The 119782-nt window shown below is 36.4% G+C and overlaps 2 protein-coding genes and 1 pseudogene across 2 annotated transcripts in view; all 3 read right to left on the bottom strand.

Annotated features, from left to right (window-relative positions):
• Positions 1-5067: 5067 nt before the first annotated feature.
• Positions 5068-40721, bottom strand: LOC131848800 (myosin heavy chain, cardiac muscle isoform-like; annotated as a pseudogene).
• A 138-nt stretch (positions 40722-40859) lies between these two features.
• On the bottom strand, positions 40860-107460 carry LOC131848801 (rootletin-like). Its single transcript, XM_059198735.1, has 20 exons — positions 107323-107460; positions 105886-107064; positions 103981-104705; positions 103032-103155; positions 100775-100915; positions 99900-99998; positions 98057-98134; positions 86094-86198; positions 64697-64803; positions 63709-63843; positions 60598-60857; positions 60107-60216; positions 59114-59250; positions 58094-58283; positions 55855-56022; positions 52262-52303; positions 50168-50527; positions 48796-49359; positions 48396-48569; positions 40860-40979 (listed from the first exon to the last, which is right to left on the bottom strand). The coding sequence occupies exons 1-20, from the start codon at positions 107356-107358 to the stop codon at positions 40860-40862; spliced, it is 4854 nt and encodes a 1617-aa protein (XP_059054718.1). The 5' UTR covers positions 107359-107460.
• Positions 107461-118080: 10620 nt separating this feature from the next.
• Positions 118081-119782, bottom strand: part of LOC131848781 (protein phosphatase inhibitor 2-like) — a 2461-nt gene continuing 759 nt past the window's right edge. The window contains exon 2 of the mRNA XM_059198717.1: positions 118081-119264. Coding sequence (XP_059054700.1) covers positions 119184-119264 — 81 coding nt within the window. The 3' untranslated portion in view covers positions 118081-119183. The remainder of the gene's footprint in view (positions 119265-119782) is intronic.

Genomic DNA, 119782 nt, shown 5'->3' on the forward strand with positions numbered 1-119782 from the left:
TTATTCTATTTACAATTCCAAAATTAGATAAACAGTTAATAATGTTAATGGAAAAAAATCGTATAAGATGTTTGTTTATTTATTGTATTATATATTTATTTTATCATTTTATACATAATTGTATATGTAATTGTATTTTCTGTGAGAGGAACAATAAAGAGTTTCATTCATTCAAGATGTCGTCTCTAAATTAAATATGTCAAAAGTTGGTGGACAAAATATTAATTATGATATATTAATTATTATTTATTACAAGAATGAAATAAATCATGTGATTTCGGAGTCACTACTAAATCGTTGAAACAAACATATCTTTTTTTATATAAAAAAAATATTATACAGCAACTAGTGTCAGACTGATACTGTTTTAACGATCGAAACTAAGTCTCTATATCTTAAACACTTAAGATATTTTATAATCAATATGAAAATTAGTCTTGTCTTGATAATGTTGATAAATATAAAAGGGAGCGAAAATTCAGTCGAAAACTAGATAATCTACTTCCTTCATAAAAAAAGTTAAAAATCTAATAACTTACACTATATTCTTAGCTTTTGAATTCTTCCTTTTCTTTCAAGCTATATTCTTAATTAAGAAAGAGACAAAAAACATTTTTTTCTAGTCATTGTTATGGAACACTAGTTGATTAAGAGATTATAGTTTTCATAAATAAGGGAGGTATATATATAAAAGGGATTATGTTTGGAATTGTAGATAGATTACAACAGTACAAACAGACCAATGCGTCAAAGAATTACATGTAAAAATATGGAATCCTCTCTATATATACAATATTCGTAATACTTTCGTTTACTTTGGCTTGCACAATATTGTCTATCGTTTAGGTATTTGAGGTGCGCGTGAGACAGAAGATCGACTCGATCTCTGTCTATTATAGAGAACATGTCTTTCATTACTTCTCTTTCTAACACTAAGGTCTTATGACTTCTTGGTTGGTATTTATTACAATGAGTTGTAGTTTTTAAGGTCGTAAGATCAAACGTGGTCGATACCAAAAACCAGTAAGTTAATATTTATTTTTGTAATTGTACAAGCCCATTTGAAAACAATAAGAGCTGAGTTTCTTGTCAGTTCTTAACTCGAAATCATTTCGACGGTAGATTTATCATATAAGAGTCCGCAATAGACCTACATGAATAAAGATATTTTGAATTTGATTCATGTTTAATCTGCTTTAGTCGCGTACCTCAAAAATATCCTTTCACTATTCACAGACGATATTAACTAACTGATCGTTTTTATATAAATTTTACATCTTTCAAATGATCGCTGATTAATACCGGCTGTTCTACAATGTATAACAAAAATATATGTGTAGCTGTAAAGGTGTATCCACAGCTACAAAATATGACAAAAAATACCATAGGTCATTAGGCGCAGTCAGTTAAATTGTATCTGTGGACACATGTTTAGTTTTCATTATTATTTGTAACACCAGTCGAATATAAAAGTCTTGTACTCTGGTACAATTATTAAGCATTCCTAAATACATCAAAAATTATTGAATTGCGAAAACTAGATAATAACCTTATGATTCCTAATATAAGATTGACATTTGAATACTGGATATGTGAAAGTAAAAAGTCATAATAAAATATGACCTTATGATTAATAGTATAAGATTGAAATTTGATTACAGCAAATTTATAGAAAGTAAGTTTACAATAACCTCAATATGGTTATTTTTTTTTATACAGAATATTTTGTAGGATTTATTAATAATATTTTCTACAATGTCTAATGTATAGAATAAAAATATTATTTCTCTTTATTCGTGCATAATAATAACGTGTGGTGTGCGATATAAACAACAATATACTAATATGTATCACCTGTACTGCGAACATATATTAAATATATAATAATACTGTAAACGCAGAAGATTGTGAATGTAGATGGATAGATGTTTGTTAATCTTTCACTCAGAAACTACTGAATGGACTTTAATGAAACTTTACAATAATATAGCTTATACATCAGAATAACACTATACAAATAATGGGGAAATTGACGCGGATAAAACCGCCGGCACAGCTAGTCTTAAATATATATCAAATTCTTTTTTTTGTATTCACTATCTTATGTTCAATCCAGCTGAACTCTTTTTTCAAACTCGAACTTTAAATAGAATAAGAACAATAATATATACAGTTACCTATACATTTCAATGAATTATTGAATTCAATTTCAATTGCTAGAATTACCCAACTGACAACTAAAAAACAGTCTTATTATAATAATAATATATATAATAATTAATTATTTTCTAGAACATTTCAAAATTCTGTTTACATTAAACATAGTTTCCGCAGTACAGTGATACTCATAGATAATCTATAAGCAGTTTTTTGTCTATAGTGTCAATGAAACTGCAGTTTTACATTGTCTATGGTGTTAATTAAACTGTGCCGTAACAGCTACACATACAATTTTGCACGTTTCGAGTTGCATCGATCGACTAGTCGTGTCGTAACTAACTTAACACTAAATTGTACTTTCGTGCGTCCAACCATACTGTTACTACATTATACGATGAGATGGTATTGTGCTATCATAAAATTATATAAAACTATGAAATGTCCCGTATCGACTTGCGCTTGTAATTCTATTTATTTCCAAATATATCAAACGTATTAATAAATGGTCTAATAATATGTAATGAACTAATAGTGGTCGAAATATGACCATAATTAACTTAACATTCATAAGATCATAGACAAAAATAATATTCTTAATTTGACCATAGACTTGAACAATAAACAAAAGAGTATATATGTGTCAAATACATGGTAATGCGTGTAATGTTTTTTTAACTAAAGTAATGTATTTTTATTGGATAATTTAATAAAAAATAATAGCATTCTGTACTCCTCCTCTATATAAGTATAAGTGTGTGAAATTTCATACTCCTCCATCCGCGTAGGTTTTAGTAAAATCGGTACAATATTTATGTTTCGCGTATTAATAGATACATAAGTAAATTTTTAATAAAGTGACAGATCAGTAATAATTATGATTTATTATTTGTTTCCATGTTTCTTATGAATGCATCAGTTTACGTTTTAAAACTTGACTTAGGTTAGAAAAATACGATATGTATATTTTGGCACAAAAAGCAAAACTCTGAATTTGCAAATGTAATCAATAACATAATGAAATTTAACGCAAATTAATATGTCTAAATATGTATAGAGATTTCGATATAATTACATTATAAGAACAATTCATTATACTCTCTCTCATAAGAAATACTACGAGTAATGTAATAAAAAAAAATACCATCAAAAGTCGACACGAGAACTCGAACTAAACCTACTAATACGATGTCATAATGGAAAACATGTCAATACTATTTACATAAACGAATAAATAATCTGAAAATACATCTAATTTTACAACTATTTAAATATCTACATGTTTGTCTGTATGTTATAATTAGTTCTAAGGCAAGTACGGACGACAAAAGGTGTCTCGAAGACTGAAATTTACATCTAAGTGTCGTATTCATTATTGTTACGCCATAATACTGTTCGTTTAACGGATTCCGTAGCAAATACTTATAACAAAACAACCAAAATGTATGAATTTCCAATCCTAATGTTTAAACTTTAACACACATACTTAATATAATATTTTCGTGGAGAAGGTGAAAGAAAGAAAAAAAAATTCTAAAACTAAACGCAAAAGGTCCATGCGACTTAATGGTCTATGGAAAGCAAGAGCGTAATATTAAAAAAAAATTGTTTGTCTGAACATGATTGGTATATAGCTGGAATGGGAAACACGCTGATGTTAAGTGGCAAGTCATCGGATATTGATATATTGACTCACTACACGCCTTGCTTTACTCGATCGTATATATATATATCTAAAAATGGTGAGAAATTAATTAAATTATGCGTGGTACTGAAGTCCAAGTTTCCTTTGGAATAAATCTTGTAAAACTTAATCTTGTTGCCTAACAGCAAAAATATAATGGTCTTTTTCACGTAGATAACTTTCTAGAAAGATAAACTCGTATCTAGCCAATTAAAGTAGTAAAACTTAAAAACAGGAATCACGACATCTATTGGTTGTTTTGTTAAACTGACTCGCTACGGAGACGTCACATTTTAGAAATAACATAAATTATAAATTAGAAAGCAATAATGAAGTAATAGCATCATTTTTAAACAAAATATGGCGGTAACTCGTTCAACACATGATCCACACGAAATAAAAAATAGGCGGAGTGTCAACAATAGAATACATCAGAGAAATCATGGAATTTCATGCTCCGACACGTAAATACACTAATGAATAAATTAAGTAATTCAAAATAAGGTTTGGCACTAATCTAATACTTATACTATCTGCCAATAACAAATGCATGGGTTTTATACTTCGAAATGCGAGGGTGATCGGCCGCGTCAAGATTCAATTTGAAAAATTTTATATATTGATTAATTTTTTTATACTTTACAAATAGCATGTATATAACTTTTATAGACGGAAGCTATGCATTACCGATATCAAGGTAAAAGGTATTCTATTAATAATCGAGCTAAGATTGTAATTTCTTTGTATTAAAACCTGATTTATGAATCAACGCGACGCGGTAATTAACGCATTCTATTGAGATCGCGCGCACGTGACACCCCTGGTGCTTTAGGCGTCCATAGGCTACGGTAACCATTTACCATCAGATGGGCCGTATGCTTGTTTGCCACCATAGTAGTATAAGAAAAAAAAAAGATCATATTATTATTAAAAAAAAAAATTAAAGTCTATGAAGCACGACATTTATTCTTCAAATTGAACATTCGACGCGGCATGTCGCCCGTGTTAAAACAAAATGGCGTCGGGGTCGAGTAGCCAATCACAATCGACAACGCGAGTGCGTGCTCGAAAGGTGGACCAACAGCGCGGAGCGGACCAACAACGCAATACAGGATTACTAAGGCGGAGTCAACCAACAACGCAAGTCAACTCGCGATGTATTACTGTCCAATGCGAATTAACCCGTCGAGCTCCACCTACACCAGTCATCAGCATACGATCAAATTGACAACGCTAAACGAACCATACCACTAATTGAATCGACAACGCGTGGCGGTATAACGTGCGAGATGGACCGAGAATAGGCAGATTGGCATTACGTGTGGATGAACAAGGTAAGGCAGACCGACAGCGCCGGTGGAGCGCGGCGCAGTTCAAGGCAGGTCCCTGGAGGCGTCCACGGCGCGCGTGAGGCAGCGACTCACCAGCTCCAGCTTGCTGAGGTACGCCGCCGCCACTTCACCGCGGGGCGAACTGTCCGACATACCAACTATATCATGTATTATTTATTTCAAATATTTTTTTTTTTAATAATTGTGTGTGTACTTTGTGTGAGAACAAACTACCAACTAACTAGCACTAATTTATTAGAGTCCAAATTCAGATTAAAGAATGCATAACTATTATTCAGTTGTGTAGTAAATACATAGTAACAGGTGATTTTAGGCTTATTTTTGGGTATATTTTGTATTTTATTGTCAAATAATTAAGCCAAAGTACTTATGCAAACATTTTATTTATTTTGGAACGCAACAATATCAACAAAAAGTAACAAAAAGAGTTTCTAAAACAAAATTTTATTAGACAGGCCATTATTTATACAAGTAAGACAGCATGGCGAACAAACCTCAATATGAACGGCTCCTCATGAGGCGTGCTTGCGCTGTACGGTGACCGTCGTGTGAACTCGCCAACTGTATTTTAACAAATATTAATAATCATACCATTTAAAATATAGATATACATTTATATTTATATTATATATTTTCTCTATTAACACATATATAATTTTTTATCTCAATAATATCTAACTTATTAAATTGCATCGTCTTACTACCTCTGATCAACGCGACCATGAGAATGCGATTAGGCATTAAGTTCGCCATGTATACAATTTTGTGTGCAAAATAATAAATAAATTAATATACTGGATATTTTTTATTCAAGTTTTGAGGAAATTAGAGGATATACTAATCCTCTAATATATAAGCGTATAAAGTAGGAACATTATGTTTTTAGTGGGTCCAAGTGGGTAGAATCCCACACGCCCTCGTCAACCCTCTGACGGGGATGCCCTTTTGGAAATTTTCTACCGGACAATAAAAACATATTAGAGACCTATGGGCCAGGGTGGGAGGTTGAGCCGCAGCTCGTGCTTGAGAAGTCTCACCTGTGGGCGATGGTGGGAGGTTGAGCCGCAGCTCGTGCTTGAGAAGTCTTACCTGTGGGCGAGGGTGGGAGGTTGAGCCGCAGCTCGTGCTTGAGATGTCTCACCTGTGGGCGAGGGTGGGAGGTTGAGCCGCAGCTCGTGCTTGAGAAGTCTCACCTGTGGGCGAGGGTGGGAGGTTGAGCCGCAGCTCGTGCTTGACAAGTCTCACCTGTGGGCGAGGGTGGGAGGTTGAGCCGCAGCTCGTGCTTGACAAGTCTCACCTGTGGGCGAGGGTGGGAGGTTGAGCCGCAGCTCGTGCTTGACAAGTCTCACCTGTGGGCGAGGGTGGGAGGTTGAGCCGCAGCTCGTGCTTGACAAGTCTCACCTGTGGGCGAGGGTGGGAGGTTGAGCTGCAGCTCGTGCTTGAGAAGTCTTACCTGTGGGCGAGGGTGGGAGGTTGAGCCGCAGCTCGTGCTTGAGATGTCTCACCTGTGGGCGAGGGTGGGAGGTTGAGCCGCAGCTCGTGCTTGAGAAGTCTCACCTGTGGGCGATGGTGGGAGGTTGAGCCGCAGCTCGTGCTTGAGAAGTCTCACCTGTGGGCGATGGTGGGAGGTTGAGCCGCAGCTCGTGCTTGAGAAGTCTCACCTGTGGGCGATGGTGGGAGGTTGAGCCGCAGCTCGTGCTTGAGATGTCTCACCTGTGGGCGAGGGTGGGAGGTTGAGCCGCAGCTCGTGTTTGAGAAGTCTCCGCGAGCCCGTTGCTGGTCCTACTCCGGCTGCGACGGAGGCAGCCCCTCGCTGCTGGAACGCCGCTGGAGAATTTGACGCGAACGGACCTGCACTGCGACGCGACCACCACTATTATTTACTAGCTGAACGCGGGACTTTACTTAATAATTTCGTTTGCGACCCAATTAAATAAAACTAATACTAAATATGACGGGAGATATACTTTAACTATACAGACAAAAATATTTTTATAAAGGTGTTTTCTTGTAATAAAGAAAAAAAAAAAAAAAGGTATTACTTTTTTTATAACAAGGAAAAAAAGGTATTTTCTTGAAATAAAGAAAAGAAGGTATTAATTTTTTTTCTTTATTACAAGAAAATATCTTAATAAAAATATTTTTGTCTGGATTCACTCTGGGATGTCATGAGAATCATATTGTGATAATGCATATTGTACGTAATAAAGAGAAACAAAATTCAAAAGTAAATCCCCACACCAAGCTCAGTTGCATAATAATACGAGGCTTGGCATAATAATAGCATCTCCTCTTATGAGCAAAGACCAATTAGACCAATCCAACAGCTGATCATTAATGAATTATGATATATTGTACATGGACATTGTTTAAAAAATATAGCAATATTGTTTGTCGTAAATTATAAAACAACTAGCTTTTACCAGCTGCTTCGCTCGCGTTAATTTATCCCCTTAGGGTTGGCATTTATCAAAATGCTCTCTTAGGGGATGCCTACGTCATAGTAACTTTATGCATGCAAAGTCTCAGCCCGATCGGTTTAAAATTGACAAAGTTTCATACAAACTTTCATCCCCTATTTTATCCCCTTGGGGGTAGAATTAATCAAAATCCTTTCTTAGCGGATGCCTTCATCATAACATCTATCTGCATGCCAAATTTCAGCCCGTTTGGTGGTTTGAGCTGTGCGTTGATAGATCACTATGTCAGTCACCTTTGTGTTATATATATTTAGATATTTGAGACGTAATATCAAACACGACTCGCCCGTTCCGTTTGCAGGCTGTTCGTATACTACCTTTTAGTCACTGTTAATGGGCAGTCATCTTGTGTATTATTCTCAAAAACCGAAAATGATAACAGTAGTGATGGAATGGGCGCGTAAGATACTCACGTGGCGGGCGTGGCGAAGGTGGTGAATGTGGTGGAGGTGGTGGCGGTGGGCGGTCGCTGCAGCAGCGCGGCGGAGGCGATCGCTCGCGCTTGACGCCGGCGCCGCACCAGGAACTCCATGCGGATCACTATCACTATTGCAGTCGCCACACACCTGACAAAGCACGTCATTACTTACAACTTGCCGAGGTTTTGTCTAGAGACTACAGCATGAATTTTCAAGAAGGGTATATTATGATTCCTTAGAGCATGGATTTTTCAAGATAGGTCTATTAATGTTCTTTAGGGGGCGACAATGCGCATGTGACACCCCTGGTGATTCAGGTGTCCATATGCCACTATAACCTTTTACCATCAGATGGACCACAAGCTAGCAATCATAGTAGTATAAAAATAGTTTGTATACGACTTGACCATTCTAGCTGGTGTCTAATGTCACTGATGAGTGCTGTGTCACTGATAATTCACGAGTATGACGCTATATACATGTACTGCATTACGTACAAATATCACGACCATTCATTGTTACTGCAGAAGATTAGACAGTATATCTAACAGAATCCGTAATTTCACTGCACTATTCCTCTCTTCAAAGTTCGATGATGTCCGTAGTGCTGTTCAAATCTATAGTCAAGGGTATAACTTATCATCAGTCGGGTGGTAAGCTTCTATTAATATCCAGTACTCACTTGAACCGTTTCTTCCCATGACTTTTCTCCACCGTCCTCGAGGACGGTAGCCGCAGCTTATTCTCCAGCTCCGCGTACCCGGACAGCACCCGCTGCAGGTACCTCTTCTGCCACACCAGCGCCTTCCGACAACTCTCCAAACGGAGGCACCGGCCGTGGAGGTACCGTATCTGTTGGAGAGACACATCATTAATACAAAAAAGTTTTATCAAGTCAAATTCTTATTTTCCTACTTAATTTAATTCACGTAATTTTGGACTCGTGGAGCTAAATATAAAACCTAAAAAAAAAAACATACTGATATTATAGAGTATATAGTATATGTAGTAAAATCTATTTACAAAAATCACCTCAAACAAATGTTTATTATATAAAAATAATTATTGTTCGGAACCCCGATTCGTCTTGGCAAAATCTGCATTCCGAATAAACAGTACACATAATATATAAATATAAAATAAAATTACAATGCAAACCTGTTTAAACTACTTTAATATTTTTGCGAAAAGATTAGTTTAATTATTGATAATGTAAATATTTTAGTTTAATCTGTTTAAATTAATATATTTTTTGTTGCAAAACTGTTTCAATTAAGAAATTAAAAAAAAAGATTAATTCATCGATAATATTTTTGTATTATCTGCTTAAATTAACATATTTTTTTCTATTACAGTGGCTGAGATTGACAAAGGTAGTATTTTAACGATTCTTTATATTTATAGAGATTTCACAATATATACCTCGTTAATATTATTTCTTCATTAACTCGTTAGAGATAAACCTCATTCAATTATTCTTCATTCATTAAATTTATCATTTCAAAAACAGAATGCGGTTTAGACATCTCCACCAAACATACTGTGTCTTGTCACAGTGACAGATGTAATATAGTATTTATATGTACAGCCGGCGAATTTATTGTGAGCAATATCAAAAATCCCAGCGTATACGATGAGAGCACAGTGAGATAACCAGGAGACATGGACCCACCGAAAAACGAGCCGCCCAAGCTCCCCGATATGGTGTAAGTGGTCTTACGTTTGTTTCCCCAATTTAGAAGCAGTGTCACTAAACCATTATTAATTTCGAGCTAAAATGAAACATTGCATGAGTTTTAAAAATAAACAATAATTTAATTAATTTTGTTATTGAGTAAAATGTTGAAATGCGAATGTTGAGATGGATGTGTGGTGTGACAAGAATGGATAACATAAAGAATGAAAATGAATACATTAGAGGAAGTATGAAAGTGGCGCCGGTGTCGGAGAGATTAAAGAGTAATCGTCTGTCGTGGTATGGGCATGTAATGCGTAGGAATGAAGATAATATTTTAAGGAAGATGTTACATATTAATGTTATAAAGGCAGAGGAAGGCCGAAAAAGAGATGGATGGACTGCGTGAGAGATGATATGGTAAGAAAGGGAGATATAACGAGATGACAGATGACTGCCAACAGGGATGAATGGAAGAGAAAAACATTACGCCGACCACAAATAAATGGGATAAGGAAGAAGCAGATGATGATGATATGGTCTAACGTCGTATCGTCAATTCGGAAGCAATGCATCGCTAAACCATTATGAACTTCGAGCTAAATTTGCACTGCAATGGTTTTCTATCTTATTAAAAAAATATGTATAATTTAATCAATTTTTTTATTGAGTAAAATGGGTAAATATTTGGAAATAGATTTCAAAATCCACTCTAAAGATCCTTTAGTATTTTTTGCGTGAAAGAATAACAAACATTCATCTGTACAATCAAACTTTCGCTTTATAATATTAATAAGACATTTATAGTATTACTTAACGAGCTTGCTTACCTGATGGTAATCTTCTACCATCAGATGAGTCAAGCAAGCAATTTTTTGTATCGGCCTGGGTTATTTCTACTTATATTACGTATGTATTTCCAAAAATAGTCTGTATGTATACGTATCAGTTATTTAATACTCATAACATAAGCTCAGCTTAGCTTGGGACTAGATGGCGCTGTGTGAATTGTCTTGAGATATTATTATTACAGCATGTGCGGTGATCATCCATCCATAACGAAAACGGAGTTGAACGGAGTTGTGCGCGACTTACAACTCGACATCAAAGATACGATCAAGAAAGACAAGCCCAGCGTACCGAATCATATATCGTACGCGAGAATATCGCCCACGGTATGGAATTTTCTACCTTTCTATATATATATAAAAAATAATTTAAGTTTAGTGTTAGTTAAGTTAACTCGAGAACGGCTGAACCGATTTGGCTAATCTTAGTCTTGAAATATTCGTGGAAGTCCAGGGAAGGTTTAAACGGTGATAAAATATGAAGAAATTGCATGGAGAAGAATTTGTATTCACACACTTAAACTTAAATTGTAAGTAAGAATAAATTATTTAAAAGAGCAACACACAAGTTTCTTGCTTGTTCTTCTTGTGACGAGACAGCATTCCGAATGAGCGGTAGATTAAAAAAAATGTTATGACTATTCAAAAGTGCTTCAATGTAAGTTTTGAATATATTATATTAGTATTTGAATAAATGATTTTCTATTCTATTCTAATAGTAAAAGTAACAATTTTATTTTCCCATACAAATTGTCAAACAGAGTGCGTTTAGAATGTATTGCGTAACTAAACTTCTAAACTCCTTTAATTCTGAGGCGGAATGGAGTTTGCGGAATTAGCGAGTGTTTGTATATTATTGGGTTACTTAAAATACAGTTTTCTACTTAGTTCAGATACCAGGGAATAATGTAAAATGTAAATATAGGATGAAATATAAAAAAAAATATTAGTTTTTTACACAGACGTATCGTATGTATAAGTTAACTTTAACGTGAATAAAATTTTTATCCATCTATCTATCTATCTATAAGTTGTTGATTCCATATGTGTATGTTATAAATCCATACAAAAATTATATTAAGTGTTTAACCTTTTCACGACTAAACGGCTGGACCGTTTCAATTTTTGACATGAATTAGAGTAGTGACTTTTATTGTAAGGACTAGTGATTTTTAACGTTTATTTATATATACGCATAAATAATGTATATGTAAATGAGTATCGACTGCAGTCGTCTCGTACGGAGCGGTCTGAGCGGGCTGAGCGGGCTGAGCGGTCTGAGCAGTTGGAGCGGTGTGAGCGGTGGGAGAGGAGGCGGGCAGCGTCGGAGCATGCGGTGCGGGGCGCGGGGGTGGCGGGGGGCGGCGGGGGGACCGCCGCGCTCCTACGAGGTACTTCACCGTTGTATTCACTGCATCCCTCAACTATTAGGTACCTTTACACGACACGTGCCGTGTAAAGGGCCAGCGCCCGCAATCGTAACCGACTGCATTATGCTATTTTGAATGAAATCTACTTAAATTTACTTACTCTGAATTACTACAAGGCGTTAAAACAAGCTAAAGGATGCGAGAATCCACGCACGCACGTGGTCTCTCTGTTTATATTTACGAGAACATTCTTTCCTGCTTGAAAACAGATTCGCACGTGAACTACCTTACGTGTAAAAGTATCTATGTAAAATGAGTAGATGCTCACTAAAATGTCCAGATATGTGGCGGCGTGGTGGGCCGGGTCATTGGGCTCCCTAAAATATGGTCGAGCGCAGTGATGGCTGGCTCATCCGTCATACTCGTGAACGAGTGCTGCTTGTAGGGACTGGTCTGCTCTTATCACTACGACTGATTTAATCTTATTGTGTTGTTATATTTGAGCCTAAATAAATTAGTGCTGGTTGGTAGTTTGTATTTACACGTTTCGACTTGTAAAATGTGAACTTACAAGGATTGTTTAAAAGAGCAACACACAAGTTTCTTGCTTATTCTTCTTGTGATGAGACAGCTTTCCGAATAAGCGGTAGATTTAAAAATGTTGACTATTCAAATGTACTTAAATTAAGTTTATTTGAATAAATGATTTTCTATTCTATAACTAAATACAAGCATATAATCTAAACTGTGTTGGGTTCCGTATATTATAAATGTGTTGCAGCTGCACTGGGCAGCTTCCGCTGGCCGCCGTACTTGGTGTGCGCGTGGGTGGTGGTGTTGGTGGTCACCCACGCACTACATTGCGCCGCGGCACTACTCGACCGCACGCTACCACCGCTCAGGTGACCTACCACCCTATCACCACTACCTAATACATTTCATTATATTTCTCTGCATCTCCACCATACACGTAAAATGCTGACAAACAAACAAACAATCAATCGAATCTTACCTCTTTATAATGCATACCAATATATACTATCTATACATATAAATAAAATTGGAGTGTATGTTTGTAATATTGAAATAGAGTGACTTCTGATCCGCATTGAATCAAGAATATCTCATGATATCTCTATATTATAATAACTAGCTACTCGCCCCGGCTTCGCTCGGGTGTACATGTATTATATATAAACCATTCTCTAGAATTATTCTAAGTATTAAAAAAAACCGCTTCAAAATCCGTTGCGTAGTTTTAAAGATTTAAGCATACATAGGGACGGACAGACAGCGACTTTGTTTTATACTATGTAATGCTGATATCTCAGGATAATTTCACACAGCAACATCTAGTCCCAATATATAAGTATAAGCAGATTGTGTTGTGGGTACTAAACAACTGATATATTATTTTACATAGGTACATTTTTGTTTTGTAAATACATAGTAAAAACACAGACGCATACCAAAAATAATACCAACAATTACAAATGTTTGTACCGTGCGAGGTATCGAACCCGCGATGTGCGAAAATCGATGTGCAAAACCGCTAGCACCGAAGCCGTCAATATATTAACTTATTTCCTTTCTGTCAATTACAAAGCTATTTTAAAAACAATCATTTAAATTTTGTTAATAAATATGTTTATTGTTTTTCCTAGTTGTTATTTCACTACCACTACCAATCTATCGACTACAATAAAACAATATGTACTCTAATACATTTATTCTCTACACTTTTAGAAACTTCTGCCAGTACTTCCGCATGTGGACCGAAGAGTCGTGGAGGACGGAAACGGATCTGAACCACCGGATCTACCCCATAGGGCTCGCCTGCGTCACCAGCCTACTCTATACTCTATACTTCAGCCTGTACCTACTCTATTGCGTTGCTTTATGGTTCATCGAACCTCTATGCTCCGATTTGGACGAGAAACAAAGCGTGATGGAGATGGAATCGAGGATTACCAATTACGTTGAAGAAATCAATAGAAGCAATAGTATTGAAAAGCCATAAGTTTGGATGACTGATTTTAGGACACACTTATACTATTATGCAAATTTATACATTATAACTGTCGTATTTTTGAAAATAATTTCTTGTCGTATTATATATACCTTCTTTATCATTTGTCTTTTATTTTATTTACAGAATGATCGATCCCCCGTCCAATTCAAACGGGGATCCAAATTACGACGTCCTGAGCCGAGGTTCGAACCTCTAGTGGTGCCCTCAGACTAAAGTCGTATCCGTCAGGCGGGAATTGGCCTTCAGCCGCTCCATAAGTCCTTCCTTTAGTTTGTAGTGCCATCTGCACACGCCCCCTAACGTCCGGTGAAGCTGTAAAGGCCAGCTGCGGCAAACAGCATTAAAGTAGAATAGAAAATCCTTTCTACAAATAAACTTAATTTAAGCATTTTTGATGGATAAGCTCCAAGATACCTAACCGATTTCCAAAACGTAGTTTAAGTTTGTAACACAGAAAACTTCTCTTTGCCATGTAAAATAATATTGCTATTAAAAAATAGGGGTTGGTAGAAGATTTAGGAGTGATATATTTCTTAATACCGCATCATAAAAAGTATAAGTCTTGTCATAAAATATAAAAAAAAATCTAGTGGACCTTTTTCACTTTAGTGGTTTAAAAAGAGTACATATAAACCTAAATTTCATCAAAAATGGTTAACCTCTTTCAGAGAAGTATGGTCAACTAACACAGTAACATATATAAATGTAGTGTCACTGTGTCCCTTAAAAATAGAATGGAATGAAATTATCGTGACTAATTTTATATAAACTAAAACCTTATTAATATAAATGCGAAAGTTTGTGAGTATGGATGGATGTTACACTTTCACGCAAAAACTATTCAACGGATTTTGATGAAACTTTACAGTAATATAGCTTATATATCAGAATAACACATAGGCTATAATTTAAACAGATATTATGTAAATTGGACGAGATATAACGATAACTATCAAGTAAGAGATGCAGAAGAAGTTGCACGGGTCAGCTAGTAGATTGTAATTAAATAAACTCAAATATTGACAAGTATCTATTGGATAATAATGATTGTAATGTTCCAACTGACCGCTTGGTCCCTGTCGTCGGTGGGCGGGCGCTGGTTCAGTTCCCGGTGCAGCGCTTTGAGCTGGTCCTGCAGCTGCTTTCGTTCAGCGCGCAGCTCTGCAATCTCCGGGCTGTTGGTGTCTTGCAGACATTTCTTTAGAGTCGAGATCTCGCGCGCCAGCTCCGTTTTTTGGGTTTCGATTTCTGTCTGTTGTCAAAACACATTGATTATATCACTAAAGGTATGCTAAAATGATATTTTATTATGAACAAACATTGGTATTCATAAGTATGATTATTTGTATCGGTCTTGGTGTTTTCTATGTATAATATGTATATATGAAAACAAAATATCTATGTATTTGTATCTGTTACCTAGTACACATAACACAATCTTTAGCTAGCTTAACTTGGGGCTAGATAGAGCTAGAGCTTGGCTTGGGGCTAGACGCTGTGTGAATTGTCCTGATATAATTATTATTAATTAGACATACATATTCCTATTATTTATAATTTCGTAAGAAAGAAACGTATATACTCGTTTTTAGATCAATAAAGTTTGAGGTCCGGGTCCTACACCAACATGCTGCACACATTCATGAAGGAAGACTGTTTATATTCATATTTGATTTTCCTAAACTTACTTTCCTATCATTTAATTTAATTTATTCTTTATTGCACTTTTAAAAATTGTACAATTTGGCGAGCTTAATGCCATATGGCATTCTCTACCAGCTAACCATTAGGTAAGAACAGAAAGCGGTTGATGGGCAGCGGTGGGAAAGGACTAACCTATAATTTTACCTAACATAGGTAAATAGGTTTCCTATGGTCAATTTCAAAACTATTTATTTATATAGGATATTTGTTACGTAGTCGTTACAAAGCAAACCGCCTGGTGTCAGGAATAGGTAGTCTGTAATATTATATAGATGAAAGCTTGTAATTTTTGGAGAACCTTAATGTCTGACATGTTTAGTCCTTCGAGCCGGATTAGATTGTGTGTGTGCAGTATAATAAAATCGCTAGTAGTAGTAGTAACGGTAAGTACCAGCGCATGCGTGACTTGCGTGGAGGGGCGGCGGGCGGAGACCAGCTGTCGCTCCAGTTCGCTGATGGTGGCGCTCTGGGTCTGCAGTAGTTCCTTAGCGCGGACCAGCTCCACTCCCGACTCGTGCTTCAATCTGATTATCAAGGGCAAAAAAATCACTTAAGAATAATATGCCAGCTTTTTATGTCTATACGTCATAGACATAAAAAGCTGTTTAATTATTATAATAAAAATTTATTGTTAGCAAATTGTACGTGATGAGTTTTTCAAAGACCGCTATAGATAATGATTACAATCATGTACGTTACATTATTATAATGTTTGTCGAGTTAAGGCAAATTACCTATAGAAATAGAAGTGTAACGAATATTTCTTATGACCCAAAATTTAAACAATCCCTTGTAACAACAACAGATAAATAATATTTTTATTCACATCAGCTACAAAGAATTAGGTAAAAAAAGGTTATAAAAAAACATGAAACCAAACCATTAACAAATTGTGGCACAGGAATATGAATGGTTTGGTATTAATTTCCGCAATGAGCAAGTTTCTAGGCGTTGCCCTTTAACCTGTTACTGTACTCAATTGTTACATGTGGTCCTTCGCGCCGGATCCAAAACGAGTAGTTAGTTGGTGTGTGCGTACCGCTGGTGTTCTGCGAGGCGGGCCCGCAGCGCGGCCTGTTCCCGCGCGGCGTGTTCTCGCTGTCTGTCTGCGTGCGCACGTTCTCGTTCGGTGAGTGTTTGCGTATCTGCCGCACGCGTTCTTTCTGCCTCCAGTTTCGCCTTCAGCAACGCGATCTCACTCTTCAATTGATTGTTGTTCTCCATCTGATGACGAAAATGAATGTACGTATTATTAAACGAAACTCTAACTATATTTACGACTACGAAACTCGAATTTTCGACGACTCTACAACATATACCTTTCTTTTGACACAGTGACCGACATTAGTTACAACCGAAATATCCCGTGTTGTCGGCCCATAACTACATATAATCTTTAAAGTTTAAAAAATAATAAGTAAAATTAATCACTCGTGTACCAGTACTCCTGCTACATGCAATTGAAAAACAAAAACGGGCAATTTCAGTACGCCAGAAATTCGAACATTTCGGCTTTATATAAAATCTATTTATTACTACGGTACTGCCATCCTTATCAAGATTTACTTACTACCCTGGTTACTTGTTACTACACTTGGATTTCATGTTATTTCGTATTTAATATTACCATAGATATTAAGTTTATAAAATGAAAATATTTGTCAAAAATAAAACCATTAGCTTCCTTTACTCGTATGCTTTTTCAAGCACGAATTGGCACGAAAAAATGAGAATATAAATATAAATGAACGGAAAATTGCTACTACAAGTAATATTTCATATAACAGTACCTCATTGTGCAGCTGTCGCCGCGAGCCGTCGTCGCGCTCGGTGGCCAGCAGTTCGCGTTCCAGCTGCGTCACTCGAGCTCTTTGCTGCTGTTCGCGCTGCTGCAGTTCTAACTCTGACTGCATCGCGCTCTCTAAACGCTTCTTCAATATTTGTATCATGTTCGAGTCTTGATTCTATAAACAATAATAAATCCGTATTCAAATAACTAAATATTACTAACTAGCTACTCGCCCCGGCTTCGCACGATACATGTATTACATATATAAAACTTCCTCTTGGATCAATCATATCTATTGAAAAAAGCTTCAAAATCCGTTGCGTAGTTTTAAAGATTTAAGCATACATATAGACGGACTGTCAGCGACAGCGACTTTGTTTAATACTACGTAATGATATTAAAAATACAAATCTTAGTATTATACTTAACATAATCAGATAGAGCGGAGTGTATATATGTATAACTTGTATAACTTTGTGTATAACTTTTTTCCAAAACGAGGAAAATGTTACAGAAATGAAATTGCACTTAACTAGTAGCAGGTAAAAAGAAAACTTCTGAACATTTTATCAACAATAGACATCTATAAACAAGCTAGTGAAAATCGAAGTAAAACTAAGGTAACGTAATAGAATGCAAATTCATTTGACCTAGTCACCGTTACGTCTGATATGATTAGCTATATTTCCTCGGCTCTATGGCATCTGTCACGCTATGACTTCGAGTCAGATACAATCAACGTTCAAAGGCTGATTTTCAACATAAATATAACCTAGCCGTGGTGGTGTAGCCGTTTAGCACACTGCTTTACTTTGGATTCAGTTCAATTCCTCGCATGTTACAAACTTAAATATTTATGAGTATGATTGTTTGATTGGTCTAGTTGTTTTCTACATATATTATGAATGTATTTACAAAAAAAAAACGTATCTATGTATAATATGTATATTAATGGTACCCATAACTCACTCTTTATTTAGCTTGGGACGCTATGCCGAGATTGATCGTGTATTAAGTGATAGACGGCGTTGTGTTTTGAGTATATACTCTATGTCCATAGTGTATTCTGAGATATTATTATTATTAATCATAATGTTTGCCCGCATGGAGGATGGACTGCTGCTGCTATGATCGCTGTAGGGGCTCAATATCGACGACCTCGGTGGTCCAGCGGTCTAGTACACCGCTTTACGACCGATGGTCGCGGGTTCGATTCCTCGCACGGCACAAACATTTTGTATTCATGAGTATGATTGTTTGTATCGGTCTGGGTGTTTTCTATATATAATATGTATGTATTTACAAAAAAAAAATATCTATGTATTTGTATCAGTTATCTAGTACCCATAACACAAGCTTTAGCTAGCTTAACTTGGGTCTAGATGGCGCTGTGTGAATTGTCCTAAGATTATTATTATATTATTATTATATTATTATTATTATATTATTATTATTATTATAATATCTACCCAGTATTGAGTCCCTATAGCGACATGGGTGAGGTTAGGTACGTATGTGTTAGGGAGCTACCTGTAGTGAGTCCGCGGTTTGCTTGTGCGTGTCGAGTAGTAGGTGGAGGCGCGCGGCGTTGTCTCTCTCGGCCTCGCAGCGCAGCTTGCTGGTCTGCCAGTCCTGCACGAGCCGGTCGCGGACGCTGCAAAATGACACTTATCATATAATCTATTAGGTTTGATTTGCCGTGAACAAGACCGCCATACTGTTACAGAATAACAGATAACCGAAATTAATACAAGAATCGTACAATCATTCATATAATGTACAAAGAAACCTTTTTGTGTCTGCTAAATTCAAACTTACGACATTTACGACATAGAGAAAGCGCCATATTGTACACTGTAATATGTTAATATTCTCTTTGTATTCGGTATCGCTGTATTAGTCCTTTTACAGGCTTGGAATGCCCTCTAGCATAGGCTCCCATTTTCTTTAGTGAAGCTGTAAAAGCCAACTAACTGTTGCCAACAGTTTTGGAATACTTAAAAAAGGCCGGGTTTGCTAAATTCGGATTGTGGAGAGAAAACGCTATTTACCGGTTGAGTTCTGTGATGAGCGCATCCTTATCCCGCAGGCGCGCTTCGAGGCTGTTCAGCTGCAGCTGGAGACGCTCGTTCTCCGATCTCAGCCGCGACATGCGCTCTGAAGATGACGATTGGATCGAGCTGGATGACCTGACGGAACCACTCATACATAAAGTTCCACCACGGAAATTAGGAATTAAGCATACACTGCACATTGGAATATGGACTTTAACCTACAAACTTTAAAGTTGATTTTTAAAATATATTTGTTTTTACTAGATGCATTTAATTAGAAGCTTTTAATAAGCTTCCGAGATGTGAAAGTTAAAAGAGCAACACACACGTTTCTTCCTTGTTCTTCTTGTGATGAGACAGCTTTCCGAACGAGCGGTAGATAAAAAAAATTGTTATGACTATTCAAAAGTGCTCAAATTATTTCGTCATTATTTGAATAAATGTTTTTCTATTCTATTCTGAATAATAACCCTTAACTCTAACAATGTGTATCTTGGCTCAAAAAGCACAATTTTAGCTAGAGAAACTTTGTACAAAATTGTCTATCTCATTTTATTCAGCTCATATTAATTTACTTTGTCAATTGTGTTTCGGTCTCGAGCTTAAGATATGGCAGTAAAATTACAATGTACAGAGGCAAAACACTTGCAGTCTTACAACGCCTAAGGTACCACGACAGTCAAAATGTATTTTGTTACATCTATGTTGGTATTCAAGTATATAGAACAGTTCTAACTTTCCTTTAGACCGTCAGTCAATTAGCCACTAGAAGTGCGTAGAAAATAGGTAAAAGAAACTTATTTATAACTTACTTCGACGTATTCAAAGCTAGTCGCGGTATTTCTTCGCGTTCATCGCTACTTGCGGATAATATCTGTCGACGAAACAATAAAATTAAAATCACGTTCCAGTACATTCAAGTCTGGATGCAAGCTTTATTACTTCGATGACAGAGCGCGAAGAAAGATTTCAAGCTTTTGAACTTTGTTATTTTCTGGGTATTTTTAATATTTTAAAATACTCTTTTGCAGTTGATAATAGTAAAAATATTACTGTAAGATATATGGACTCGGATTCACTTGTATTATATAGTAGTACTACAAATTCAAAATTGAAATTCTATAGATAGTGTCTGCACTGAGAAAGAGAGAGAGAGAGAGAGAGAGAGAGAGAGAGAGAGAAAGAGAGAGAGGGAGAGAGAGAGAGAGAGAGAGAGAGAGGGAGAGAGAGAGAGAGAGAGAGAGAGAGAGAGAGAGAGAAAGAGAGAGAGAGAGAGAAGATTCTGTTATTAGGAAAATAAACTTCATCAACAAGATTCAGAGCATCAATTTTGTACATTTTTCTTAGTATGTATATTGTTTCGTAGAGACATTGACTATAAGAAAATTCACACAGTTTTGAATTCCTAGTCTATACAGAGTTACGCGGGAGGGATCGTGGGATTGGATAATACAGCATTAGGAATCGGGCGTGGAGGGTACCTGTTCCATGATGTCCTCGTCGAGGGCGTGGGAGTAGTGGAGCTTTATCGCAGCGCCGCCCAGCTCGGCGGTGGGCGAGCGACTGCCGCCGCAAATATATGCTGCGACACCACCAGATCTTGGCACGGTCTTTGCCTGCACACCGGTCTTCCAATATTATAAAACCATATACACACGATATTACCGTCCAGTGACGAACGCGATTGTTAGTACTGTGGACTAATATACCCTTCGCTATCAATGGACCATCAACGCAGTCCCCCTAAAAACCCCATCCTAAGTTCCTGGCAAATTTGCCACGATGGGTGGAACCGATCTAACCTGAGCGTGAGGCTCATCTTATCATCCTAGTGACCCGCTAGCGTAACGGTTAGTGTAAACATTAAAATTTTTAAGCTGGGTAGTATACTGCTAAAACCGCGATGCTCTTAACTCGAACTTACGAATATTAGAGTCTATAACTCGACTAATAAATATATACATTGACTTTTATTACATGATTTAATTGTAATCTAGGAGTTCCTTCAATATATCGTTTTCCAGCTATATGACAACGTTCCACCTTCTTCTGCAACTTCGTCTTCAGTTCCGATACATTTGACTCTTCTCTCAATCTAAAAATAGTCATAAATTTGTACACTCAAATAATATGAACAGAATTGCTATAGAAATTCAATATTGTTGATTATTTTATATTAAAAACTGCAGGCCTATTTGACGCCTGCAGTTCTTAAACATAATCCATGAAAATTGATGTCACATAGTATCGTTGAGGAAAAAAAAATCTAGAAATGGAAATAAATCGGTATGATTTTGATCCCAATTCATTGTTATATATTAATTATTTTAAGTAAATAAACAAAAATGGATATATTCAACAAGGATTATATTCATTATACCATCTTTAATTTCATGCCATGTGGTGCCTGATGGGAAAAATAAAGACGACGAAGACTAATTTCAATATTTAAACATCAAATCCAAGACGAACCTATCGTTAAAATTTTTACGATATCCTACTGGTTATATTATTTGATCAATTAATTTGCCACGACAATCTCCAACTGTTCGATCAATGCTGTCTCTCCACCGTCAAGTGTTGTATCTGTTGCTGTAAACTTTCCGTCTGTTGCCGTAATTCCATATTTGACAAATCCTTATCCTGTCTGTTTGTTCGCTTGACTCAGATTATTCTTTTTTTACATCCAACTTGGCTTTTGCTAATTCGAATGCCTGATTATAAAATAGCATCAGTGTTAAAAGTTTAATATCAAGGAAAATATCGAAAAGGGTTTTAACCGAATGTCACTTCGGTTAATTATTATCGTTTGTACAACGTAGACTGTACATTGCCTATTTTTTGCAAGCAATTCATTGTGTTTTTTGAATTGAGATAATATATAAAATGTTTAACAGGCATGAGTATACCAGTAGGATACCACAAATCTCATATAACGACGTAACGTTCTGCTGTTCTTATATATAGGCAACAGTTGCCATTTTCTATCACGTCGGCCCTGAACTTGTTTAACATTTTAAAGTAAAAATAAATAATTTTAAAACGTGTTTATATTGTTACTTTTTATCATTAGCTCTTCTGTTAAAGTCAAGCTCATGTTGCAGTAGTGTTAAATATTTTAATCTTAACCAGTGGACTTGTCATTATGTCTGAGTCTTGGGCGATATATTTTCGCCGTTCTTGCTCTTCGGCGATGGACTTCTCGATACCATTTTTAATTGATCTTCAAACACGCAATCTCTTCATGAAAAGAGTTGATATCTTCGTGGAGTATTTCTATCTCAGTTTCTTTATCTTTAAGCTTATCAGTAGCATTAAGCTCGTCAATTTTCGACGATAATTCGTTGTTTATTATTCATTTTTCCAACTCAGTTTATACTGTTTGAAGTTTCAGAGAAGCATTTTCTTGCTCTTTTTCTATTTTTGTTAACTTTAGTATCAATTCCTTATTATTAATATTGAGTTGTTGATTCTCTTCATTGGCTTTATTCAAATCGCCTTTCACAGCTTCTACAGAATCTTGTAATTGATAAAGTTCGGCAGACTCTTCTAATGTCTCTTTCAAATTATCTAATTCTTCAGATTTATCATTAAGACACCTTTCCAAATTGTCAAATCTGTCTAGGTGTTGATTTAAACTATCTATTTGATGGTTCTTTTCAGAGACCAATTGTTCAAGTTTTTGTAATTCCTTTATATTGCTAAAAGTTGATGATTCTCAGATTCACTGACTTTTCTAAGCATTTATTTCTACCTGAAGCTCATCAATTTTGACTTCCAACTCAGCCAATTTATTAGTTAGGTTACGCTTTTCTTTAGCTAATTCTAGTATCATGTTTTCTCTTCTTAAAATATCTTCTTTGAGCAAATGTAAGTCTTCTGATTTTTCATTAACCTCCTGTGTTAGTTCCGTTAATCTTTGTTCTAAAAGTTGCTTATTAGATGAGAAATTATCTAGTTGATTCTCGTAGAATTTCTTGTCTGTATTCATTGTAGCCATAGTATTTTCTAAAAGTCCTTTAAGTTCCTCCACTTCTTCCTTAAACACGGAAATTCACACAATTGTTCTTCAGCGTTCTTTAATTTGACTTACAATTGTCTAATTCAGTTCTTGATTTTTTAATCTCATGCTTCAGTTGTGTCAGTATATCAGGGAAATTTTTGTCTGATATCCAGATTTATTCCTAATTTCGCAAAGATGTAAATTCTTCTTCCTCGTGCGTTTTATTATCATTCGATGGTTCAATAGAAAGTTGATCTTTTTAGGTTCAACGCTTACATCTTTTGTCTCATTAACTTCCATATTAGGATACATTGAACAATTATCTGGTATATTTTGAGCGGTGGAATGTTTAACACTGTCCCCAAAAGCAATAGTACCAAACATTGTAGTTTCATTGACATTTCTTTTAAACTGTTTAAGTATATCTTTATTCTGCGTGGAAGTAAGATGTGTGGGCAATGAATCAGCGCGTGGAGTATTAGCTTGACACGTCAAAATGGTCGACGAACTCGATATTGAGGGAGCTCATATTCGCTCGCTGCAAATCCGGGGGCAATGTCCTATTCAATTGACTCTTGTCTCGAATGTCAGATGCGTACGGTGCGCCGGTTAAACTCAAGTTCTGAGCCTTTAATAGCTATCCTCATTTGCAAATCCTGCTCATCAAATTCGGATATTGAGACTATGTCGCTTAGTGTTCTAGCTGAAGCCTTTCCTTCTACCATATCGCTTTTTTCGTTGGTACCCTCGTTGTTATCATCCTCTAGTTTTAACGCTGAAAGGTAATATACGCTATGAATCATAATGACCGTGGTATAAACAGATTTGTCATCGTACCCTAGATAATTGTAGGAAATTGGATCATGTCCAAGTATTGCTAATTAACGAAGTCCAGAAATTTGCAATTTAAACTTCTTAGAAATTCACGTCCAATCATAACATTTAATCAAATATTGTGGTCAAATGATATTTTCAACTAAACAAACTAGTTTTTAATTTAAGAATGGTACAATGGTAACATTTTTCCTATATACTTGTAAATCACCCGTTATTTTCTTTATTAGTATTATAAATTACTTCGATTGAAAGTTTTTAACGATCTCAAATAAAATTATGATCAAAGGTATAACGTAATTATTTCTTTACTGCAGTACTATATTTACCGCAGTCCAACATCGGTCATGTGAACAAAGTCGCGAGTAAAAACTCATAACTTACCCAACAGTTCTTGCAGCTGATCTTCTTTCTTCGGCCAACGCCCTCTGGTGATCCCTAACGTTAACTTGCAACTGTTCCTTATCAGATTCTAAACTTCTTGCGAGCGACTCTAATTGAGCGATACGACTTTGCGCTGTAGAGAGCTCCCGTTCCAATATGATGACTTTATCTTTAGGATTACCTGGTAAGAAATTAAAATAATTGGTGAATTTTGACGGGCTCGGTGGTCTAGCGGGTTAGCCTTACTTTCGATGATTGCGGGTTCGATTCCTCACACAGTCCAAACATTTGTATTCATGAGTATATTGTTTGTATAGGTCTAGGTGATTTTCTATGTATATTATACCCATAACACAAGCTCTGCTTAGTTTCGGACAAGATGATGCTGTGTAAATTATCCAGTGATATTATTATTATCTGTATGGTAACATTATGGCGGTTATCTATAGTTATCAGATATCAATCGTTTCGTGTATTTATCTTAAAATATTCCTAACTACAAGTAATAAGCAGCCTTAAGCAGATCAACAACAATATTAGTAACATATATAAAAGAGTAACACATATTCGTTCATGTTACAATAAATCAGACAGGCCTATCTACTTCCAAAGTACCACGTATTTTAGAAGTAACTAGTTCTACGTGACGGCTACAATTGCTATTAATACAACCGCTACACAATTATATACACTCTTGTTAATTTGTTTTTTGATAAGGAAGAGTATTTTTAAATGAAACTTGTGACCTCTTCTCATGAAGCGTTTATTGCAACAACTTTAAATTTTAAAATATATGTCGCGTGGTGAGCGGTGCTTCTCACTGGTCGATTTTGTGATGCCGTCATCGACGCAACGTTTGACGTCGACCAGTGGTGGTTGAGTGCGCCTGTCGTATTGAGCATTATATTGCTCACAGCAGATTTGCTACTACTGTTTTAACACTTTTTGTGTAACTTAAAAGTCCAAATAAAAATACCAATTGCCATACTCAAGAATACAAGTTTATATTAGGCTTAGTTCAAATTCGTGATCATTAGAATATGATACCATGTGGTAAACTGCTACAACATGGTGGTCATTATACAAGTTGTGTAAGTTATGATATAATAATACTCACATGAGTTTCCATACAAGGTCTGGTGTTGTTCGTTAAGTTTGTCCCTCTCGTCCAGTGTTTGTTTCAGCCGCATCATCTGTTTCTTTTTTGTATCCAGCTCATCCTTTAATCTTTGTACCTGCGATGCAGAATGAGGACACCGTGATTTCAATAAATAATAATAATAATAATAAGTTTATTGTGAAAAACAATTACAAAATGGACTTAACTAATGTTCTATATCTACTATATATACATATATCTTCAATTTTTAAATTATATTAATTTAAAATTTTTATGTAAACAAATCGATTGTATATTAAAAAAAAAAGAAGAAACAGATACAATATTTAAGTTTATCATCCATTTATTGTGTGTTTATACGAATGATTATTTTTGTTATTTTTATATTTAAGCGTGCGTATCAGTGAGAGGTCGAAAAATAAAAGTACAATAATTCCGTAATATTATAAAATTGCGAGTTGTTGAATTTGCAATTTGTATTACGTGTGTGTTGACGAAGACTACGAATTTCGGGGAGTGAGAGAGAGAGAGAGAGAGAGCTTCTGAACTCGAGATAATATATGTACTGCATTACAAGATATGCAGGTAGTGCAGGTAGTGTAGTGAGGTGATGCAGAGAGGTAGTACTCTGTACTCAGTACAGTACCTCTGCGAGCGCGTCGTGCAGCTGTACTGAGAGCTGGCTGGCGGCGTGGTGCGCGAGCGCCTCCGCGTCGTTGTAAAAGAGGTAGGAGTAAGAGGAGTGTACAGTACAGTACAGGACCTCTGCGAGCGCGTCGTGCAGCTGTACTGAGAGCTGGCTGGCGGCGTGGTGCGCGAGCGCCTCCGCGTCGTTGTAGTGAGGTGGTGTAGTGAGGAGTGTACAGTACAGTAGAGTACCTCTGCGAGCGCGTCGTGCAGCTGTACTGAGAGCTGGCTGGCGGCGTGGTGCGCGAGCGCCTCCGCGTCGTTGTAGTGAGGTGGTGTAGTGAGGAGTGTACAGTACAGTAGAGTACCTCTGCGAGCGCGTCGTGCAGCTGTACTGAGAGCTGGCTGGCGGCGTGGTGCGCGAGCGCCTCCGCGTCGTTGTAGTGAGGTGGTGTAGTGAGGAGTGTACAGTACAGTAGAGTACCTCTGCGAGCGCGTCGTGCAGCTGTACTGAGAGCTGGCTGGCGGCGTGGTGCGCGAGCGCCTCCGCGTCGTTGTAGTGAGGTGGTGTAGTGAGGAGTGTACAGTACAGTATATACATTAACTGCGAGCGCGTCGTGCAGCTGATTGAGAGCTGGCTGGCGGCGTGGTGCGCGAGCGCCTCCGCGTCGTTGTAGTGAGGTGGTGTAGTGAGGAGTGTACAACGTCCACCTTCTTCTGCGAGCGCGTCGTGCAGCTGTACTGAGAGCTGGCTGGCGGCGTGGTGCGCGAGCGCCTCCGCGTCGTTGTAGTGAGGTGGTGTAGTGCAGGAGTGTACAGTACAGTAGAGTACCTCTGCGAGCGCGTCGTGCAGCTGTACTGAGAGCTGGCTGGCGGCGTGGTGCGCGAGCGCCTCCGCGTCGTTGTAGTGAGGTGGTGTAGTGAGGAGTGTACAGTACAGTAGATTACCTCTGCGAGCGCGTCGTGCAGCTGTACTGAGAGCTGGCTGGCGGCGTGGTGCGCGAGCGCCTCCGCGTCGTTGTAGTGAGGTGGTGTAGTGAGGAGTGTACAGTACAGTAGAGTACCTCTGCGAGCGCGTCGTGCAGCTGTACTGAGAGCTGGCTGGCGGCGTGGTGCGCGAGCGCCTCCGCGTCGTTGTAGTGAGGTGGTGTAGTGAGGAGTGTACAGTACAGTAGAGTACCTCTGCGAGCGCGTCGTGCAGCTGTACTGAGAGCTGGCTGGCGGCGTGGTGCGCGAGCGCCTCCGCGTCGTTGTAGTGAGGTGGTGTAGTGAGGAGAGTACAGTACAGTAGAGTACCTCTGCGAGCGCGTCGTGCAGCTGTACGGAGAGCTGGCTGGCGGCGTGGTGCGCGAGCGCCTCCGCGTCGTTCCGCTGCTGCTGGAGCCGCGCCGACAGCGACGAGATCTTCAGCGCCTGCTCCGACATGCGCGCCTGCAGCACGTCCCGCTCCGCGCGCACCTCCTGCCACACGACACAACATGTCACATCACGTCACATATTTTATACAATCATTTATAGTACCACTACCTAAACTTGTCGTAAACAGCATCTTTTATACATGTGTAATATTTTAGTAAAACGCTAGATGACAATGAGTGAGCAATCCACATCAATACAGGGGGGGACTTTAGTTTTAAGATACGAATACCATGCTCGCCGATACATTTAAATTCATCTTACGCCGAAACTCTACACAAGTAGTTTTTTCTTCATTTAATTTCCTCAAACGTCGTCATATAGACTAAAAACAGAACGCACACATTTCCGAGATAATTTCATTATTTATACACTTCATCATATACACAAGGAAACAATCTACAAAATAATCATACTTAGCATTATCTCCTAAACAAGGTAAAGAATTAACCATTAAACAATAATCAGTTATACTAGCAATATTAATAAATCAATTTAAAGATATATCGTCACGCGTGACTGCAATTGGGAAAGACAGAATCGACGGAACGCCAAATGTTGCCACACCTATTCACAGGCCTCATTTCCTTCCTGTACATTATTCAACATATTCATACAAGCACGGAGATGAAACTTGCTTGATGTTCCACGGAGGTCTCGGTGGTCTAACTCTTTGTATTCATGAGTATGATTGTTCGTATCGGTCTGGGTATTTTTTATGTATATTATTTATTTATTTATTGACATCAAACTAAGCGAGCCTTACAGCTTCCCAATATGCTCGCTTAGGAAAAAAATTACAGAATATGAGATATTAACAATATATTAAAACAATAAGAACCGACAATTATACGTGTTATTTAGGAAATCCATTGCCATTCTGCTAAAATTCAACAAGTCATATGTAAATATGTCCAGGTCAGGAAATCTATTAACAACACCGTTGAGTAGACTCAGTATGTAGATATATATTTACAAAAAATATATCTATGTATCAGACCTAGTAACCATAACACAAGCTCTACTTAGATTATGAATTGGACGCTGTGTGAATTGTCTCGAAAAAAAAATAGCTCGCCAAGCAGGCTCCTATTCCTCTCTCTCGAGTCTACTCAACGACTTTTATACACAAAAATCAAATTCAAATTCAAATTCAAAAATCATTTATTCATGTAGGACATTTTAGCCGCTTATGAACATTAAGTTTTACATTATATTTTTACCGTCCAGTCCAAGTCCAGTCCAATCAAATACAATTCTTTTATTCATGTAGGTCTATTACAGACTCGTATAATATGTCAAATCTACCGTCAGTGCGAAGTGATTTCGTGATGAAGACAACTGACAAGAACTCTATAAAGATATTGTGTGCTAAACGCGAAATTTTAAAAATAAATGGGTAATGCAGCACATACCAATACTTCATGACAGTACATCGTCGTCATTTTTTAATAGTAATAATTTAAAATACCCCAGAAAACATAATAATATAACCTTGACTACCAGTTATATTTAGTAAAGACATGAGTGTCATATACAAAATATTGTATGACATACAGTTTAAACTAACCCAGTCAACTGAGAGCTAAATATATCAGTGCGACACAGTTTGTATGTCGCTGTAAAGAGGTCTGTAAATGTCATTGGGTTAATCGTGTTTGGGTTATCAAATTAGTCATATGAGTCTCCACTACATAATTATGTGTTCATATACCATACCGCAGAACTAGTACTTCACTTTAAGTTAATATACTTTACGAATCTATACATATAAATAAAACTGGAGTGTCTGTTTGTAATATTGAAATAACCGTTTTTTACTACATGCATATGAATATAAATACGGTACATATACCAAAATAACATTTTGTACAAGTTTTGTCTGTCTGTCCGTCTGTTTTTTCCGGCTGGACCGATTTTGACGGGACTTTTTTTGGAAGGTAGCTGATGTAATAAGCAGTAACTTAGGCTACTTTTATTTTTGAAAAATAAAATTTAATTTCACGCGGACGAAGTCGCGGGTACAGCTTGTAATAAATAAGAATACACTATTATTAAGGTATCTTAAGGGTTAACAACGCGCACGTGATACCCTGGTGTTTCATAGGCTACTGTAAGCATCTACCATCAAATGGGCATCAAATTTACAAAATATTTCCTTTTTTAACTTCTTAAGATAAATACTCCACTATACTCCCTACACATATAGATACACATCAAATCATACGATAATATAATAAAAAATACATTTTTTGTATTGGATTCTTTTTTGTAACAGACATATAAAAACATATATTTTAAAAAAAACCATTATCAGCGAGAAACAAGACTTATTTCAAAGAGCAACACGCAAGTATCTTGCTCGTTCTTTTTATGATGAGTCTGGTTTACAATGAGCAGTATTAAATTAAAAGATTACTTATATGAAGTAAAATAGTTACTTTATTTGAATAAAGATTATTTCTAATTGAGTCCACGAGCATCAGCGAGCATCATTGCGAGAGTGTTTTAAGGAATCAAATATCCTCACCGTTGCTTCTCAATACATTTATGAAAATATCATCTATGCCAGAAGGAATATAGACAGTTTCAAAAGAGTTAGTGATTGCACTAATAAAAGCTTACGTAACAATAACAAACTGATTTTACCTAAATGTCGTTTGGCTAAAGTTAGTAATTCGTTTTATGGCAATTGCGTAAGGTTTTACAATAAAATACCAGAGTCTGTTATAAATCTGCCAGAAAAAAGATTTAAATGTCAAATAAAACAGTTCCTTTGCAAAAAAGCTTACTATAAAATTGAAGAATTCGTTAACGATAATAATGTTTTTATAGAAAAACTTTAAATCTATAGCACTGACAATATTATCTGATTACATTAATAATGAGTGCGTAGCGACTTCTATGTTGATTATCGCATGCCTCTTACTTGTTATACTGTAATTATTTATATAAAAAAAAACATCTATTAAAAAGAGCAACACACAAGTTTCTTGCTCATTCTTCTTGTGATGAATCTGCATTCCGAATGAGTGGTAGAATCAAAATATGACTATTCAAAAGTGCTTGTAATGAGTTTATTTGAATAAAGATTATTTCTATTTCTATTTCTATTTCTATTTCAGCACTGCGGAAAACTAGTTTACCATAAACCCCATAACTACTATTAATAAAAACATACAGTTTAATAATTAAACTCGATACTGTTTGAATTCAATACAAATCTTTCAAAAATATAACTGCCAGAATTTGCAGTCATAAACTAGGAAAAAAAATCAAGTACTTCTAGCTAGCTTACTATAAACCCTAAACACTATTAATAATATAAAATGTGGGGTACACAATTAAAAGGTCTTCGATTTTCAAAATATGTGGACTGTATTTCAATTTGTTTCTTATTCTATGGGTCGGCCGGCCGGAGTGGGGTTTTCTTGGTCGTTGCGCCGGCGGTGGTTCTTCGTCGGTGGCGTATGCGTAAGAGAGCGCGATCGAGAACCAACCCGCCTTTTACGGGCGCCCGAGCGCGTCCTTCCCCACCCCCGCCGAGCCGTGCGCGTCGGCCGTCCCACCCTCCCGACAATTCCTGCACATGTCGGTGACCGACGGGCCGGAACAGCGAATACGCACACATTTAAAATTAAATACAATAGTAACAACACAAAAAACTACAAAAAACCACGTGCGACTAAATGCCACATGTTCAGGCTACACTAAAGCTGTGATCCCTAAGAATTTACACAATGGGCGGACATAGAATTCACAGTATCTATGCCGCTACAAAGGGTATATGGTACAAACAATAGTCTAACCTAAACAATAGTCAAAACACTGGAAAAATACAAATTTTTACACAAATTTATTTACATATTTTCGATGCCGACTCGTGGTCCGCAACAGCCTCCCCCCGGCGCAGATCTTCGCAGCCCTTATCCCTAGGGAGGACCACTAGCCTTCGGGTCGGCCTTCGAAAAATTCCCCCTCGCGTCCTCACGTCCGCACTTCGCACCACGCCGTCGGGCCCCTCATAGGTGCGCTCCACTTGCCCGCGCGGCCACAGATTGCGAGGTAGCAGGCCGTCCACTATTAAAACCATGTCGCCCGGCTTGATGTTTGCCGTGCTCCGTCGTACGTCGTCTCTGGGCGTCAGCGTCGGTAGGTATTCTCGTAACCACCGCTGCCAGAATCTATCCGCGAGCGCCTGTGCTGCGCGCCACGTTCTGCGGTCGGCAACGTCGGTGGTACCTACGTACGGTAGGCCGACGGCTGAGCCCATCAGAAAATGGTTGGGGGTCAGCGCCTCTTCGTCCTCGGGTCGCACTGAGACGTGGGTTAAGGGGCGTGAATTGACGGTGTGTTCTGCTTCCGTCATTAGCGTTGCGAGCACCTCTTCTCTCGGCGCCCGCTCGTGCAGTACCACTGCTAGCGCTCTCTTCACGCTCCTTATCAGTCGCTCCCACGCTCCTCCTTGGTTCGGTGCGCCCGGGTCGCTGTACCGCCAGTTTATCCTCTTGTTGCTGACGTACTTTTCCAGTTCAGGGAGCCATTCCTTAAACGCAGTCGTAAGCTCCACGTCGGCTCCGCGAAAGTTCGTTCCGTTGTCCGACATAAAGGTTCGTGGCCAGCCGCGACGCGCTGCCATGCGTCGTATCGCCATTATAGCAGAGTCGGTCGATAACCCCGCTATGAGTTCTATATGCACGGCCCGGGTGACCATACACGTGAATAGGAGCCCCCATCGCTTCTCTCGCCTGCGACCTATCGTCACCCACATAGGCCCGAAACAATCCATACCGCATCTTGTAAACGGCCGGGCGTATGCGTCGAGTCGCTCCTTTGGCAAGTTCCCTTTCACTGGGACGTCGGGGTTCCTCCGGCGTACGGCGCATGTTGTGCATTTGCGTAATACGGTCTTGACGGTCGGCCTTAAACGCAGCATCCACACGTATTGGCGCAGGGTGTTCACCGTCTGTTCTCTGCCGGCATGATGATGTAGCTCGTGTTCTCTCTTAATCATCATCTGCGCCAACGGGTGCGCTCCGTCCAGTATGGGTGGATTCTTCATTTCTAGCGGCACCTGTACTGCGTTTATACGTCCGTTCAAGCGTATTATGCCATCCTTGTAAACGGGATCCAGGCGGAACAGACGACTTGTCCTGTCTACGGTCTTTCCTTCGCGTAGACACCGCGTTTCCTTCGGGAAACTGTCCTGTTGCGCCTGCCGTATTATTAGTTGCTCCGCTTTGGCGAAATGCTCTGTGCCTAGCTTCTGTGCCCGTCGCCTGCATTTATCTGCGAACAGTAGCACTTGCGCCATGGTCCTCCTCACTCGGTCATATGAAGAGAACCGTGCAATGTCGATCACGGGTTCTGTCTCCTCCCGGACGTGTGCTACCATCTCTGCTGGGACGGGCTCGCTCTCATGAGGCCATTCTTGCTCCGGAGCGTACAGAAATGCCGGCCCGACAAACCATCTGTCGGCAGCGGTCATTTGTGTGTATCCCGCGCGGGTCGCGTCGTCGGCTACGTTGTGGGCAGTCGGTACCCAGCGCCACTGTGTCGGTTTCGTCAGTTCGGCGATTTCTGCCAAACGATGAGCCACGTATGGAGTATATCTGACGGTGTCGTTCCTTATCCAGTGTAGCACCGTTTTCGAGTCCGTCCATAGGAAGACTTCGGCCTCGCGACTATGTTCTTTCAATATGTCAGCGGCCAGTCGGGCTCCTATCAGGCTCGCCTGAAGCTCCATCCGGGGTATACTCTGCGCTTTCATGGGCGCTACCCTCGCTTTGGCTGCTACCAGGACGACGTTAACGCTACGATCCTCGCGTTCCGTCCTCCAATACGCGGCTGTGGCATATGCCTGTTCGCTTGCGTCCGTGAATACGTGCAGTTGCGACCGTTGGCTGTCGTTCGTGCCATACCATCGCGGCAATCTCAGTTCCTCTATATAGGCTAAGTCATCTCTCCATTCCTGGAACATCCGCGCTTCCTCGGCGGGCAGAGGGTCATCCCATTCGACCTTCTGCACCCACAGCGCCTGCAAGATGATTTTTGCCGTGATGGTGTAAGGGCTCAGCAGCCCGAGCGGGTCGAACAATGACATCACCGCTCCTAGGGCTTCCCTTTTCGTCGGTATCCGCGTGCCGTGCTTCACTTCTCGTGGGACGCGTGGCATGCCGGTGTTGAACGCCAGCTGGTCTTCGGCTGACATCCACAATAACCCCAATGTCTTTCCGTATGGATGTGCGTTGGCTCCCAGTTCCTTCGGCGTCCTCGCTCGCTGGTCCTCACTCACATTCTCTAGCAGGCTCGGTCGGTTTGTATTCCAACCCGCCAGCGTGAATCCTATCCCGCCATGAACCTCTACTACCTCTCGTATGGCGCGGGCTGCTTCCTCTTCGGAGTCAAAGCTATCGACCCAGTCGTCCATGTAGTGGTTCCTTGTTATGGCGGTGTACGCTGACGGGTGCGACTCTCGGTGCTCTGCCGCGTTCCTGTCTCGAACGCTGTGTGCGATGAACGGTGAGCTCCTCGCCCCGAAAATCATTGAGGTCATTACGTATTTCTGCGGCGGGTTAATCCTGTCATCTCCTCGCCACAGAAACTGTTGTGCTGCTCTATCTTCTTCCCGTATCTTAATCTGCAGGAACATCTCTCGTATGTCCGCCGTGATAGCTACGGGCTTCTCGCGGAAACGGTATAACACACCGTTAAGCGACCGTAGCATATCTGGCCCATCCAGCAGTGCGTCGTTCAAGCACATTCCCTTCGAACGGGCCGCGGCGTCGAATACGAGTCGCAGCTTTCCGGGTTTATTCGGATTCGTCACTCCGAAATGGGGAAGGTACCACGCGCGGTCGTTGTTGAACCGGTCGTCGGTTACTTCCTCGGCGTAACCCTTGTCCAACAACTTGTTTATCTCCGCGGTATACGCCAGCCGGAATTCCGTAGAGCGATCCATCCGCCGCTCTATTCCCCTCAGTCGGCTCGCTGCCATGTCGTAGCTGGGAGGTAGAGCGACGTTATCTCTCTCCCACGGCAATCCTACGACGTATCGCCCATCCACTCTCGTCGCTGTGCGGTTGAATGTGGCGACGGCGCGCTCCTCCTTAGCAATGGGTAATCTCTTCGACGATATACCCAACGCGTCGATGTCGTAATGCGCTTTTATTATGCCCTCTATATGCCGCATGTCTGGCTCGGCGTTGCGCTGTGTCAACCGCACGTGGAGGACATGTTCCTCGTCTTCCACGACACTTCTGGGTACCGTTCCGTGGATGACCCATCCCAGTCGTGTCAGCGACGCTGCGGGTTGATTGTGCCTTCCTGTGAGCAGCTTCCGCGTAACAATCAGATGCCAGTTGTCTGACCCGATCAAGACCTTGGGTCTGGCATCTTCGTAGCACACTTGGTCGCAAGTGAGTTGTCGCAGGTGTCCGTACGCGAGTATTTCCGGGTTCACTCGCTGCGTTCCTAGGGTGAGATCCCGGATCGTACGCGCCCTCACCGAGTGTTCTTCGTCCGTATGGTGTCGCCCTCTGATGATGACATCAGCCACTCGGCTTGAGGCTTCGTGCCAGCTCGAGGCTGCTCCCTGAATTCTCAGAGATCGCGTCGGACCTTCGGCTCCGATCTGTTCTGCGATCTCCGCATCGATGAGTGTAACCGTCGAGCCTTCATCTAGCATCGCGTACGTCTCTACTTCGCGTCCCGTCTTGCCTTTCACGATGATGGGACACACCTTTAACAACACTTGGCTGTTCTCTGGCAAGCGTGCTGCGGCTGTAATCGCGGTGTCCTCTTGCCGCTTCGGCGGCTATTCTTGGGGGTGCAGCAGGGCGTTGTGTGGCTTACGACACTCTCTCACACCACATTTGCGTGCCTTACACTTGAACTTTCTGTGCGTGCTGTTCATGCATTGGAAGCACATCTTATTTGTTTTCGCCCACTCCCATCTGTCCGATAACGACATGTCGTTCAGCTTCTTACACTTCGGCGTTACGTGTGCGGCGCCGCAACAGAGACATTCGGTACTCTGTTCGCTCTTTTCTACGGCGGCGTATACGGCCGCGCCACGATCCGTCATCTGTCGCCGAGGTGCCGACATCGTTGCTTTCGGTATGGGTTGCCTAGTGGGTTGCTTCGGGGGCTGCTTCGTGGGTAGCGCGCTCGTTCGTCTCGTTGGTGATGCTATTCGCAGATGTCGGGTCATGAGATCGGCTTCGCTCATTAAAAACTCTGCCATCTTGATGATCGTAGGTCTAGTGTCCTCCTTGTTTTTTTTCAGCGTAGTGACACCAGTGGACCTGTAAGTGAGGGGTCAGCTTCTCTGACACTTCACTCTCAAGCGCGGGATTATGTAGAAATCTCGCCCCCCTGTCGATATCCGCGACGATGGTGGTGATGTTCTGTAGTTTAATGGCGAAGTCAATCACCTCTGTTGTCGATGTTCCTATTACCGGCATCCTTCTCAGATCTTTGAGGGCGCGGTCGATGATGGCCTCTGTCCGGCCGTACCGCTGCTCCAACGTCCTCATGATCTGCGACGGTTCTGTAGCGGATACGAGTAACGCTGCGACTGTCTCTCTCGCTTTTCCACGTAAGCAGGCCCTCAGCCTGGCCAGGTTCTCCGCTGGTGTGATCCTGTACGTCTTTGTAGACTGGTCTACGGCCGCCTTAAACGCTAGCCATTCACTTGCTTCGCCGCTGAAGATCGGGAGATCTTGGGCTTGCCTCGGCGCTACCCTATCCGCTCGTTCGTCCACAGCTCGTTCAATAGCTTTGGCCAACCGGGTGAATCCTTCTTGCATCCCGGCTTCAGGAGCGGGGGACCTCCGTCTTTGCTTCGGCGTCCTCGGCGGTGAAGCTTGCCTTTCTGTTGGCTCTTTCTGCGTAGGCGGTGGGGAATTAATTCTCTGCTCCCCCCGTACTTCGGTACGTTGAAACCAATCCGTTATACGTTGCAGGCCGGCACCTTCCTCGGAGCACACGCTATCTCTATCGGTCTCTTCATGTACCGCGGCGACATCGGCTGCCAACTTCTTTCTAATTAAATCAGCCTGTAATTTCGCCATCTGTAGCGCTGCCTCGTACTCCAGCCTCTTTAATTTAGCTATACCGCTAGCGGTAGAGCGGCGCGATCGCACCGACGCGGCCCGGGCCGGACGTACATCTGTCGTCGGCGGCTGCGACGGTGGCGCCGGTGCGGAGTCCGAGGTAAACGCGGCGCGGGCGGCTTGTGCCTGTGGCGCGCTCGACGGCGCGGCGGACGCGGACATCTGCGTGGTTTCTGAAGGGGACGCTTCTGTCTGTTCATTTTCCCGCGTGGTCTTTTTCTCTGCTCCCGGGGCTTGGCTTCTCGTAGTCGGCATCGTGTTCTATATGCAAGCCCCTAACCTACCGGTCCCTACCTACCTAACCGTCCCTAACAATCCCTCAGGATAACACCCGAGGGGATGGACTATGGGGATAGGAGGGTAGGAATTACCCCGCAGTGGTGCGTATGTACAGACGGGGCGCTCAGGGCCGGTTCGGACTTTCCGACCCCTTTGGCAGTGCCTACAGTCCGGCCCCCGCTATACGATACACACGTACAGGCGTAATAGTGCTATTCGGTTGCGCCACGGTAACAAGCAACAACCGGCAGTGACACACCACCCACTGCACCGCTCAATGGCGTTAACCCACACTCCGACCGTTTGACACCGTTAGGTGGTAAGAGATGTGAGCCGCGGACACACCGCTTAGACGTTATCTATCCTATATGGCGTAGACGTTATTTATCCTATCCTCGCTGCACCCTCAAGTTTTCACCTTACGACGGCAGCTAAATTCGGTAAGCTGCTAGCGTCGCACCGTTGGGTGATCTTCCTCGGCGAGGTACGTCGCACCGTTGGGTGATCTTCCTCGGCGAGGTACGTCGCACCGTTGGGTGATCTTCCGCGGCGATTCGTCGCACCGTTGGGTGATCTTCCACGGCGATTCGTCGCACCGTTGGGTGATCTTCAGTCTTGATATCCGGCTCGAAGGACCACAAAATTGTGGGGTACACAATTAAAAGGTCTTCGATTTTCAAAATATGTGGACTGTATTTCAATTTGTTTCTTATTCTATGGGTCGGCCGGCCGGAGTGGGGTTTTCTTGGTCGTTGCGCCGGCGGTGGTTCTTCGTCGGTGGCGTATGCGTAAGAGAGCGCGATCGAGAACCAACCCGCCTTTTACGGGCGCCCGAGCGCGTCCTTCCCCACCCCCGCCGAGCCGTGCGCGTCGGCCGTCCCACCCTCCCGACAATTCCTGCACATGTCGGTGACCGACGGGCCGGAACAGCGAATACGCACACATTTAAAATTAAATACAATAGTAACAACACAAAAAACTACAAAAAACCACGTGCGACTAAATGCCACATGTTCAGGCTACACTAAAGCTGTGATCCCTAAGAATTTACACAATGGGCGGACATAGAATTCACAGTATCTATGCCGCTACAAAGGGTATATGGTACAAACAATAGTCTAACCTAAACAATAGTCAAAACACTGGAAAAATACAAATTTTTACACAAATTTATTTACATATTTTCGATGCCGACTCGTGGTCCGCAACATAAAATATAGTTTAACAATTATACTCAATATATATATAATTTTTAATTCTTTTAAAAGTCTTTCGTTTCAAATATATTAGCATTACTTTCTTTTCGTTTTAAATTTCAGTTGAAATCTAGGAAATATTTATAAAAAAAAATTCAATACTATTTATTTCTATTTAAAAATCTTTCAAATATTTGAAGTAACTCTCGGAAGCTAGGAAAATGAATATACCATGTCTAGATCGACTTTAAATTGGCAACAATAACGCATGAAGCATTTTATACATACTGCTAATGTACATAACATTGCGACGTTGGCAACCACAATTGCTCTGATGGGCCGTGAATAGTTCCCAACAAAGATTAAACACATCTACATACATATACATACAAATAAAATTGGAGTGTGTGCATGCATATGAATATATATACGATACATGCACCAAAAAACATTTATTACAATTTTTGTCTGTCTGTCTGTTTGTTCCGGCTAATCTCTGAAATGGCTGGACCGATTATGACGGGACTTTATTGGCAGGTAGCTGATATAATAAGGAATAACGTAGGCTACTTTTATTTTAGAAAAACCATTTTATTTTAGAACAAAAAGTTATATTCCACGCGGATGAAGTCGCGGGTACAGTTTGTACAAAATGAATATCACTTGTACAATATTGTCGCATTGGACTGTCGTAGTGGCATTGAATATGTTTAATATTCTATTTTAGATGTGTTTTGATTTCTGTTAACGTTTTAAATATTAGTATTCTTTTTTTTTAAGTTATATCCGCCTTACATCATTTTTTTTCGTAGTGGCATTAAATATATACACTGATGACTATTTTAGAGCTGTATATATGTGTGTTTTTGTTTGCTGTTATCTTTTTAAGTATTAGTATTCTTTTTTTAAATAATATCCGTTTTATTACAATTGTTTTATAGTGGCATTAAATATATACACTATTGTCTACTTTAGAGCTGTATATATGTGTGTTTTTGTTTGCTGTTATCTTTTTAAGTATTAGTATTCTTTTTTTAAATAATATCCGTTTTATTACAATTGTTTTATAGTGTTATTGAATATATACTCTGTTGTCTACTTTAGAGCTGTATATATGTGTGTTTATGTTTACTGTTATCTTTTTAAATATTAGTATTCTTTTTTTAAACTAATATCCGCCTTATTACATTTTTTTTATAGTGTCATTGAATATATACACTATTGTCTACTTTAGAGCTGTATATATGTGTGTTTTTGTTTACTGTTACCTTTTAAATATTAGTATTCTTTTTTTAAATAATATCAGTTTTATTACAATTTTTTTATAGTGTTATTGAATATATACTCTGTTATCTATTTTAGAGCTGTATATATGTGTGTTATTGTTTCCTGTTAACTTTTTAAATATTAGTTTTTTTTTAAAGTAATATATCATTAGTGGTTTACCACACTGCCTTACTTCCGATGGGTTGGGTTTTATTTCAAGCACTGTATGAAAATTTATATTCATGAGTATGATGTTAGTACCAATCTGGGTATTTTCAATGTATGTATTTATAAAATATACATATTTAAGTATTTATGTAACACGTTGTCTAGCGCCCACAACACAAGCTCTGCTTATTATGGGGCTATGTATATGGGTTGTTCATTGTTATTATTGTTTTAATGCACTCCTAGAGAGATTAAGACTAACAGAGATTTTCGATCGAAAATCTTTAAGTAAGATTTCCGATCTAGTAATTAAAAGAAATTATAACAATATTTATTGGATGAAATAAATTTCATTATAATCGCTTTTTAATATACATTTTTTATTCCACATTCACACATTCAAAATGTAAACCTCAACCAAAAAGAACGAGCAAGAAACTTATCTGGTACGAAACCTGTTCTTCACTGAAAAAATATTAAATATATTTTCATTCTATCTATATACTAAATCAACTTGTTTGTCTCCAATATATATATAAAAAATACAGACTACGAAACAGTTCAAAATCATAAACAAAACTTTATAAACGGCGTTCAATTAAAACGTTTGATAATCTGTTAAAACTTTATCATCTGTTACATTACAACGAAAATAGAGACGACCGTAAATGAAGTAACAAAACCGACTCACCGTCAGATCCGGTAGTCCCATGCCAATGTACTTCCTAATATAACCCCACACAAACATCACACATCACGTATAATCATCACCGATTATATATACATACACGCACTAATTCATCACGACTATCTATCACTATCAAACTACATTTTGGGGAATGATGAATAAATGTGACATTAGTGGTAAGGTTCAGTCGATACTAGTTCATGCACTAGAGAGCGGTGCGATGTATGGTGTTTTGATGGGTGACGCGACGCAGACCTTGCGGCAGCATAACACGCTGTGAAGCATCGGGAGAGACTGACTGGATGCTGGGACAGCTGTCTGATGTACGAAAACGGAGATACGAAATGTTACGCCAATGGATGCGGTAACTAACGCATTTATTTCATACTAGCTGTGCCAGCGGTTTCACCCTTATGAAATTTATAGCCTATATATTTGTCTGTATAAGCTATATTACTGTAAAGTTTCATCAAAAACAGTTCAGCAGTTTTTGCATGAAAGAGTAATAAATATACATCCATAGTCGCAAATTTCGCTTTTATTAAAAAGAGCTTATTCCTTCCTAAAAGGCCACGCAATTGCAATTCCCTTGGTGTTACGGTGCTCATATGCTCATGTGCACTTACCATCAGGTGAGCCGCAAGTTCGTTTGGTTCTCTATACTATAAAAAACCTACTATACCGCATCCAAAAATCATGACTCCGAGATGTTCTATATAACTGGCTCCTGTACGTAAACACGCAGCTGTGTAGGGTTGCCCGCTGCCAGATATTTGGGCGGTGTTTATCTTCCTACTTGTGCAACTGGGGTCAGCTGTAAGTACCTGATGGCAATTACGTTGCCCAACTACCGTCTGATTACGTGTTCATTGCATCCGTTACTTGCCTTATTATTTTGATATACATGTGCGTTGATGACTAATAAAAAAAAAATTCTTAGTGCTGTGGTCAGGATATCGTTTTGCGTAAATGAACTGTCATGTTTTTGTATTTATATAATTGTTGTATCTATACAACAATTTAAAAGGTAAAACTCTCTGTCATTTACATATAGAGGTCGGCTTTGTATGTTCATAGTCTCTTAGACCAACACAGTCCATCTCCAACTACTACAGTTCGCTAAGTTCTTCCGCCTATTTCATAGCAGATATAAATGTCGACTTAATGTGGAGTAAGTAAAGTAAAACTAGTTTTGAGATATTCGCACTAAAAATTAAAAACTATTTAGACCTTCCATAAACTGAACTATTAATGGAATAGTGGCAATGCATTTGAGTTTGTCATTCCATCTAAAGTGTCCAACATATCGTTTGGACACTTCAGGTTTCGTATTTGGTTGTGTGGGCTATTGAAAACATATTCATCGTGGGTTGCCCATTCATCTATCTTATATAGCTATATGTATATAACTAGCTCATTGCCTAAGTCATTTGTAGAATATGGGTAAGTTTAGATCCCGTAAATATCGTGTACTTTGTCGCGATATATATCCGAATATCCGTAATATAATGAATATGTAAATTCTTTCTTTCTAACATTGAAGACCTTATATGTTACGTGTAGAATGTCAAAACGGCGTATACGCCAACTTTAAAATTGAATAGAATAGGAAATCCTTTATACATATTTTAAAACCACTGGTTATGAGGACGAGGCCCTGATGCCGGCCACCGATGGTTCAAGGAGAGAACCCCAAGTAGTGCCCGAGACTTGTTACACGGCTGTAGGTTTAAAGGGCTCTTTTAGAACGCATTAACACTCACTTTCACTACTTGTGGTGTCCTCCCAGTCCCAACTAATAAACCCCCCAATGGCTTCATTATTCACAATTACCTATCACTTATTTGTTTTTATAATAATAAACACTCCAAACTCCCGATACCCAGTCCAATCCATCAATGTCCCAAAGATTATTTAGGCTCTGGCCTCTACTTGGCTATCTACTTGTCAATGTACCAAAGATTACTTAGGCTATGGCCTCTACTTGGCTATCTACTTGTCAATGTCCCAAAGATTATTTAGGCTCTGGCCTCTACTTGGCTATCTACTTGTCAATGTACCAAAGATTACTTAGGCTATGGCCTCTGCCGTTCCGTTTCAGGTTACTCTGAATGCCTTAGATAAAGGAATGTAATAATTGATTTGCCATTTTTATTTAATGTTGCCTTACACGATAATTAACATATATAAACTTCAATTTAAGCAGTATTGAATAGCTTTACGGTGGGTGTGTGGGGAGAGGGGGGTGAGGGGTGGGGGAGATGTGTTACTGTGCAACAGCCCTATAAATAAAGCATATAACTCAAATTGTAGTAACATCCCGCGTATTAGGGTCGCGTTAAACGACTCCCACTGTCTAGTGTGAGTGTACGCTGACTCATTGGTTATTTCGTTAACTTTCTAATACTAGAGGATTGTTAGTAATGTGAACCCATTGCTGACCTGACATCATGGTCACCCTATGATTCTTCACCGGTGCCCCGCCAGCGTATACCTTCAGCACAGGTGATGCACCATTTATAGTGAAAACTGACTCTATATATATATCTATATACTATATTGGCTCTATATATATACAGCTAATTATTTCCTTACATCCTATTACCTACATTAGGTATTTTTTCAATTTCGATGATTCTTTGAAAATTTATTCTAGGGAGTACTAGAATAAATATTCAAAGTGTATCACGGGTACAGGCTGTATCGTATTATATAATTTTTGCATTGAAACATCCATGTTTGCCGTACCAATAAATATTGCAATAAATCAGAGCAATTGTGCCTCGTTTGTCAACGTAGTGCTTTCAATTGGTCCTACATTAAAACCAATTTGTTGTTAATGGCAGTCAGTCCCTACGTCGTCCGGGTTTTTCAATATATATCACACATATATTACATAGTATATATCGTTTTTAATAAAAACAATAAAATAGCAGTTTTTGGAATAAATGCTTAAATTTTTTCAAGAAAAACACACAAACTTACAAAATCAACATCTGTACAAATAAAGTGTATATTTCTAATTTCAAATTAATAGCTTTCCACTACTGTATATGAAAGTATATGCGATACTTATATAAAAAAATAATAGTTTTTTTTGTCTGTCTGTTTGTTCTTGCTAATCTCTGAAACGGCTGGGCTGATTCGCAGATGTGAGTGAAAGTTCCGTCAAAATTCTAAAATAATTGCTTAACTTAATCCAATTTAGGGTACTTTTAATTTAGAAATTTTATTAATTTATATTTTAGCGGATGACGTCTCGGTTAACCAACTCTACTAATAAAATTTGTATTTGAAAGACTCCAGACATAACCATACCTTCAACTATTTATTTATTTATTAATCGGAAACAATATAAATTGTGAAGATCAAGCTCTAAAACATAACTACCTCTTTCTTATAACAACACACTTGAAGTTGGAAGAAAAGGACCTATCGAATCAGAAAAGATATTTTATTGAAAATTTATCTACATAGAGCTAGTAAATATATCATATAACATAAATAACATAAAAAAGAAGATACAATTGTAATAGAAAACAGAAAACAAACAAGTGCAATGAAAAACAAAAAAGTAGTTTGTCGAAAAAAAGACAAATAAAACTGTACATCCTCAAAGACACAAATTAAGAAAACCTATTTTTATCAATAATGTCGAAAAAAGACAAATAAAAGCTTAAGACAGACACTAATCTGGGCGACGAAAACATATTTTTATCAATTTTGTTAGCATTAAGAGATTACTTAAATAAATAAACTTTAAAAACGGAAAAGAAGTTACAATTGAAATATACACCTATTTTGATCAAGTTTGTCAAAAAAAGACAAATAAAAACTTAAGACACAAATTAACACAGGCGACCAAGTGTGCACAAACGTACAAATAATCACCGCATCACCCTTTGATGTGCTAACGGATTACAGTCGCCGGCTGGGAACGTGAAAACAAATGACTCATGCCCACTGCAGCCAGATTTTATGTCCACACATAAACGCACACCGTAGTCGTATAAAGTGCATTCTCACTGCCATTTTATATCCTATGCTGAAATGAACTCATTTTAAAACTCGAAACGAAATTACGACAACCTGAGCTTTCGAACCTCCAAAAGTGCCCTCAGACTAAACTCGTATCATTCAGACGCTCCATAAGTTCTTCTATAGATTTGGAGTGTCATCTGCACTCGTGGGTGAGTGAGTCATATCATACGGTGAGATATAAAGGTTAGTCGGCCAAAATCATTAGAGTAGTCAGAAAAAAAAACTCTATAACAGAAGCTCCTAATAAAGTAAATTGCTTAGATACAGAAATTATGTGAAACGATGCGCTTGCGCTTGCGATGCGCGAGGATCAGAGGAAGATTTGACTTTGTAAAATCTTCCTCTGATCCTCTTCGTCCTCGTTTTTGTAATCCATAGAAAGTTGTCCTCTGATGTATCCCACAAAATGATTTTATTAGGGTTTTCCTATTAAAATTCAAAATATCTTTATTCATGTACTACACAGACTATTACAGACTCTTAAGATATGTCAAATCTACCGTCAGTTCGAAATGACTTCGAGATGAGAGGAACTGACAAGAAACTGAGCGTATTCTTCCTAACCTAAATTATAAAGAACAATCGTTTGTATGAACTACTGTCGATTAAGAACGATTTGTTACACTATTTGTTATTTTACGTGTATTTGTCACAATATTATACCGATTATTTTAGACAACTCTAATATTATTTAATATTTTTTCTATGTATAATATGTATGTATTTACGAAAAAAAAAAAACATATCTATGTATTTGTATCAGTTGTCTAGTACCCATAACACAAGCTTTAGGTAGCTTAATTTGGGTCTAGATGGCACTGTCTGAATTATCCTGAGATTATTATTATTATTATTATTTCTACGATTCTTTTTTTCAATCGACACTTTTCCTCTAGTGTATCGTATAAAATTCGTTCTGACTGAAATAGGAATTTCCTACCCTAAATTATAAAGAGCAACACGCAAGTTTCTTGCTCATTCTTGTGATGAGTCTGCGTTCCTAATAAGTGGTAGAATAAAAGAAATATGACTATTCAAAAGTGCTTATATTAAGTCTATTTGAATACAGATTATTTCTACTTTGACTTGTTTGTAGAGCTAATGTTGGATACAAAGAATTTGCTACACTATTAGTTATTTACGTTTATTAGTCACATACTATAGTTAAACCGTCATGCTTTTCAGTTCAGCGATTCGTTCCAGTTAGCCCGATTTCTCTCAAGTATTCCCCATAAATATGGAATGGATCATAATAATTCGTTTGAGCCAATGTCCCTATAAATATGATGAAATACAGTTCTGGATTTAAACACGTACAATTTGATTTGTTGGATGTATTACGATTTACGATTTATCGGTATCATATATTGTAGGTTTACTATTTTATTTAGTAGGATACAACAATAGGTTATAATTTTTGGTTTATGAATCTATAGGAATGAAACAAATAATAATAACGTCCGAGACAATTAATACAGCATCATATACTCCCAAGCTAAGCAGAGCTTGTATTACGGGTACTAGATAACTGACATAAATACTTAGTTTTTTTTTATAAATTCATACATAATATATATAGAGAATACCCAGTGTACGGTACGTCACCGTACAGACGTTAGCAGATGCTGACTGCTGTATACATATAACATCCACACATACCATGTTCCCTCCATTACACCCAAATACACACAAGCATCAGTCCACACTCACGATGCATGTGTACTTATTAAATTAAGTTGGCAAGCAATCCGAACTCGTCATTTAAACATCATTGGATCCAGATTGTGTGGGTCACAGCGGACTTATACATCCAGACCGATACAAACAATTATACTCATGAATACAAATGTTTACACCGTGCGAGGGATCGTTGAAAACACCCAGACCGATACAAACTATTATAAAAGTGAAAGCGAATCCGCGACTTCATTATACCTTTAGATAATAAGGTGAATTATAGTTAACCGATTTGAGCATTGTGACCTACATAACAACTAGGAGTACCACAAGGTAATATATTGGGACCACGCCACGGCTGCATTGCTAGTATTGTTCAGTTGCCAGGTATCTACGCAAGGGGCTATGATTGGAAAGCTTTTAAGTTTGTATACGTAATCTGTGATATCACTAATATATATTTGGCACCACGATATAACAAAATTACTAATACGACTATTGCTTCTACCATTTCTCTAAACTGTGGTAGCGACAGCATATATTCAAGATATAAATTATTACAATGTATTTGTTTAGATTTTGAAGCGTTTGGGCCAAAATTTTTTTAGAAACTAAAGGTTCCCAAACCACAACAGTAAAAATAAGATGGGTGGATCATGAAAGACCATGCTCCTTGTAAGCCCAGTTATTAAAAAATAAGGAGGTGGACCACAAAAGACGTCTATGTAATCTATGAAACTATTTTTAGCAGTTATATAATTGCAAAAATATGATTGATATTTAATAAATTAAATACCAAGCACATTCTAACAATAAATATTGTAGAATTGAAGAAAAGTGCTTTCAAATACATATACACAGAAGCTACACTTACTGTAAGTTAATTATACAAGTTAAGTAAGTAATTGTTCCTGCAAACATGAGCTGTGGTATTTTTTTAACTATTCTAATGCTGATGGCATTCTAAACTCGCAGAAGGATTTATGGAGCGGAGCGGCTGAAGGCTAACTTCTGCACGACCCTCAGACTAAACTCGTATCGTACTAAGTGTTCGTACGAGTACGTATTTCGGCTCGGGCCGTCGTAATTTCTATCACCGTTTGAATTCGATGGGTAATCAATCGATCAAAAAGTTAACGGTTATTTATCTCGATGATGAACGGCATAATAGTTAATTAAATAACAAACAAATATTGATTTTAGTATCTGAATACCCCATTGCATATTTTCAAGTAAACGTCAATAAACAAAAGTTCTGAAACATTGTATGGACACATGTTTATATAAAAATAACGGCAATCACTTCACGATTTTTCACAGCGCCGGCGTGGTGTTGTTACAGAAATAAATTTGGAATTTTGCCAACTGTGAATGAAACGCACTCCAGGGCTGCACCTTAATAATAATAACCGTGACAGTTCACACCACGTCTTTGAGTACTAAGGTAAGCAGATTTGTATTATAGGTACTAGAAAAATAATATAAATATATACGTTTTTTTTTTGTAAATATAATATATATATATATATATATATATATATATTTATATATATATATATAAAATTCTCGTGTCACAGATTTCGTTCTCATACTCCTCTGAAACGACTTGACCGATTCTCATGAAATTTTGTGAGCGTATTGAGTAGATCTGAGAATCGGCCAACATGTTAGGGGTAGTCCACCCCTAAATTTTGTTTTTATTTTAAGGCAAAACAACGTTTGCCGGGACAGCTAGTATTATATATAGAAAAGACTCAGATCAATACAAACAAACATACTTATGAATATAAATGTTAGTATCGTGCGAGGAATCGTACCGATGACGTAATTTGAAGTAAAGTGGTGTGCTAAACCGCTAGACCACCGAGGTCATCGGGTCAAACCAATTATTATTATATATTTAAGTAATTCTATCGATCATCTAGAACCTGCAACAGGGTTCAGCTGAGCTTGAGACTGCAAATGTGTGAATTCCTGGGTTACGAAAATAAATTAAAAAAAAAAATAGTCACGTACCTGCGCGACATCCTTGAGCTGCGCGCGCTGCATGTCGAGGTCCGCGATGCGCTTGAGAGCGGTGTCCTGCGCGCGGCACAGCGCTGACAGCGCCTCCTGCACGCGCTGCAGCGGCTGCGGGCCGCCCGGGGCCACGGGCGAACACGCCAACTCGGACGTCTCCGGGGACGAACACTGGCGCACAAACATATCTTATTTATTTACTCATTTATACGGCGGCGACACCGGCATCATTGGCGACATCGGCAACTCAGACATCTACGGAGACGACCACTGTCACAAGCATATCTTTTATAACATCTACTCGGTGTTGTACTTACACATAGAGTTTACACTACCACTTTTAGATACTATACTATATATTCAGAGAAATATGCTCGCTGCAGGGCGCCGAGCACACCTCGTGCGCGCGCTCCACCTGCTCCGTGCGCCGGTCGACCTCCCCCCGCCCCCCTGTCCCCCTGCCCCCGGCCCCCCTCCCCCCACACTGTACCTCGCGTCGTGCGGGCGGGCGGCGCCGGTCTCGCAGCGAGACGTCCTCGCTGGGCTCGCTGCAGGGCGCCGAGCACACCTCGTGCGCGCGCTCCACCTGCTCCGTGCGCCGGTCGACCTCCCCCCGCCCCCCTGTCCCCCCGCCCCCGGCCCCCCTCCCCCCACACTGTACCTCGCGTCGTGCGGGCGGGCGGCGCCGGTCTCGCAGCGAGACGTCCTCGCTGGGCTCGCTGCAGGGCGCCGAGCACACCTCGTGCGCGCGCTCCACCTGCTCCGTGCGCCGGTCGACCTCCCCCGCCCCCCTGCCCCCGGCCCCCCTCCCCCCACACTGTACCTCGCGTCGTGCGGGCGGGCGGCGCCGGTCTCGCAGCGAGACGTCCTCGCTGGGCTCGCTGCAGGGCGCCGAGCACACCTCGTGCGCGCGCTCCACCTGCTCCGTGCGCCGGTCGATCTTCTCCTCCAGCCACCGACACTGCACACACAGTACACACTTTAAAAACAAACTCAAAAACATTAGAAATAGAACATAAAATACCTTATTGAAATAAATTTGAATAAACATACTTATTCTTTTTAATGTACCGTTCATTCGAAAAGCCTTAGAAAGGCTATGGAGCTGAATGTTGACCTAGGTCAACAAAAAGCATACGATCAAGGTGAGAATGTTAAGATGAGCAGGTGGACTCAGCTTGTTACACAGTCAGGAATAACCATATTCTCGGCTGCTTTATGATTCGTCCCACCGAAGACAAACTCGCCGAGACAAAGCTGAGGTTATATGGCCACAGGTAATGAGACGAGAAGAGAGTTATATGACCAAAACGGCTTGAACTTTAACACTGGCCCAAAGAGACGTGGAAACCCCTACTGGCTTAGCAGTTGGTAATCAATAACGACCTAAGTAAACTGAAATAAACGACTCTTCGACCCTGGAAAGATGTGCCTGGCGAAGAATGACTAGAAAAAGCCGCTGTCAAATGAAATGGGAAAAGGCTTGGCAGACAGAGAAAGAACTCATTCGGAAAACTCTCATTTGAAGAACGGGCAAAAAATTTGCGTGTTGCTCTTTTAAATAATTGTCGAAACATAAATATTTTTAGCGGTTTAGCACACCAGTTTAATTCCGATGGCCATTGTTTGGATTCCTCGCAATTTATGTTAATGAGTATAATAGATTGTACTGGTCTGGGTACTCCGGATGTTTTATTCTCAGTGTACATATTCTAATCTATATCCATATGCTATAATAGTGAAAGTACCAACTTGTATGAAATACCAACCTGCTCTTGAACCTTCTCCAGCAGTTCCGCATATCTATCTTCCTCCTGTCCACATTGTACACACGTGACTTCAGTCTGATCCGCTTTCTCTGTTTTCATCGACTCCAGCTCCCCCAGTAGGGACCTCAGCCTGCCGTCCCTCTCGTCTATCGTCTTTCTCATTTCCTCCAACTGCTGCAATATCTCCGCTTCGTGCGCAGTCTTCTGTTCCAGCTGATTCTCGAGGTTTCCTATTATATCTCTGAGCAGAGTAATCTTTTCCTCTGTAGCTTTAAGTTCTTCATCAGAAGCAGCTTTCTTTGTTTCTAAATCGTTTATGATTTGGTTCATCTCACGGGTCTGGGTTTCAAGTTGCTCGACCTGTTAAAGAGAGAATTTATTCTGTTATACGAAATGCCTCTAAACTGCAGGATAGAATAAAAAAATATGTTCAATGTTCATTAAATCATTTACAGATGATGTTAATTTAGCAATTTCTGTGGCTTCCCGTGTTCAATGATTGTTTTTATAGGCAGAGCAGATTTTCAGAATTCTTTGGCGAAAATTTACACAAATATGTCAACAACTTTAGAAGTTCCAGAGTTAATGTCAGTAAAAAAATTAGTAATATTTCGCTTTTCTGATTGTTATGAAATAATCCCAATGATAGTGAGATAAAAGTCCTCATTAAAGCCCATACAAATTGGATGTTCTATAAAACCTCTTTCAATGTTGCCATGAATCTTGTAAAATATATTAAAGTGTAAATAATATCAACACAAAATATAGAATTAAACTAAAATGATACACCAAATGATAATGAATTAATTAAAGTAAACCACAAATACTATATTTGTACAAATATTTGTATTGCTATCTAATATAAAAATTATAATCATAATAAAGATGTACAAACTGATCTATTTGAACCAATGTAAATAACATTTTTTTAATATAATAACATGCAGGCGACCTCGTCTCGGCACAATTTACAATAAAATTATAACCTAACTAAATTTACTAGTTTATTTTTACAAAAGACACGCTAAAGATAGATGTACAAAAGACACCCTAAAAATACCAGTATTTAATATCTGATATTTTATGTATGAATAAAATAAAAGAACATTGAATACTCATAACTACGGACAATTTAAGTAAATTTCATCTACTTTTCTATATATGTATGTACAGCATTTATATACCACACGTCTTATAAACCCATTTTAGCTATTGAAATGTTCTGTCCTATTCTTTCGTGGTATTTTCTTAATTAGACAGAAAGTAACAAAGCACTCCAAATAGTAAAAATAGGTTATAGTTTTTATAAGTGTTAATGGTTAATATCTCACTACAAACAATATTCTATTGTAGAGACAATTACAATAGAATATTATATATATAAATAAGAGCTAAATAGACTAAAACCGTCTAAACACAGTCATAAAATCAGTGGCGATATACTCGATTTTAACCGTTGATATTCTTACAAATGCTTTAAAAATGTACCATAGTAATAAATTAATTTGACTTTTAATTGCGTACACGGTGCCTTATACGCCTAGATCACGTTGATCTAGGAAATGATATAGGAAACTGGCTGTTTATTAATATAGTTAAACTGGTTTTAACATGAAATAATTTATTATAAATTAAGGTTGAAACGTCGAAAGAGTTAAATAATCTTTACATAGTATAAAATGAAGTCGTTTCTACTGTGTGTACTAGTACTACTTAGATCTTTTAAACGACGCAACAGATTTTAATAATGGATATAGTGATCTAAGAGGTAGTTTTATATGTATAATGTATGTACACCCGTGTGAAGCTAGGGCTAGTAGCTAGTTTATCATAAAATTCTTCGTGTTAAAACTCGTTCAACTATATTAATAACGTGTACTAAGCGTCAAAGTTTAATAAGACTGTCTGTTTGTTCTGAATTTGCCACTGTTTTTAGAGCTGTATGAAAATTCTAGAATCAGACTATATACGTATAAATAGAGTATCGTATATATACATATATAGGTGGCTATGTATATAGAGTAACATATATAGACATGCGAGGGTGGGCATGCGTGGAGCGTGGTGGTAGGTGGTGACAAGCGTGGTACTCACGTGGTGATGGTGGGCGCGGCCGCGAGCATGCCGGTGCTGCATCTGTGGACACCGTGTTAGTTGCCAACACCACACGTAAACACGCTACGTGCACAGTGGTTAATTGTGCTGCTTCAGTGTTAGATAGATAGAGATGGAGATAGATTCGCAAGCATCTCATATGGTAACTAAGCGTGTCATCATTAAAAATTCCAGTAACGATGTTACTAAAACTATTTATTCTTATAAAACTCACTTCCGCCGTAAAATATTATTCATAACATTTTCTTTACAAATTTGAGAAGAAAAGATTTTACAGTATCTAAATCGGGTAAAGTTTTTTAGAGAATTAACATCGTTTTAAATTTTAGAAGTCGTCGTTTGAAATAAGTGTTATATAAAAGAATTACTATAAATTACAAACACACTTTCAACAATTTTGTAATATATTTATAAAAAAATAACTTAAAGATTTATTTATAAATAAAAATTTATTTTGCAAGTCGATTGTTAGTAATGCGAATTATTGACCGCATTACTATAAATGTACCAAATCTTTTTTTAATGTCACATATATAGTACATAACCTCTAAGTACGTCATTTGAGTTCCAAATTCGTCTTCAAAAAATTTAGTTTGTAAAATTGACATGCAAAGTAGAAAGTTGCGAAATCTATTCCATCAATATCAGTGTTAATAACAGAACATATATTACTTTAAAATTAAAAAAAAAACAAACGTTTTGAGTTAATGCGGTTTGCATTAACTCAAATTGTTTCTGTTTTTTGAAATTAGACCTTAAACCAAAACCTTATAGTCGGTTTTGCAAAATTAGGCGTGCTATATACTAAATCATATTAGTTTTAATTTTAACATGTTCCATTATCAACTCTAAGTTTTATATAAATAAAGGTAGATTTAGAATTACATTTGCAGTGTAAACGGAATGAGAAAACATGTTAACCAAGTTTTATATATATTGTTACTTCAGTGTAATCTTACATGTAGCTTACATTTTGTTTTATAGTTTACATCCACCTTCATATATACAAATAAAATAGAAATAAGTCAAAATAAATAAATATATATTATTATTTTTACTTATTTCAATTATTAATTATTTAGTGACTAGCAGAGTCTGTGCATTTTACAAGCAGGCGTACAGTGTTTAGTAGTTACCAGGGATACGAAATAAAAGTTACGGATAATATCGGATAGGGGCGGGGCCTAATTGGGACACGTTATGTAACCATTTTATTAGTTATTTGTATTTTACTTCTTGAAATTCCTTTAAAAGGTAATATCCGTAACCGAAATTATCCGAAACTAACGGATAATCCGAAATAATTTCATATCCGCATCCCGTATAATAATCATTCCTATATCCGTAACCTATCCGTATCCGAAATTTCATATCCATAACATCCCTGGTATTTACAAACAAACATACTTTTTTGTTATTCTTTATTTGTAAATTATATTCAACATATAACAGGTAGATATTTATTAACCAACTCCAAAAACTTCTGATATTAATTTTACCGTAATTTTTTACGTACCATAAATACGTTTATAATGTTCTATAAAAAAGCGCAAATTGTGAATAGGACATATACAATAAGACATACATATATACAGTACCGTAACTACAACCGTTTTTATTTCTTTTAATATTCAGGGCCTTGTACAATCTAAAAGCCAGTCCCATTGTACCCTAAAACTAATTACTATATTATCTCACCAGTGAACACATTGTCTTAACTGCATTATCCGAAAACTACAACCTAAAAAACGTTTATTTAGAAACAAAGTAATAGTACAGAAATAGTAAATAGTAAAGAAAGTTCTAGTACTTCTAAAGAAAATAACATTGACAGAAAAAATAATGGTGTCATTTTTCGCGCGCCTCTCTCGCGTATACTTTGTTCTGTAGGTACGCCAGTAAAAACATACACAGCCAATGTATCATACAAGCGAAATATCAACAACCATCAATTATTTCATTGGGATCAATCAAATTCTTGTTATTTGTATTAAAAACATCTGCCGGCCAATATTGATAATTGTTTCAGTTTTTCTTGTTATTCTCGTATTGTGCATAACGCATCTTTTTATATATGATAATTATATATTTTTATATATATATTTAAATATTTTATGTTTCGTTCAATTTTTATTGCCAATTTGAAATATATATCTTTACCTTCAGCGACCATAGTTTCTCTTAAAACTAAAATTAAAATATATTAAAAATACAGTCCTTAGAAACATTAATAATTAAAACGTATGTTATTTAGCAAATACAGAATAAGAATTTCTGTGTTCACAAGCAAATAAGAATCTTAATAACAAGCGAATAAGCTTTACTTAAAGGAAACAAAATTGAGTTCTAAAAATAAACAGATGAAAAGAAATATACAAAAACATTTTGTTAATAATAAAAACTAATTGATAACTCCTCCTCAGATGAAGATACTATGATATAATATAGATTAGGTTATGTTATTTTTTTTTATCATTATGTTGAGGGCAAACAAGCATGCGGCCCATGTAATTGTAAATAGTCACCGTAGCCTATTGAAGCCTGAGACACCAGGTGTCATGTTGCCAACCCTAAAGAAACCTTAACATCTTGTAAAACACCACGCTGTAGTCTTTAGAGAAAACCTCATCAGGTAATTCATTCCACAATCTAAGCTTAAATTTAATCAATTGTGCATTTTCTATTACCAGCTGAAGGAAGTAAAGAATTTATAATAACTTGTTTTCAGTTACTTAGAATGAGCGGTAGATTGAAAAAAAAAGTGTTTCTATTAAAAAGTGCTTCAATGTAAGTTTATTTGAATAAATGATTTTCTATTCTATTCTATTTATTTATTATATTAGACACTTGACTATTTTTAAATGCTGTTACGTGTGTAAAATATCGATGAATATTTCCCCTGAGTATATCTTAAAATAATATATTAAATATTTAACGGACTGATATTTTCATCCCGTACATTGTATTTAGACAGCCTACTTTAAGAGAAGCTAATTAATCGGTTAGTGTGAGCTAGGGAACATAAAAATAGAGTACATCCACTGCGGCACTAACTGAGTGAAGGTCCCTAATACGTTAAAGACCGCATGCCCCACAGGTGGGCCGCAAGAAAGTAAATTTAAACGTTGGAATCGGATATTCACCCGTGGGTACTTTAATTGAAATAAATCTAGGAGTTAAATAATATTTATCTCAAATTATTGTACATTAAAAACATATTTAAAAAATAATATACGTAATCATTACATAGTATAAAATAAAGTCGCTGTCGCTGTCTGTCCATCCCTATATATGCTTAAGTCTCTAAAACTACGCGACGGACTTTGAAGCGGGTTCTTTTAATAGATAGAGTGATTCAAGAGGAAGGTTTATATGTATAATACATGTACACCCGTGCAAAGCCGGGGCGAGTAGCTAGTTAACAATAAAAAAATATCGGTCCCTATGTGAGAAATAAAATTTTTCAATGTGGTCTTCAACGTAGTTCTTCTCTATAAAACTAATCTTCTCTTTTCTATAAAATAATATTAAACTATGCTGAATAAACTATTATTATTAGATCTAGAACTAACCTCGTTAATAATTCTGGCGTTGTTCTGCAAACGTGTCGCCAGTCTGGAGTTCTCGTCGCGCAGGTCAGCGAGACGTTTCGCGAACTCGTCCCGTTCAGCCTCGCGTTCTGTCGCTTGCTCTTCGACGAATTGTCGCGTGGAGCGCAGTTGACGGTTGGCCGCTTCCAGCTATATCATACATGACAATATATATTACACATCATAGGTTTAGATACACTTTATACGTTAATTTCAAAGTTATAAAATAACTGAAAGAAAGTTGTTGGACCAAGGAGTATAGACTACCGTCGTTAATATACTTGAACAACACCACCGATATTACAAAATGATTTGATTATAAATAAAAACCGAACACATTTAAGGAGTTCTTTATCATAATTTTTTCAACTATCGTTTGTTCTCGCTCGCACACACATAAATCTTACATCTCTGTCACACTTTACGTTCCGATACCTTACATGCCAATTCAAATTTCGATTTATTTAAAAGAAATACCAATATTATATATTACTAACTTTAAAACCTTACATTATGATCCTTGCTTGATTCCAGGTTGGGTTGCCATTTGTAAGGACTAAAGTGTCATGTCTTTATACCCTGTAATTACACTGCCATATCTCACCATTTAACCGGAACACAACTTACCGAGTAAGCTGTTTGGAGGTATAAATAGTAATTTGTACAAAATATTCGTTTAATAGGAACAAATCTAAACGCTGAAAAAAGAATAAATAAAATAAAAATAGGATTGACGAAAGTAACAGTAAAAATATATACAATTTTTTTTATGGAAATTGATGATTATAGAAATTTAATAAATATAAAATATATGTATGAAAAAAATAAACACTTTCAAATCAAAAAGTCTCAAGTATATTAAGTGATATTGTAGTACCAAAGAAAAGTTACTAAAGTACAATATATGTATATATAGAAAACATACAAAATATATATAAAATGAGTAATTATAGTTTGGTCAAAGTAATAATTAATATATGGTACGTTTTATTTATGATACAAAGTCTGTTAAAAGTGCTTGTACAGAATTAGACAATACAATGTTTAAAATTTACTATAAAAAAAAAAACAATTTTGTACGTGCGCTGCAAAGAAAATTATACTGAACGAAAGCCATGCCGCGACAACAATCAAATTTGTCTCATCACGTGTTTGTCCAAATATTTTTACCCGCTTTTTTACTATTTTAATCTATATACAAAATTATAACAAGGTACAGTTTTGTACTTTGTCAGCTTGACACTGTATTAGTAAATCCGTTTATAAATGTTTGAACTTGTACTTGCATTTCACTATGACAAAGTACCTAAATTTACGTATCAAAATATTGATACTTTAATTTAAAATGAACTTTCGAACAAACACAATAAAGTATAATTTAGACTACACGTAAATTTCTTCGTTATTGCAAAAGCACATATTAGGAAATAATAATTTATTTCTTTTTCAAATCCACTGTTATTGGGCACTCCAGGTCCCGATGTCCGAACGCAAACAAATTAAGACAGCGATGCCTGAGAGTAAGTATGGTTTCCAATTGCATTTGTTACATGATCTGATATTTTAAAAATGTAAACAAAATTGAACACTAATATGTAAGGCGTAGCGTTCAAAATACATATTTGGACAAACAATAAACGTGCAGTTACATGTTTACCTTCTCGCAGCATATCTTATGTACAGGTGAATCGGACATCCGTTTAATCTGCGCGTGCGATGTGCCAATTGCAAAACAATAATATAATTATATAATGTGAACAATATATTTTATACTTTATACGTGTTAATATAGGATATATAATTCTGTGATTTACTATACTTGTAGACATATAGATACAGATAATTTATCCTGGAACTTATCGTCAGATAATAAGTTGTCTTTATGAGATTGAGAGGTAATTCTATGACCAGAATTACCTCCTAAGATCTTTTAGATGTTAATCCTGATCTTAATTCTGATTCGTTGTCCGTTCACAAGTAATGTCATTTACAATCTTACGCTTATCTTAAGCTCGTAATAAGATGCGTACAACTATTAGCTCTTTTCGACTTTGCCAATTATTTGTTTCGATTTTATACCCTAACAAACAATAACATTACTTCTATTTGTAACACGCGAGAATCAAACTAGCTATGTGTTAAAACGATGAACTACAGATGTCTATCAAATATCAACATATTTGATGTTGGCATAAAAACAAATATTGCTACATATAATCACCTGTTGATGTAGATCGTCCCTCTCGCGCTGCAGGAGATCCAGGTCTTTGGCGAGTCGTGCTGCGGGCGAGGGTGTGGAGGCGGGTGAGGGGGGCGACGGGGGCGGCGGCGTGGGGGGCGGCGCCCCGCGGTCGGGCGGAGGCCGAGCGCGGGGGCCCAGCGACCCCGGCTGCAGCTGGCCAGTGCCGTACCTGCACCACACAGTGCACCCACCGTTAATACATTTTTGTCGGAGGGGAAATATTGCGTACAGAACCGCTCACCTTTATAGAGCGGTACGGGACTGACATTGTAGGACTCTTGCCCATTGAACCTTTAACTTTTAATACCTGCCTTTACACGTACGTTCTTTCACACGCGAATAGGCTTTCATGCAGAACATTATGAACATGTAAACACGGCTGGACATATTCTTGAAAATAATGTAAATACTTGCTACCACTTGATTGACATAGGCTACTTTTTGATAAAAAAAATATCTTAATAATGGGATATTATAAATAGAAAAGTTTGTGAGTATGGTGTCTACTACTCTTTCAAGCAAAAACTACTGAACGGATTTTGATAAAACTTTACAGTGACATAGCTTATACGTCAGAAATAATCATAAGCTATAACATATAAATTGGGCGAAATAAATAAATAAATAATAAATAATCTCAGGATAATTCAGACAGCGCCATCTAGACCCAAGTTAAGCTAGCTAAAGCTTGTGTTATGGGTACTAGACAACTAATACAAATACATAGATATTTTTTTTTTTCGTAAATACATACATATTATACATAGAAAATACCCAGACCGATACAAACAATCATACTCATGAATACAAAAGTTTGTGCCGTGCGAGGAATCGAACCCGCGACCATCGGAAGTAAAGCGGTGTGCTAAACCAGCGAGGCCGTCAATATATTACAATGTGTATAAATGTCAAGAATAATGCAGACGAAGTTGCGCGGGTCAGCTAGTTAACCATAAAGCAAAGTGGTAAGCTACACCCAGTATAAAATAAAGCACATACCCCTCTGCAATGAGGTCAGTGGAGTTCACACCATCCGCCACAGTCATAAGATGAGCGATCTTCATCATAGCTGCCTCCAAGTCCGATCTGAGGAGATTCTCTCGTTGGAGGCACTCCGACATGGCTTCTTCCATCGTCTGTATTAAAATATTTTGTTTTTGTAAATGAAAAAATGAAGAAGATAAAGAAATAAGGTATTTCGAAATGATATTTCATAATACTCTTTCTTATTTACAATTACACTGAGTAATTTTTCTGTTTGCATAATTTTTTACGATGATCTGTTCTTTAATCTTAAGAGACTAAATTTTCAAATTATTTTAATAGCTAGTGGTAGTGGTGTACTTGCAATACCGATTTGTTGAATCGTATTTTTTATTATAGACGATTAAGTTTAAAGTGCAATAAGTGTAACTTTTTAAAAATCTATATTTGCATTACAACCGTATATTTAAATAATGTTACCAGCTGTAGTTATCATTAATCGGAACTGACATTTACACCTGTCAATTCAGTCTCCGAGATTAAAAAACAACCTATAGTATTAATGTTATGAATACAAAAGTCTACCGTATAAATATAAAGTGTACTACTTGTATCATTACATAGTATAAAACAATTTCGCTGTCGTATGCTTAAATCTTTAAAACTACGCAACGGATTTTGAAGCGGTTTTTTTTAATAGATAGAGTGATTCAAGAGGAAGGTTTATATATATAACTAGCTGTCCCGGCAAACGTTGTTTTGTATTAAAATAAAAAAAAAATTAGCGGTGGACTACCCCTAACATTTAGGTGGATGAAAAATAGATGTTGGCCGATTCTCAGACCTACTCAATACGCTCACAAAATTTCATGAGAACCGGTCAAGCCGTTTCGGAGGAGTTTAGCAACGAAAATTGTGACACGAGAATTTTATATATAAGAATACATGTACACCCGTGCGAAGCCGGGGCAAGTAGCTAGTAATAAATAATATATGCCAGTTATGTACCTTTCTGTGCATTTCGCAGTTGTCGCATCGCTGCTGCGCGTCCAACTCCTGCACCAGTTCAGTTATCTGCACTTGACTTGATTCCAGCATCTTCGAGTCATTGCGACCCTCTGGAAATAATTCATCGTTATCATTACATATTATAAAACAAAGTCGCTGTCGCTGTCCGTCCGTCCCTATGTACATATGCTTAAATCTTTAAAACTACGCAATGAATTTTGAAGAGGTTTTTAATAGATAGAGTGATTCAAGAGGAAGGTTTCTATATATAATACATGTACACTCGTGCGAAGCCGGGGCGAGTAGCTAGTTATTTATATAAAACAAAAACATCTATTCAAAAGAGCAACACACAAGTTTCTAGCTCATTCTTCTTGTGCTGAATCCGAATGAGTGGTAGAATCAAAAATATAACTATTCAAAAGTGCTTGTAATGAGTTTATTTGAATAAAGTTTATTTCTATTTCTAATATTATCTTTGATGGACTCACTGGTGAGCTTGGCGGACAGATCGAGCAGTTCCTGCGCCTCCACCCTGAGCCTGGTGAGGGAGTGCTCCAGCTCGAGACGTATGTCCGCGCTGAGATCGCGCTGCTGCTGCAGGAAGCCAAGCACGCCGTCCTCCTCCAGTTCCGATAGGATCGAGTTCAGGTCGGGTGCGAAGTGCACGTGCTTCCCGCGGGGTACCAGGTTGCTAGTGTTGAGGTCCGTGGAGATATTCGGCGTCGACGGCCGGGACTCCTCATCTCCTCTGGAAAAATAATACAAATAATTAGCTGTTATGCCCGAGGTTCGGATCCCTAGCGATGCCCTCAGACTAAAGTTGTATCCGCCAGGCAGGATCTGGTATTCAGCCGCTCCATAAGTCCTAAGTTGGATTTGGAGTGACATCTCTCGACTCTGACAACTGGAATCGCCCCCTATTGTTGACAGCCTCGGTGGTCTAGTGGTTTAGCACACCGCTTTACTATCCGATGGTCGTGGGTTCGATTCCTCGCACGGTACCAACATTTGTATTCATGAGTATGTCTGTTTGTATCGGTCTGGGTGTTTTTGCTATATATAATATGTATTTATTTATAAAAAAAATGTATCCATGTATTTATATCAGTTGTCTAGTACCCATAACACAAGCTCTGCTTAGCGTGGGACTAGATGGCGCTGTGTTAATTGTCCTGAAATATTATTATTATTGTTCGGTGAAGTTGTAAAAGCCAGCTGTGGCCAACGGCATTAGAGTAGCCCGCAAGAAAAATTGCTGTTATCTACGAGTTTTATCTGTACCATCTAGTTCCAAGCTAATTAGAACTTGTTATAACACAAGTTCTAATAAGGACTTAAATAAATTTTAATTGTAAATACCAACCTAATATACTTAGAAAACACCCAAACCAAAACAACAATCATACTCATGAATACAAATGTTTGTACCGTGCCAGGAATTGAACCTGTGAATTAAAGCGGTGTGCTAACCGCTAAATCACCGAGGCCGTTAATTTATTTTATAATTGTAATGTATTCACAGCTTTATAGTGGCGAGAGTAGCGAGCAAATCAAACACGTATAAGATGAGAAGTGCGAACATATAATAGTAAAGTAACAACTATTGGCAGACTTCCAAACTCGGTAGGTTATTAATTTCGCGTGTAACCCCACGTGGACGTATATAGCTGCAATTAATTGTGGTAAAGCAGCATCCACACTGTTAATGGCAGAGAAAATAATATTCAAATAAACTTATATTCTGAACACTCGTATTGTTCCTTTTTTTCTATTACTATGTCCAAAATTATACATTCCGAGAAGTATGTGCTAGTAACTCACTTTAGGCAAAAGTCATAACATTTACTTATTAACAGTTTTATAGCCTCGATAGTTCAGCGGTTTGGCATACCGCCTTTCTTGCGATAGTCGAGATTCGATACCTCGCACGGTGTAAAAAATGTATATTCATAAATACGATTATTTGTATCGGTCTGCAAATAAGAATCACTAGTATGTAACGACGCAATATGCATTTGCAACAATGCATGTTGCGTCGTTTAAAATCAACCGTATGCTAATTGAAATAAGCACTGATTACGATATTAGAACCCGTATGTTTAAAATCAACCCTATGCCCATAGAAATAAGCACAGATTGCTATAAAAAGTCTGTCCCCCTTTCTCCCTTAATTATATCAGTACCGACCACCAGTCACGCACGTTCCCTTATTTAATTAAAACATTAATTATGGATATAACATCGAAACTGGACATTCGTTCAGTTGAGTTTCTTGCCAGTTCTTCTCAATTGAATATATATGCATAGTATATAGAATACTGAACTGGACGGTAGAGGAAATAATAATAATAATAATCTCAGGATTCCCACAGCGCCATCTAGACAATTCTAGCTAAAGCTTGTGTTATGGGTACTAGATAACTGATAAATATACATAGATATATTTTTTTTGTAAATACATACATATTATAGATAGAAAACACCCAGATCGATACAAACAATTATACTCATGAATACAAATGTTTGTGCCGTGCGAGGAATCGAATCTGCCACCATCGGTCGTAATCGGTTGATTTAATTTGGTGCGTGATAATAAGCCCAGTAGAATACAGATACGAGACTGACCTTTCTTACCTCACTCTTCAACACAAACAATATTTTCCCTAGCATGTGTAGTCAATATATTTCTATAGTAGAACTGTCCGCAAAATATATAACTTAGTCTGGAATATGTAACGAATATATAATCATCAACTTGTCATTCCGATTTCATAAAATAAATATTCCAGACTAGCTGTAAACGTGATTTCGTCCGCGTGGAATTTAACTGTATTTTTCTAAAATAATGGTAGCCTAAGTTACTCCTTATTAGATCAGCTACCTGCCAATAAAAGTCCCGTCAAAATCGGTCCAGCCATTTCAGAGATTAGTCGAAACAAACAGACAGACAAAAATTGTAAAAAATTATATTTTGGTGCATGTACCATATTTATATTCAGATGCACGTAGTAAAAAGCGGTTATTTCAATATTACAAACACACACTCCAATTTTATTTACATGTATAGATTAAATGTTATCCGCGAATCCGCGACTACAGGAAGTTAAGCGCTATGCTACACGGCTAGACAAATTATATACGTTGTGTACTTGTGTATCTTTAAATCTTTTTAATTATTATTACCCGTGTATAATAAAAAAAGTTTCTGTAATATATGTGGGAACGAGAAGGAAGCATTATGTCGTTTCTAGCGCACACTGCTGGCGTCATAAGGCCGTGAACGGCGAGTGAGAACGGTGGTGTATCTTAAAGAGTCGATAAGTAGGAAGCTGCTGAAAACCATCGAGGTAAATTGCCACTTGCCAAGATAGGCTAACTGGCCTGACTTCATTCAAATTCAAAATATATTTATTCATGTAGGTCTATTACAGACTCTTATGATATGTCAAATCTACCGTCAGTTCGGAATGATTTCGAGATGAGAAGAACTGACAAGAAACTCAGCTCGTATTCTTTTAAAAAAAATGTTGTCCATGCTTATCTTATCCTCTTAACATTCCATTATGATCCCTAAAATAAACGACACAGGTTGGACTCACTCGTCAGCATCAGTGAGGCGGTGCAGCAAACTGGCGAGGACGGTGCGGTTGAGCTCGTCCTCCGCGCTGGCGCAGTACGCCACCAGCTGGCCCACCACGCGGTGCAGGCTCACTGCCACGCGCTTCAGGCCATCCCTGCAAACATATTTACTTATACATACTATCTGACCATGCAAACGTTGTTGAAAAATTAAAATCGCTATTAAAACTGTTGTATTTTTTTAATTATAAAAAAATGTTAGGGGTGGACAACCCTTATCAATTAGGGTATGAAAAATAAAATGTATATCCGCGGATACGGATCTGATTACGGATATTTGATTTCAAGATCCGCGGATACGGATACGAATATCATACGGATATCCGGTACATCATTACATAAAACCTTAGCAAATTACACTAAATGGCCATAGTTCGAGACCTCTGCACCGTAGAATTTCAGAACTATATTACACCAGAACACATATATATTGTTTTCAGGTATAAAGCAAACGTCCTGGCGGTAGTAATAGGTGAAAAAGAGCTTATCCATACAAACATCTATTAACAAAACAGCTTGACCTCCTTCCTTCCACTTTCGCAGTGTATTACATACCCGAAAGCAACTCAGTCTATATGTCGTGCTTTCACGCCAAAACTACTCAACCGATTTAAATGAAATTTGGTACACAGATAATCTAGATACTGAGAGAAGACATAAGCTACTTTTTAATGCTAAAAAGAGGTTAAAAAGCTCGATGAAAGATTGTATAGAAGTATCGTCATTTTTAACGCTAGAAGATTGAAACATATTTTTAGGACATTGAAAGTTTAAGCTTGAACTTATTTTTTTTAGATGAATGTTTGTAAAAATTTACTCATATGGGGTCAAAGCAAAATAGGGGACAGAAATAATAAAAAAAATTTAGGACATTTAAAGTTTGTAAAAATATTACCTTAAGGGTGTAAAATAGAATATGGGACAGTAATTAAAAAAAGCTAATCTTACCTTTCCTTGGTGACCTCCTCGAGGTGCCTGTTCTGGTCGAAGCTGTGGTTGCGCCGCTGTTTCCATTTACCCTCGCCGCCTGACACCTCGTCGCGTAGACTTGACAACTGTTGAATATTAAATATCTTTAATTAAAACTGAAACTTATTCCAATTCCATTTAGTGTTACATTAGCTTGTATTACTATCTATGTATAATAGTAAAAAAGTACAATGGAACACATGTTTAATTAGGGAATTTTCTATAATTCCAATGAAAAATTGTAATCAATATACTTCTTTATTTTGAAGCCTTAAAAATACTTGTACTGTAGGTACTTTCAACCATTATATCACTTAAAAAAACTTTTAAAACTGTATTTCAGTAATAAATACGACAATATATATTTTTTCTCTATAGTTCGCTTATGGTCTCTATATTATTATGTATTTTTTTACATTTTGGCGCCAAAGTTATTTCACCTTTTTAAAAGCAACGGAACAAACCCAAATAGCTATAATAATGAGACAATATTCAAAGTGGGATATTTAACAACACATGTACAGAATAATTAAAAAGAAAAAAATAAGCCAAAAGTATGTCGCTACAAAAGAAAACGGCAGATATTACTATAAAAAAAAATACCCAGACCGATACAAACAATCATACTCATGAATATAAATGTTTGTACCGTGCGAGGAATCGAACCCGCGACCATAGGATAGGAAAGCGGTATGCTACACCACTAGACCGCCGAGGCTGTCCACTATATTTGAACTCACACAGAATGAACACAAATAAAACTTGTGTAAATAATTTCCGTACCATCAACCTTCTCAGCATCACCATGTTGGGTTCCTCACATCGTAGTCACAGTATAAAGTAAGACACTACTATATACTAAGTACCAGAACATCGCACACTGTCCACTCTTGTTAACTTTTCATTTTCACTAGTTTTAGTTCTAGTTCATTATTCACTAAAGTTTGCCAGTAAATTTATATATTACCTAATATATCTATATATATATATATATATATATATATATACATATAAATAAAATTGGAGTGCCTGTTTGTAATATTGAAATAACCGTTTTTACTACATATAAATATAAATATGGTACATACACCTAAATAACATTTTTTACTATTTTTGTCTGACTGCCTGTCTGTTTGTTCCGGCTAATCTCTGAAATGGCTAGACCGATTTGGACGGGACGTTTATTAGCAGGTAGCTGATGTAATAAGGAGTAACTTAGGCTACTTTTATTTGAGAAATATTCTCTAATTATCTTTTTTATTAAATTCCACGCGGACGCAAATAAAATTGAAGTGTCTGTTTCAATTCCAAATTACGAGCTTTTCATTCCATTAAACCCATATGAATGTACATATGGAACTTCAGCAAATTCTTCCTTTTTAAATTTTTGTCTGTCTGTTTGTTCTTGATAATCTCTGAAACGGCTGGACCGATTTTGACGGGACTTTTACTCTCAGATAGCTAATATTATAAGGAGTAACTTAGGCTACTTTCATTTTAGAAATTTTATTCAGATTCAATAAAAAAAAGTTAATTTAGTTTAATAAAAAATAGCTAATGTTATAAGGATTAAATTACGTTACGTTTCTTTCACAAATTTTATTTTATTTTAATGAAACAACTTAATTTCAAAAACAAAGTCGTGAGTAACTTTTAGCATTGTATTGAATGTATTCAAAAATAACTTCAACGAAATATGCTTTGTTATCTGCGAATGACGTTAAACATTGCAAATATAAATTAGGTCACTTGCTTATTTCATGTGCCGACATTATATGAAGTACAAAATACAGATGATAAACTCTACTTAATTCGGAACTGGACTCGACTTGTTTCCGTCGAAATTAACATTACTTTTTTATTATCTACATCTATACCTACATATAAATAAATTTGGAGTGTCTGTATGTAATATCGAAATAACCCTTTCTTACTACACGCTATATGAATATAAATACGATACATACACCAAAATAACATTTTTTACAATTTTTGTCTGTCTGTCTGTCTGTCGGTCTGTTTGTTCTGGCTAATCTCTGAAATGGCTGGACCGATTTTGAGGGGACTTCTTTTGGCAGGTAGCTGATGTCGTAAGGAGTAACTTAGGCTACTTTTATTTTAGAAAATTAAAATTTAATTCCAAGCGGACGATGTCGCGGGAATAGCTAGTATATACTAAAATAAATTTAGCCTGTGTGATGTTTAACATGAATATACACTCGGCCGGTGACCTCTGTGGTCTAGCAGTTTAGCACTGCTTCAATTCCGATCGTTGCGGGTTCGGATTCTCGAGTATACATGTATATGATATTGCTTGTATCTGTGCGTTTCTTATGCCCATTATGTATGTATAATTAAAAACTTTATTGTGTTCTCTAGAACCCATAACACAAGCTCGACGATTCGATAATGGATGGCGGTGAATGAATTAAAAAAATAACAACCATTCTCATCACCCAATCAAATAACGAGGACTAAAAACTCTAACATGAGGTAACGTTAGATTTTTCTGTTTCTATCTTTTTAAAAAAATATTCCATTAAACAGAAATTTCCGTGCGTTGCAATAAAACTAAACAGACCCGTATATGTATAGACAACACCACAAATTATTACTAGCAGTTACGTACGTACTACCCACGTAAACAGGAACAAAACATAGCCAGCTGTGCACAGAAATAAGTTAAGGGGAAAAACACTGTCAAGTGTGAGACGACGGCGCGTTGTAAAGTGATGAATGAAGTGTAACATATTTGTATTGTGTTATGGGTACTAGTTAAGTGGTATAAAGATATGTTTTTTTGTAAATCTATATCCAGATATATATATATATAACTCAAAGGTGACTGACATAGTGATCTATCAACGCACAGCCCAAACCACTAGACGGTTCGGGCTGAAATTTGGCATGCAGGTAGATGTTATGACGTAGGCATCCGCTAAGAAAGGATTTTGATTCATTTTACCCCCAAGGGGATAAAATAGGGGATGAAAGTTTGTATGAAATTTTGTCAATTTTAAAACGATCGGGATAAAGCTATAAAGATTTTGATAAATTCCACCCCTAAGGGGATAAATTAACGCGAGCGAAGCCGCGGGCAAAAACTAGTATGTACATAAAATATATCGCTGATTAAATGCCAAAGAGCCACAAAGCAAAAAAAAACGGGAACTATTTTTTTCCAAAAATGGTACCTAAATCGTTATATTTTTTATATTAAAAAAAGGCACCCGTGATTCTTGAGCTAACACATAGACATAACATTAAATAGATTCGTAAAAAAAGTAAAAATATCATAGTGAAAATTTTGATGAGCTCTCCTGTAAAATTTCCGCTTTGGCATTTAATCAGCGACATGTACATAATGAGTGGTAGAATAAAAAAATGAGACTATAATAAGTTAAAAGTGCGTATAATTAAGTTTATTTGAATAAATATTATTATTTCTAATATACATAGAATAGCTAGCTCTTTTAGGAACACAAGTTTGATGGTAAGTAATTGAATAGCGCTGTATGAATTAAATATGAACCATTTTCATCACCCAATCCAATCATTAGGACAAAAAAATCTAACACCTCACTTTAAAAAAAATCACCCTATTTAGTGCTGTACTAATGACCTGAACCGTACTAGATCTAGACTCTATAGGCAAATGAAACCCAAGGATAGTATTGAACTGTGTATACTCTGTACTAAGAATATTCTCTAGGATTCCATTTTTTTCGGACTACTCTAATACTTTTGGGCGCAGCTGGCTTTGACAGATTTGCCGGACGATAGGGGGCGAGTGCAGATGTCACTCCAAACCAAAGGAAGGACTTTAGTCTGAGGGCACCGCTAGGGGTTCGAACCTCGGCTCAGGACATCGTAATATCAATCCCAGTTTGAATTGGACGGGGGATCGATCGGAGGGGTCCCCGATTACAAAACGTAAGACATAATGCAAAACATCTTGCCACTGCGATGTAGAAATTGTGCATAAATGACACAGTGATATCTAATCCACTTTTTGGAACTATTATCTACTATAACTAATAATTAAATCACGAGGAGTTTCTCAAGCAAGTCATACGTGCAAACTTACTGAGGTTATAGACATCTATACATATAAATAAAATTGGAGTATCTGTTTATAATATTGAAATAATAGTTTTTTACTGCATACATATGTATACAGTACATACAGTAAAATAACATTTTTTACAATTTTTTCTGTCTTTCTGTTTGTTCTGGCTAATCTCTGAAATGGCTGGACCGATTTTGGCGGGTCTTTTTTTGGCAGGTAGCTGATGTAATAAGGAGTAACTTAAGCCACTTTTATATTAGAATAAAGTCGCGGGTACAGCTAGTGATAACTACAGTGAGGAACCCTAAAATCACTTAACACGTGGTTCCATTCAATCTGCACATGTGTCCAATGCGGGCAAGTTTCAAACCGGATCCCGGGGTTTACTGAATAAGGGCTGTTTTTGTGTGTACATCCTATTTTATGTTAACTAAAGCATGGCACCGTAATTATAAGTGTGGAGAGCTATTACATGTTATTATACACATCTATACAATAATATAATAAGTAAAAAAAATATTAATTTGAAATAAATGCAATGAAATTAAATAAAATTTATTTGCGAGAAACACTAAATAATACTGATAAATAACCCAGTGGCAGTGGAATATGATAGGTTGAGCATGAGGTCAGGTCAGTTGACCCATCGTGGCAAAATCACCAGGAATTCATCACGATAATTAATAATTTTTTCTAGGTTCATGTTTCATGATGATGATGATTCCATTACTAGTGAAGGAGTAGTCAATTTATTTTACTAACAATACTCTTTCCCCCAAACACAATAGATCTATGCAGGTCGCAGTCCTACAAGTCTCTTTAGCACCGAGTAATAAACAAAACTAGTTGAATTGAAAAGCCGTTACTACGATAATAAAAGTTACTAATGAAATTATAAGCAGTAAACACAATAACAGTCTATGGGTACAGCAAGAGCCCACTTGTAGAACGAATGCTGGGAGTCATAATTGTGATTTACGATCGCACCAACACCAATATTGGGGTTACGATACAATAGTCGTTATTCGTCTAAACTCGTGTCAACAATAGAAAAAATAACAAAACAAATACTTAAAGTTAATAAATACAATAATAATGAAAACCCAAAGCTAATCACGGTGTGTTCAAATATTGGGTGTATTTGAATACACCGAGAAAAGAGGTTAACTTTGGGTGAAATGTGAAGTGTTGCATACTCCACAATATTGACCGAAAAAATCTAAAGAAGGTCGTAAACGGCTAAAATGTCATCATTTTCGATTTGATTTTATTTAGCAATCCTTTAAGATAATAAAAAGACCACAAAATTTGACGTTCATAAGCGGCTAAAATGTCATAGGTACATGAATGAATAAATATTTTTTTGTTTGATTTGATTTGACAATCATTTAACATAATTATTTCATATCAAATCAAAATATCTTTAATCATGTAGATCTATTCGAGACTTATGATATATCACATATACCACACTAGTTTAAGAGTGCTTTCTAGCTAAGAAGAATTGACAGAAATTTCTGCTTTTGTTCTTTTCAAATGAGCTTGTACATGATTACAAAAATACTTTTAAAATCAATTAGGCAGAATGTAGTGACCATCAGCATATGCTATTGCATTTTAGTCATAAGGAAATAATTTAATCTGTGGTCGTAACCGAAACAGACCAGTCTCCACAAATATGTTTACAGTTATCTAATCATAAAGTCTTGAATATAACAGTGTATGCTTTTTATGTTTTTTTTTTTATTTCACGGGCATAGCCTAAATTTGGTTCCAATGATCAGTGATCATTAGTGATCAGTGATACGACAGTGTTTTTTTTAAAACGATAATATCTGTGCGGTTACCTAACATGCTCTTTGGATCTATGTAGATCGATTACTTGCACTATAGCAAACAAATAGTGGCCATGTATGATGACGCACATTACTCTTAGATTGCATGTATGGTTGCTTACATTAATTTCTTTGAATAGATCTTGCACATCATACACGTCAGAAGATAAATCTAGAATTCTCTATACACGATGTTATGATTTTTGTTGGCTAAATAATATCACGCTATTATCATGATTATTATTTTATCTTTTCTTAATTTTATTATTTGCACTCCTGTGACCCACACACCACTTTTTATGTTACGCTGTTTTGTGTTGACTGGAAGAGATCTCTTTTAGATATAAGTCCTCCTTTGTAAACAAAACTTATAACGTATATTCAAAACTTGTATTTAAAAGTGCAATAAAGTATATATATGATTTAAGAAGGTACGTAACACCTATTGATAGTGGGGGAAAGGAATTGTTAGCAATGTGAACTACTCCATCGCTAGTAATGTACCAAGTCAGGTTGTAAACAAGTTACCTTGGAAACCATCGTGGTAAATTTCTAGTAAATTCGCCACGATGGGCAAACTGACCTAACTTCATGTTCATCTTATCCTCCACTGGTGCCAGCGTAAACCGTTAGAGCAATCGGGCGCACCATTACACAGTCATTGCTTAAAAAAAACCCCACAGATACATAAATAGATAAAACTGTTATTCACCATTTAAACACATAGAATAATTAAGAGAATTGTTGACTCGCGGCGACAGCTGAACAATTGAGGTTCGCATTACATGTTTCTTGTAGTAGCAGTGGAAAGTACGGGAGATGTTAGATATATAAATTCTTTGTTCACCAATTACAAATACATAGGGTAATTGAGGTGCAGAATGTGCCGCAAAGGTGAATTGGCAACCAATTCAGCATAAAGCTACAGATAAATCTTTAAAGATTCGCTATATAAAGATATCGCATTCAAAAGTAGCCTATGTCCCTTCTCAGGGTCGAGACTATCTGTGTACCAAAATTCATTTAAATCGGTTTAGTAGTTTTTGACGTGAAAGCGAGACAGACAGACAGACAGAGTTACTTTTGCATTTATAATATTAGTAAGGATTGTATATGTATTATACTTCGAGCTCGTTAATATATGAAAGTCATGTTATTTTTCTGTGTACAATGACTGTAAACGCAATTACAAATCTTGAAGAATTTGTTGATTGCACAGAGATAAATGACGATACCTTATAATAATATTGCCCCCTGGACAATTCACGCAACGTTATGGAGAAAGGGTAAGATGTACTAAGAGTAAGTTTCATACTCTTACCACTCCACCTCCTAAGAGTACCAAGCAGCTGTGTAGGCGATGGGCAATAATGGACACTGATGGCTTCATCGATATCAGTTTACCAAATTAGATCGACTTCCACAAGGTTACTCTTAGAAACCATCGTAGTACATTCATCAGCACGGTCTATCTGTCCTGACTGACTTCATTCTCATACTGTCATAATCTCATACTGCCAATTCCAATATCATTAAAAAAACTAACTCCACCTTCAACTACCTAATAGACAATCAATGTATCAATCGAGAATAACTACACCCAAAAATGCTAAATATCATAACATCGCCTTTAAAACTACACATGAAATAATACCTATACACATTAAGAACAATGTAACTTACAACTTCAAAACTTTAGAAACAAATTAATACAAAATAGGCTTTCAAATATATACATTTAAAACTCAAAATCGTTACTTTAATACTAGTAGTAATATTTTAAACGCATCACAAATCGTAACAGAAACACACTGAAAGAAATGTAACAACAAGTTCAAAGCACATTAATGAGAAACGGTCGCGTTTGTTTCCATAAAGTCTGTTTACACAATTAGAGACTTTATTACTGGACAATATAACGCACAATCATTTGACTGCGCGTGCGCAACGTGCGCGTGACGTCACGATCACGAGATGCGTACAATACGTTCAACGGTCCACGCGGCACTGGGTGCTGCTTGCCGCTGGCGGGAACCGCAGGATTTGTTTACGATGCTCGATTTATTTGTAGTAGAGTAGCTCATCCTGCGATAAATATTTTACGCAGACAATCTGCTACGAGAAATATTCTGCTTAAATCACTCACTACAAAAGTTCCTTCAAAATATGGACACGAAAAGATAAAAAAACGTTTCAAATATTACTTGATGATATATCAAAATATTCGAGAACTACAATCAATGCCTGCATTATCATTATACACAAGTTTTAAAATTACAAATATTAATAAACAACACCAAAAAAATGGTAAAAAGACTTTAAAACGCTGCACAGCACTTCAAACAAAAAAGAAACTCATCATAATCGGTTCAATTAGAAGCTACGATGCCATAGACTGTCACAGAAAGTTCAAACTGTTCTGTTGTGTCTATACCTTGTAACCTTACCTCAAACGAAACAGCTTGCAAAGCAAATTTCAACATAATTAGATTAAGGTACACAGACGACTATGTAACAAATTCTACCTCTGATAAAAACAATTCAGCAAAAATATGTAAATTCATTTATACGCATACATATGCTATCCTTATGGTTAACCTTATATCGTAGAACAGAAATAGAATCGAGTGGTGTCGATACATAAATAAAAATAAAAACCGCAACGAAGGATTTACAAGGAATCAGAGCTATAATTAAAAATGCGGATACACGCGTGTCTCCGTCGCCAACGCTAAACTTGAGGGTTTGAAGTTGCGGAAATTAAAATAAATAACAGTAATAAATATTATTTAGATTAGTATATTGAATTGCTTTTATTTGCGGGAAGGGAATTGTTAGTATGTAGACTAATAACTGCACCGCTAGCAATGTACCATATTAGGTTAACATCCACGTGGTTCCTGGAAACCATCGTGATAAATTCCTGATGAATTTACCACGATGGGCTAACTGACCTGACATCCATTTTATCATCCTCCACTGGTGCCCCACCAGTGTAAACCGTTAGCTCAGGCAGATGCACCATTCCATTATCCATAAGAAATAGATTTGATTATATTTTGCTAATAAATAATTTGAGCAGATTTTAACTGGTTAATTTCGAAGAACAGCTCTTCGAAATATCGGGTACTCAGTAATAATAAATAAAACGGAGTAAGATCAGTTATTTTCTTAATTTGACGTATAAATATAAATAATCTTTATTCAAACTTAATATAGGCACTTAAAATTAGCACTTGAGTAATATTTTTTTATTCAACAACTCATTTGGGACGCAGACTCATCACAAGAAGAATGAGCAAGAAAATTACGTATTGCTCTTTTAAATAAAAGTAGTTCAGAATAACAATTTTTAAGAATTTTGTGTGAATTCAAACTGCGAAATAGCAAAGTTGACATAAATAAATAGTTACTTGAACAACAAAATAAATCAGATAATGCCGGAGACAAATTTAAAAAAGTATATCTTAAATGCTTTCTACCATACATGGGAGCTATTTTCGACTTTCGTAATTTACTGACAGCAGAAAGCAATTGGATAGAAAACAGTGCTATTATTCCATTAAGCCTATCGTAAAAGTGCTCATTATGATTAGAGATTCGTCTGAAACTTTAGTGAATGTCACGGGTCAGAGTAATTTGGTTCAGTAATCCATTATTGATTGCATTCAAAACGCATACGTACAAGGTATTTATATATAAAAATAGTACATATAAATATATACAAAGATGCTGATACAAAAAAAAAACAAAAAAACATATATAAGTTAAGCTTCTTAACCGTTCTTCTCAACTGAAGTTGCTAGCTAAACTGGACGATACGGAAAAAGTTATCACTCGCATAAAAGGCCGAAGGTCCTAAATGATTAAATATTTTTGAATTTGGAATATTTTTTTTTGTATGGTATCTATAATTTGGAATCCATTTTTTTTTTATAAATAGGGGATGGTGTACTCGGTGCTAACGGTATACGGTAGCGAGACACCAGTGGCGGAGGCCATATTTCCCGTTACAAATATTTTTCTCCACTCTAAAGGTGCATATACCTTTAGAGTGGAGAAAATTATTTGTTTTTACAAGATAGTTATATATTAATAAATTTTATAAGTGCTATCTTTGTCTAGCTTTCACCAAATTACTGTCTGTCTCTTTGTTCATTCTAATCTCTGAAAGGGGCCGATTTTGACGGGACTTTCACTTGCAGATAGCTAATGTTATAAGTAACTGAAGCTACTTTTATTTTTTTTTTTACATTTTAACAAAAAAATATAAATTCTAAGCGGACTTATTTTTTTAATATTCTTATTATGTTAAGTTTTAATTATTATTATGGATAATTCAGCAACCCTACACAATACCACCATGAACAGCGACACTACGCTGCAGAGAATCGAATCCGTAACCGGCAGGGAGTCTATATATAGTGGCTGACATCCTGTCCAACACAATTATTGCTTTTTACTAATAGGACGGAGATAACATGGGGTATGCCGGGTCAGAGGTGCATCACTTAAATTGTTGTTTTAGTAAACAAGGGAGATTGTTTGTGTATCAATACAATTTGTAAACCATTACAGACTGGAAGACCTCTTATTTTAAAGTATCTATTATTATTATATAATATTGCTAACATTTATTTATTTATTATTTAATGCACAATATCTTATATATAAAATTCTCGTGTCACAGTTTTCGTTCCCATACTCCTCCTAAACGGCTTGACCGATTCTCATGAAATTTTGTGAGCGTATTGAGTAGGTCTGAGAATCGGCCAACATCTACTTTTCATCCCCCTAAATGTTCGGGGAAGTCACCCCTAAATTTTTTTGTTTATTTAAGACAAAACAACGTTTGCCGGGACAGCTAGTAACTTATACAAGCTAAGTTTAATGGCGTATCGCATTCTCCACCTCTTTCTGTTTAACTTAAAGTCTATGTCTCTGTTTATGACATAACTTTTTAATTGTCTATTTTTAATATAATTGTCATTGATTTCATTGTAGTGTAACGATGACAGTTCACGTACCTATATAAAATATATACCTAATCTAAAATAATTAATTTTTATTATTTATATACATATATTATTACACACTAAGTTGTATCACAAACAGTTTCACAAATTATAAACCTATGCAAATCTTATATATCAATGGCAAATAAATTATTTAAAATAGAAAATACATAAAAAAAATACGAAAGTAGAGAGTTACCATGGCGTAACGCCTGGTAAATTGCTGTGTGTGGCACAATAAGCTGACACCGCTACCAGGAACAGCAAATTACCACGAATCGGCACCTAACACCAATTATTAATTGTTATATTTTTACAGTAGTCTTGTTCGATCTTTAGACATAATTATACATTTTATACTTTAATAATTTCATTTGTTTTAATTAAATAAAATATATTTTTTAAAAGGCAAATATCGCCCGCCGTAACATAAGTAGAGCCAACTCCCTTTTTAATGTCGGTTAAGAACTATCCTAGCCGGTGTGCGTTAGTCACAATTTCTAAAACCAAATAAAGCAACCAGTCTCGAGAAGCGATAAGAACAGATGGATGGACGAATTAATTCAATTACGAGAGTCATAAGTTCCCAGACTGTCTAACAGAATGCCACTGTCTGCTCGTATAACAAACATGTGTCTGCATTTATTATAGTTTTATGTAGTTAGTCAACGAACTAGTTCGGAAGCAGATCTATCGCTCTTTGGTTCGTTTGATGAAATACAAAATACTACAAATCTTTGAATATATATAACTTAAATTGACTGACATAGTGATCTATCAACGCACAGCTTAAACCACTGGATGGATCGGGCTGAAATTTGGCATGCAGGTAGATATTATGACGTAGTCATCCGCTAAGAAAGGATTTTGATTCATTCTACCCCATGATGGAATGGATGAAAGTTTGTATGAAACTTTGTCAATTTTAAACCGATCGGGCTAAGACTTTGTATGCATAAAGCTACTATAACGTAGGCATCACCTAAGAAAGGATTTTGATAAATACTACCCCTAAGAGGATAAATTAACGCGAGCGAACCCGCGGGCAAAAGCTAGTCTCTCTATAAAAAAAAACTAATACACATATTTACGGGCTACAAAAGCAATAGGTACTCTGTATACTTTAAAATAATACTGAGGTCTCGGTAATAAAGAAATAAAGAAGTACATATTTAGATTAAAAAAAGCAATATTCTGTATATGTTTAAAATAATATGACCCTTTACCCTTTTGTTGTTTTTTTTTCCCCTATTACATTAGGGAAAAAACAACACCCTATTTGCGGATAAATAAAGATGAAAACTATAAGCCGACGACTTATATGTCGACCTCGGTCGTATAGCGGTGTAGCACACCGCTTAACATCCAATGGTCGCGGGTTCGATTCCGCATGACAGAAACATTTGTATTCATGAGTATGATTGTTTGTATCGATCTGGGTGTTTTCTATGTATAATATGTATGTATTTACGAAAAAAAATTTTCTGTGTATTTATATCACTTATCTAGTACCCATAACACAAGCTTCAGCTAATTTAACTTGGGTCTAGATGGCGCTGTGTGAATTGTCCTGAGTTTATTATTATTATTATTATAAGCATAAAGGTTGACCAGCCTTCTTTTAACTCGAGTCAAGAGCGAACGAACTATACTCTGGTTTTTAATCTTGAAGAAAGGTATAAATGTCAAATTTTAAATCATATTGTCAGCTGTAGTTCCTATAATACGACAATAAGTTAATTACCTATAATTTGTTGAAACGTATTTTTTTAATGTAGACAATTAGATTAAAACTATATACGTAGCTTCCACATTTTTTTTTAATATCACGCACACTGGAGTTCCCAACACTGTCTTTTTAAATACATATTAATTTACAAAAAAACTATTTTGAAACAACTATCCTATATTTACTAATCTATACTGTATTAATTGTGTACATTTAAACCCATACATAAAGCATAAACACCCACACATTATTTCTAAATAACCAATAAAAATCGGTAATTAATATTAGTTTCCGATAGTGTCACAACACTATTTAATAATCGCAACATGCTGGCAACATAGATATTATCAAATTAGTCTTTGAGATAAAAAAAAACATACTATATATATTAGGAGGAGATCTTCAATTGCAAAGAAAAATATAAAAAGCGACTATGTAACCACCCAAATCAACTGGCTGCTCAATTACTACAAATACTTTACCCCAAGCGACTAAAAAGAAGCGACATTGTGTAATGTTTGCAGTATGCTTAAGGAGTAGATTCTCCCGCTGGTGTGGACACTCCATTCTTAGATCCCACACCCAAAAAATCTACTCATAGTTATAGGACTGATTGCAGATAAAAAAAGAGAAAAAAAAAATATTAGTAGGCAGTAGTGCTGTACAAAATAGAATCGTGAACTATTGTGCGTAACGTTAATTTATTGTGAAGTTACGGTCCTTGCTGCAGAGGCTTCTTGGAACAACAAAACGGGAGATGGAAACGGAACATTAAGGTGTAGCAACAAAAATAACAGATAAATCTTTTTAATAGACAACATTTCGGCTAAAATACGAACAGGAATTTAAGATTTATCGTTCACTACCTCATAAATTAGATAGGAATTTATAACCTAATTTGCATGCACTTTTTCCTAATTTAAACCATTTTCGTCAACAGGCTGAAAGATTTCAATTAAAATTAATTACATAGATGTATTGTATTATAACAGAATTGAGATACCTTTTATCATAATTTACAGAGCTAACGCTGCAGGTTGTAACTAGTAAAGTAATATATAGCCGTTTGTGAAAGGAGTAATAAGATATACATAATTTTTGTTTCAAGACATATATTTTTTTATTAATTGTAAAATAAAAAAAATATGTCTTGAAACAAAAATTATGCGTAAAAATCCTATTTTCCTGGATTTTCTTAAATATCTAAATTATAAGTAACTTTTACCCGTGGCTTCGCTCGCATAACTTCATTACTAGATGCTAGATGGCGCTGATGTAGCTACTATAAATCTTGATATTTTTTATAAAAAATGTTTGTGAGTAACAAACATGCATACTTTGACATTTATATTAGTAAGGATAAATAAAAGGGTTGACTGATTTGATAAACACGTAAATAACTGATTCAAATATTCAATCATAGCAATTTCCCCACCGGCGCCCCCGGGCGCCCCTCCGATCGATCCCACGTCCAATTCAAACGGGGATCGAAATTACGACGGCCTGAGCCGAGGTTCGAACCCCTAGTGGTGCCCTCAGACTAAAGTCGTATCCGTCAGGCAGGAGTTGGCCTTCAGCCGCTCCATAAGTCCTTCCTTTGATTTGGAGTGAAATATGTACTCATCCCCTATCGTCCGGTGAAGCTGTAAAGGCCAGCTGCGGCCAACAGCATTAGAGTAGTTTCTTTTCAATATTCAATCCTCATCAATATAATAATAATAATAATATATAATCAGTATGTATATTACAATATTTGCAAACGTTTGAAGCCGGCGCTATCTAGTTGAAATCAAAATTTCTCCATCACACACGTACCTTCGTTCTAAATTTAAAACACCAAAAGTGAGAAATTTACATAGAAAAATTCTTCTAAACACGGAAGCATAATGATGTTTCACGGCGCAGTCGCCGCCAAAGAGCGCGCGTAAATACCAAATATGCGTAAACATCATGCGCGGTAAATTATAGCCGTAGATATGTTTTACGTGCTCGTTATGGACTAGCACGATGCTTGAACAGATACATAAAAAGCCTTGATATTATGATGTCTTGACTGTTGCATCAGCGATGTAGATGACTAGCAGAAATGTATATAAAACAATGTGTTTCACCCGCATGAAATTTATAGCCCACAATATTATTCTGATAAGTTATATTACTGTAAAATTTCCTTAAAAACCGTTTAATAGTTTTTGCGTGAAAGAGTAACAAACATCCATCCGTACTAACAAACTTTCGCATTTATAATATTAATATCATCTGTTCTTCCTTATCCCATTTATTTGTAAGTTTAGCGTAATATGAATTTTTCGCTTCCATTCATTTGTTCGCAATCAAACGTTATTTACTTCCTTTCTTAACATATCATCTTTCACACAGTCCATCCATCTCTTTTTTGGCCTTCCTCTGCCCTTATAACCATCCACATTCATTTGTAACATCTTTCTTAAAATATTATCCTCGTTCCTACGCATTACATGTCCATACCATGATAGACGATTACTCTTCAACCTCTCTGAATATAAATACTTTCATACTTAATATAATGTATTATTCTTTATTATCCATTCTTGTACCACACATCCACCTCAACATTCTCCTTTCAGTTGCCTGCAGTCGTCTTTCATCCGTCGCCTTTACGGGCCAACATCTGATCCATACAAGACAGCAGGCGGATCATAATATTTGTGAGAATGTTTTATTTAACTCAATTGAATAGTTATACTTTACTATTATTATTATTACTTTATTACCATTATGTTAAACAGTGATTTAGTTTTATGAGAGTATCAAACTCAATATATAATATTAGTTCAGATTGGTAAGTCGACCACCGGGAACAGTTCTCGCGTGGTTTTGACCACATCCTTAATATTCCACAGCGGATGTCATAAAATAAACCGAGACGATGTTTGTCGAATTAATTCGATCATTTCTTTTGAATGAACTCAGAAATATCTCCTATTCTAGAAATTAGTATATTTTTATATTTCTAACACTAACGCTACGCTATAATATAAAAATCTGTTTCAATTATCGTCGATTAAATAGAAAAATGTAATTTTCCAATTATATAAGTCAATTATTTTCACCACACTGCCATAATCATTATCTAAATACTTTTAAAATGATACATAATATGTTATTATGATTATGTTATATATGATAATACTTCTGTGTAAATTTAAAAACTTTAAATGCTTATCTACAAGACAAGACAAATATATATTTTCCATACTGGCAGTATTCAAAATATATATTTTTGTCTATATATTTCTATATTTTTGTTATATTTTTTTTTCTATTTATCCGTCGATATGTGCCAAGCAGACATATACGAGTACAATATACATAGAAGCTGTAAACACCCCCCACCCCTTCCTCCCACTTCTGACTCCTTTACATAAATATTTTTTTAATTTCTCGCTCGTTTTAGAAATAACATTATGTAAAAGCCTTACATGTTTCAAATAGTAACTTCTAAAATACAGACGAACAAGTTCTGTTATACATTCTGTCATATTAGGGTTCCGTACATAGAATGTAATCGAAATAATTTTAAGTGGCACGATGCTTTCTTTTACATCAATAAACGTGTACAGCTTTAATTGTGCTATTACTCTGTACCACGTGTTTTTATTTACACATGATCTGCATACATTAGGGGAATGGTCCTTCGAGCCAGATGTTCATTATGTAATCGAGCATATAAGTGTACTCGCCGTGTGCATTATAAAGATTCTAGCTCATTTTAGCAAAGCTTCTGTTTATTGAGTGAGTATGACCTAATAATTGATATTTGTGTCGAGTGGATTTATTGGTTTTGCAAGATTAACCTCTTTCTTAGATGGTTTATATGTAATATAAATACAAGTGTTCATTGGGTAATAAATAAAATGAAAAATAAAACATACCAACACGACTGTTATCTAAGATGGAGTACACAGAGGCATTCATTTATTTTATACAAATACAAAGAAGCTAACGGTCCACAATGATAAGTTGTAATCATCGCCTACGCCTGCCGTTGTCAATGCTGGACACAGAGAATTTAATTTATATTTTATTATGACTTCGTATGTATGTTAGCCTATAAGATATTTATAATATGGACCATCAAATTTTCAAATTCAAATTCAAAATACATTTACTCAAATTAGGTCTATTACAGTAACATTAAAATCTACCGTCAAGAATGATTTCGAGATGAGAAGAACTGACAAGAAACTCAGCTCGATAATCAGTGTTTTGTGTTAAATTAAATTACATTATCATGTGACGACCGTGATACTAATCATCCTACTAATAGTACTAAGATGTCGTGCCTATTATGCTGTCATAACAATAGCTTATCTAACGCTGTAACCGTGACATAATAAAAAAATGTTGGCGGCTGAAATAACTAAGGGGTATTCACAGAGACGACTTTTAACAAAGTGGATCGTCATTCCGTTGACCATTATTTAGGGTCGCCACAGTATGTTATCTGACTGATCCTGTCAGCCGACATATCTGAGTATACTCTCCTTTCATACAATCCATTCATCTTTTTTTCGGTTCGGTTCATGTTATATACTCTCTTTAAGACATATTCTCTCCTCCGTATAAGATGCTTGTTTTACAAAACCGATGTCGATAAAAAATACCAAATGACGACGTTGTAGTGAATACAACACTGAGACTTTTTTACATGATAGGATTCAAATCTACGTAACAAAATAAGTTCAACGACGTTGTAGTGAATACAACACTACACTTACCTACTTTTTGGCATCACTAGGATTCAAATCTACGTAACATTATAAACCAACGACGTTGTAGTGAATACAACACTACACTTACCTACTTTTTGGCATCACTAGGATTCAAATCTACGTAACATTATAATCCAACGACGTTGTAGTGAATACAACACTAGACTTGCCTACTTTTTGGCATCACTAGGATTCAAATCTACGTAACATTATAATTCAACGACGTTGTAGTGATAACAACACTAGACTTGCCAACTTTTTGGCATCACTAGGATTCAAATCTACGTAACATTATAATCCAACGACGTTGTAGTGATTACAACACTAGACTTGCCTACTTTTTGGCATCACTAGAATTCAAATCTACGTAACATTAAAATCCAAGAATCATATTTATGTCTTAAGATTTTATGAATGAATATAGATAAAGTAAAAATCGAATGCGTGAAACAAATCGAGTGACATTTGATTGTGCGTGTACGGTGCGCGGGCGCATAATAAATAAATGTTAAGGGGTAAATTTAGAATGGCAGTTCAGTCACCCGGGATCTCGATCGGTGCGCAGTACGTGTGGGTACACAATAAGATAATATTAATGTTTGTAATACACATATTATTATATTAAGTGCCTCATAAATAATCAATTGGTAATATTAATAAGAATTGCGACTCTGAAGTGGCAATAGTTGCGGGACCACTATAGCTCGAGGAGAATCCACGTTGGGGCATTTATATCGCATGTCCAAACACCAGAAAGCAAGGTGGACCGACGATCTGGTCAAAATCGCTGGAAGGCATTGGATGTCAAGAAAGCGCAGGACCGATCGTTCAATTGTTACAACACATGAACGTCTATCGATGATGATAATGATGATGATGATTTCAGGACAATTCACACAGCGCCATCTAGTCCCAAGCTAAGTGAAGCTTGTATTATGGGTACTATTTTTAATAGGTTGTGTGGGTTATTGTCAGGTGCTTGGACCTGTAGCACTGCATCTACATAGATCTATTGTGCTCGATCAGAAGTTTTTGCGTGAAAGACTGACATCCATCGATACTCACAAACTTTCGGGTTTATAATGTCAGTGAGATTACATTGATAAATAAACGGTTGCAAAATAAGTTCAATAAACTGTAAGTGAGTAAACAAAGACCGACACTAAATCTCAACACCAGAACAGCGCCCTAAAAATCAATTAACAAGATCTTCAATAGTCGTTTAGATTTACGAACTTGGGAGGAATCATCGCGGGACCATATGCGAAGAATCCGAAACAGTATTTATAAGCACCAGTTATGGGGTGTACTAATAGCATGGCGCTTAATGACACACGAGGATTCTTAAACAATATAATCAAGTTAAGTTATTTTTATTTTCTTTTTGCAGAAATAGAATAACTCGAACTTGTCAAGAAAAACTCGTTATTAGAAAGACACATGTTTCTTTATCATTAATGATGGTAATGATAATGGTACATGTGTTGTGACTGATCAATTCATAACGCATTGAGTTTCTTGTCAGTTCTTCTCAGCACGAAAGCATTCCGATAGATTTACATGAATAATATTCTTTTTATAAAATATATTGATTTTGCAGGTAAATTCAATTAGACTACACTGTTATAGGGTTGCGGGACCACTAAAGTGACGAGAATCCACAGGGAGGTATTTATATCGCATGTACAAACACCAGAAACGGAATTTACAGAAATGAGAACTAGATGTCAAGAAAAAAACACCACTTCAATTGTTACAACACATGTTTCATTATCATTATCATTACTATGACGGCCTTGGTGGTCTAGCGGTTTAGCATACCGCTTTACTTCCGATTGTCGCAGGTTCGATTCTTCGCACGGCACAAACATTTGTATTCATGAGTATGATAGTTTGTATCGGTCTGGGTGTTTTCTATGTATAATATGAATGTATTTACTAAAAAAACTATATGTTTATCAGTTATCTAGTACCCATAATATTATCTTGAATATAAAATAATTTTTCATCTCCATAATATATAAAAACGTTAATAGCGTTAAACAATATCTTTCTTCTTTTCTGTGATAACTATGAATAATATTTTATTTTTGAATTATATAATTCTTTGACCTCGTTATTAGAAAGACTAGCTGCTGTTTCTTGAACTAAAGGATTACTTGAATGACTATGGTGCTAGGCAATAGTTGTTCATGCGTTCGTGTTGTACTTAAATATAAAAAACCTATATAAATGTACATTATTACATTTGAACTAGTCGCTGTCGCACGTCTTTCGGTTATGTATTTAAATCTTTAAAACTATGCAATAAAGCGTTTTTTTTAATACAAAATAGTGATTAAGAGTAAGGTTTATATAATATAAAAAACCCCATAAGTGAACCGGGGTGATTGAATTATGAATTAAACACTATTAAAAAAAATATGTTGTAGTCTTTCCGTTCTATGTTGGATCTATATACTAAACTGGACGGTAGAGAAAAAATTATAATATAAAAAAAAATTTGTTCGTATAATATAAAAAACGTTAATATGCGGCAAAATGTCCTACCTGTGATAACATGAATAAATTATTTTTGAATTTGAATTTGAACTATTTCCTAGACGTCTTTCCGTTATGTTCGGAATCCTCGGGTTGAAATAAGGGACCGCTAAACAAAATAGCGTTAAGAGTTCGTGTTGTACAAATATAAAAAACCCCATAAGAGTACCGATTGAATTTGAATTTGAACTATTTCCTAGACGTCTTTCCGTTATGTTCGGAATCCTCGGGTTGAAATAAAGGACCGCTAAACAAAATAGCGTTAAGTGTTCGTGTTGTACAAATATAAAAAACCCCATAAAAGTGCCGATTTTCATTATTACAATTGAGACCACCACAGAGAAGTGATTAGTTGAGCTGTAAACATGTAAACACGGATGTATGTCCCTCCAGCGACCTAGTTAGTATAGCCCTTATGTAACACATCGCGACGAAAATGGTTTTACGGCTTTGGAATACTAAAATCGGTTTAAAAACAACTTTGTATCCGGTTTATTACATCTTTATTTACAGTTTCGGTAATATTAGTTTTACTACTGTGGAATTAGGTAGTTCTGAATTATATGGGCCGCTGTCGTTATTAGGCCCTGCGCAGACTACTCAGTCTCTTGCAATCCCAAGAGTGCTTTCACGCAAAACATTGTCGAATGTGAATCTAAGTAATGTCTAACAGAAAAATAATACAAAAATTACAATAAGATACCAAAGGATATACTGGAATTACTGAGCAAAGCCCATTCTTGAATGGCAATAGTTGTTCATGGACAGGATTTTAATTTAATGTTAGACATAGACAACTATATAAATAAAAATATATAATTCAGGTGAGTTTTTTGCCAGTTCTTTTAAATTGAATCTGTATATTGAACCAGACGGTAGAGAAAAAATTATAATACAAAAAAATTACGTTCATAATTGGCACAACAGAAAATTGCCAGCTAAAATGTCCTACATGAATAAATGTTTTTTGATTTAATTTTATTTGAAAAGTACATGTAAATATCTCGTGGACGTCAGATGAAAGATGAAAGATAGAGAAAACAGATATTTTTTGATCTACCTTTCAAAATATATACACAATTTGAAAGTACAAAGATACACGTATCGGGAGAGATAGATATCGATAGATCGTGTGAACTGAAGCAGGAGTCAATGGTCTCCGGAATATATAACGTATAATAACTTAAAAATATATCACGCGATTTATGTAGTGAATATTTGTATACCTGTATACATCATAGACAACAGTTAACACCCATAACACATGTGATTAGTGAATATCCCATTCCACTTACATTATAAAGTGGTTCGAGTTAACAAGAGTGAAGTTGATGGCATTTGGGAGGCTGCAACATATAACTGCAAATCGTTCTTGATAGAAGCAAATTGTTTATGGTACTTAGAATTAAGCAAAAGAGAGAAAGAGAACTCACCTCCTTTTCCTGCTGGACTTTGGCATCGCCGTGTATCTTGTCACGGAGGGCGACCAGCTCCACCGGCCAGCTCGACACCTCCGCGTCGGGATCCGACAGCAATACCTATACAACATACATATTTATATATATAGACATATATATATATATTATTTATATAAGCTATAGTTGTCAACCATCCTGTTTTCCCAAAAGATGTCTTAGTTTTTGTAGTGTCCTGGGACACCCTGAATAGTTTTTAAGCAGTGTTCTTGGTTTATAAATTTGCACTTCTAGTAACATGGTTTATAATGGGATTGTTTAATTCTAATGATCATTGCTAGCAATGTACCATGTCAGATCTCCACGCGGTGGAAACCACTAGTTTTCAATACCTCATGTTCATCTTATCATCCTCCACTGGTGCCCCGCCATAATTACATCAAATACTTTTATTAAACAATATTTGATTATTTTAATAACTTCAATATCATTTCACCTACTTTAGTACCTAACCTAACCACCTACTTACACTACATAGTAATTTAACTATTGGACCTCTATTACTGCGTCTGTATTAACCCTAATATAATCGCGCCAATACATGAAATGGTTTACTGTTATTTCACATTCGTCTTTATTTGATTAACAATTGCAAACCATTATAGATAATTATTGTAAATCTGTCAAATCAATATAAAATCTTACAAAAATATTGCACAATAAATTAGAAACTACAACGTATAAATGCAATGTATGAAATCTGTAACTATAGGTTGATTCTTTCTAACTTATTAATATCAAAGTATACATCTGTCATAGAAAATAATGCGTGCACTAAACTTCAGTCTAAAGGTGAGAAAGATCGCGTGAAATCACTATGAAAGATGTAACATCTCCGGAGCGGCAACACAGAATTAGTAGCCCCCTCCGATCGATCCCCCGTCCAATTCAAACGGGGATCGAAATTACGACGGCCTGAGCCGAGGTTCGAACCCCTAGTGGTGCCCTCAGACTAAAGTCGTATCCGTCAGGCAGGAGTTGGCCTTCAGCCGCTCCATAAGTCCTTCCGCGGGTTTGGAGTGCCATCTGCACTCGCCCCATAACGTCCGGTGAAGCTGTAAAGGCCAGCTGCGGCCAACAGCATTAGAGTAGTCCGAAAAAAATAAAAACAGAATTAGTATCTAAGTATAGCGTGTTCATCTATATATAAGTAACTTAGTAAAAATTATAAGATGGGCTGTCTGTTTTAATAATTAAAAAAGTTATATAATATCATTTCATTCCACGTTATTTCTTATCTCTGTATAAATTACCGTTAATAATGAATAGTACTTCATATTTCAAAGAGATCCAGTGCAAAACTCAACACTTCACAGAACACTGCAGTAAACAACTCTGTAATTCAAGTCGTATCTATTTAAGTCAAATTAACCACGGCTGTAGACTTCCGTGTACTTGGAAATTAATCTACTTTAGTTTAATTTATCATGTGATAATAAAATATATTTGCAATTAAATGAAACCTACGACAATATCTCGCATTGCTCTTCCAAATCCTCAAAATGCACAGAGAAAAAAGACAAAGTTTTTAAATTTTGAATAAAGAATACTTTAATTTATTATTATTATTATTATTCAATATTTTAATTTATAAAATATCTCGCATTGTTCATCCAAATCCTCAACATGCACAGATGAAAAAAAAAACACTTTAAAAGTTTTTCAATTTTGAATAAAGAAATTTCAATATTTAGTTTTAGAACACTTCACTTGTACACGGTAAAAACAACATTATCTACGCAGCACAGAGTCCTAAATTTGTTTTCACGAATGTACCTCGTGTTGAGGTCTGTACCGAACGCAAGTGTATGCACGTCTGACCCTACACTTATCGTATTGATAACTTACAATAATAAAATTTATTAGGTAAACAAAGTAATATAAAATTGTCTTCATTAGGTAATGTTATTTACTTACTATATAATTAGTGTACATATCACAATACGAGTTTATTGTGTAAAATTACAATAACAAAATTAGGTGTGAGTAATTAGTTAAATACTTATCTATACAAAGAAAAAAAAAGAGTCTGTTTGTTAATTCCATTTAAAATTGTAAAATTAATATCTTTTCACTATGTGCATGTGAAACTGTATACGGTATTTACATAAAAAAAATATGTTTATGACTGTTTGTTTTTCTTAATCTCTGAAACTGTAGGACCGATTTTGACGGGACTTTCACTCGCAGATAGCTAATGATATAAGGTCTAACTTGGGATACTTTAATATTAGAAATTTTATTGTTTTAATTGCACGCGTGCGACGTCGCGGGCAGCATCTAGTATTAAATATAAAAAAGGCAAGAAAAATAAAGTAAAGTGAAGTCGCGAGTAATCGCGATAGACAACAATCCCCCAAACAAACCCTCCCCTCCGACCGATCCTCCGTCCAATTCAAAGGGGATCGAAATTAAGACTAAGCCGTGGTTCGAACCCCTAGCGGTGCCCTCAGACTAAAGTCGTATCCGTCAGGCAGGAGTTGGCCTTCAGCCGCTCAATAAGTCCATCCTTTGGTTTGGAGTGCTCTCGCTCCCTATCGTCCGGTGAAGCTGCAAAGGCCAGCTGCGGCCAACAGCATTAGAGTCGTCCGAAAAAAATGCTAATGGTAGGCAAATTAAACAAAATAATATAAATCCAATGAGTATTTTTTTATTAAAACGACAACTTTACGTTCGGAATACTAACAAAGATACATCCATCAATCACAACCGTTCATCACCTGTCTCATCATCAGGTGACGTCATAACCCAAATTGGCGGGAAAAGAGACAGCGTGGAGCGCGGAATGGGGTCGAGCGCGCGAAAAATGTCCCCCAACAGCTGGCGGGCGGCCAGGACACTCCGGGACAATACTCCAAAATGGCGATGACCCGTTGACTCCGCACCATAACATGACTCTACTGATATTTATAAGACAAACTAGTTATTTATTTTATTTATTTATTTAATTCAGGCCACGTGGCCATAATAAATACCTTATAGACCAGGGTAGACGAACCAATGGCACGCGAGCCATTGACGGCATGCGACACAATATTTTGGGCACGTCGTCGATCATAAAACTGTTTGAAGAAGCTGGCTCATGCTATTTTAATAATATTCATTATTTTCAGAGATGAATAACATTAAAAACTCGCTTAGAAACCGTTTGACAGATGAATCCAGTTCAGCATGCATTTTGCTAAAAGTAACATCGTACAAGCCTGACATAAATTATTTGTCACCTAACCTGCAGCAACAGAATTCACACAAATTTTTCAGTAATTTAATTTATACGTGTAATGAAAGCTATACAAAATGTACCTCTTTTGTTTACTTTATTTCAAAAAGACTTTTGATAGTATTTATTATTATTATTTTCCAAATAATCAGAAAGTCAAAATTATTTGATGGCACATCAATGAACCCATTAAACATTCGCATATAAAGGTTAGGCAGGGTAGGCGACCCTGTTATAGGCTAACATAATTAATGTAAAGAATAGAATAGAATAGTATATATAGAAAATCATTTATTCAAATAAACTTAATTTAAGCACTTTTGAATAGTCAACATTTTTTTAAATCTACCGCTTATTCGGAAAGCTGTCTCATCACAAGAAGAATAAGCAAGAAACTTGTGTTTTGCTCTTTTAAACAATCCTTGTAAGTTCACATTTTACAAGTCGAAACGTGTGAATACAAACTACCAACCACCACTAATTTATTTAGGCTCAAATATAAAAACACAATAAGATTAAATCAGTCGTAGTGATAAGAGCAGACCAGTCCCTACAAGCAGCACTCGTTCACGAGTATGACGGATGAGCCAGCCATCACTGCGCTCGACCATATATTAGGGAATTCAATGACCGTATGATACTTTAGGGTATAATATATATGTATTTATATGGAGGTATATTTTCTCTAAAAGTAGTATATTAAAATAAAAGTAAATTGCAGACATTTAAAGTCACGACAATCTGCCACGGTAGCGCCGATAGACAGTGGGCAGCATGTTGGTGGGACCCGGGTCACGAAAGTTATGACTGTGGTTTCAGCCGTGTGTGAAATTTATAACCATTGTGTTATTCTAATGTATTATATATAATTCTGAAGTTTCATTCAAATCCAGTTCAGCAGTTTTTGTGTGAAAGAGTAACAAGCATACATCCATTCATTCACACTCACAAACTTCCACGTTTATGCCCAATTTACACTCAGCCCGAGTGGGCAGGGAAGTGAGCAGCGCGAGAGTGTAAACACGAGTGGAAACACTTCCCATGCCATTGGCGCTGCCTCTCGCGCTGCCCGGCGCTCCCTCGATTGTCGGTTTCTCGTGCGCGAGTCAAAGGACTGGCAGCGCGAGTGGCAGCGTGTTTTTACATTCAGCCCTCTCGCTCAGTTGTCGCCCGGCAATATTTCCGGCAGCGCGAGTGGCAGGGGAAGTGGCTGAATGTAAACGTAGCATTACATATATACTAGTAATATGTCTATCAATAGTCGAATAACCATATTATGCCTAGTTTAGGACTAGACTGTATTGGGAAATATATGCAAGGTTACCTATTTTTTTTATTTCTTCCATTGTGTTGTAACTGGGCGACCTCGTAAATATTGTAATTCAGTACTGTTTACGTTTTAGATAAATTGTCTGTATGTACTGTATGTCTTCATACATTTAAATGGAAATGTCGAAATTCTAATTAGTTTTTTTTCTGTGCCTTGTATATCCGCAATCAGTAAGTGGTTTGGTCGGTAAATGACTATGCAAGTCTGCAGTCCAGTGAGTGTACGACTTTCTTTTAAAAGATGCCTCCACGCTTTGATTAGGTTTCAAGACCCGGAGTACACTTTATCCAACTGCAGTATTTGTGTCCTTTTGAAGCGTTTTGGGGGGTTGTTAATGAGTAACCTCCAATCTAAATTTAATTTTATTTAAAAAAAATGGTATCCTACCTAATGGAAAGTAACAACAAATACTACAGCCATCACATGATGAAGCCTGTGATACTTTTAATGTATAGTATCGGGGACAGACGAACTTGCGGCTCACCTGATGGTAAATTACCGCCGCCCATAATTTATTTATTATATTATCGCCCGTATTTCCGAACCGATACGATATTGGAACCTTCAAGGAAAGAGCTTATTCCTTTTTAAAAGGCCGAAAACGTACTTGCAATTCCCCTGTGTTGCGGGTGCTCATGGGCGGCGGTAATCACTTACCATCAGGTGAGCCGCATGCTTATTTGTCGCGTGTTATAAAAAATATATATAATATTGAGGAAAGAATAGAAAGATAGCGGGGAGGAGAAAACCAAGGTACATACATCAAGCGATTAAAAACAAAATGGGTGTTGTGTCGTATCAATATTTAAAGAGCATGACGGAAGATCGTGGAAATAGGCAAAAGCACCACCGACAAGAGCGTAACTTTTAAATTATGAATGAAAAATTAATACATAATATACTATACATAGAAAACACTTCGACCGATATAAGCAATCATACTCATGAATAAATGTTCCGTGGGAGGAATCGAACCTGTGACCTTTGGAAATAAAGCGGTGTTCAACCACTAGACCACCGAGACCGTCACTATATAGTCAACGGTACTACTGGTACTAGACCAGGCGACGGTTACCATTTACCACCAGGTTATTTATCATTGCAATTACATTAAAAAAAATTACATGGTATTAAACTTACGCGTCGCTTAGAAAACGGCAGATGGTAACGATCAGGCATTTCACATTATTTTCTAATATATATACCAAACCACTACACTCGAACCAAACACAAAACTATACAACTTTTTAATATCACTATTTATTCTCACAGTTCATTCATAGTTTATTTCATATATGTATATGACTAAAGTTTACATATTTACGTTTTAAACTGTCTATGTAATACTCGTTAGGACCCAACAAGACAGTAGAGTGAGATTACTAAAAGACCCGATAAACTATATTATTATATGTATAATTAATAAAAATAACGGGATCTTACCACGTTTTATATTTATCGATTGCCCGACCGAGTATATTTACCTAATGGAAAGTAACAACAATTCGGCAGTTTCGACCGCCCTGATCACGGGTAAACTATGATTGTAACTGAATATAAAACGTGGTAAGATCCCGTGATATTTACTAATTATACATATAATATTATTGTTAACACCGTATGTGTATACAACGCGCTACATGTGTCGCCGGTTCGGTTCCGTGGCGACCAGTGTGGGTGAACCTTGCTCTATTTCGGCCCAGCAATGACGAGTGCGTTAGTTTATTAATGTAAGCAGTGTACTTTTCAGTTCTGGCCACCTGCCAACCCTAGTAGGGATTTCCGTGAATATAAAAAAAATTGTAGATCTGATCTTATTAATATTACTAGCTGTTCCCGCGACTTCGTCCGCGTGGAATTTATTTTGCTAAAATAAAAGTAGCTAAGTTACTCCTTATTACATCAGCTACCTGCCAAAAAAAGTCCCGTCAAAATCGGTCCAGCCATTTCAGAGATTAGCCGGAACAAACAGACAGACACACAGACAGACAATAATTGTAAAAAATGTTATTTTGGTGTACCGTGTCTATATTCATATGCATGTAGAAAAAACAGTTATTTCAAAATTACAAACAGACACTCAAATTTTTTTATTTGTACTTATAGATAAACGCGAAAGTTTGTGAGATAGATAATAATAATCTACCGTATCACATGCATCATCCTCGTATAACTTTTAGACTCATCCACGCTTGGCTTAGGCCCGCGTTGTTTTTACCCCCGTAAAAAGGAAGATATACAAAATATATATAAATAACAATATCATTATGACTGCATAGTATAAAACAAAGTCGCTGTCTGTCCGTCCCTATGTATGCTTAAATCTTTAAAACTACACAACGGATTTTGAAGCGGTTATTTTAATAGATAGAGTGATGTGTGAATTGTCCTGAGATACAAATATATTTTGTTTTTCGTAAATACACACATATATACATATAAAACACCCAGACCGACATAAACATCATACTCATGAATACAAATGTCATGACGTACATGTCATATATCGTCGATTAAAGAGAAAAATTACATTTTTTTAGTAAAATCTTAGGTGTTTTGACTTTAATTGTTATATCCACGCCGACTTAATCTATATCTAAATACTTTTAAAATTATGTATAATATTTCTGTGTAAATTTAAAACTTTAAAGGGAAAAATAATTTAAATTAATTTAAAAACTATAAATGATTGCTCTATATCTTGTAAAAAATGTACATTTTGAAAACTGCCATTTTTCTATTTGGCCGTCGATATGAACTTTTATTAGTTAGTAAAATTCAAAACTGTGCCATGTAGCAAGCAAATAACTAAATTATTATTATAAACTCTGCTTAGTTTGGGACTAGACGGCGCTGTGTGAATTGTTCTAGGTTTTTTTAGGGGATTCGTACTAACGACCGTTGATATAGAAAACCACTTTATCAGCCGCTTAGTAATCGGTAGTAACTAAATATAAATCTCTTTATAGTGCTACGTTGTTTGCATTCTTGACACCGTTTTGTAATTTTACGAAATATTAATGTTCATATATTTTTTAAATAGAGCTTTTTAAATTCGACTCCAACAGAATAATAGGTCAAGTGCGTGAAGATTGGTTGTACGTTAATTTGTTATATTGAATGGGCTTTTAAAGATTGTATTCATTTTTTTTAAACAGAGCAACACGCAAGTTATTGCTAGTTCTTTTTATGATGAGACAGTTTCCCGATTCAAAAAATAAATACTATTCAATGCTTCTTTTTAAGTGCTTAAATATATTTTTTTTTAATAAAGAATTTTCAATTTTTAATAATGATATTTAAGAATAATACACGCAGCGCCATCTAGTCTCAAGCTAAGCAGAGCTTGTGTTATGGGTACTAGACAACTGATATAAATACATAGATTTTTTTTTATAATCACATATATAATACATATAGAAAACATCCAGACCGATACAAATAATCATACTCATGCATACTAATAGAGAATGCTAATAGCATTAAGCCCGCCTATTGTACAATGTAATAAAGTTTAAATAAATAAAATACTCATGAATACAAGTATTTGTGGCGTGCGAGGAATCGAACCTGTAACCATCGGGAGTAATACGATCTGGTAAACCACTGGACCACCGAGGCCGTCATATTATGTATCATATTAGTATATGTAGAGATACAATTTTGTATAGTCATGATTTACGTCAGCCGCTTAGAGGAAAATTGTAATAAATATTGATAGGCCGGAATATTTACTGCACCACAATCAAGACTGGGTATATGAATATAGTAAGAATTGGTATTTATTATGTCAGTTCTATTTATAAATACACATATGTGTATTTATAAATAGAAGTAAATTTGTCTCGTTCTATTTTGTATATATTATATTTTTAGATTTGACGACCTCGGTGCTCTAGTGGTCTAGCACACCGCTTTACGACCGATGGTCGCGGGTTCGTTTCCTCGCACGGCACAAACATTTGTATTCATGAGTATGATTTTTTGTATCGGTCTGGGTGTTTTCTATGTATAATATGTATGTATTTTTAAAAAAAAAAATCTATGTATTTGTATCAGTTATCTAGTACCCATAACACAAGCTTTAGCTAGCTTAACTTGGGCCTAGATGGCGCTATGTGAATTGTCCTGAGATTATTATTATTATTATTATTTAATTTATAATGTACAAGACAACATTTCATTGTGTATTTTAAATTAAACAGATCTTAATCTGAATTCTTAGTAATATTATAAATGGGGAAAGTAGGGATGTTTGTTACTCTTTCACGCAAAAACTACTGAACCGATCATTATGAAATTTAGTACATATGTTCTTGGAGGTATTAGAATGAACATAGAATATTTTTAATTTAAAAAAATCAACATTTTACTACTTCAGCGCCGTCTAGCAGCCAGTAATGAAGTTATGCGAGCGAAGCCGTGGTTAAAAACAAGTAATATTATAAACGCGAAAGTTTCTGAGTATGAATGGGTGTTTGTTACTCTTTCACGCAAAAACTACTGAACGGATTTGGATGAAACTTTACAGTAATATATCTTATATATCAGCTTTAAAAAAAAAAAATAACATAGTTCTTCTCGATCTATATAACATGAGTTCATATAATGACATGAATAAATGATTTTTGAATTTGTAGAATAACATATCGTTACACGCTGTCTGTCTGTCCCTATGTATGTTTAAATCTCTAAAACTACGCAACGGATTTTGAAGCGGTTTTTTTTAATAGAGTGATTCAAGGGGAAGGTTTATATGTATAATACAAGTACACCCGTGCGAAGCCGAGGTGGGTAGCCAGAAGGCCGTAAATTTCACGCGGGTCTAACCGCGAGCAAAGCTAGTATATCATAAATGTGATAGTGGTTTGTTTGTTTCTTTTTAATGGATGGTTATGAATTGGTGCACCCGCGTGCACTAATGGTTAATGTTGGCGGGGTGCCAGTGGAGGATGATAGGATGAACATGAGGTCAAGTCAGTTAGCCTAACGTGACAAATTCACCAGGAATTTATCACGACGGTTTCTAGGGGGACTTCGTGGAGAACAACCTGACATGGTACATTGCTAGCAATAAGATTATTAATGGTTTACACGCTGGCGGGGTGCCAGTGGAGGATGATAGGTTGAACATGAGGTCAGGTCAGTTAGCAGTTCTAGGGGGACTTCATGGAGAACATCCTGACATGGTACATTGCTAGCAATAAGATTATTAATGGTTTACACGCTGGTGGGGTGCCAGTGGAGCATGATAGGTTGAACATGAGGTCAGGTCAGTTAGCAGTTCTAGGGGGACTTCATGGAGAACATCCTGACATGGTACATTGCTAGCAATAAGATTATTAATGGTTTACACGCTGGTGGGGTGCCAGTGGAGGATGATAGCTTGAACATGAGGTCAGGTCAGTTAGCAGTTCTAGGGGGACTTCATGGAGAACATCCTGACATGGTACATTGCTAGCAATAAGATCATTAATGGTTTACACGCTGGCGGGGTGCCAGTGGAGGATGATAGGTTGAACATGAGGTCAGGTCAGTTAGCAGTTCTAGGGGGACTTCATGGAGAACATCCTGACATGGTACATTGCTAGCAATAAGATCATTAATGGTTTACACGCTGACGGGGTGCCAGTGAAGGATGATAGGATGAACATGAGGTCAGGTCAGTTAGCAGTTCTAGGGGGACTTCATGGAGAACATCCTGACATGGTACATTGCTAGCAATAAGATCATTAATGGTTTACACGCTGGCGGGGTGCCAGTGGAGGATGATAGGTTGAACATGAGGTCAGGTCAGTTAGCAGTTCTAGGGGGACTTCATGGAGAACAACCTGACATGGTACATTGCTAGCAATAAGATCACCAGTGCACATTACTAACAATCCGCTTTCCCCCGGAACCGCATGGTTGTCAACCTGACATGGTACATTGCTAGCAATAAGATCATTAATGGTTTACACGCTGGCGGGGTGCCAGTGGAGGATGATAGGTTGAACATGAGGTCAGGTCAGTTAGCCAACGTGACAAATTCACCGGGAATTTATCTAGATAGTTTCCAGGGGAACTGCGTGATCCTATAATCTTTATTTAAATACATATCAGTTAGGGGGGAAAGAGATTGTTAGTAATGTGGACTGATGATCTTATTGCTAGCAATGTACCATGTCAGACCTTGAACGTGGAGGTCCACACGCGGTTCCCCCTGGAAACCATCGTGATAAATTCTTGGTGAATTTGTCACGATGGGCTAACTGACCTGACCTCATGCTCATCTTATCATCCTCCACTGGTGCACCGCCAGCGTAAACCGTTAGCACATGCATGGAGGTCAATCTGATATGGGACATTACTAGTTATAGAGTTATCAGTCTATCGCCTACCTTTGGATATACAAACAACGGCTCAGGATTCGAATCGATACCCATTGAAACAGAGACGGCGTATTATCGATTTATTTTTAAACTATATAAAAGACGATGTTCATTTCTTTTTATGTTCGAAAAATTAAGTTTGAGTTAAAAAAAACCACTATGGGTATTGTCTCTGTCTCTCAGATGGCCTTTACAGCTTCACCGGGCGTCTAAAGACCAACTACTTCATAGCGGATACAACTTTAGTCATAGGGCACTTTTAGGGTTTCGAATCTAGGATAAGGAAGTTGTAATTTCGTCCTCGTTAGAATAAGATAAGGGATCGATCTGAGATTTTCAATTTTCAACGTAATTGGTACAGCCTAGGTATTTCCATTAACATTTAAATATGGAGCATCTCCTCTGTAGCCGATGCAACTTTAGTCTGAGGGCACCTTTAGGGTTTCGATAAGGAAGTTGTAATTTCGTCCTCGTTAGAATAAGACAAGGAATCGATCTGAGATTTATCAACAACGTTGAAGGCTGTGCCTATTTCCATTTATGTTTAAACATGGAGCATTTAAGAATATGTCCTCTCTAGCAGATATAACTTTAGTCTGAGGGCACTTTTAGGATTACGAATCTCTGTTAAGGACGTTGTAATTTCGATGCTCGTTTGAAGAGACTGGGGATTGATCTGTGATTCTCAACTACGTTGAAGGCTGTACCCATTTCCATTAATGTTTAAATATGGAGCATCTAAAGACAATCTCCTCTTGCGGATGCAACTTATTCTTAGGGCACCTTTAGGGTTTCGAATCTCAGATAAGGACGTTGCAATTTCGATAATCGTTGACTTTAAATGAAATTATGTTGAAGTTTTACGCACTTCTATTAATGTTACAATGAATGTATGTCCCTTTGAATACCTAATGAATAATTTATTAAAACCCATAAGCAACCTGCACGTCAAAAGAATTTTTTAAAAATGTTATTAAATCCCATAATAATACAAACATACCTGTAGCTGTTCTTGTAGCTGCTGGATAACCTCTTGGCGTACTTCTTCTATCCTCTGTTCGAGCTGCACTTCCCTCTTCTAATTCCGGCGACAGTCGCGCAACAGTCGGCCGACAGTCGCCCGGTTTAGTCACACACGAGCGTGTTAGTCGCATTTCATGCATGCAGGAGAGAGATTCGTGGCATTAGATAGGTTGTATTTACAAAGTGTTGTGAGACAGTTATAGAAGACGTTTGTGATATTTACAAGTAATAGAAATTCGTTGATGATTTTTTTTAAAAAATTAGTGATTTAAAAAGTTTAAGGTTGGCTGGAAGAAATTGCTATATAGTATATAGCGATAAAGCCGCCCATTGTTACCTATACTTATTGTAATTATGTTTTTTTTTTATACATTAGTATAAATATTAGTTAATGTAAATGTTTTTTTTTCTGTGTGAGGAACAATAATCTTACAAAATCTTTTCGAACTTCTTGTTACGTGTAGAAATGTGTGTTATTCCAGAAACTACCCTACTTAGTACCTCTAAACCGTTATTGCCTCAGTCACGATGGCTTTAGCATTCTTCTGGGACTCGGGTGAAACGGTTTAACACTTCAAAAATATTTTAAAACCGGCTTTGATGATTATTTTTATTATCATACATTTTTACTAGTAAATTAATATATGTACTACTTTTGACATGAATAAAAACCGCTTTTATATTATGGAGTACAATAAAAGCGGTTTTGAGCGGTAAAAAAAAATTATCAAAGTAATTTAATTTTTTAATAAATGAGGTTTAAATAGTTAAGTCTATTATATGTTTTTAAACATAAGAGACTTTATGGGACACAGTTACAGGGACTAGATACATCAAAATAATAATTGCATTTAATAATGTCTAGTAAGACAAATTCAATATTGTCTACTAAGCACTGCTTTGTCGAAACTGTGTTACCCCACCTTACATTTTCCTATTGTTAATTAGTATATAAGATCATTATTTCTATGTACATATTGTCAGTTTATTACTATTTTTAATTATTTCAATTTAACATTATTCATATTCATACAGATAATATGAGAAATAATGACATTATAAAATAATAATAAATTGTTTCTGAATTTATATGTTAGGTATAGTTGGCTTAGTCTTTACAAATGAGTTTAAGATTGTTGCGTTGCAACTATGAACCTTATACCGATAGAGTTTAGATCCTATGCCACCATAAGCCACAGTAAGCTAATTTATATATCTCTGTCCCCTGCATGCAATGTTTGTTACACTATTTACACAAAAAACAAATTAGCGACAACATCAAAACATAATGTATATAATTATTGTTAGTTTTAGATTCCTTTTCAGTACAGTTATTACAGCATTTTGAATTGGAATGTCACTGTTTCTTTTTAAAAGAAATGAGCATTTTTTTATAAATATGTCTCTCTTTGTAAAGAATTGGAAGAATTTAAATACGAAAAGAAGTAAATTATTCCCCTATTAAACTAATCCAATTTACGTTCTGGATTTTATTTTTTTTAATATACACAAGGAATATGGTACAATGGTAAAATATGTTAAAAAATACATTGGTAAGAGAACACAAGCATGCCATTAATATAAAAAAATATATACAAAATATTAAGGAAGCAAACTGCGCACGAAATGTTCAGTGATCTTTATCCAAGAACCCTTATATAGATATTTCAGGGTTGCTAACTTCAGTTATCTGTGTATATATAATACCAGGAAATGGCTACCATGTACCACAAGTTCCTCTGTTTCCTTATTTGACAATTTTAGTTCAGAAGACACAAACACCACATATACATACAATATAAATGCGTTAGTGGACTGACCTTCTCCAATTCCAAGTCAATGTCTTGCTGGTAAACTGATACGTTGGCGTCAGTATTCTCTGATGTCAGTATGTGCGCCTTGAGTTTGAGTTTTGTGATCTGTTGATTTAATAACATTTAACATCCATAAAAAAAATCAATTGTTCAGCGTTGTGTGTCGGCAGCGTCTAGTGCGTCTAGAGGGTGTTGTGTGAATTGTCCATTGTAATTATTATTATTATTACTATTAGATAGATACAGTGCAACCTTAATATAACGTACCTCAATATAACGATTTCCTCGATTTAACATAATCCACAAAAAAAAAGTGGCGCTCGTAGGTACTCGTGTTTTTAATGGGTATGAATCCCACACACCCCTTAGTTACCCCACCAGCGAGGAGACGATCTTTTGAAGATTTTATACATCGATATATAGACAAATAGATAAAAAAGAGCTATGCCCCTGCAGCCCCTTTCGGATATAAACATTCCATAGCTATAATTAGTAAATCACGGCATCTTACCACATTCTATTTTTATTGACTTCCCGATATTCAGGCAGTGTTTCATGATCACGGGTAAACTGAACAGCAGCAGGTAGATGGTAAATAAATCTTTTATGGGCAGACATATTCGTCTACCTTCACACGTCTTCATTTCTTGCTACTATTGGAACTTACTCGATATTCATCTGGCAAACTATACTCACAGTATCATCACGTCTTAATACACTTTCTGATCGCGTTTTATGTTTTGTTTAATTAAACCAATCACTGGATTCCAGGCACAATAGAGTCTATAGCCGGTTACTTGGTAAGATCCCGTGATTTACTGATTATACTTCTAAATGATGACCGCGTCAAACTTAAAACAGTATATTCCATAGCTGCTAACCTGGTCATCTAAAGAAGATACAGTTTCAGCATGCCGCGCCTGTATGTCTTGAACATACGCCACGTGCTCCGCCTTCAGCTCCTCGATTTGCTGTTCATACTTTTTGCACATTTGCTTCAGACCTTGTTCCAACGGTGTCGACTGAAAAATGAATAAAATAAATTATCAAAATATGTTTAATCATATAGATACTTATGATAAGTCAAATCTACAGTTCGGAATGTAGTTCCGATCTAAGAACTGTAGCTCAGCTCTTAGTCCTTTCAAATAACATTGTACACATTCATGTACAAATTAGGGAGAATATAGTGACCACTAACATTTATATATTCAGCAAAGAAGGGAATCGGAACTAGGTAACAGAAGCTGTAAAATAGTTCTTGAATTTTGAAGCATGTTACGTCGAAATACAGCGACGGAAACTCAGCGCTTCAAATTGAAGCGTGTTACCTCGAACGACAGCGACGGAAACTCAGCGCTTGAAATTGAAGCGTGTTACCTCGAACGACAGCGACGGAAACTCAGCGGTTGAATATGAAGCGTGTTACCTCGAACGAGAGCGACGGGAACTCAGCGGTTGAAATTGAAGCGCGTTACCATGAACGACAGCGACGGGAACTCAGCTCTTGAAATTGAAGCGTGTTATCTCGAACGACAGCGACGGAAACTCAGCGCTTGAAATTGAAGCGTGTTACCTCGAACGAGAGCGACGGGAACTCACGGTTGAAATTGAAGCGCGTTACCTCGAACGAGAGCGAACCTCAGCGGTTGAAATTGAAGCGCGTTACCTCGAACGGAAACCTCAGCGCTTAAAATTGAAGCGTGTTACCTCGAACAACAGTGATGGGAACTCAGCGGTTGAAATTGAAGCGCGTTACCTCGAACGAGAGCGACGGGACCTCAGCGGTTGAAATTGAAGCGCGTTACCTCGAACGAGAGCGACGGGACCTCAGCGCTTTAAATTGAAGCGTGTTACCTCGAACGACAGCGACGGAAACTCAGCGCTTGAAATTGAAGCGTGTTACCTCGAACGACAGCGACGGGAACTCAGCACTTGAAATTGAAGCGTGTTACCTCGAACGACAGCGACGGAAACTCAGCGCTTGAAATTGAAGCGTGTTACCTCGAACGACAGCGACGGAAACTCAGCGCTTGAAATTGAAGCGTGTTACCTCGAACGACAGCGACGGGAACTCAGCGCTGGAAACTTGAAGCGTGTTACCTCGAACGAGAGCAACAGGAACTCAGCGCTGGAAACTTGAAGCGAGTTACCTCGAACGACAGCTGATGGGAACTCAGCGGTTGAATATGAAGCGTGTTACCTCGAACGAGAGCGACGGGAACTCAGCGCTTCAAATTGAAGCGTGTTACCTCGAACGAGAGCGACGGAAACTCAGCACGTGACGTTGAAGCGTGTTACCACGAACGACAGCGACGGAAACTCAGCGCTTGAAATTGAAGCGTGTTACCTCGAACGAGAGAAACTCAGCGCTTCAAATTGAAGCGTGTTATCTCGAACGACAGCGACGGAAACTCAGCGCTTGAAATTGAAGCGTGTTACCTCGAACGACAGCTGATGGGAACTCAGCGGTTGAATATGAAGCGTGTTACCTCGAACGAGAACTCAGCTTCAAATTGAAGCGTGTTATCTCGAACGACAGGGACTGGAACTCAGCGCTTCAAATTGAAGCGTGTTACCTCGAACGAACTCAGCGCTTCAAATTGAAGCGAACGACAGGGGAACTCAGCGCTTCAAATTGAAGCGTGTTATCTCGAACGACAGGGCGAACTCAGCGCTTCAAATTGAAGCGTGTTACCTCGAACGACAGGGAGCAACTCAGCGCTTCAAATTGAAGCGTGTTATCTCGAACGACAGCGACGGAAACTCAGCGCTTGAAATTGAAGCGTGTTACCTCGAACGACAGGGACGGGAACTCAGCGCTTCAAATTGAAGCGTGTTACCTCGAACGACAGCGACGGAAACTCAGCGCTTGAAATTGAAGCGTGTTACCTCGAACGACAGCGACGGAAACTCAGCGCTTGAAATTGAAGCGTGTTACCTCGAACGACAGCGACGGAAACTCAGCGCTTGAAATTGAAGCGTGTTACCTCGAACGACAGCGACGGAAACTCAGCACTTGAAATTGAAGCGTGTTACCTCGAACGAGAGCGACGGGAACTCAGCGCTTCAAATTGAAGCGTGTTACCTCGAACGACAGCGACGGGAACTCAGCGCTGGAAACTTGAAGCGTGTTACCTCGAACGAGAGCGACGGGAACTCAGCGCTGCGTGTGCGTCTCCGCGCGTGGTCGCCGCCCGCCTCCGACGACGAGGACGCCGGTGACGCGCACTCCCGCCCGCGCCACACCTCCTCCGAGTAACTGCAACGTACACGGCCATTCTTAACAATCTCAACCTAGCATTTTGTTATGTTATTGGAATAGTAATCAAGCTAATACCCCACCTGACAGTAAATCGGTCTCTTGTGAGCAGCAGATTTCTTTGTAAGCTATGTAAGGGATACAGTTACCTAGCTGCTATAAATGTATCAGCAATACTTGCAATTAATTAGGACCAGTAAGATAAACTAAATATTGTATACTAAGTACAGTACAAATGGTGTCATCCGTCATGACATTTTAAAAGAGTATTTTGAAGAGTAGAAGAGATAAGGCAGTCAAATTACAGGATTAAAAGGCATAACTACTTGAGTCCTCTAGAATGGCAACCCATGAGCAGTATCACAAGCGTCACATAATAACGATCGTAGCGCTGTTCAGGTATATAAGCGACGATTGTGTGAGCCGACATCCTTACCAATTACATCAATAGAAAAATTACAATTGCTTTTAAAGTGAACTTATATTATACATAAATAAAATAATTATATACTTATATCAATATTACATCATACAGGATAACTTGGTACTTATAAAACGCTTCTTGCGTTCTGTACTTCCTTTACATTTGCATTAAAATTGTATTATTACTTTTGCGGACGTGGTATTAAATATTAGTAAAATTACTCTATGTTCTAAAGTTCGTTAGTGTTTTTATACTTTATTTATCATTATTACAATCAATAGTTTAGTAATAACAAAGTACAACATACCTTCTTTTTGGCCTTGGTTGCAAAAGAAAATAAAGCTTATTAGTAAATTATAATTCTTTACGTAATTTAATATTAATAAAATAAAATCACATACCTCCTCTCCATATCAGTGCATTTTTTCTCAAAATATGTCCTTAAATTCTCCATCTCTTTCTCATGTTTCAAGCTAAGTTCCTGTCTTAAAGCGTCTATATCAGCGTTTCCTGCCTTAACAGACGCTAGCAGTTCTCTAAGTCGTCGTGTCTCTACATTATATGATTGTTTGTCTTGTTGTATTTGCGCTTCTAAATCCTTAATTTCTGTATCAGATTCTATCCTAATTTTACCGATTTCGTCGCATAATACTTGTATCATGCTCTCGCGAAGTTTATTCCTCAAATTCTCTTCTATATAGTCGTCAAACTTGTTTATTATCGTCGTTAGTTTGGTTTCGAATCCAGTTTGAAAGTCTTCTGAGGAACCAGAAGATTTCAAGTCAGATCTTGAATAGTTAACTGTGATCTCTTCTCTATCCATATCCTTCTCGCCGTTAGAACTTTGCAGAGAGGAACCCCCGCTCATCAGAGCTGAATAAAACTTGGTGCTGTCATCCTTAACCATACTCTGGTACTTCATAAAGTCTGACAGCTGCCCCTTGACAGTGTCGTGCTCGGAGTTCGACATTTCTCCAACGATATGCTGTAAATTCTGCACCTCGTTAGTGAGGTGAACATTCTCATGTCTCAGGTCGTCACGTTCTCGAACAGACCGCTGTAATGAGATTGTCAGTTCTTCGATTAATTCGTCACGATGCGTGATAGCGTCTTCCAAGTGCACAAGCTGAAAGGACAGATATGCATTCAATACATAGAAAACATTCACATAGAAGCACAATGACCAAGCAACATGGGTAATAACAACATATGCTTGCTTACGGATGTCACATTGTAATTTCAGAAGTTTAAATGAAGTTTGTGATATTGAAATATATTGAAAAAGTGAAATGATAGAAAGTGTTCCCTGCTATATGATTATGAAAACTACAGAACATTTTTTCTTATAAGTTATATGTATATATAATTGCATTATATACAGATTAAAAATACATATTTTCATGCAATTATGTTTAAAGATATATACTAATATATTTTTTTTTTGCTAATTGCAGACAAGAAATCCTATTTTTTTTAATAATCAGTATAAACACTATTTTTTTAATAATCAGTATAAACAATCTTTTTCATTATTAAAACTAATGAGATGTAGTGGAAGCAATGACTTCCACTCAGTTCTCTCGCCTTATCTCATCATGGACATGGCATGCAGATAGACAAACAGTATAGCTATGTATTTTATTATTTCTCTTTTGGTATAAACACCAAAACAAGAGACTTTAAATAGCCTTGACATATTTGTATATAACAACGAAAATTAAGCCTAGTCCTTTATGTAGTGAGCAGAGATAGAAAAAACTGAAAACTAGTCTATGCTAACTTCATCCACTTATATAACTGTAGACAAATGAGTTTCAACACATATGGCTGCCAACTAGACAACATTATTTTCTATAATTTAGAATAATTCTATAATGCCTTTTTGGTATGACTTCTACAGACAAATATAGATAATTAAATAAGAGATTGAATAATTATTTGAGTTCATATAAATAAATCAAATTGAAAAAAAAAAAAATCAATTGAAAAAAACCAATAGTTATTTGACCATCTATTTGTAGAAAGTCCAAACAATAATATATATATTTTAAAATTGATAACATAATGAATAAACAAAAATAATTTATTTTGACACAGGAAACTAAAAAATACAAAAACTGGGAAAATATAAAAATTATTTAACACAAACAAATATGGTGTAAAACATTGCTGTAAAGTAAGAAATGGAATTTGCAAATCATTAGGATGTAGCATGCCACAGGTATCATAAGCAGGATCAGTAAACACAGGGTGATGGCACAGAGCAGGTAAGCGCAGAAGCACAACCCATTAACAATTGCAAATACCTTCTCATGATATTCTTCACATATTGTTTTGTAGTCTGTTGTTAGTGTACTGAGTGACATATCTTCCGGTGGTATAGATTTATGCTGTGGTGTCATTGAGGCTTCATCATCTTTCTCACCTTTTTCTTTAATATCATTATCTATAAATAATTCCTCAACTAACAAATCATTTTGGTCTATCTTGTCACTAGATAAGCTTTGTTTGTCAGGTGACAATTCAAGTGATTTGTCAAGAGATTTGTCTAATGATAAATCTATGGATTTGTCTGGTGATGCTTCTTTCGATTGTTGTTCAGTGAAGTCAAACACTTCTTCAACTTTAACACTATCACCAGCACCAACTAGAAATGGTGACAATAAGTTAGGAAACATTGGTAAATGCTCTGTATCCTGACCAATCACTGTTCCTCCTTCAGGTGGTGGACCAAATATAATTTTTGCGGTTGGTAATGAGAATTTTGGTACGCCTTGACCTCTTATATCCAACTTAATTATTTCCTCAGATCCAGAGCTCTGCTTCCCCAGAGATTCTTCATTTACTTCTAAAGAATTATCTGTATTGTCTATTGATTGTTCATCTTTGGACAAGTCAGATTTATGACTGGATATATCTTGTTCATCTAAAGAGTCTAGATTTTCATTACTTTTAGGAGATTCTTGGGGTGTATAGTGTTCACTCGGACCAGGTGTTGGTGCTGAAGAATTTGACTTGTTTTCTTGTGTGACACCATCTTTAGACAAATCTGATGATAGTGCTAGATTGATTGGACTCTCTTCACTGAGGAGATGCATATCTGATACAGCATTTACATCAAGTGGCCAAGAAGTGCTTTGCCTACTCGGTTCTTGTTGACTAAAGTGTTCACTATTAGGTGTATGACCTGGAGGAATGTTCAAAGAATGGTCCGTAGAGGCTCCTTCCACATTTATATCAATATTGAGCAAACCTTGAGATTCTTGGGCATTAGGCAAATTCAGTGAGTCACTGGCAATGTCTTCCACATTGGAAGGTATGTGTTCCGATATAGACTCGGTGTCAGTAGTGTCACCGACATCGTGAGGACGGTTTCCCCCTGCTACATTCTGCCCTGTGTCAATTTGTGGTGACTGAGTGTCATCGCACGCGACAGATTCCAGAGAGGGAATCTGTTGAGAATGCACGACATCCGGAAGAACTTTCTAAAAATAAACAAAGAGTATAAATAGGTAAAACATCATGGAATTTCGTAGCTCACGTCGGTTTTTAATCAGCAGGTGCGTTTTGAAGATACCTGAATGAAATAGTGAGAAATTAATTATTGTAAATGATGATTGGACCCCGTAACACAGGTGTGCCGTGCAGCTATGCATTTCTGTACTATTTTTAACGCACCAAAGAATATAAATAACGCGAAAGTTCGAACGGATTAAGTAGTTAAATAATAACTTTAAACATACCTTGTTTTCTGCTGTTAATTTGTGGGGATCATCCATAATTTGGCAAATTCATAGTAAAAATCAATCAACTATTCCATATAAAACCACTAAATTCGTTGTCAAGACGACGTTTCTCACTTTCAAACAAAATAGATACAAATTAGAATACAAACGCCATATCCAGGGTCAGTGTTGTCAACACCATTAAAATTTTTCGGGCTAACAAAACCCGAAAGTAAAATGTCTAAATCAATATGTGTATAGATGTGATAATTGTGTTAAACTATTTCCTACATTTAATATTTATAACAGACTTAATAACAATCTAGTCTACTTCTAAAAATCATATTTCATATATTTATAATAAAAAATAAGCTTTATAATTTTATTATAATTGTAATGACTTTTACCATAAAGTATTTCTAGAGCTCTGGAATTCTGCAAATTAGATCTATTCAATATTTTTTGGGGATACCATCGAGTATATCAATAGACACCAAATAAATAAAATGTCATTAAAGACATACCTATTTTTGGTTTGGGTTAAGGGCACTGGCGAGTATTCTAGAATTATAGTAGTAAATACTAAAGATAAGTAAGTAGATGGTTATACTAGATACGAGAGCACAGAATGAATAGAAAAATTGCTAGATCAGCCCTGTATGTCTACCTTGGCAACCTTAGTGTTTCCAGCTACCTGAAATATTTTCCCCTATTCGATGTTAAATTTCCCATTTAATATTCAAAATATTTTTAATTGTAAACTTACCTCTTTGTAGATATATCATAAAACGCGAAGTACCCGATGTTAATTGTACATAATGAAAAATTTATATGATTTTATGAACCTTCTTTATAGCTGATTGAGGAATCATTTTTACCCGACTATGGCGATACAAAAATGAGGGGTAAGACCATCGTTTGTAAACCTTATAGCTCCACCAGATTTTAAATAACCAAAGTACAAGCTCTTCTCAGTTTGGAAGTAGATCTTAATTTCTGGCGCAGGCTTCAATATTGATTGGAGTAGTTCATTAAGTGACATCCGTTCACGAGTATGACTAACTAGCCAGGCATAATGAGTTCAGCAATATTTTAATGTACAAAATAACCTACCATATAGGAAAATGAGTACTGTTCCTGATATGAGATGTTTGGTGTACAGTCGCTAAGGGATGGCTTTATTTTTTTTCTTAAATATGTAAGTGGTAGTGTACGCTATATGGCCACACGTAATGGTGTAGAACGAATGAGTCCTCTTAAACTGGTAAATACACGTTTTGGAGTTAGGACATGCGTCATTCCTTGCTGATGCGAAAGCCCTTGTCCAGGGCCGACGCTAGGGTCCTCAGCGCCCGCATGCAATTTTTATCCTAACGCGGTTTATGTCTCCGTATTCATAGCTAAGTTAGATTATTTATTAAGTATTCTATAGGTTACATATTTTAATAAAATTATAGTATATATCCGAGTCTCGTGATGGCGCCCCCTTCGACGAGGCGTCCGCATGCGATGCATGCACGTTTCTGGTTTCTGGCCTTGTCCATCACACCTATGGTTGTGATTATAATTAGTGGTTCTTAAGATATTAATAGTTAATGAACACTTTTTTTACTGTTCTCCAACTTCTTGACTGTGACAACTTTGTGTCATTTTTGTGTCCGGCCTTTTCGCGGGAACCGACTGACTGTCAAACTGGCGGTGTTGCCACAACCTCCATAGAACACCCGCGATAAGTGTAATCTCGTTGCTTATGGTGAGATGATGTTCCAGATACACATCCGCCTCCTTCCTGTACCTTTATGCACCAGTGGAGCATGACTAGTAGCGCATCGTGACAAATTCACCAGGAATTATTATGATAGTTTCCAGGACTAACCGCGTGGAGGTCACCTGACGTGGTAGAATTCAAGTAATGAGATCGTTAGTCCACATTACTATCATTCCCCTTCCCACTTTCTCTTAGTGTTATTTCTATTATAAGTATGATAATGGAATTATGTACCATGCCTACGCTGTCGGTTTATGATGGTGGGACACCAGTGAAGGACTATAAGATGAGCATGAGGTCTCAGGTCAGTTAGCCCATCGTGACAAATTCACCAGAAATTTATCACGATGGTTTCCAGGGTGAACCGTGTGGAGGTCAACCTGACATGGTACATTGCTAGTAATTGGGTCATGAGTCCACATTACTAACAATCCCCTTCCCACCATTCCCTCGTGTAGCTCGACCTAATTATTTACCATCAGGCGTGCTGCAAGCTAGTTTGCCCCATAACCTATAAAGAATAATAAGTTAAAAAGAAAACATAAATACCATAACTTTAATATGTAATTTATTAACTATATACACATACATTTTAGGAGAAGCATTTTTATTCTGTACAGGTTTTATAAAACACAATTAAAATTTTACTCCGAATAAGGCTACGTGTGGTAGAGAGCGTATTGCTTAGCACATTATTGTGTTTGTTTTTGTAAATATATCTCCGAACTCCTTAGCAAGAGAAGAGTTTGCCACATATTGAGCATGTACAACTATAATAGAGCGTTCAAATCAAAGATTTTAATCTGACCATTTAAAAAAATAATTAAATAATTTTCAATATTTCACGATCTCAGTGGTCAAGCGCGACTCTATAGTCGTAGGTTCGATATACGCACAATGCGATTATTTATATTCATGATAATGGCTATTTGTATTGAATAGACTACTTTTCGGTATACTACTATATGTATTTAAAAATCTATTGCTTTGAATTTTTCTATAGTCTTTCTACCAGAGCAAATTAGTTAATAATAATTTAAAAAAGAAATAATCTATGGACACCTCATACAGCTCCATCTATCCATCACATATAGATAACTGATAGAAATACATTTCAAAAACATATCAAGACCTATATAAACAAATATATTAACGAATATAAATTGTTTGTTTCGAAAATTCACATTAATATGCAGAACTACGATATGAATCATGTTACACGACTCTTTTACATAGAAAAATCCTCCCTAGATATCAATTACTCGTTATCAAACGAATCTATAAAAAAGGGTAACGTCTAAAAATTTGGCGTTTCTAAATTAAGGCTAATTAATATCTACAGAAGATACTATAAATAAATTTCAAACAATTCAACAGTTTCATCTGTGGTAGATTTGATTATGTTCACGTTCTTATTTTAAACAGATTGACAGTTCTCCGATTATGTATGAATCACTTGACAGTTGCAAACATACCAAATTGAACATTTTAAAATATAACAAATAATAAGACATGGATGTATAGGTATAATCCTTTTGCCTTTCAATAGATAAACAGAAAAAAACGAGCTGTTCATTTCACGATTGCAACTGTCAAATTACCAAATTACAAATGCGTTACATAAACAGAGCCTTGATTATGTAATTAAACAATTTTCAATTGTAACGGATAATACTTATGGGTTTGCTATTTCTAGTGCGTCATTTGAGAATTGCAAATGCGACCTAAGTATTGTGATCAATAATTGAAATTCTTAAATGATTCGTACATAACACAGATAATATAATGTGTACATAACTTCAAAATAGAAGATTTTAATCCGTTTCAAATCACAATTGTTAGTAACATGGTTACATAATTGTTTGTGATCGCAAATAGCCATTTAATATATTTAAAAATAAATTTATTAAAATTCAAATTTGGAACGTCAGGCACAGAACATCGCTGTTATTTTATATACATTTTTTCACTTCTTCTCGAACATTCCGTGGCGTCACTATTAAAATCAGTGTACAATATATTCTAAATATTTTTTATTTCAATTAAAACAAATTAAACATGGCAATATTCCTCCAGCAAACATAATTAAGATCCAGGTTCCTACTTACAATAGCTGCCATTTGCAGTAACCTGTCTGCTCTTTAGCTTGACATTATTAGAAATAATCAGTTTTGAAATAATGACGTATACAGTTTCTTATAAACAATTTACATTGTGCATCCTTTATTTGGAGCCGTGACAATATTATACAGTGATCAAAAATATCATATAGTAATTAATATATATTAAATAATTATTTAAAATTCTTTATATAACGGTACGCTGCACGAAATCGGTTTTTTTTCGAACTACTCTAATGCTGTTATCACAACTGGCCCTTTACAGCTTCACAGAACAATAGGGTGCGAGTGCAGATGACACTCCAAACCCGCGGAAGAACTTATGGAGCGTCTGAAGGCCAGTTCTCGCCTGACGGATACGAGTTTAGGACACTGCTAGGGGTTCAAACCTCGGCTCAGACCGACCCCCGGAACTGGACGAAGACTAAACGAAGGGGGATAAAATCTGAGGCTATATAATTTTGTATGAAACTTACGTCCTTAAATAATCATAGCTTTCATACAACATACTGTCTGTATACATGTTCTATTAGTGAATAAGAATATCATAAAGTTATTATAAAATAATATTATTTTAGTAAGCTACAAAGTAATATTAATAAATTATTAAAATTTTTAATTTAAATAATTAATTAATTTAAATCTGGACAAATCACACAGCGCCATCTTGTTTTAAACTAACCAGAGATGTACTATAATAACCATTAAATAAGGGTCACAAGATCATGAAATTCGTGTAACCTATATATATAGTCTTAAGGATGATAATGGAATGGTGTACCAGTATGTGTTAACGGTTTACGCTGGCGGGGCACCAGTGGAGGATGATAAGATGAGCATGCGGATAGTTTTGCCACAAATAACATAATATTACATAGTCTTGCTAAAAGTCGAGAACGGCTGAACCGAAATGACCAATTTTGGTTTTGAAAATTTGTAGAACTCCAAGAAGTGGGAAAATATGAAGAAATCGCATGGAAAATAGTACAATCAACAATTTTATTTTCCCATACAAATTGTTCATACCTGTCAATGTCCGTTCAGAAATTTATTGCGTAACTAAACTTCAAAAAACCTTTGACATATTAATGAATTCTGAGTGTGTGTTCGCGGGACAGTTAGTCATCCATAAAAAAAATACAATATCATTTACTCACAATACATGCAAATAAATTAATATACAAGCCTCGTATTAATTTAATACATCATTCATTTCGTTTCTTTATCTATATATCTTCGTTACATCGCGTTACAATTTTAAGATATCACATAAAAGATATATTATCAATTTTATTACTTATTAATACTTTTATGAAAATAACGTCCATGAATTTAACAATTGCGATGTAGTTAGCATGCACAGACAGCAATAAATAATATATTAGCGTATAATAAAGGTTGAAAACGTTGTGGCCCAGTCCTGATTACCCTGATATACGCGATAAAAACTTCAATTCGAATCTGGCGATCAGTAAAAATTAAAAGGATGAGAAAGTAAATTTGATATTCATAAGCGGCGAATACGTCCTACATGAATAAATGTTTTTTTTTAATTTGAATAATAAGGAGCTTGGTTAGTACAATTACAATGGTCGATATAAATTACACTTGTTTTCATTATCTGTCAGTTTAGCGATTTTGTATTAACAATTTGATAGTTTGCAACTGTGGGTCTAGATAATATAAACTTTTTGCGATTGTTTTATACTCAATTGAAAAAGTTATGCAATTGCGTACGAACTATTTGGAGGACAATTTCATGCAATTGTTTTAAACTCAAATTCAAAAGTTACGCAAGACACTAACCAAATTGACTAATAAAATAATGTATTTAAAACTGCAATACAGAATCTATCTATATTAGGGTTTGTTTATAGTCACAAAACTTATAATGTAATACATATATATAACATATTTTAGAATATAAAAATAAATAACTATAAGTATATACCACAAAGTCTATATAATAGTGTAAAATTAATTAATACTGATCAACAATATCTTATTATTAATATTATAAATGCGAAAGTTTGTGAGTATGGATGGATGTATAATCCTTTCACGCAGAAACTACTGAACGGATTTTATTTAAACTTTACAGTGATATAGCTTATACATTAGAATAACACATAGACTATAAATCTCACGCAGGTGAATCCGCGGTAACAGCTAGTATACTATATTTTCTGTATCACTGTAATGTTGTATGGAATGAGCACTACTTATCTTAAAGTACAGGATTTTAATCCTATTTAGGAAGCAGGGTTTATATGTTATATATATATGTTAAAGATAAAATGTAACATTATATAGTATCATTAATAAATAAATAAACAAAATAATAATGAGTTTTGTGACCATAAACAACTTATTAATAAGAATTTCATATGCTCATGATTTTATACCGCCATTAGATGCATTGTATTCGTATGTGCTATATTCAGATGACCTTACATTAAAACGTGACTAGAATTTCAAGTGCGAAGGTTATAAGGAAGTAGAAATATGAGAGCAACTATGCCTAGTGGTTTACTGCCCTGATTTAGACTCCAAAGGCCACGATTTCGGATCTGCACGACACCAAAAAATTTTTTAATAATTTCTACTTCTAACAGACTTCTTCGGATTTTGTATCTGGTTATTATATATTAATTATGATGATAGTATATTACAATATTTAAGCATATTTGCAGTAAGTACATCGCTAGTTTATTCGACAATTCTTTTCAATAAGTCCAAAAATATATTTTATACTTTCATACATATGTTGAATTATATTTTAATATATGTAAATAAAAACAAATATTATATACACTGATAGTACGTATCAATATTTAGTGTGTTAAATGTATCCATAAATATTGTTTCGTTTGTATTCTATTGTATGTTATTTAACAGTATGAATAATATATATCTTTGATTAAATAGAAAAATGTAATTTTTCAAAATTAGTATCTAGAATTGCCTCCTTTTATATAAGTCAATTAAATTAACCACGCCGTCTTAATCATTATCTAAATACTTTTAAAATGATATATAATACTTATGTGTCAATTGTTGGTAAAACTTTAAAGGAAAAAATAATAATTTAAAAACTTTAAATGTTTGTCTTGTAATAAATGTACATTTTGAATAGTACCATTTTTCTATTTAACCGTCGATATATATATATCTATATCTATAATTAAATCTATCTGTATATCAAATCAAATATCTATATATTTGTATTGTATACCGAACACTGACTGACCAAAGTGCTGCTTTTTTAATGAAAGATAATGCAATAGTAACACTGTGTGCACTAATGGAATACGCTGGAGGACTCCGTGTTGCATAGATAAAAGAAGAACACAGTAACAGTGCGTAAGTACCCATAAGAAAAGAAGATCAAAGACTCGCGTTATTAGCGCTCAAACCTAAATGTTTGTTATGTAATTGTGATGATTTTCCCACATGTTAAAAAAATGCTGCATATATATCTTTAATGTTGAGATGACAACTTAAGTTTCAACAAATTAGTGTGTCCAGATAGTAGCCTTAGATAATACTAGCTGTATTTGCGTCTTCGTCCGTGTGGAATTTAACTTTATTTTTCTAAAATAGAGGTAGCCTAAGTTACTCCTTATTACATCAGCTACCTGCCAAAAGAAGTCCCGTCAAAATCCGTCCAGCCATTTCAAAAATTAGTCGGAACAAACAAACAGACAGACAAAAATGTACTGTATTTATATTCATATGCATGTAGTAAAAAACTGTTATTTCAATATTACAAACAGACACTCCAATTTTATTTATATGTATAGATTGCTACAAAAATTGCATACAACAGCCAACCAAATTTCATTTTTTTTATTGGATGATAATAGAATGGTATCCGCCTGCGCTAACGATTTGCGCTGGCACCAGTGGAGGATGACAAGATTGGTTGCATGCGATTTTTCTGTATACAACACACTTTGTGTTTTAACTATTTGTCATGTATACAAACCAATCCAACAGATCGGGCCAACTCAGCAGGTGCTAAACCGTTCAATGTCATATTAATTGTCACTATTGTACATATATATCTTCCATTTGCCTTGATTTTACAAATTAGTATATAATGTATAAATCACATTGGCATTATAAACTCAACTATTTTAATATAGTATTCCCTTAAAATGCAAAACACACGAATATTTATAACATCTTAATTGTACTCGTAAATATAAATTAATTCATAATGGAAGTCAGTTCCGGATTATTCATATGAAAACGTGGGTAACTTGAAATTTGTTTGGGATTGGATGGAACTAGGGTTGCCAACCATACTCTAAAATACTTCTTTTACATAATTATCTCGGGACAATTCAGACCAAAGTTAAGCTAGCTAAAGCTTGTGTTATGAGTACTAGGATATTTTTTTCGTAAATACATTCATATTATACATAGAAACACCTAGACCGATACAAACAATCATACTCATGAATACAAATGTTTGTGCGTGCGAGGAATCGAACCCGCGACCATCGGAAGTAAGCCGGTGTGCTAAACCGCTAGACCACCAAGGCCGTAATGTTACTATAATAGTACTAATCATGTAATATTATGCTAAACCTAAAAAAATTTACTATTTACTGTCAATATATTGGTATCCACAATTCCCCAAGCCACATTCGAACGTTTCAAAATGCAGCCACTAATGTCATTATGTCGATATCTTAATGTAAAAATATAAATAAATGATATTCTTTTATGTAGGTCCGTACTCTTTATTTATCTCCTTTCAATTTTACATACTCTATTTCTTCTGATAAAAGTTGGCAACCCTAGATGGGACTCATAGCATCCACTGCCCATTTGGGAGTAAAATAATATAATTTTTAGAATAGGATAGAAATAGTTATAGCTCTCTCTCTCTCTCTTTCTTTCTTTCTCATATAATAATTCATTACCTCGCATACTACCATTTCGTATTGCTCCAGTTCAATCACAAATTAGTTAATTTTATTATTGTTTTGTAAAAAGTAAATATGTTATTACTACATTCAAAATAGTGAAATTGTATATTATTTGCAGCAAACATACAAGTAATAAAATAGTTCATATATATGATTATATTCTCCAATACCAATTCTATTCTCTCGTTTTCATTTCCTACATATATTACCTTAGGTACATTTCCGTTACTATAGCGCATACCTAATAAATAACTAAATCATATATTTTAATTTTTTTTAAATCGACTCTACAGACTTTTCTTTGAAATCAAATTCCAAATAAAGGAAATTTTCGAGTGCTGTGCGATATCTTAATGCGAACTCAAACACCAGGAGTGTCATCTTAACGGTACAGTGTAATTAACGCGCCACAGAGAGATCATTTTTTTTTCTCATATTCGTCCATCTCCGTTTTCAATGATATAACAGGCAAAGATCTTTAGACTGTACATCCCTAATCTACTTCAGAGAAAGGACAGTAGGAGTAGTAGTATATTTCATCCACAAGTGGATAAGCAAAGGGACAAGACCATACAGTCTAATCTTCAAAGAGAAAGGACAGCAGCAATAGTAACAGTAGAGTAATATATTTTATTCACAAGTGGTAAGGCAAAGGTACAATACTATACAGTTAAATCCTCTATATTATTATGAAATTCTGAATCTGCAGCAACATTAGGTAATGTACCTACTGGCATTTACTTTTGCGATAACAAAGGTGCTAGTAAGAACATAGCAGATTATACTGTATTGAATGGTAGGAGAGTTGCCTTTTGTTTGATGTATGTTGTGAAATTAATTATGTTTGAAATACTGATTAATATTCTATAAGGGAAGAGAGCACAAAGCCTCTATCGTCTTGTATCTTTTAGATGGTATAATCCGGCCTAGATGGAAGCAGATTAATATTAAAATTAATAAACAAAAAGGGCCTTATGAGTCATGGAAATTGTGATTGTATTGTACATTATAACTAGATATTACTCACTATTGTAAAATAAATGTATGAATATATCAATATGTACAGTCAGTTTCAAAAATACATATACAAATAATATTAAAAAATATATTAAAGGAACTTACCCACACTGCATAAAGTTAAAAAAATATTAACTAAAAACTAGCAGAAAAGAAAGATAGTTCAATAGTCAAAATAGGTTTGTTATATTAAGGTTCATATGTATAAACAGCCTGCTTTTTTTTCAAATGGTTGGCTTTAATTTTAATTCATTGGTGACATTTAAGAATAAGACTTTAAAAAATTGTATAATCGAGTTTGTGGTGCACTTTAAAGTTGCAGAGTTGAATCAGAGAATTAGTATAAGGATGGCAAGCTCAAATTTAGTATTATGTGAATTTAATTTTAAGATAAGAAATCCTTTCTTGAAAACTTGCTCAGTAAAATTAGGATTGCTTTTCAACCATTCATATATGCAATTTAAAATAATGTATATGACATAATTGGCACTCTTAAAATGACAGTCAGCCACAATATCCTAGTACTCTGTGTCTGCACAGAGTACTTATTCTGTGCTTATGATTTTGATATTTAGACCATACATGCCTGTTCTGACAACTTATATAAAAGCATATGTAATAATACTTCAAATATATATAAGTTATATTTTACATATAACGTAATATTAACAAATATATAAATGCTAACATGTTTTGATAGTGACTTTGATTTGATATTATGATAAGCAAATTATTATACAGATTTTGTCATAAATATATACCAGGATGATAACCAGGTAGAATACATATGATAGTAAACAAATTTCAAAGGGAAATAAAGTGAAAAATTTCAATATGATGGTCAACTTTCATAATAAATCAATAAAAGAAAAATGTAGAATTAAAAAAATATTTCTACGGAAACATACTCTTTAAATTTGACTCTGTCATTATTTATACATATAATTAGTAAAAATCATGGGATCTTATGTTAGTCTGTCTTAGTTTATAAAACACGAGCTACTCACCCCGGTTTGGCACTGGTGTACATGTATTATACATATAAACCTTTCTCTAAAATCACTCTATCTATTTAAAAACTGATTTAAAAGCCGTTGCGTAGTTTTAAAGATTTAAGCATAAATAGGGACGGACAGACAGCGACAGTGACTTTGTTTTATACTATGTAATAATGGTGATAAGATCCCGTGATATTTACTCATTTCTAGGGTAGGTTCAGTTCCATGATCAAAGGCTTGGTACACCCTTTATGACTAATCCTGCAGAATATTAGAGAATACGCAAACTAAATACTGAAATACAAAAGTAAAATAAACTGTGCCTTGTTTTGTTACAATAATGTTATCCATAAATAAAATTTAGCCACTATTGGTAGATCCACACCCACACAAGGGCAGAACACAATGCTTAAAACAACATAGTCTTTCATTGTGATCAGGAGTGCACCTGATTAAACGTAGGAAAGTGCGCGCGTAAATTTTTTGCATTCACGCAATATTGCTCGTATTTTAATTTTATTTTGATTTTATTTTCCATAGACACATTTAAAATTGACAAATTAACAACAAATCTGAATTTAGCTCTATGGTCAGATGTCGGCCATTTTGGAGTGGATAATTTGTTACAAAAACGCGCGAAAGCACTCTCAATTGTATTACGCGGGATTGCGCGAGCAGGTGATACGACACGAGGGATTGCGCGAGCGAGTGACACGACACGCCCGCGCTTTCTCGTTCTTTGTTTACATGTACCCTCTTTCCCGCGTATGTCGATTCGCGAGTGAAAGAGCGTACATGTAAACAGCTGGACATATATGGAACAGATATTGACAACATGTTACACATATGTACCAATACAATTCTTACGACACAAAAATTCACTGGTGTGGAAGCACCTTGCAGGATACAATATAAATTTCAACTTTACCATTCGATGGCAGCCTAAAAGTTAAAGCCCACCTGGCTACTAGAAAGCAGGTAATGACGACTCGAAGCTAGGGTAAGTGTTATGTACAAGTGTGAAGATGTGTGGCAGTCAGGTAGTTGGCTTCTCAGGTTTGCTTTCATCTTCTTCCTCTTCTTCTTGAGCCATAAGTTGTCTCGCTAACTGCAATGCCTGGAATAACAAATTGAATTATTGGATATGATATTATTTATGTCTGAATTCCTATATATCTTATTATTATTATTATAAACACTAAAGTTTGCGAGTATGGATGTTTGTTACTCTTTCACACAAAAATGACTGAACAGATGTGATGAAACTTTACAGTAATATAGCTTAAATATCAGAACTGCACATAGGCTATAATTAAAAAGATATTATGTAAATTTGGCAAATTAAAATGATAAATGTTAAGTAAGTCGGATACAGATGAAGTTGTGCGGGGCAGCTAATATTCATATATTATATAAATATATTTATTTATAATATTTATATTAGAATGAATCAGAACTACTTTCAGACCAGTATTTAAATACTTGATTTGTAATTGACAGAGTTAAAAAAACCACAGAGGATGGTATTTTGCATACAGAACACATTTTTTTTCCTTTATCTTTCTATCTGCCATCAGCTGTAATGCTATAATCAGATTTATTGATATAATTTTAATTTAAAAGATATTTACTAGA

This window comes from Achroia grisella, unplaced genomic scaffold (assembly GCF_030625045.1).
Source record: "Achroia grisella isolate CSIRO2021 unplaced genomic scaffold, CSIRO_AGI_Agris_v1 utg592, whole genome shotgun sequence".
Lineage (NCBI taxonomy): Eukaryota > Metazoa > Arthropoda > Insecta > Lepidoptera > Pyralidae > Achroia > Achroia grisella.

Bases quoted from the DNA above. Each gene is read 5' to 3' on its own strand.
- LOC131848801 (XM_059198735.1), bottom strand. From the start codon at position 107,358: ATGGATGATCCCCACAAATTAACAGCAGAAAACAAG. The intron at 98,135-99,899 runs GTCAGTCCACTA...CGCCGGAATTAG, and splicing joins TTGACTTGGAATTGGAGAAG to AAGAGGGAAGTGCAGCTCGA. The intron at 63,844-64,696 runs GTAAGATTAGCT...ATATGTTTGCAG, and splicing joins GAGGAGGTCACCAAGGAAAG to GGATGGCCTGAAGCGCGTGG.